We start from the raw sequence: 144,179 nt of genomic DNA, 5'->3' as shown, positions 1-144,179 counted from the left end.
TTCACATGGTCCAGTTATTGTTACCCCTACTTATGTAACCCCCCTCACACAATACTGCGATGTAGGAGCCTGTGAGGGGATTTGAATAAATGAATAAATAAATAAATTGTGGCAAGGTGTCCTGCATAGGATTCCTTTTTCTTGTGGCGCCTGCTATGCCAGTCAGACAAGCACGTGCCTCTATGATAGCCTTCGTGAGGACGACGCCAATACGCGAAAAGAAAAGGAGCATTGGATGCAACATCACTGCAGACAACAAGTTTCCCGAGCACCACTATCTCTCAAGAAGAGTGTTGCCTCTACCACACTCCTCGCTATGCAGGGCCCAAGCTGTTACTCTCAGACTGCTACAAACAATCACTTACCCGAGCCCTGCGGCACTGCACACAATGTACCCTGAACAGTTCCCAAGCCCGGACTGCCCCCTGTGTGGTGGTTATGCGGACTTCGAGCATGTCCTGTGGGGATGCGCCTCTGCCGGTCCCCCTTTCACCCAAGCGGAAATGAGGAGGCTCATTAAGGCCCAGGACCAGACCTCTCAAATCCTGGCCGTCCAGAGGGCCCGCGCGAGGGCCGTCAGGTTTAACCTGATGGTCCCCGAGTGGGCCTAGCCAGGTGACGTTGAGTTTACTCGCGTCTATTGTGGACCGAATAAAGTTGTTTCACTCACTCACTCACTTCTAATGGGGCCACGGCAAGTGATTTATTAGATGCGAAGTATCTTAAGGCCGAGCTCAATCCGGTGGTGTGCGGCGTGACCACCCTTACTGCGCATGCCCTCTCCACACACCTCCTCTCCACTCACCCCCTCCACTTTCCCTCTCCCATTCCCCTCTCCACTTTCCCTCTCCCCCTCCACTCTTCCTCTGAAACGCGGGCTAGATATGCCGAAATTCTCTCCTGCGCAACGCCGCGATGAGCTCGAGCGCATGCGCGTCCCCTCCCCTTCTCTCTCCTCTCCTACGCTGCCCCCCTCTCGCCCGCCTGTCGACCGCGTTCCCCGCTCGCCCTGTGAGAATTAACGGCCAGGCTAGATGGAAGATACGACGCGCGTAGCGTCCCTCTTCGCGTTCCACGACGCGAGGTCGGTAGCATGCCCAACGAACGCCAACGGAACGCGATCGTGCAAGTGCTCCGGCTTCGCATCGCCTCATGGTCCCCTTTAGCGGGAGATGGTGTAATTTTTCATCAGTGCCGCTGACAAACAAACCATTCCCGATCAAACTGATGGCGATATTGGCGCTCAAACTGGCGATGCCGACAAACCGAATCCGAGAGGTGAAGAAGACGCCGACAACGCCTCTTAAACAACCTCGTACCGCTACAGAGCTTGAGTCTGTGTTCAGCATAATTAGCTGCTGTGGCACAATGGAAGACACTGGACGTGCCTGTATGGAGGGCCCCCAAAATACTGAGGATGGCCTAATGAACTTGGTGGCGCGGAAGAAGAAGCAACCCCAGGCTACAGGTGTTTCTCATGCCAAATAAAGTGAGACTGTTTTCGCATTGTTCTTTTGCGTATAGTGGGCAAATTGGCAAGTACCCTCTTGCCACAATGTTGGGAATCTCTGCTAGCATGTTCAACCAACTTGCCCACAGAGTTGCGCTGTCTCTCCTAGCGATCACATTTGGACAAAACAACGGTGGATGACCTTATGGATGACTGGGCCAGAATTGTTTGGGGACACCAGCCATGGGCACTTCCTGGTTGCTTCTCATCATTGAAAGCTTCCGCAGTCACCTTGCTGACTGCGTCTGGGCGGAGCTAGAAGAGCTGTGGACTGGTGTAGCCGTTATTCCAGGTGTTCACGCATCGATAACACACAAGATTGTAGGGTGCACATCCTTCTTTCTTGTTCCTCACGGGGGATACTTTACGAAGTATCCCCCAGTGGAAAGGACTGATACCCGAAGGATTATCGGCCACATGCCGTTCTAAGTACTCCTCACAGATCATCTTCACTGGGCAAGGTAAATTTTAACATGCCTGCGATGTCTTCCAGTCGTAATACAAATGTTCCCAGCAAGAAGCACAATGCTTGGAAACAGCGATCTCTCTCTTTAAGTTGTGATGTTTCCGGTGGGCCGCATCCACCGTTTGCAGAGCGCTCAGCGCGTGAGCGGAGCGGCACCAGTTTACGTGGCTCGTGTGCTAGAATACCTAACCGCAGAAGTCCTCGAAATGGCCCACATGCGGCGAAAGACAATGGCAAGACGAGAATCACCCAGCGTCATCTAATTCTAGCCTTACGCTACAATCAGGAATTTAGAAAGCTACTCAGCGACGTGACCTACGTTGAAAAAGTCTTTTTTCTTGTGGTACCGTGATTGTGACTGCACATGCCTAACAAAGCAATTTGTAGTTACCATAGTTCAACATATTAAGGAGTTTATTATCCCCCAAAAACTGTTGCCTCGAAATCTGCACCAACTTATATCAGAGGTAAACTGCCTTGGTATCCCAAAGTGCCCGGTTGCAGAAACGGTCACTGAACTGCAGCCTGTCACCACTTCATCTGTATTGATAAGACGGCTCACTCGCCTACTTTTAGGCCGCTTGGTGGCGAAATATTTTCGGCCTTTCGGCAGATGGGTCGCACAGTTGTACCAGTTGCTTTTACAAGGCATTATGAAGCATGCAAAATGCTTCAACAGCAACTTCTATGCAGCCTCCATTGACCCGAGGAAAGCCTTTGACTGAGTCACAATGCTCTTATGGCTGACCTTAGGCAGGGAGGCGTGCATGAAAATTACATTTCCTCTATAGAAGGCCAATACTTCTTGCAGACCACAACGTACAGTTACACGGGTCTCCCCGATGAGGTTCGGGTGTTTGGACTGAGGACACGGAGATCCCTTGTGTCCATTTCTGTTTGATCTAATGCTGGGTCGCCTTCTGCATGAGCTCAACTCCTCAGATTTTGGCTATGGGATTAACAGTAAGACTGTCGGTCCTGGCCTAGGCTGACGACTATATATTTTAAGATCATCTACATATGAAGAACTCTGGAGGAACTTAAAGGTGGCCCATGCACACTTTGAAAAAAATGGATTGGCACTTAACTAAAGAAACCTGAATGTTGATAAGGTTTTCTGCTCGAAAAAAAAAACGTTCTACTGCTTTCTCGCTCGAAAAAATGCAAATGATTCAAATATTCAACTTTGTAATGCAAGAACATAACTTCCCTTCAACCAGATGGGCAATCGTCATCAAAAGAAGAGTGATCTGATGGCAGTTGAAACTGCAATGTAAGAGTTGAGGACGTCATGACCTCGGTGATAACTAACAGCGCATGGCCTGAAGTCGGGGAAAAAAGAAGCTGAGATATGAACAGTTTAGTACTTTCTTATCCACAAGCAGAGTTCAAAGTTACACTCTACAGGCAATCCAGGAAGCCCAAGAGGCAGCTCCCCAGTCACCTGAAGGCCTGGGAATGATGCTGCAATTGTACTAACAGCTATCGAGAGCAACACGACCTGGCAAAGAATTCTTGCCACGACTGGGGAAAATGCCACAAAGAGGTGAATCATTTGTAGGAATCGCAATGGAAGAATACTCAAACTAAAGCAGGAGAAATTAAAAAAGGTAGCACAACATTTAGCAGATGAGGATGCCAGCTATTCCGATACGCAAGATACTTTCGAAAAACATGTCCGACTGAAACATTTTGGGACTGAACGATGTTAACCTTAAGCCCATATGGCAGGGCATTGCTAAAAAACTTCAAGAGAAGGGATCAAGGCAAACGAAGACTTCAGGCACCGGACTCTGAGAACTACAGAGTTAGACAACTGAAATCGTGGTAATCCAGCCTCAAACTCGTGTACTGCGAGATCCCGGAGAGACCTGTCAGGCCAGACAATCTCAACGCTGACCAAATGGAAGGACTAAAGCGCAAATGAGCCGAACACAAGTGACGCGGACAGTGCTTACTGACCAATCCTAGCCAAATTTATTGGCACACAGGCACAAGAACGACGAAATGAAAGTGGTCAATATCCGTACATTGGACACTATCCAATATCATCACCTACCAATACGAAAGTGATTTCCTTTTTTGAACTTGATGCGTGCTAAGGGGATCATGAAATATGGTAAACAAATTTTATTGGTCTTTTAACACTCGCTAACAAAAGGTTAAATCAGAATATTAGTTTCTCTCCCTTTTATAGGAACTTACGCTATCCCTATTAGCATAATTAGCATCACCAACTCTAGGTCTTGTGCATTCTTTGGCCATTTGCACATGCTCCGCACGCTGTTTCACCTTTTGTGCTCTTTGCGCGATAGCTTCTGGGCGTTTGTCACTTTATGACAATGGGTAAGCGCCTGAACAGCTACACAGCTGGCTTTAAGTTGAAGGTGGTAAACTCTCGGGCATGTGAAGCAGGCAGCTGGAAAAAAATTGAACGTGGATGATAAGTGCATTAAATGACAGTGCTGTCCGAGAGAAGTGTTGCAGAATGCAAGCAGCAAAGAAGCGCCGTTGCCGAGGCAAGCCACACAAGTTTCTCGAAATGGAAGAAGAGCTGCTCCAATATGCGGTGGAAGTATGGAACGATGGCTTTGCACTATATGCGCATCTCGCAATACGCTTTCAGTTGAAGTAAGCGCTTGTGGCTTGTCATATATGTGTCTTCGTAAAGTTTTGCGCTACCTAGAATGGTGGATCGTTACCAACTAGCCCAATCAAATTGCCTTTAAACCAGACTTCTAGTTTTGCGGGCACTTTCGGGTATGCGTCCCTTCACCCTTCCTTGCTTATGACCCTCATTGCCTTCGCCGTATGTCGTGCCAGATCATTTTCTTACTGCCTGAGAATGCAGCAACTGCACCCGGGAGCTCTGGCCAGTTGTGGTGGCTTCCATCCATCCGTGAGCAACGGTAACAGTATTAGCAAAATCTTGCGTTTGGAGTGCTACCGACTGATACGCCTCTACTGGGACATGCGGCACAATCAGATATACAGTGAACCGGTTTCGTTGTACCTGAAGAAGAACAGATGGCGGCAGTCATGCAGCCTTGTGGACAGCGCCGTCGAACAACTTTAGACCAAGTTTCCGGCGCTGCCAAGGTCCAGGCAACTCCCAACCGCGCCTGTTCCTGACAATCCCATCCATACATCCGGAAACATTCTTCCCAACCGAGTGAAACGCTTAGGCCACATCTGAAGTGCGTGATCGAACCAAGACTTGGGGCTCTGAAGCTCTTGTCACTCGTGAGACAGGTCTCTGTCTTGTACTTGAAGGACTTGATGTGCTACGGAGGCTTAAACCCAACTGTGGTGAGTTGCCCGTACAGAAGTTGGTCTCCTACCTGAAGGAGGTTGGACTATGTCCCATTCCTTCGCATAAAGAAGGTGGGTTTTGTGCGTTTCCAAATCAATCTGTTATGCAGAAAGTGTCATACACTTTTGTTCGGAACCTTACAAAAAGCTCATGTAACCGCCTCCAGCTGCTGGATTTGGCAAAGTAAATTATGAGAAGTGACAAGCTGGGCCTTTAAATGTTTTTTTACCGCAAGAAAGCACAAAAAAGGAATACCATTCAGGGTGCTTATTCAGGGTCAACGCTGCCTTCAAAGCACCTTCAGTTGACATAAAGGACTTATATTACTCGTTACCCCATGACACGCTTTTGGATTCAGTCGAACAGCGCAATATGAAACATGGGCGAGTGGCATTCCAGAATGCATGCGGAAAGTCAGTGCCGGGCTTTTTAGATTTGTTGGCTGTGTACCCGACGTCCACATTTGTGAACTGTAAGGGGAACACTTACATCCAAAAGCTGGGTATCCGCATAGGTTCTAGCATTGCCCCAGTACTAAGTGATATTTTCACGGTACACTTCAATACGCTAATAGCTGACAGGTTGATCGGCTCTAAGGTCATGAAAATCTTGATTCGTTGAAGACTACCTGGTTTTTATTAATTGTGACAGCAACAAATTTCAAAATTCTGCCGACTTCGTTCTAAATGTGTTCGAAAGGACGCGTCAATCTTTAGTAATTAATGTTGCCACCTTTTTTCGAAAAAAAGAAATTGGCCCTTTGACGAGGGGAGGAGAAGGGGATGGGTTAACACGAGATTAAATTAATGTTGGACAATAGACGCTATGTCGAGTCTTCGGCATTTAATGTACCATTACTTTCCTTCAGCCAAATAAATCTAATGCACAAACAAAAACAGCACACAGAGCTAACCAATTATACTCGCGGACAACTTCTTTGCAATGAAGGGAAGGCTACAGAGCCTAATTACGTGTGTGCTACTGCTGAAGAATGCAGTCCCACGATTGTGTCCGTGTTTTCTGCTTAGAAAAAAAAAAAAACGTTACTTTATTTCTACGGGACGCATTTTCAAAAGAGGGTCAGCAGTTTCATTTAGCGTTTTTGCAGCTATGAAAATGTCGCACCTTTTACGTGCACCTCACAGTCAAAATGGCGTATTCGTCTGCAGGTCAGCGCTCGTCACCCTCCAGCTTTTCTGACCAGTCGCCGAAGGAGCTTGCGACAAATTTCACTAGCAAATGGCTGTCTAAGCCTACGACGGCCGCTCGAATAATAAAACGGCCGTCACAGGTGATATGGAAGATTCACAAACCAAAACTAAATTCAAAACGAGCGCCGAAATGAACGACTTCACGGTGCAGTACAAGTGCGCCTGGCGGCATAGGCTCAGCTGGGCCCGAACAATCGGATCAGCTTCACCCATAGTCCATGTGAGGACTATGGGACTATAGGCCTGACCCGGGGGCCTACCCTTCGTCTACGCCACCGTTATGTCATCCCCTTGTGCACGGAAAGCTCCACAAAGGAGCTGTGCATTGCAGACTCGATAAGGGGTGAACCCCGCATCATGATGACGCTGGCTGATGGAGAAGGACATAGAACACATTACCCTTTTACACTGTTGTGGTTGGACCAGTGTCCTAACCCAACTATCCCAGGCCCTACGCCTGGGGGAAAATGTCGGCAGAAGCCAGGCTTTTCTTGGCTTCTCTTGGAAAGGCTACCGGGTAGCTCCGCCCCCGAAGCCTTTCCTTCATTGCGAAGAAAAGTTGTCCGCGAGTATAGTCTACTGGGTGAACACGGCAAAGAGTGGACACGGCGGCACCGCCGTGACTATGCCCCCTGAAGTTCCGCTTCTTGTGCAGGTTTTGTACGGATATATTTGCCTCGGATCGCTCACGGACGTTTCCTTTCGGTTTGATGCGCACCGTGGCTTTGGGTACAGCGCTTCGCTGCTACTGCGCACACGTCTCAAGATCAACGCCTCTTCAGCAGCTGACACACTGGCTGGACTAAACGTGGATGACAGAGGTGACTCCTACCATGCCCACGGGGTTACGTCAGCAGACGTCCATGTGATCACTCGAACAACGCCTTTAAAAGGGATGCCGGCCTTATTCGCCAGCAGTGGACACTGCAGCACCGCCGTGACTATGCTACCTGATGTTTCACTTCTTGTGCAGGTTAGTAAAAGCAAATATCGTTTCTGCAGTTATTACATCTGCTTATTAGTGCTGCCGTGTCCACGCACCCTTGGTCCTTGTGTCACTGAATGCCTATCTATAATAGGCCTGCAGCTTAAACATTCTGGGGATATCGAAGAATACCCAGGACCTAACGACAATGTTGTGCTTGAACAGCTCTTGCAGTCGCGAAAAGAACTACTTGCGAAAGTGACGGAAATTAGAGATAGGCAAGCATCATGAGACGCTTTCCTCTCGCAACTTGACCGCAGACTTTATGTTATTCAAAAAAAGAAAGAAGCTTGTGTCCTCGGACAATGTTCACAATCGCCTTTCATTACTAGACTGCGCTGTGAGTACATTTGATGGTGAAATGTCACTTTTGACTAAAATAGTTGATATAGAAAATTGCTCAAGGCGTAATAACCTTATAATTAGAGGAAGAGCTGAAGATGATAAAGAGAGAGATGAAGTTCTCATGAGCAAATTATGACATTTTTTATGACAAGCTCATGTTAAATTATGAAAAGCTCATGTTTGACAAGATAAAAATTAACACCACTTACGCTTGGCGTCACGAAAATCGTAGACTGTACGTGTGCTCAGGTCCTTCAACGAGCGAGGATACGGAACTTCAACCAAATTACCTTGCCTGCTTCAAGATCATAAATCTTAATGCTCGAAGTATACTCAAGAAATTCGTTGAGTTAGAAAGTATCCTTCTTGAACATGAATCAGATATCATTGGCATCACGGAAACTTGGCTCTGCAAGGGCATATCTGACGCTGACGTTACTCTCTGCGGTTACACACTCGCGAAAAGACCAATGCAGTAGAGGAGGGGGTGTAGCTCTTGTATAAACTTCAATTACATTCACCATAATGCGAGACTCAAGCGATATCGAAGTTCTGTGAATTGAACTTAAACTTTCAAACCGTTCACTTTACGTCGGTGCATTTTAAAGGCCTCCTAGCTCTACCGACAGCCTAATGGAAAAGCTTAGAACTTTTATGGAAGCAAATTATTGTCAGAGAGATAATACACGCCTAATTGGTGACATGAGCTTACCTGGATACAGTGAGCAACAGTAGAAATTCGCTCCTCTGAACAACTGCTTAATTTAACTATTTATTTTTTCTCAGATTGTTTTGGAACCTACTAGGGTTTGCACAGATACTTCCGTCAATCCTAGATCTTGTATTTACTTCTGAGAAACTGCGTCCCTACCTTTCTAGCTGCTCGGTTGAGGACGGAATATGTGACAACAATATGATTATCCCACGCTTTAAACTTCATGCAAAGATCTCAGAGAACCATTTGCAAAAGAGGATCCAGAATTTTAAAGCTGCTAACGATTTACGTATAGTGGATCACCTTGCGTCATCATTTGAAGATTTCATTACATGTACAGTTCTGGTGAGAGTGTAGGCAAACTCTGGGATCATTTTTTCAACGTGGCTCGACACTGCATACATTGCCATGTTCGACATCGTCCTAAGAACACTAGAAAAACAAGCCCATGGACAACCAGAGATATTATTCATTTAAAAAGATTATTAAAGCGTAGACTTTTCGTCTCTTCGCAGTCTGGTATCCTATATACCTATAGCATTATCAAAGATATGAGCCAGGAACTGAAGCAACTAATCAGACTCAAAAAAAAATTTTACAGCACTGCCTTGGTATCATTCCTCAGTAGTGCTCCCAGTAAATTCTGCAAATACATCAATCCCCCTTCAACTGTCGGTACGGACAATACTCTAGATAGAGCTCAGTCTCTTAACACATTTTTTTACTACTGTTTATACTAGAGATGATGGCTCCGCACCTAAATTTGACGTAGTGTTCGAGCAGCCTCCTATGATTAACACTGAAATAAACGAACAGGAAGCGTTGAATCTCTAGTTGAACATCGATAACAAAAAGAGTTCTGGTCTCGATAACATTCCTAATGAGTTATAAAATCAAATAAATCACTAAATTGCTGGCATCAATATACCCGTGATTGGAATGACGCTTCACGTATTGCTCTGAATGTGCTGTACTGAAAAGGAACAGCAATACTTCGTTCATAAAAAGCTCTTCTTTAAATCTGAATCCTACAGGCCAGTGACATTACGGACACAACCGAACGTTGAAATGTATAGAGTAGAGTGCATATGCCACAAAGATGTGCTCTATTCCAATGATCGCTACACTTGAAGGGATCCTGCAAAGCGGTTGACAACTAGCATAAGAGATTTGGTGATTAACGGTAAATATTTACCGTTGTAGTTATTGAACGGACACTTATCAAACACCCTGAAAAATAAATATTAGCCATATGACAAAAAAAACCGGGGCGGCCAATGCGTACCGGCAACCTACCCGTGATCTAAAAAACCAACCGGGCCGGTCGAAAACCGGACAAGTGGATACCCTATTAGTAATAATCCACGAAATTACAATATATGACAAGATTTTGGACTTCACTATACAGTTTCGGGGTAACTCCGCTCACTGGTTCTATGAGCGTAGGCGCCTTTGTTACCTTTCTCTTTTGCCCAGACGAAAACAGTTAAAAGGTCCGTAACTCGTATGTGCCTACTTAGTTCATTAAAGAAATCCTGCTTTCATCTCATGCAAAAGAAGTCTGGAGCAATAAGTTTTACGAATGCAAACAGCTGGCTGATCACAGCTGCTGCTCAATCAGTCCACCACGGTTTAAAGAACGGAAATCGCCCTCGAAATTATGAAGGATCCCAGCAGTAGCAAAAGACTGCTGTGATTCTGTACATTCGTGGTGTCGTGCACAATTTTAAGAAGATTGGCAATAAAGATGGTGTCAGGGTAGCCATGTCTGCTCCTGAAAAACGGTAAAAACTGTAGGATAACGTGACCCGTCCAAAATGAGAAAAAGACTTGTGCCATAAGACATCACATTAAGGATATCCCCTGCGCGCAGGCTGTCGTTTACAGATTACTATTGTCATGTGGTCGCGCCTATGTTGGGCTGACCGAAAGGTGTGTGAACGAGTGACTTAGCACAACAATAAGGTACAATAACATTCTGATATTCACTTAGCTATCCACTGCAGTGATTGTGGGTGTATACCATATTTTGAGAACAAGCCTTGAGAATCAAAACAGAGAAATGTCACCCTGGCAGATTGCTGAGGCAGTGGAAATGAAGCGTAACGACGCTGAATGTGTGAGTGTGCCTTCTATTTCCCTCGCAAAAAAACTTCGCTCTCTCGGTGGGGTCTGATACGAATGGTTGAGCAATGTTTGGCTTGGCACATGGGTCTGCTTGTTGATCATTTTCTGTTTCTTTGCACTTCTATATATGCATATCTAGGTGCAAACCAGACTAGAACCAGATATATGGCCAAGACCAGACACTTGGTCGAAACGACGCAAATGAACACTTCCATTGTTGCTGTTCCTGCAGAGGATTTACTTCATTGTTTACCACGTACGGTCACTTTCACCACCATGCCTGCCTACTCAAGACCAGCCACAGGCGCAACGACCTGCATTCAGGAGCTCTCAAGGAAATTTCCCAAACACCGACCTACAACAGCAATAATTGGAAAATCGCAAACAAGGTACCTTCACCGGCATTTAAATCCGTACAAGAAGGAAACAGCTGCATTTATCACAATACTTGGAGCATAAACATTTGACATAGAAAAAGAGCTGGCAAATATACCACGCTTAATGACCACGCTCGTTTTTCACGTCGCAACAAGCGACCTGGAGTTGTACGGACAGGACGACTCTACGCCGTCAGCGTCCCCTGGTGAACACGCGACGAACACGCCAAGAACTTCATAAACTTCAAGAGTGCTGCCACGACACCCAAATCCAAGCTTGGAAAAACCAAATGACAAATCGCGCACCACTTCAAATGGGACTAGCGCCAATTTAACGAACCAATTAAGGCCTCCTGCCGGAGACCAAGCAAGGTGTCGTACCTCGACTATGTATTCAAGCAACAACCACAAAGATGATTCCTTGCTGCGGACAGGCTTCATCCAAGATTAATGAGATTCACATTATTTGGCGAAACCCTGAAGAGCGCACTATGTCACAGAGAGCTTCGACCTGCCGTGAGGTGGTCGTCTCCACCTACAGCGATCATCACAAGAAAACCTCAATGAAATAAACCCTACAACTCCACGACAGATTCTCACAGTCCTCCACCCACCTGACATCACGGCAGAGTTTACGACAATCACTGAAACTCCGACACCCGCACCCGGACGCTCCATGCAGCCCCTCATCATCAACAGTAGCACTACGCCACTCCTAAAGGCGGAGTCTGCCGAACAACCACAGAGCCCCGTCACTCTATTGCGGACCCAAACCCGAACTCCAAACTAAAACGGGTATTGTGCACTCAACGCTCACCAGGAGTTCAGCACCAGGATCTCCCCTACAATGACGAAGGCTTGTAGGACACAACTACAACTTGCGGACTCCTGTAATGCCATCGACACGCCCAAAGGAAGATTGACCTTCAAACCAAGTCACGTTCTTCGCTTCCTAGTTACAGTGCCACTTTTCTTAAAGTAAGATAACTCGATGACAAACGAATCAGACATGAAATGCATAAATCTACACTGCAAGTGTGCCTAAATACTAGAACAGCCCCCAAGGGCTTGACACTCCCTCGCACCAGCCACTACAAACCTCGATAAACACGAAGTACCATAACAAAACATCATCCTAAAGGCATCTGCCAACTTAACCACAATTGCAATCAATCACTGCGAGAAGCAGGTATACCAAAACTGACTGCCATGACCAACACCGTTCCCTGCTGTAATAACCCCTTTTCAAACGAGAAAATAGTCCTATTATCAGAGTTCGAACATGTCGTGTGGTTAGTGCATAATGTTCGACTGGTGATGCGAACACGTTACGGCCGGCGTGTTGTTCCGCCAAGCCGTTAAGGCTGCGAAACTTTTGGAGTGTTTGGCTTCCTCCGTCCTCCTATTTGACCTTCGAAGCTTCAAGGGGGGAGATGTAGAGGTTGCCACAGTTCAGCTACTTTGTTAGGCTGCCTCCAGAATGTGGCGCCCCCTGTAGCTTGTATGTGAATGCCTATATATGTTCGGGCAAAATAAACAGCAGCAGCTCTTTGGTCCAAGCAAGCAGCATGTACGTGTCCAATTCTGCGTGCCCATGACCCTGCAGCACGAGACCGCAGACGAGTGCAACGCGCGAAGTTATTCTGCTGTTTTACCATATATTAATAGAGTTTTCACCTTTTGCACATGCTGCAGCTTTTGTGTACACACAATGGCGTTATCATGCTCCAACATCACCTGATGGCGCCGTTGTAACCAACGACTACTACTCGTGCATGTACAGTGTGGACTCTGGGCGCTTCAGTACAGAGGATGTTATCGTCAACAGAGGAGTGCACCAGACAGCTTCCCCCGAAAGCGCACGTCCTGTGGACAATGACCGCACCAATGCTATCAGCAACGAAGGTGTCCACGTTGACACCTCCCCGACACTGCACGCATTTCGACTCCGGCCGCGTGAGGGTAGACTGATGTAATCGGTGCCAGTGAAGTGGCCAGGACTGCCGCACGAGCTTTTGTCAGCATCGGCAACAGCACGGAACAGTGAGCATTTTAAAGAAGGACGCGGTGAGCAATGGCACCAGATGAACCTCCACCTTATTTGATAACGCACATGAAATGCATGAACTCGCTCCTTCGACACCTGCAATGAGAGACTTGTAATGAGCCAGCGCAAATAGAAAGAGGAAATCGTGACTGGCCTCGCAGGGAAGCTGACAGTCATGTGCTACAGCTACGGAGATATCGGGGCCAAATGGAGCTCGCGTAGTACTGACGGCATGAAGACGTGCAACACATTCTAAATCGACCTCTTGGCTACGCGACGATGATTTGAACTGGAAACCGACAGATGTCCACGAATGACGCACTTACAGCAATGGAATTTCCCCCCGTGGGCATGCACCACCACACTTTTCAGTGGCATTTGAAGCAGACTTTGGCACCTGCAGCCACGCAAGCGCCCGAGATCATTATGTGACAGTGTGCAGGGAAAGTGGCCTCATTGTACGAGGACCTACGCTTCGGAAAGAGGAAACAGTCTCCTATGACGGCACCTGATTGACTCGCGGCCACTCCTCCCACATAGGCGTCAGTGCAGTCCAGAGAAACTGCACGCCCACCAATAGGCCGACCCAAGTGACCAACTCACGAAAGAAGTCACTGACGGACCGCTACTTCCTGATCGGTGCGCCTGCTTCTAAGTTTTGCGTGGCAGTGAAGTGCTACGTGTTAAAGGACAGGATCGTGCTTGAGTCCACGACACGTAAAAGTAGCCGCCAAAAGCCGCCTACAGCGACTTCGAAAGGCCAACACTGCACAGGTATACGTCAGTTGCAAAAGCCAGCCCCCCCCCCCCCCGACTTCACCCGCATGTAACGGATCGCGAGCTTTTTTTCTACAGATAATTCTTTTCTAGGACAGCCCAACTGACCGCCTCACGAAAGAAGTGTGTCATTGTACTCAGTGTTTAGTGACGGTTCTGCATCGAGCGAGTGACGACTCCTTCCTGACTGGGGCACCTACTTTCAAGTTTTGCGTGGCAGTCATGTGCTACGTGTTAAAGGACAGGATCGTGCTTGAGACCACGACACGCGAAAGTTGCCGCAAGAAGCCACCTACGGCGTCTTCGAAAGGCCAACACGGCAGAGGTATACGCAAGTTGCAAAAGCCGGCCCTCCCGTCTTCACCCGCACGTAACAGATCACGAGCTTTTATTCTAAAACTAATTCTTCTCTGTGTCGTTGCGATCAAGGGTCACGGATAGTTGGTGGTGTAATGCTTGCCATTTCCAAACAACTTCCGTCTCACCACATTAACATTGGAAGCGAGTTGAAAACCGCTTGGGCTGTTCTTGAGTTTCCCAACCATAAAATAATTATTGGCATCTGCTATCGTCCACTTTGTTACAATCTTACTTTTGTTAATGACTTACATGACGTGATCGATTCTTTAACATTCCCAATATTTCATGGGGTTCTGAGCCACCTGTGCTGAATCCTTCGCTTGCAAGAGAATTTCTAGATTTGTGTGCTTTATTTTACCAACTAGATCAAACAACTGACTGGAATAATTGAATCAACAGCTAACACTTTAGAACGTTTCCTAGCAACACACCCGGAATATGTTTCTATAATGCCACACATACCTGGTATTAGCGACAACTGCACTCTGCCATTTCAGAATAACATTCCACGCCCAAAACGCAAAAACTCAAAGTGATTCATGATTAAAAAAAACGAATTGTGAAATCATCAATGAACAACTTTGCCTTTTTCTTGATGGCTATCTGGATGGCTCCGAAGATCGAACCGTACAATCCAACTGGGATTTATTTGTATCTAAGGTTAAAGAATTACCAAAAAAATGCATACCTACTTGTACGATAATCTCGCAAAGTGATGAGCCATGGTATAACCGCCACATGAAACGTTTCTCGAATAAGCAAAAACGCGCGTACCGCTGAGCAAAACAGTTTTCAGGTCACGGTCGTTGGGCAGCCTATGACAAGCTTCCGCCAGGTATATTGCTGCCATAAAAAATGCCAAGGTTTTCTTTTTAAATAACAAACTGACTTCGATACTAACGTCGGATAGAAAAAGATTCTGGCGCGTGTTCAATCCGAGAAGTAATAACACAATCAGTCTTGTCGATTCTGCAGGAAATGTTCTACTCGATGCGCAGTGCGCCAGTGCGTTAAATGAAGTCTTTGTGAACAGCTTTTCTAGAACTACTAACAAAACCGGTAATCATATTAAGCCTTTTGATGTTATTGTGAAGTCACCCATTATTATTGATCACAATGGCGTGGTCAAAGCTATTAAAAACCTGAAAGCATCCTCCTCACCTGGGTGAGACTTGACTACTCCGAGGTTGCGAATATGTACACATCATGCTGTTCATCAGTAATTTCAACAAAAGTTTTGCAGCAATCCCTTGACAAGAGTTCCCTTCGCCGTGACTAGAAGATCACGACGGTGGTTCCTCTTCACAAGTCTGGTAACAAGCACTCGCCTCTTAAATTATTGCGCCATTTCTCAAACTAGTATTCCATGTAAAATCATAGAACACATCTTGTATTCAAATCCTGCATCTTTGCTTGAATCGAATTTTTTTTTTCATCTCCAGAATATCGTTTCCACACGACGTTCTCGTGCGAAACTCAACTTGTATGCTTTACTCACCATCTTCACGCCGTCCAAGATCGCTTATCTCTAGCCGATTGAATATTTTTAGATTTTTCAAAAGCCTTCGACAAAGTGTGCCACAACCTGCTTTTGCATAAGTTACAGCTACCAAACTTGGATTCTAATCTACTTGCATGGCTTGAATGTTTTTTAACAGACCTTGCCCAGTTAGTCTGCTAACAACATTGACTCTCCTCCGAGTCCCGTTTCCTCAGACGTACCTCAAGGATCGGTACTCGGACCTCTCCTCTTTTTAATCTACATTAATGACTTATCTAGTGTTTTCTTCCATGTTAACCTGTTTGCAGATGACTGCGTAATAATTCGGCAAATAACCAGCCCTAACAACTCTACTATTTTACAATCAGACCTGGACGCTGTATCCCTTTTGTGTAAAACTTGGTGCACGGAAATAAACACTACAAAATGTAAGGTCATGCGCATACAATTTCTGTCTGTTAACACGGCAGTTTTGTATATTCTGGACGACTCTCCTGTGGAAGTATTATCATCATACAGATATCTTGGCATAACTACATTATCGAAACTAGCCTGGAATGAACACATTGGATCCATTATCCATAGCGCTAACAAAACACTCTGGCATCTTAGAAGCAATTTTTCATGTGCTCCTCCAGCTATCAAACATTTATTGTACAAAACACTACTTCGTTCAAAGGTGCAATATGCCGCCACAGTTTGGGACTCTTTCCATGATAACCTTACTAACTTGTAACGGTTCAGAACAACTCCATACGCTTCCTTATGTCTAACTATGCAAGAACTGCAAGTGTTACTATATAAGCATGAAGGCGGACCTTGAACTATCATCCTTATCACCCCGCCTTAAAATTTACCGCTTGCCTTTTTCACCACATACTTCACCATCGCCCATTACAGACGACTTCATCACCCATCAGTATGTATCGTCACACATTGATCACCAACATAAAGTTGCAGTTCCTTTTGCAGGACTCCCACTTTTCATATTCCACTTTTTCCTGGGACTTGTGAGGATTGGAATCACCTTCCTGCTCTCATTCCCGACATTACTGATCAGCATTTCCAGACAACTTTACCAGTAACTACGCGATTAGTTTTACCAGATTTTTTTTGTTTTCTTTTTGTTCATTATTTTCATATTGTGGGCGTTCATTAGACACATCTACCCTCTTCATGCATGTTCATCATCATGAGTGTTCGTCATCTTCATCGGTGGTGGGAACGCGGCTTGATTGTGAGATCTGTGCCTCGGGTGTGGTCGCTTCACCGTGCCTTCAGAGCCTAATAAAGGTCGCGTTCCCACCACCGATTCCCACCACCTAATCCTTCGTCACGGTGCTCCTCGTGTCATCCTGAGCGACCGTGGAAAGGTATTCCATTCACAACTCGTTGACGAAGTGCTCAAGGCATCCGGCACCACCCACAAAACAAGCTCCAGTTACCATCCGCAAACGAACGGGCTGACTGAACGCTTTCATCGCACGCTCTCAGGCATGATAGCCATGTATATCCAACCGGATCACAGAAACTGGGACGCAATTTTGCCATTTGTCACTTTCGCGTACAATACCTCCGTACAGCGTACAACCGGTTACTCCCCGTTCTATCTCGTCCATGGTCGTTTCCCCTCTTCTTTCCTCGACGTTTCCTTCTTCTCTGCGCCTGTTAAACCATCTCCATCCACCAGTGAAGAATACGTGTCCCGGCTGCTTCATTGCCGCCAGCTGGCCCGCGTCAACACTGAAGCAAGGCAACAGGACCGCAAGCTTGACTATGATGCATCTCATCGCACCGTGTCCTTCAGCCCTGGCGATGAAGTGCTCCTTCTTACACCCGTTCGCACTCCTGGCTTGTGCGAGAAATTTATGTTACGCTTTATTGGCCCCTGCACGGTCTTGGAGGAAACGTCTCCCGTCAACTATCGCGTGGCACCCGTTCTTCCAGCGGACCGCCGCTGCCGGGCCGCAGAGATAGTCCACGTATCGCGCATGAAGCCTTTCACAAGGCGTTCTTCTTCGCTTTAAACTGCGGTCAGGATGACCGCTCTCGCGTGGGGGGAAGTTAGTGTGGGCGTTCATTAGACACATCTACCCTCTTCATGCATGTTCACCATCACGTGTGTTCGTCATCTTCATCGGTGGTGGGAACGCGGCTTGATTGTGAGATCTGTGCCTCAGGTGTGGTCGCTTCACCGTGCCTTCAGGGCCTAATAAAGGTCGCGTTAACCGTTGCGTCACAATATGTTTACCTGTATTGTATTACTCTCATACCACTAGCTTCTGTAATGCTTCGGCCATCAGGGTACAATAAATGACATGAAATGACACCGGATATATCGCACGGACAGTGTCACCAAAATCCAAAAGCACGTCAGCCGAGTGAATGGCGCTTCCAAGTAATCAGACCAGCCGCAGGCCGAAGTGCAGAACATGCGTAACGGGGTGAGGAAATATTCACTGGGTACACCTTGGACCCACTGAATTTATCACCGACATCAGGTTGCTGTCATCTTTTGCAGGACTTCCAATTTTCACAATTCGTTTTTTCCTAGGACTTGTGAGGATTGGAATCACCTTCCTGCTCTCATCGCCGACATTACTGATCAAGGTTTCTAGACAACTTTGACTAAAATAACTAATTAGTTTCAATTGTTTACCTGTAGTGTATTACTGTTTGATACCACTCCCGTCTGTAATGCTTCGGCCCTGAGGGTACAATAGGTGACATGAAATGAGACCGGAGATAACGCACGGACAACGTCACTGAGAACCGCAAGAAAGTCAGCCGAGTGAATGGCACTTTCAAGCAATCAGACCAGCCGATCATGCGATGCCTGGCTGCGGTGCACAACCTGCGTACCCGGGTGAGGAGTTAATCATTGGGTACATCATGGACCCAATGAATTCATCACGAACATCACGTTGCAGCCCTCTTTTGCAGGACTTCCACTTTTCATAATTCCTTTTTTTCTACGACTTGTGGCGATTGGAATCGCCTTCTTGCTCTCATCGCAGACATTACTGATTATCGTTTCCAGACAACTTCGACTAAAATAACTAATTAGTTTTCATTGCTTACCTGTAGTGCATTACTGTTTGATACCTCTCCCCTCTGTAATGCTTCGGCCCTGAGGGTACGATAAGTGACATGAAATGAGATCGGAGATATCGGACGGACAACGTCACTAAGAACCGCAAGAAGGTCAGCCGAGTGAATGGCACTTCCAAGCAATCAGACCAGCCGATCATGCGATTCCCGGCTGCGGTGCAGAACCTGCGTACTCGGGTGACGAGTTAATCATTGGGTACATCTTGGACCCAATGAATTTATCACCGATATCACGTTGTAGTCCCCTTTTGCAGGACTTCCACTGTTCATATTTCATTTCTCCTAGGGCTTGTGACGATTGGAATCACCTTCCTGCTCTCATCGCAGACATTACTGATCATCGTTTGCAGACAACTTTGACTAAAATAACTAATTAGTTTTAATTGTTTACCTGTAGTGTATTACCGTTTAATACCACTCCCGTCTGTAATGCTTCGGCCCTGAGGGTACAATAGGTGACATGAAATGAGACCGGAGATATAGCACGGAAAACATCACTGAGATTCGCAAAAAAGTCAGCCGACTGAATGGCACTTCCAAGCAATCAGACCAGCCGATCATGCGATGCCTGGCTGCGGTGCACAACCTGCGTACCCGGGTGAGGAGTTAATCATTGGGTACATCATGGACCCAATGAATTTATCACGGACATCACGTTGCAGCCCTCTTTTGCAGGACTTCCACTTTTCATAATTCCTTTTTTTCTACGACTTGTGGCGATTCGAATCGCCTTCTTGCTCTGATCGCAAACATTACTGATTATCGTTTCTAGACAACTTTGACTAAAATAACTAATTAGTTTCAATTGTTTACCTGTCGTGTATTACTGTTTGATACCACTCCCGTCTGTAATGCTTCGGCCCTGAGGGTACAATAGGTGACATGAAATGAGACCGGAGATATCGCACGGACAACGTCACTGAGAACCGCAAGAAAGTCAGCCGAGTGAATGGCACTTCCAAGCAATCAGACCAGCCGATCATGCGATGCCTGGCTGCGGTGCACAACCTGCGTACCCGGGTGGGGAGTTAATCATTGGGTACATCATGGACCCAATGAATTTATCACGGACATCACGTTGCAGCCCTCTTTTGCAGGACTTCCACTTTTCATAATTCCTTTTTTTCTACGAATTGTGGCGATTGGAATCGCCTTCCTGCTCTCATCGCAGACATTACTGATCATCGTTTAAAGACAACTTTGACTAAAATAACTAATTAGTTTTAATTGTTTACCTGTAGTGTATTACTGTTTGATGCCACTCCCGTCTGTAATGCTTCGGCCCTGAGGGTACAATAGGTGACATGAAATGAGACCGGAGATATCGCAGGACAACGTCACTGAGAACCGCAAAGAAGTCAGCCGAGTGAATGGCACTTCCAAGGAATCAGACCAGCCGATCACGAGTTAATCATTGTGTACATCTTGGACCCAATGAATTTATCACCGATATCACGTTGTAGTCCCCTTTTGCAGGACTTCCACTTTTCATAATTCCTTTTTTTCTACGACTTGTGGCGATTGGAATCGCCTTCTTGCTCTCATCGCAGACATTACTGATTATCGTTTCCAGACAACTTCGACTAAAATAACTAATTAGTTTTCATTGTTTACCTGTAGTGCATTACTGTTTGATACCTCTCCCCTCTGTAATGCTTCGGCCCTGAGGGTACAATAGGTGACATGAAATGAGACCGGAGATATCGCACGGACAACGTCACTGAGAACCGCAAAAAAGTCAGCCGAGTGAATGGCACTTCCAAGCAATCATACCAGCCAATCATGCGATCCTCGGCTGCGGTGCAGAACCTGCGTACCCGGGTGAGGAGTTAATCATTGGGTACATCATGGACCCAATGAATTCATCACGGACATCACGTTGCAGCCCTCTTTTTTACAGGACTTCCACTTTTCATAATTCCTATTTTTCTACGACTTGTGGCGATTGGAATCGCCTTCTTGCTCTCATCGCATATATTACTGATTATCGTTTCCAGACAACTTCGACTAAAATAACTAATTAGTTTTCATTGTTTACCTGTAGTGTATTACTGTTTGATACCTCTCCCCTCTAATGCTTCGGCCCTGAGGGTACGATAAGTGACATGAAATGAGATCGGAGATATCGCAGGACAACGTCACTGAGAACCGCAAAAAAGTCAGCCGAGTGAATGGCACTTCCAAGCAATCATACCAGCCAATCATGCGATCCTCGGCTGCGGTGCAGAACCTGCGTACCCGGGTGAGGAGTTAATCATTGGGTACATCATGGACCCAATGAATTCATCACGGACATCACGTTGCAGCCCTCTTTTTTACAGGACTTCCACTTTTCATAATTCCTATTTTTCTACGACTTGTGGCGATTGGAATCGCCTTCTTGCTCTCATCGCATATATTACTGATTATCGTTTCCAGACAACTTCGACTAAAATAACTAATTAGTTTTCATTGTTTACCTGTAGTGTATTACTGTTTGATACCTCTCCCCTCTAATGCTTCGGCCCTGAGGGTACGATAAGTGACATGAAATGAGATCGGAGATATCGCAGGACAACGTCACTGAGAACCGCAAAAAAGTCAGCCGAGTGAATGGCACTTCCAAGGAATCAGACCAGCCGATCACGAGTTAATCATTGGGTATATCTTGGACCCAATGAATTTATCACCGATATCACGTTGTAGTCCCCTTTTGCAGGACTTCCACTTTTCATAATTCCTTTTTTTCTACGACTTGTGGCGATTGGAATCGCCTTCTTGCTCTCATCGCATATATTACTGATCATCGTTTGCAGACAACTTTGACTTAAATAACTAATTAGCTTTAATTGTTTACCTGTAGTGTATTACTGTTTGATACCACTCCCGTCTGTAATGCTTCGGCCCTGAGGGTACGATAAGTGACATGAAATGAGACCGGAGATATCGCAGGACAACGTCACTAAGACTCGCAAAAAAGTCAGCCGACTGAATGGCACTTCCAAGCAATCAGACCAGCCGATCATGCGATGCCTGGGCGCGGTGCACAACCTGCGTACCCGGGTGAGGAGTTAATCATTGGGTACATCATGGACCCAATGAATTTATCACGGACATCACGTTGCAGCCCTCTCTTGCAGGACTTCCACTTTTCATAATTCCTATTTTTCTACGACTTGTGGCGATTGGAATCGCCTTCTTGCTCTCATCGCATATATTACTGATTATCGTTTCCAGACAACTTCGACTAAAATAACTAATTAGTTTTCATTGTTTACCTGTAGTGCATTACTGTTTGATACCTCTCCCCTCTAATGCTTCGGCCCTGAGGGTACGATAAGTGACATGAAATGAGATCGGAGATATCGCACGGACAACGTCACTAAGAACCGCAAGAAGGTCAGCCGAGTGAATGGCACTTCCAAACAATCAGACCAGCCGATCATGCGATTCCCGGCTGCGGTGCAGAACCTGCGTACTCGGGTGACGAGTTAATCATTGGGTACATCTTGGACCCAATGAATTTATCACCGATATCACGTTGTAGTCCCCTTTTGCAGGACTTCCACTGTTCATAATTCATTTCTCCTGGGGCTTGTGACGATTGGAATCACCTTCCTCCTCTCATCGCAGACATTACTCATCATCGTTTCCAGACAACTTTGACTAAAATAACTAATTAGTTTTAGTTGTTTACCTGTAGTGTATTACTGTTTGATGCCACTCCCGTCTGTAATGCTTCGGCCCTGAGGGTACAACAGGTGACATGAAATGAGACCGGAGATATCGCAGGACAACGTCACTAAGATTCGCAAAAAAGTCAGCCGACTGAATGGCACTTCCAAGAAATCAGACCAGCCGATCATGCGATTCCCGGCTGCGGTGCAGAACCTGCGTACTCGGGTGACGAGTTAATCATTGGGTACATCTTGGACCCAATGAATTTATCACCGATATCACGTTGTAGTCCCCTTTTGCAGGACTTCCACTGTTCATAATTCATTTTCTCCTAGGGCTTGTGACGATTGGAATCACCTTCCTGCTCTCATCGCAGACATTACTGATCATCGTTTGCAGACAACTTTGACTAAAATAACTAATTAGTTTTAATTGTTTACCTGTAGTGTATTACCGTTTAATACCACTCCCGTCTGTAATGCTTCGGCCCTGACGGTACAATAGGTGACATGAAATGAGACCGGAGATATCGCACGGACAACGTCACTGAGAACCGCAAAAAAGTCAGTCGAGTGAATGGCACTTCCAAGCAATCATACCAGCCAATCATGCGATTCCCAGCTGCGGTGCAGAACCTGCGTACCCGGGTGAGGAGTTAATCATTGGGTACATCTTGGATCCAATTAATTTATCACCGACATCGGGTTGCAGTCTTCTTTTGCAGACTTCCACTTTGCATAATTCATTTTTTTCTAGGACTTGTGACGATTGGAATCACCTTCCTCCTCTCATCGCAGACATTACTGATCATCGTTTCCAGACAACTTTGACTAAAATAACTAATTAGTTTTAATTGTTTAACTGTAGTGTATTACTGTCTGATGCCACTCCCGTCTGTAATGCTTCGGCCCTGAGGGTACAATAAGTGACATGAAATGAGACCGGAGATATCGCAGGAAAACGTCACTAAGACTCGCAAAAAAGTCAGCCGACTGAATGGCACTTCCAAGCAATCAGACCAGCCGATCATGCGATGCCTGGCTGCGGTGCACAACCTGCGTACCCGGGTGAGGAGTTAATCATTGGGTACATCATGGACCCAATGAATTTATCACGGACATCACGTTGCAGCCCTCTTTTGCAGGACTTCCATTTTTCATAATTCCTTTTTTTCTACGACTTGTGGCGATTGGAATCGCCTTCTTGCTCTCATCGCAGACATTACTGATTATCGTTTCCAGACAACTTCGACTAAAATAACTAATTAGTTTTCATTGTTTACCTGTAGAGCATTACTGTTTGATACCTCTCCCCTCTGTAATGCTTCGGCCCTGAGGGTACAATAGGTGACATGAAATGAGACCGGAGATATCGCACGGACAACGTCACTGAGAACCGCAAAAAAGTCAGCCGAGTGAATGGCACTTCCAAGCAATCATACCAGCCAATCATGCGATCCTCGGCTGCGGTGCAGAACCTGCGTACCCGGGTGAGGAGTTAATCATTGGGTACATCATGGACCCAATGAATTTATCACGGACATCACGTTGCAGCCCTCTTTTGCAGGACTTCCACTGTTCATAATTCATTTTTTCCTAGGACTTGTGACGATTGGAATCGCCTTCCTGCTCTCATCGCAGACATTACTGATCATCGTTTGCAGACAACTTTGACTTAAATAACTAATTAGCTTTAATTGTTTACCTGTAGTGTATTAGTGTTTGATACCACTCCCGTCTGTAATGCTTCGGCCCTGAGGGTACGATAAGTGACATGAAATGAGACCGCAGATATCGCAGGACAACGTCACTAAGACTCGCAAAAAAGTCAGCCGACTGAATGGCACTTCCAAGCAATCAGACCAGGCGATCATGCGATGCCTGGGCGCGGTGCACAACCTGCGTACCCGGGTGAGGAGTTAATCATTGGGTACATCATGGACCCAATGAATTTATCACGGACATCACGTTGCAGCCCTCTTTTGCAGGACTTCCACTTTTCATAATTCCTTTTTTTCTACGACTTGTGGCGATTGGAATCGCCTTCTTGCTCTCATCGCAGACATTACTGATTCTCGTTTCCAGACAACTTCGACTAAAATAACTAATTAGTTTTCATTGTTTACCTGTAGTGCATTACTCTTTGATACCTCTCCCCTCTGTAATGCTTCGGCCCTGAGGGTACAATAGGTGACATGAAATGAGACCGGAGATATCGCACGGACAACGTCACTAAGACTCGCAAAAAAGTCAGACGACTGAATGGCACTTCCAAGCAATCAGACCAGCCGATCATGCGATGCCTGGCTGCGGTGCGCAACCTGCGTACCCGGGTGAGGAGTTAATCATTGGGTACATCATGGACCCAATGAATTCATCACGGACATCACGTTGCAGCCCTCTTTTGCAGGACTTCCACTTTTCATAATTCCTATTTTTCTGCGACTTGTGGCGATTGGAATCGCCTTCTTGCTCTCATCGCATATATTACTGATTATCGTTTCCACACAACTTCGACTAAAATAACTAATTAGTTTTCATTGTTTACCTGTAGTGCATTACTGTTTGATACCTCTCCCCTCTGTAATCCTTCGGCCCTGAGGGTACGATAAGTGACATGAAATGAGATCGGAGATATCGCACGGACAACGTCACTAAGAACCGCAAGAAGGTCAGCCGAGTGAATGGCACTTCCAAGCAATCAGACCAGCCGATCATGCGATTCCCGGCTGCGGTGCAGAACCTGCGTACTCGGGTGACGAGTTAATCATTGGGTACATCTTGGGCCCAATGAATTTATCACCGATATCACGTTGTAGTCCCCTTTTGCAGGACTTCCACTGTTCATAATTCATTTCTCCTAGGGCTTGTGACGATTGGAATCACCTTCCTGCTCTCATCGCAGACATTACTGATCATCGTTTGCAGACAACTTTGACTAAAATAACCAATTAGTTTTAAGTGTTTACCTGTAGTGTATTACCGTTTAATACCACTCCCGTCTGTAATACTTCGGCCCTGAGGGTACAATAGGTGACATGAAATGAGACCGGAGATATCGCACGGACAACGTCACTGAGAACCGCAAAAAAGTCAGCCGAGTGAATGGCACTTCCAAGCAATCATACCAGCCAATCATGCGATCCTCGGCTGCGGTGCAGAACCTGCGTACCCGGGTGAGGAGTTAATCATTGGGTACATCATGGACCCAATGAATTTATCACCGACATCGGGTTGCAGTCTTCTTTTGCAGACTTCCATTTTTCATAATTCATTTTTTTCTAGGACTTGTGACGATTGGAATCGCCTTCCTCCTTCCATCGCAGACATTACTGATGATTGTTTGCAGACAACTTTGACTAAAATAACTAATTCGTTTTATTGTTTTCCTGTAGTGTATTACCGTTTGATACCACTCCCGTCTGTAATGCTTCGGCCCTGAGGGTACAATAGGTGACATGAAATGAGACCGGAGATATCGCAGGACAACGTCACTAACACTCGCAAAAAAATCAGCCGAGTGAATGGCACTTCCAAGCAATCATACCAGCCGATCATGCGATTCCCGGCTGCGGTGCAGAACCTGCGTACTCGGGTGAGGAGTTAATCATTGGGTACATCATGGACCCAATGAATTTATCACCGACATCGGGTTGCAGTCTTCTTTTGCAGACTTCCATTTTTCATAATTCATTTTTTTCTAGGACTTGTGACGATTGGAATCGCCTTCCTCCTTCCATCGCAGACATTACTGATGATTGTTTGCAGACAACTTTGACTAAAATAACTAATTCGTTTTATTGTTTTCCTGTAGTGTATTACCGTTTGATACCACTCCCGTCTGTAATGCTTCGGCCCTGAGGGTACAATAGGTGACATGAAATGAGACCGGAGATATCGCAGGACAACGTCACTAACACTCGCAAAAAAATCAGCCGAGTGAATGGCACTTCCAAGCAATCATACCAGCCGATCATGCGATTCCCGGCTGCGGTGCAGAACCTGCGTACTCGGGTGAGGAGTTAATCATTGGGTACATCTTGGACCCAATGAATTTATCACCGACATCGGGTTGCAGCCCTCTTTTGCAGGACTTGCACTTTTCATAATTCATTTTTTCTACGACTTGTGACGATTGGAATCACCTTCCTGCTCTCATCGCAGACATTAATGATCATCGTTTCCAGACAACTTTGAATAAAATAACTAATTAGTTTTAATTGTTTACCTGTAGTGTATTACTGTTTGATGCCACTCCCGTCTGTAATGTTTCGGCCCTGAAGGTACAATAAGTGACATGAAATGAGACAGGAGATATCGCACGGACAACGTCACTAAGACCCGCAAGAAAGTCAGCCGACTGAATGGCACTTCCAAGCAATCAGACCAGCCGATCATGCGATGCCTGGCTGCGGTGCACAACCTGCGTACCCGGGTGAGGAGTTAATCATTGGGTACATCTTGGACCCAATGAATTTATCACGGACATCACGTTGCAGCCCTCTTTTGCAAGACTTCCACTTTTCATAATTCCTTTTTTTCTACGACTTGTGGCGATTGGAATCGCCTTGCTCTCATCGCAGACATTGCTGATTATCGTTTCCAGACAACTTCGACTAAAATAACTAATTAGCTTTAATTGTTTACCTGTAGTGTATTACCGTTTGATACCACTCCCGTCTGTAATGCTTCGGCCCTGAGGGTAAAATAAGTGAAATGAAATCGGAGATGTCCCATAGACACCGTCACCAAAATCTCCCGAAAGTCACCCTAGTGAATGGTGCTTCCAAGTAATCTGACAACTGATGGTGCGATTCCAGGCCCAATTGCAGAACCTGCGTACCCGGGTGAGGAGTTACTCCGGAGGCACATCTTGCACCCAGTGAATTTATCAGCGACATAAGGTTGCAGTCCCCTTTTGCAGGGCTTCCACTTTTCATAATTCATTTTTCTCCTGGGACTTGCGAGAATTGAAACCACCTTCCCTCTCATCACAGACAGTACTGATCATCAACGTTTCCAGACATTACCGAAAAGTAACTAATTAGTTTTACCTGATGTCCTTTGTTTTCTTCATTAGTTTTTGTTTACCTGTACTGTATCACTGTTTGATACCACTCCCCTCTGTAATCTTTCGGCACTGAGGGTACAATAACGACATGAAATGAGACCGGAGATATCACACAAACAGAGTCACCAAAATCTCCAGGGACGTCGGCCGAGTGAATGGCACTTCCAAGTAATCAGACCTGCCGATGGTGTGATTCCAGGCAAAAGTGCAGAACCTGCGTACCCGGGTTAGGAGTTATTCTCTGGGTACATCTTTGACTATGTTGTCCTTTTGAGCTTTTGTTTAGGGTGCGATGTTGGACTAAAGCCCAATTCTGAGGGCTATGCTGAGTGGAAGGAGACGCACCTGCACTCCTCACTATTCAAAGGTCCTTTGACCAACATGGATTGAGGTCCACAACCGTGTACGGTGACAGCCGTACACTTGTTGCCATCAGGGAAGCGAAAGTACACAGCTTCATCGATGTCGAGAAGGAGGACTTATTCACGTACAAGAGCGCATGGCGACGGCACTGCGATATTAGTGGAAAAGCGAAACTGCAAGGGCAAGTAATGCCTTGGCCGGCTAACGAATGAGCTCAACAGATTCTGCATGTATTCCGGTTCAGCTCTCAAATCCATTGACGGTGATGTCGACGCCATGGACAAGGCTGTAATGGCAACACACAGGCATGTCACATCGATCCACAAACATTCAAACCACAGTCTGTGCCCGACTGGCGCTAATTCTTGGTGCCATCAGAACGCTGCAAAAGCAAAAGGTGATCGCGAACCCCGGCACAGCTGCAACTTGCCAAGGAAGGTCGCAGAAGCAATGCTGTCAGTGTATACAAGACTGTCGGAAAAGACCCTACTCCGAAGATGCTGGCGAGGCGAGACACAGAATTTCAAAAGCCTTCACTCAGCGATTTGGAGTTTGGTTTCAAAAGAGCAGCATGCTTCTCTTTTTGATGTTCAGGCTGTGTTAGCTGCACTACGCTTTAACACTGGTAACCTGAATGCATCTGCTTCAACTCTGGAGCAGCTGGACGTCAATATATCCAGACTGCATTTCTGAGGGAACGGGAGAAAGACAGCTGTTGCAGTGAGAGCTGCAACAAAAGCAAGAAAAGCTGGCCAGGAAGAGGCATAAAGATCGGATGCATCCAGAATATGCCCCTGGTGCATTTTCTTGAAGTATTTATGGGTACTTTTCCAGTAAAAAAAAATGTTTGGAAATGTTATTCCTTGGTTTCTCAAAACAGCAATTTTGACATGTTTGCCATAATGGAGGAAAATATCTTCTGTTCTATTCGAGCTCTCAGCATAATGTATGTTATTGCCAGAAAGATAAATGCACGCAGTAAGCAATATGCCTATATTCAAGGCAATATACACTTCACAAATTTGTTCAAATTGGTCACATGTATGCCATGTGAGGATGGCTTTCTTTTTCCTGTGAACTTTGATGAGTGCTAACTCTTGTTAAAATATGCCTAGTAAGTTGATTTATAGCATACTGCACTCTTTAAATATTATGTCCTTAAGTAAATGCCAACTAGGCCAGCAAAAAGTCATGTTAAACAGGATGTGCAAGCCCAGGATACACACATGATGCTGCAAAAAAGTCCAGGAGTTTTGCCAACTTATTGGAATGCAATGGTTTCAACCCGCTGAATGGGTGGGTTCAGCGTTTTAATGACAGGCATGGATTATTATAAGATGGTGCGCGTTATCTGTGGGGTGCGCAGATGAACTGTTCAGGCCCGGCTCCGTTTAAATGTGGTGATTTGGTTTCACTTTGCTATGTAACATGCTCGCCCCTAGGGGGTACCACGCTCCATTTGTACGATGTACATGCTCGGCTACACGAACAATATAAACTGGTTCTCGCTCAGTGCCTACCTGCGTGTTTGTCACTCTCACAGGCCGCCAGCCCGGCGTGCCTTCCTTTGTTCTTCAGCATCGGTGTCACTGACAGCCGCGCATTCACAAGAGTAAACATTGAGACCATTCTCGCAAAATACACTGAACGGAACATTTATAATGAAGGTCAGGTTGGCATGCTTTATAATTTGCTTCTCAACTACACTCTTCCATTGTGCCACAAGTGCTGTTTCGGTAGAAAAGCTTCGAAGGAGCAGTTTACAGTTCTCTTCTGCACCAATATGGATGGCAGCAACAAAAGGCACTTATTTGCGACTGAAAGGTTGCCGCGGTCATGCTGTTTCAAATAAAGAGAGTGGCTGCAGGTTAAGCCAAGAGAAAGCCATGGATGATCCGGGAGCCATATGCAACTTTGCTTCAGAAGTTTGACAAGAACACTAAGAAAAGTGACAAGTTGTCTTAGTTGCTGACAACTGCAGTGCCCATCATGTTAATTTAAAGCTGAAAGCGGCAAGCCTGGAGTTCCTGCCCGCAAATACAGCAGCCAGGAGCCAGCCAATGGACCAAGGCGGAATCGCCACAGTGAAATTGCTGTATGAAAGACTCATATGCAAGGAGTATCGCTCAACCTTTAGCAAGATGAAGCGATGTAGGTACACCTGCAGAGTGCCATTAATGAGAACGTGGCATCTTGGTAGCAGGTATAAGCATCAACCATCGCCAAGTGCTCTGCAAAGGCCAGGTTTGCGCGGAGTGCCGTGGTCAGTAATCCCAATGTGAGGAGCAACTGTGTTAATGAAGCCGCCAACACAAACGATGTGTAGTTGTACCTGGTCAAAAACAACACTGTTGGACAGAATGATGCATTTGGAGTCTTTTCAACCGAGGATTGAGACGATTGTGTGAAGAAGCAGACAGAGATGAAGCAATTGTGGCAGCAGTGTGTGATTGCGATGATAAAGCATCAGATGATGACACCGATGAAGAGGGCAGCACCCTGGAACTTCCATCCAGAGACGCACTCAACTACATCCATAAACTCGGGTTGTACTGCGCACAGCAGAAATTCAGTGAGAAAGCTCTCAGGCACATCAGCACTGTTAAAGATCAGATAGCGCACAAAGCCATGAAGAGTCCGAGGCAGACTAAAATTTTCCACAATTTAGGCAAGAAAAATGCTAAATAAGATTGTTATGTTCCAGGCACTTTTTGGGTCCCGAGCGGACCTCCAACCGCCTTAATTTCAGTAGTACACTGAACCTGCAGACAACTGGCTTTGGCAACAGCTTCGCGATGTTGAGAGTCCTCTCAGTCCCCCGCTCGACACAAACGAGCATCGATCGTCTTCTCACACTGGTTCGGCTGCTGCCTTCGTCGGAGTAAAAGTAAATCAGTTTCAACTGTTTGAAGGTGTCTGTGCTTTTAGACTAACACAACCAATGCGTACTTCTATGGGCCGACGACATTTCCCGACATAAAAAAATTTAGTTTTGAAGATAAAAGCATTTTATTTTTTCGTAAAAGAAGCTTGCTGTGTGCGGCAATCTGGATAGTGAACTCGAACAAGGAAGACTCGTTTTGTACGTGTGCCAGTAATACAGTTTTTCCATTACGTTATCCTCGCTTTCGTGTCGACCTAAATCATTATGAATCAGTTACTCAGCAAGAAGCTAACACATATGCTGTAGAGCGTAAGAAGTAAACTGGAAGCAGCTGTGTTTAAAGAATTGCCCTGCTGATGGTATCAAGACACCTGTGCGATCTGCTACTGAATTTTAATTGTTCCACTAAACATATTTCCTGGACGCTAGCTGTACCCCGAACTGATCTCGCCTCGTACTACTGTCACACACTCAGTGATGCTACCGAGGACTTCTGATTTGGAGCAATTTTCGGAGCAGCAAAATTTCCGTTTTGGAGCACTTTGGAGCAGCAAAATTTTCATCTTGGAGCACTTTGGAGCAGATAATTTTGCATCTGGGAGCACTCTGGAGCAGCGAATTTTACATCCTGGAGTGCACTAAAGAAGCATATTGCAATAACATTCAAGCACCGGAATATTATTATGGGGCTCTTATGAAGGATAGAAATATTTCGATTCATTGAAAATCTCATGGAAAAAATCATGTCAAGAGAACTCCATACTTCACTCGCTAATGAAAAAATAAGGGCTCATGCAGTTGAGTGTTCTGAATTAACCTCTTCGGCGATTATTTTCGACACTAGCAAATAAACAGAATACCAGATCAATAAAATTGCACTTTATGAAATAACACTAAATACATCTATGTGGTTATCAGCAGACATTGTAGACAAACGCCGTGATGTACAGCAGTGCCTCAATGCCAAAGAGCCACACTGTCTCTAATGCATTCCCCTAAGAAAACTCGAAGGCGAAAGCCAGGTTCTTTTTCTTCTCGATCGACGGGTTGATCCTCCCCCTCCTTCTCTGCAAGCTATATGCACCTCACCTGGTTTTGCGCTAGCTCCATGATCGGCGCACCGATTACGGAAGCAGTGTAAAGCGACGATGTCGTGATGGCGTCATCACGTGACATCACGATATATGACGCCATGATGACGTCACAAGTTGACGATCGAATGGCTCGCTTTTATTCCCGCCCCCTCCATCATTATTTTTGTACTGATGGCAAATAAACATTATTATTATGACGTGATGATGACGCCATCACATAATTATTTTTTGCATCAATCGATTGACGCCGCCGACGGTCAATTTTTGTGTTTGATAAAGCATCTGATGCTTTCGCATTATTATTGCGTATTGAACGTTAACAACCTGGCCTTAAGGCCGAACCATATAGAGCGTCTTTGCCGGCGTTTTCCCGGCGTTTCGTACGCCGGCGTCCCTCGACGTCCACGCTACCGGTGACGGTGGCCGAAACGTCCACCTCTGGACGGTCCAGACATCACGGGCGGCAGCGTCGACGCCGGAAGCAGTTCGATGGACGCAGAACCAATCAGCGTGCGGCTGGCAGTGACTTCCGCTACGTAACGGCGTCGTTGCTGCAGCCAAAATGGCTGCCGCCCGCCTCGAATCTAATAAGTCGTCGCCGTGCGCTGTGTGGCCCTTAAGTTCTCAACTGATGCTTGTATTTGACTTAGCTTGTTCCCTAGAAGCTTCGACAGCAAAGCGCTCGTGATATCTTTGAACTCTTTCCGAGCGCCGTACTCAAGTTCATCGGTAGGCTTAGCAGGAATGAGTGTATTGGCCGAATACGTGGCCTCAAAGATGTGCGGCAGCTTCAAGCTCAGAGGCCATATATTACGAGTTTGTGGTTCTTCTCAATGCCAATAGCTGGCGCTACAAGTCAAATAAAAAAAAGACTTTTCGGTGGCACTGTGAGTCGTTTTTTGCACCACAGAACTGCAAATGAGACATAAAAGCTATAATCAGGAATATATCTTGTTGGTCCATTGACGGAAACTGTACACTGCTTTACGAGGTGTCAGGCAATGTTTATAGAACCAGGTTTGGTGTCAGGTTCATTCCCTCTGGTCACACTGTGCGACGCTGAGTTGACGCTCCTCATATGGTTTGCCGCCCTCTCTGACGGCGTTGGTGCGACGACGCCGAGGAACGCAACGTCAGAAAACGCCGGCCAAAACGCTCTATATGGTTCGGCCTTTACATACCAAACTGTCTCCACCATGTCACCTCCTTGCCACGCGCGAAACAGCTTCGCTTATCATCCACTTCACAGAGTGAAATGGCTCAACTTTTTTTAAATGTTTATTGTGATAACAATTATATTGACGCTCTCCGCGGATTTTTGCCGTCGCCATTGCCGTAATTTTCTGTATAAAGACCAAATTAATAATATCACCACGCGCATTCTAGCAGCGGGTAAAAGCTCGCGAGCGCTGGCGACGAACGCGGCTGAAGCAGAGATTAAGCTAGCCGGCCGTCTGTCTCCGTCGCACGGACAGCGCATGAGATAACAGCTTCCCGCGTGCGGGCCTGCCGTCCATTGCTCATCAAACAGAGAGGAAACGCCCCGCCCGTCTTTCGTAAGGAGCATGAAAGGACGCCAGGGGAGCCCGGGGGGGGGGGCGAGGGGACCGCATCGTTTGAAGGGCGCCGTCGCTTGCGCGCGTGCCATCTCGAGGCATCAGGAGACGGCTCGTAAACTTGCTGTGCTCTCAACGCTTACTTCGTGTTTAGAGAACTCGGAGCAAGAAAACGCTTCGGTTCCTGGAGCGGGCATATTCCCTTAAACCAGTGTTTTGTTGAGTTACGCGAGATCGAATCCAAAAGAGTTAGCTACTAGCCTTACTTCGTTTAACAATGCAATTTGTTGGTATCGCATTCATTGCTTCGCCCTTAAGCGAAACTGAGTTTTTTTACCCGTCAGTTATTGACCACCGAAAGCGAGGGGCGTACGTGTAACATGGGGTAGCCGCTTCATTGTGGGCCGTCAGCGACGGGCCCGCTACTGACAGCTGCGTATTTGCGGTTGCTCCGACCAGGATATATGCTTTTATTAATGAGATGACATTTTTAAAAAGCAAGCAAAAAATTCGAATTGGAACCCTAGCACGTGAGCTCGAAAGGGCAGGGCCTTTTAGGGGGTATTTACAGCAGAGTGATTAAACTCGGATGTGCTGGTATAAGCAATTACGAAAAAGCTCTTCCGAATGAAGATCCATGGATAAAGTATATCTGAGGAAAAGTGTGAACGCGTTTCCACCGTTCGCGTGCTCTTACATAAACGCGAAGCAAGGAAAATTCGATATTGTTCCATATATATACTGCTAGCGATCCCAGATTTCATTCCGCGATGTCCAGAAACAGAAGTGACAGACATTTTGGCAGCACACATGTAGTTATTACTGAACATTGCTTTCCTTACGTGCCGTGCGACGCTTGAAACGAGCTATCAGCAGCGTTTCTAGAACAGACGACGTCCGCCGATGAATCGCCGTCGCACTTTCTCGCTACCGAGAGGCCTAGACGTCACGAGCCTCTGCGGAGAGCGCGTTTTGCTGTCGAGCCGACTTGCAGAACAGACGCTGCGTCGGCACCGTGCATGACATCATGGCTTATTCGGGACGCACGCGCGAGCGCTATTTATTCAGCGGAATAATTCTTGGTCCATGGTTGCGACTTTGGCAGCCCCAAGATCACGGTGCACATGTTCTGACGCGCCGGCCGTGCGATTGCCGGTGATAGACGCCCCCAAACCCGAGACTTTGGCGCAGTTTGGCGCAATTTTCGTTGATATTATCAGGATGGCGCAGCAAATACAATTTGGCGCACTTTGGCGCAGTTGGCGCAGGAGTGGAATCACTGCACACTGTATCATTTGTGGCAATCTGAATAATCTGGATAAGAATGCACGGCCTACGTCGTTTACGAGGTTCCGCTTTCTTGCAAGAAGACATACGTTGGACAAATGGGTCGTCTGAATCAGCGACTATGCGAACATCCCAACAATGATCATCGCAAACAAGGCAGCAGCATGGCACTCCACTGCAGCACATGTGGGTGAACACTAGAGTTAGGGAAATGCAAGGTCATAGGAAGATACACAAGCGTGTACAGTTGCCTGATAGCAGAGGCTTTTGCTATCGAACGAAGGGGCAACGCCTGCTTAAGCGAACCATCCATAAGACTAAGCTACGAAGAGTAATTATCTTGCATGTGCCTAATGAATTCACGTGTTGTAATTGCACAATTGTAGTCTTTGCGATTGGGCAGATTGACAGCGTCTGCCCAATGTGTCGTGACGAAAGCTTGAAATTTCAAGTGCATTTGTTTTCCCCGCTAACTTTCCTTCATATTGCGCCGAAACAATAAAACCTTCAGTTGTCAGTCAGCGCTCATCCTATGTGTGTTCCTTCGCTTGTGTTATGTCTCCTTTGAGCTGTTTTTCCCATTTAAAAGCCTAATGAACCACCAGCCTAATGAACCACAATTCTGGAACACTATCAACGAGAGCCTGCTAATACTTTAACGTGGCACAGTTTTCATGGTGAAATTTCCAAAACAAAATTGCTCCACTGACTACTCAGAGTCACAAGGGGAAGATCAGATTTCAAACGAATCTTTGCAGTGTCAAAGACTTGGGCATCGACAATCTAAAAGAAGTGCTGCAAGGTGACACGGCTCTCCTGGTGAATGAATTGCACTTTGTGCCATAATTGCTGTAGGAATTTCAAAGAAAGCATTGAGAATACGGAGGTGCAATCTGGTCAGTCCAATCAGGATTTTCAGACTATGGTGGAAGTTGTGTAAAGTGGTAATGCGGTCATTGACACCACATCAGAAGCGTCGCCACTGAAGCACCCTTTGGGTTTCAAGAAATGGAAAAGGTTCTCCATCAGAAAGTGCAAGGTGGTTGAAATTAGGTTGAAGAAAAAAACGGCGATCGCAGAGGTACTTCTGCGTGTTGCTAAAGCAGCCCGTTCCAATGTGAACCCTGGCCCGCAACATAGGAGGCGCCCAGAGGTGATGCCTTACATGCATCTCTTACCCACAACCTGAGAAAGATCGCGAGCAGGCATGATGTGCCATTGGTTTTTTTCCGCCCCGCGTAAGCTGGCTGGGCTTTGCCCCAGAATCTCCTCTGGCGAGATAAAACCCGGCGGTTGCGGAAAGAAGCACGCTTCGGCGTATACAAGATGTGCGACTGGCGTCGTGTACAAAATACCGCTGTCTTGTGGGAAATCGTATGTGGGCTAAACCGAGCGCTGCGTGAACGACCGTGCAAGAGAACATGAGCTCTGAATTAGGAATAATGGGAACGCGCATTTACCTGCACATTGCCAGGCTTACATGTGCGCTCCGATTTTCGTGAACATTAAGATATTGTTTTAATAAAAATAGTTGGAGTGAGCGCCCGTCCTGTCATGTACCTTTCTTCTTGTCCTCGTCTAATATAGCGCTAGAATTTTTAAATAAGAATGTATCGCCAACTAGCCCTGCAACGTGTTTTATTAAGATATTAGGCAGGAGCAAACATACTACCGCCCGTGAACTGATGGAGGCGTTCCATATATCTGTAAGAGGGAATGCTTGTGTTAGCGACACGTCCGTATCATTATTTGTTAGTGAACACGCTTCTTTGCCTGCTTTTTTGGTAACCGGTTGATTTGTGACAATGTGACCACATGCTCATGCTCATGTCTGTCTCATGAGTATATATTGAAGGTTGAAGACAAAAGTTAGTTGAAAGAAGCGCCTGTCCATGTTCATTCTTCCTGTATCCCTGTCTCGTTTGTTTGCGCTTACCAGTTATACCTTCAAGTATGAACGAACTCGCCCAGTTACAAGTTTTATCGAAGGCGTGAAAAGCTCCAGAACAGCATACTTCAGCTGCTGCATGTAGCGGAAGGGGTGGGCAAGCACTGAAGCAGAGGCTGGGTCAATCACCAGCAGTGCTGTTGACAGTGTGCATCCAGAACTGGAAGACAAGGTGGCAGATTTTGTTCGCACGCACCATGTCAGGTCCCTGCATGTAACGGCAGGCCCTATATAAGGAGTATGCTGGATCACTGACGCCCTTGCGAGTTCAAAGCAAGTGGAAATCGCTGGAGCGAGCCTACGAGAGGACACTAAGAAAAAATAACAAGTCTGGAAAGGGTGCCACACAATGTGACTTCAAAAGGTGTATTAAAGTTTTTTTTTGCTGAAAACTAGCACTGGGTTGAAATTCATGCAGGCGTACATCAAAAACAAAAATAAGCATTTGGACATCCTGGTGGGTGCTTTGTTGCTTCGGCAACCTTCACTCCTCAAAAACGGCCTGGGCCGGTCTCTTTAGAGAAGAAAAAAAAAAAACTCGCTGAACCACCAATGCGTACACATAATGCATTTATATATCTGCTTTTGCCGAGTTAGGTGATGACAATGCTAAAATGTATTTTAGCATTGCCAGCATTAAAATGTATGCTAAAATGAGTAAAGGTTCTGCACACATGGCAGTATTTTTTTTCATTTGCATAAGGAGCATTTTTTAACAAATCACATTCAAACATAAACGAGTTAACGGCTACTTTGTGTTGTTATGTTTTGTTACAGGATGCCAGAGGTTGTCAATGAAGAGCCACAATGGACATAACCCACAGACTCTCAACAATTGGGGTCTTCACAAAGCAGCAACGAGGCTCGGAAAACCACCAAGAAGGACAGCTCGGCACTGGCCCAACTTCTAAACATGAGTGAACACGTGTAAGAGAAAAGGGCAGCTCGCGACAAAGAAAAAATGCAGCTGCTCGAACAGCCAGTTTTAGCATGGAAAAAAAGGTACGTAATAAAAATTTTAAAGCATTTCTATTTTTTATCACATTTTCCCTGAATACACAATTTCACTGAGAAAGTGTTGGAAAGAAACACTGGACATAATTGCAAAGGGCATGTGTTAGGACTGGTTGGTTCATGATAGAGAGCATCAGTTATTGGAAAACTGCGCACATAAATACAGATGCGACCGGCGCACCTTCGAGGGTCTAATTTGTGTACACCCATATTTCTGTACACTCGAGGACACTGGGTTTTTTTTTATGCAGTCACAGAGCGAAGCAGCGCTACTACCATCACTGCTCGTCAGGGGCTAAGTGGCAGTATTCCTGGCGATAGAGAAAGCACCTGGCACCGAAGATTTCTTCATGACGTGGGTAAACAAATGCATAAAGTACTGAAAGCGCCCCCAAGGAGCAGTAATGGTTGTAGCGCGGCTTCGCTCAAGCCGGCGTAAGGCAAGCATCAGAATATCGGGATGGGTCAGCCAGAGATGCTGACCCACTCTCGCTATCTGCAGTGCATCCGCTGATCAGATGCCGGCCGCTCCGGCATCCGATAATGGCGGTGACAGTAACAGCAACAGGCTGGTTCCGTGGGAGTAAGCCTGCGCTGATTCCAGTCACTTGAGAATTCACGTTGGAGTTACCACAAACAGTGACATTTCTCAAGAAACGGTTCGCAAAATAACGACGCTTGATCGGCTCGATTAAACGCCCGCCACAGCACGAAGACCGCCGTTATCACCGATCCAAACAATGAGACGTCAGCCTCAGCCATGCAACGTGTTGCATCATACTTGATCGTTGACATCGACATAGTGAACGCGCTCCTCTGTTCCACACGGCGGAAGAAACGCGACGAAGACTTCAAACTCGTCACGGGCAACCGTAACTATGGCCTAGCCATGAAACTGGCTTTGTTGTGTGAAAAGTGCAATAAAGTTAGGGAGGAGTGGAGCTCACAGAGGGTTACAGGCGAAAAAATGATGCAACCGCTTCGAGATAAACACATTGGCCACACATGCTACGCTTCCCAGCCGCAACGGTCAAACAGCAATGAACGATATTTTCTCGTCAATGGGACCTTCGTGGCGAGGGATGCACTACAAGACCTTTCAACGTCATCTCGAGAAGACACTCGAGCCAGCTGCCACCCGAGCTGCTGAAGCGGTTATAACGCAGTGCAGGAATGAAGTGACCAAATTATATAAAGATTTAAGCTATGGGCACAAGAGAAACATTACCGTGTGCTATGATGGCACATGGTTAATGAGAGGTCATTCTTTCAGTGCAGGTGTTGGTGCTGTCGTGGAACTTTTCACTGGGTTTCACCCTGTCATGCGGGAAGGTATACGCTGGGCAAACCGGAAGGTGCCTGCATACATGCTTATGGGAGCACTATAGCTCTTTGGTTGGTAGGCCTTTCACACACTTGACCAGGACTGCAAGGAGAGTGGATGCCAACCCGTTTGAAATGGCTACAATAATACTATTCAGGCACCATGGAAAAACTCAGACAGAGATCGCCGAAGCCTTTCATATCAGCCTGGAAGGTTCTAGGTGCACAAGCCACCCCTTGATTAGCTTACAAGAAACCGAGATAGCATTCATTCAATGACACATGCCAGTTGAGTTGCCGCTTAAGCTGAAAGTTTTTTGGTCGTTATGGTGAGGGTTCTCGGTGATAAGCGCTTTATAAATATGTGTTTCTTGAATAAAAATTTCAGTTGTTAGTAGCGCGTTGTCCTGTTTTTTGTGGTCTTCTTTTGTGGTCTGTTCACACCTTTTCACGTATGAATCCGAATCAACTTGCCCAACTTTCTATTGAGAGAAAAAATATTGTTCGAAAGGTCAATGCAGCATCATAACCTTTACTTCACCACCATGCTCTGTGATGGTGACAGCCACACGCACAAGGTAATCAAAGTGAGCAAGGCGTATCAAAGGAGCACCGCGGCGGTCATGCCGAGCAGACCACGTGAATGCGGCTGTTGGCACTTCGCAAGTTATCAATGTTTTTGAAGAGACGTCGTGCACAAGCACAAATCACACTACTGAAGTGCATTTTGAGTCAAAATTGTTTCCGCGGAGACGTAACGGATGTGTGCTGCCGCGATCCAAACAAAATTGAGTTCTGAGTCAGCAACTGAACGAAAGGTAAAGTTGACGGCCGTATGTGGAGAAGCCTTGTCTGAAACGGATTGAAATGAATTTTTCATAGCGCAACATGCGGCATTAAATGAGCTCCTGGGCAAAACCCCTAGCCCTTAGTGCCAGCAGCCAGGAGATATGATCATGCTAGAAACGAGGCTGGGCTTTGCAGTCAATATGGTCCTAAGTTGTTCTAAGTGTGGTACTACTACAGCACAGTGGTCTTCTCCTCAGCAAATACCATTGCTCGAGGCGCACATGCGGCACATTCAGTCATTTGACAGAGAGACGCAAGCATGAGAGCCGTCATGTTCATAACCTTCCTTTCTGGACTGCTCCTCACGGGCGTTGTCATCGATTACAAGTACAAGCCGGTCGCCCACATTGTCCATCTAGGCATTGACGGAGGTAAGCGATCCCTGCCGGAGGATGGACATGCCAGCACGTTCATACTGGCACCTTTGTATGCTGTAGGCATGCGTGACATTGCCTGCCAGAAGGCGTGAACAAGTACTTAAACTTGCGAGACGTCTTATCGTGTCGTGAAGCGGACAACGTAAGCTATCATAATATTGAAAAATGAGCAACGGCACTCACTGATTTTTGGTCTGATGAAGGCATCACATAGGGGATTACATACCAAAACATTTCAAAAGCACCTCAAAGGGGAATTTCAGCCTGCTGGTGCAGTGGCTGCAGCGCATGTGTTTTCTGATGCTGTGACAGCCGTCTGCGAAGTGTACAGCCAAATGAAGGCAACACCCACCAAGAAGGTGACATTGGTTTATGACGGGTCGTGGATGACACGGCCACGCATCCCACATCGGTGGGGGCACAGTCATTGAATTTTAGACATGACTGGTGCTTGACAGTGTTGTTCTCTCAAACTACCGTCATGGATGTACAGTAGGCCCCAAAGAAGGCAACGACGGCTATAGTGACTCGAAGGAGGCACATGCTTGCCAGGAAAACATTGAAGCAAATTTGGGCCAAATGGAAGTTGAGAGAGCCCTCGTACTGTCCCAGCGCTCATTAGAAGAAAAAAAACATGACCCGCGCTACACCAACATAGTTTGCGATGGTGACAGCTGCACCTTTCTGGCTTTGTGTCAGGACAAGACTTAAGTTTTTATAACCCTAAAATAGGATGATTGCATCAATCACATGAAAAAGAGGATTGGCACAGCTCTATGCACCATGTTAAGTGTTAAGCGTAAGAATTTGAAATTTGAAACAACATCCCTGTTTTATTTACACATACACGTTAAATTTCTGGTCTAAAATTTCTGGTACCTATGAAACCATTTGCCTCTTATAATGCATAAGCATTTATGACGAGATGCGCGCATAAAAATGGAAACATGGACGCTTGTGTTCGAGCGCTCGCACTGGCATTGACTATCTCGCACTGGCATTGACTATCTGCCACCAGTTGGTTTCTCAGACGAGCATTTCAGAGGGGGTCTATCGGAACGGTAGATGGTCTATCGAAAGTGGTGGGCAGTGAACCAGAGTGGCGGGTGGCATTTCCACTGCCACCCACCGTGGGGAGAACCGTGCCTGGTGCCTATTAGGCATGTAAACGTGGTGGAAAACTGTCAACCTCGTTTTCTCAATACTGTTTTTTTTTTTTGGCATGTTGCTCAGCTTGTGGAGCAGCAGATACCTTGGCAACTACTTTCGCAGATAGAATGCCATCTGCGTCACTTACTTGCCAGTGAGGACAACATCGGTGTTACAACTCACGGACCAGGGGATAATGAAAAATGTAAAGGCACCGTACCGGAACCGTCTTCTCGAGTGGATGCTTTTATGTATTGATAGCTCAACTTCGTACGAGGTAAGTCTTCTCAGTGCTATCCACATGCTAGCACGAGCGTGGGGTCGCGTTAAGGAGGAAACCATTGCAAACTTCTTCAGGGCGTGCAGTTTCCGTGCAAGTGAGTGAAGTCAATAGTCCTCAACCAGATCTCGGCGACGTCCCTTTTGAAGAATGCGTTGCTGCTGACAGTATGGTAGAAACGTGTGGTGCGCTGACAGACAATGAAATCGTCAAGACCACTTCGGCCCAACGAGGCTACTGTATAAGCCGGACGATAGGTCGATCTTCCAAGTTTAGGTGACAAAAAAGAGAAAGAAAACCCCAAAATCGCCGAAATGCATTTATTTATGAATCTGGACTGCTCACCCATCGTCACGGTCACTGGCAGTGAGCATGCATGAGCTTTTTGCACAAAGTCCGCGAGCGTATCTTCAAGCTGCGGATGAACTGCACTAGGCCAATGAAATGACAATTTCCACAGGTTGCACTTCTACAGCTTGCCTTTCTGTGCTCTCCAATAGCACAGGCTTTTTTCTAAAACACCAAAGTGGCGCTGAGCAGCCATGTTGCCGCTCGCTTTGGCGAACTCAACATTTAGTTTAAATGCTGCTGATAACTGCCTCCTTGTGCTGCTACCTATCTCAAATGAATGAACAAAAAAAAAAACAAATACAGTCAAACCCACTTATATTGATCCCAGATATAACGATCTATCGGTTATAACAATCAAACTCAAACCTCGATACAATGAACTCGGATATAACGAATTATTGGTTATAACGAAGTAAATGAAGAATACTCTTGCCATAGATGCAGTGTTTCAAATAAACTTTTATAACGAATTTTCGGATATAACGAAGTTGTTTTCGTGGCAGATGGGACTTTGTTAAATGAGGTTTGAGTGTATTTTGGTGTACTTAGGGTTTCCTATGCTACTTATTGAAATTGCGTCCACATATAGCGAACATTTTTCAAAGCCGCCTACTTATGCAACGAACACTTCAGACACGGTCGTGGTAAAAATATGGCATATACGAAGCGAACAAAAAAAAGTTAAAACAGGCCTCCTGAAGCATGAGAGGCACGTGCGCGCGCTCGCGTGCCCCGCTCCAGTTTACTCATGATGAAGATACCCTAGATCGGCGAGCACCACACGCTGATTTCGGACGCTGAGAGCGAGGTCGCTCACTTTCCTGGCATTTCTTCAGTTGCAGAATGGCAGCGACGTATTAAAAAAAAGAAAAATAGGAGGCAGCATGAAGCCTTGTGGTCGGCTTCGCACGGCAACCTTTTCTGGCGCCATTCTTTGCAGCTACGACCACCTACGATGAAGCTATGCCTTGGAACAAGCCATAAAATGCAATAAGCGATGACCGCCACAACTTTTCGGCGCTTAAAATTCACTGCATCGATGCCACAATGTGCCGCAAGATGTCTTTCATCTTTTTGATAACTGCAGAGGCCGGCCGATCATTGATTACGACTTCCGCATGATTGCGACGATGCCTTCACGGATAAGCATCAGAAGAGACCGACGGTGATGTGGCAGCCGGCGATGAATGTGCCATTATGACTTATCGCCGACAACCTTATCGCAGTCATCTGCAGCTATCGGCTCAGCTGCACGTGTGGCTTACATTGTTCGGATTGACGGCGGTACAAGCAGTACAAGCGCGCAATGCTGCCGTTCGCAGGTTCGCCGCCGCCGTGCCGTGCGAGATAAAGTGCGTGTCGCTTCGTATAAACGAAAGTAGCTTGCTGGTGTTGAGCGGCACAGGCACCGAGAAACGTCGATGCACACCGCGTATACTGCGTGTTTCATTAGGCAACAACCCAAGCGCGCCGCACCTGTCGTGCTGGACCGTCAGAGCATTGCGGAGATGTAGAGTGCGTGTTGTTTGCAAAGTGCTTGTCTTCGCCACGTTGAACGAACAGGCTACTAGCCACACCCGTGCACGGTCCAAAGTGAAGCGGGCACAAAGAGCGCACAAATGTGCGTGATACAGCAAGCGGCCTGACAATGATAGCCTGAGCCAAGTAGGCAATGCGCTGCATGCAACTGCCCTTATGAAAATGACTTTATTTTCCATTGCCGGAGTATGATGGAATTATTGACTTTATTGATTGTCAATGATTCCGCAATACTCATTGACTTGCTTCAATACTTCGTCAACAACATTTCTGTTGAGCAGTTCGCCACAAAAATGTCGTTGACTCATTTTTATCGAAATACCATTGAGGGAATATTTCCTCAACAATATTTCTGTTGAGCAATTTGCAATAAATATTTCATTGACTCATACCAATCGAAACACCATTGAGGACATAATTCGCAAACGATATTTCTGTTGAGCATCTTGCAATAAAAATTCCATTGACTCATTTCTATCGAAATGGCACTGAGGACGTAATTCGTAAACAATATTTTTCTTGAGCACTTTGCAATAAAAATTTCATTGACGCAATTCTTTTGAAATACAATTGACGAAACATTTCATCAGTATTTCTGTTGGAATAGTTTGCAATAAAAATGTCATTGACACAGTTATGTAGAAGTATCATCGAGGCGTTATTCACTGCCGATGGAGCTGTCGTGCGACTTAAACTAGTTCCCGCGCCACTGACCCCTGCTAAGCCCCACTTATTTAACTTAGTACAGTCAATGCCTTATAAATGTTAATACGGTGGGTCAGTCCCGAACACACACACACAAGCACACACACACGCACGGTCGAAGTTTTGACTTTGCCGAAGGCTATGCCACGGCCAAAACGTTCACAAACCCGTATAATGCAAGCAATTTTCGTAAGTACGCCCTTTCATTTCTCCAACCATATGTGCACCGAAACTACAGAACTTCCTCCCACCCTTACTTTTGAAACTCCACGTTTCTTTTGTGAACATTCTTTGCAGTTCTCTCTTCTCGACCGATCCTTTATTGTAAAACCACGGCCGCTCTGGAGGCGCGCGCTCGCTCGCTCCACCGCCCCCCCCCTCCTGGTTACAGCGGTCGTGTGCGTGTCGGTCGTTCTCATCGTTATTTACCACTAATGTCTTATTGAGCCATCCAAGAACAGTTTTTGTGTATGCATGGGTTTTTTGTAACCCACCTGTGATCAATGATGCTACAAAAATTCATCGAAACTTGTAAAATTTGTCTTGTATTTATAAGATCGCACTTTTAACGAACACAGTAACTCACAAAGGAAACTAAAATAACTGCAAGGACTGCACGGCCTTTCCGCCTTCGTTTCTTCATTGCCAGGGACAACGTACTTCATGGAATACTGCAAAGCGCAATGTCGAAACGGGACAACGGTCACACTGAACACAGGAAAACAGCCTTTTTCAAGACAAATAGCAGAATTCAGTGCAGTATTGTCGTTTCTGTTACTATTCAGCATACACAGTACGTTGGCTTCCTTTTCGAATATAAACGATATAACTATTTTCTCCTGCTTTTATTACTACGACGTGCAATGTACTTTTGAATAGTGTTTAAATGGGCAATTTCAAATTGATAGTAACTTGCTTACATGGCCCACTTAGAATATATTAATTAGGGCTAACAAAGTACATCAATAAGAAAGAAGCTGCAGCTGAATCACACCGAGGGCGAGGCATTGATGGTGCTATTAGTTCGTTGCTCAATACGGAGAGGTATTAACTAGTACAGTGAACACTTGCTGTCAAATGTCCCGGTTTTCCACGTGCTTTTGTTTTTCACACGCACGGACGTGTACATTTAGCCAGCCGTAAGGACAGCAGCTGTTACTTTTAGCAGTAATTAAAATGCACCACTCGCGTACAGATGCTGCATATTTTTAAACAGCAAAAGCGCACTAGTAATATTAAGAACTGATTAGACGCGGTTGACGCATTGCGGCCGCCCGATTGTACAATACAATACAGGCGCGCGTCCGAGAAAGAAGTGGTGAACAAGGCATGGCCTCCGAGATTGCGCGCCGGTGCAATATCGGAGGCCATGAACAGGGAGGCGCAGTAGACGGACGGGATAGAGCGCTGCCGCAGCTCAGTTCAAGGATTCAAATCGCCCGCTGAGCGAGAGCCAATCAGTTCAAACCGCAAAACGCGCACGCGCAGTGACGTCAGAGAACACGTGAGGTTCAGGTTGGTTCAGACACGTTGAAAGGCTCTATGCGCTCGCTGCAAACGAAGTGTTTCGAGCATATATTTTTACCGTGTTTATCAATATTACGTGCGGTTATCGTTGCTGAATGGACACGTACTACTTACATCGCGTGTCTGGACGTTCGGATCATTGTTTGACATGGAATCGACGGCGGCGATGTGTCGTCGTGGCACCAACCTACGGACGCGCAGCTTTGAACAAGATCGCAAGCGCGGGCCTTTTGAGGAGACAGTCGCCGCAGCGGATACAACACCTCGGTGAGTTCAAGAATGTTGCCAAATCGCGTTCCCGAGTTACCTTAGTGCATGAAAACTTTTACGCAGGTAAGAGTGCCTGGGCAGGCGGCCAGTTACCACAGCAGGGATGCTTCGCAAGAGAAAGGGCCTGCTAAAAAAAGTATGCATTGTGCTAGTATCGCTGCTTTGTGCTCTTCGTTATACTTTTCTACGGAGCGGTTGCCGTGTGCTTTGATCAAAGCTGAAAACAAGCTGAAGAATGCGCGTTCCATTACGGAATTCTGTGCTCCTGTCATGCAAGCCTTGTGTTATTGAGCCGTTATAACTTGGCTGCACGAGATCGTTGCTTGCAGCGACTTGCACGGTGCCTTGTCGCCGTAAAAGTGGGTCCGCTTCTGAACATACTGGCCGGTCCACACCCCTTCTGTAGTGTAAATGTAATAGGAGATTTTCCTAATTCAGTCTGGCCACACTGATTTTTTTGCCGTCCGCCATTAGTAGGGCGTCATTTCAGGCAGTTGCATGGGCAGTGTCGGAGAGCCCACACTACAGCGTCTCGCTTACTGTTTTGGTGGTGATGTCGTGGTCCAAAAGTCTCGCAGTTATTCCGGAGACTCTTACGGAAGAAAAAGTGGAAGCCTACAGCGCCTCAAAAAGGTTGGCGAAGCACAACGATGAACGAAGTCACAAGTTTGCTGTGGAAAGCTACGTCCAAACCGCCTCGATCGAAACGTCATGGCCTCATTAACTTCATCCCTTGTCCACCAAAGATTAAGCTGGCCTATCTGCAGGTATAAAAAGCTGATCCAAGTTGTACTCAGCCTGGATACCGTTGGCAGAGAAATTAAAAAACTGTAGGCAAGATCCTTCTCGAAAAGTCCGAGGCGAAGTCTTACAAGTACTAAGAAAAGTCGCTCTCTGGCGGGCAGCAGGTGAGGCCTTCCTGCATTGGTACGGCAGTCAGCATAATTTCTTGACCATGCCTTAATACTTTCGCAGTTTTCTCCTGGGTGAAGGAACTAAAAAGTTCCATGAAAGCTTTGTAGTCTGGAAGGCCTGTATAGAACATCATGTCATCAGGGCTATCCCGAAAGCACTCAACGGAAAACTTTCGGCTCACGCGCTTGTCCAGCTGGCTACGCTCTTGTGCTGCAATGTCGAGCGCTCGCTCTGCTTTGTACAACGAACTTTTAATGAGCTCCACTTCTTCGGCTTTTTTCTTTACTTCCGACTCTAACGCACGGACACGCGCCGTCATATACGTCGAGTTGTTCGGTGAGGTCGGAAATCTTTAGCGAGCACGCACAACCACACACCACGCCATCGATGCTGCTCGTCACCGATGTAGGAGAGCAGATGTCTACGTCGCTCACATCTGCTGTAGTCGATCGCCCGCCTTCGGAAGGCACTGTAGCGCTGACGAGGTTAAGTGGTTCTCGATTTCTTGGCTTTTTTCTTGGTGGAGGCCTCGGAGCACTAAACGCGAAGATGCTGGGCACGGCGTCTTGCTTCAAGAAACGACGGTTTCCGGCGACGTTTGGCAAGTAGTTTGCTTCAGTAAAATGCCTTGAACAAACTTTTGTGAACTTCGTCACGGTGAAGAAAGGGCCTTCGTCACGCTTAATAGCTATAATCCACCTTTTCCTCCAGTCCGTATCCTTCGGAAAAGAAAAAAAAACGAGACGTGCAAGAAAAGGTAGGCATCAGCCGCGCACCGATTGTAAACAAAGCCGCGGGCAAGCGCGCTTCTGCTTACCTTCGACCCTTCCTCGTCTCGAAATCATCTTTGCGTGCACTGCGGTACACAGCAATGGGCTGGCATTGCGCTGATCCCGTTCTATCGGAAACGGCAACTATTTGCGCAAACAGGATCGCACGCGAGCGGTCAATCTGAAGCGCGCGCACGTGTACTATGACTGCTCTGACGGCGCGCGACCTACTAATGGCGGCTGAGAAATGCTTCTCGTTGCTGCCGACAGGTGGCGCTGAATTAGGAAAATCTATTGAAATTATAGTTCCATAACCATAAGTATAATGATTTAACTCGCAAAGGCAGACGGGGACGCAGGTAGGAAGACACAATGCTGTCATGCACACGCTATACTGCACAGAGCATATGTCTCTGGTTGCGTCGCCGTCTAGCGTGCTGCGTCATTTTTGCAAGTAATTAGCACAGTGGCCTTATGAATAGTATAATAATCTGGCTGTGCAAGGTCGCGGCTCGTAGCACCTAGATGTGTGCTGGATGCCCATTGGAAGCAATGCATTTGTGTGAATCACGCCATGGATACTGTTAGGAACAGGAAGTACACACATCAAGCTCCAAATTTGTTTAACGGAAGTCGCACACGATGCATGTAGTGTGTGTTTTGTATTTGGACATTACATATTTTTCGTAAACGTTGTGTGACAGTGCTCCTGTCATTTTCGCTCAGGAACATGAAGTCGAGGCGTAAATACTTTGCCGCAAGCAAAATTACATTTACGCGATTAATTAACAACTCGTTCATCCACTTTTTAATTATTGAGGGAAGTAGTTTATATTAAAAAGATCTAGTGCGTGCCAAGTTGTGGCATGCCGATTCTTTTTTTTTTTTTGAAATCGCGAGAGTTGCACGTTATCCGAGATATTCAAATTTTAAGGTTGATATCGAAACTGGGGGTGCCCGGCGCGGGACATGTGGCAAGGAAGGGATGACATTTCAAGCAAAACTTGGTACACGCTAATTGTCATGCACCACAACTTTCTAATCATATAAACAACTGCACTCAAGTCAGCAATTAAAAATTAGTTAACGAGTGCTTGATAATTAGTGTCAGTTCAATTAAGCTTATTAAGCAACTACATGCTCTGCTTGTTGCTGTGTTTGTGTGATAAAAATTGGGTCAGATATCCGACATGCCATTTCATTTTCTTTGATGAACCATACATGTTCTAATACAAATTCTTGTAACAGTGAATAGCACCATTGCAACAGCCTCTTATCCCAAATGGTTTAGGCTGTGCTGGTGCATTGAAACACTACTCGAGTGTGTTGTACTGTATAGTTCTTGTTTTCCTTGGTGCTTTGCTAAAGAATGAGGAAACTGAAAGGCGGTTCTTATTTGCAGGATGCACAACTGAGATTTAGCCTTCAGTGAAACTGGTGACAATGCTGCTTTAGTTTATGAAGTCATTAAGTAGAGAACGCAATTTATGATATGTGTATATATGTTTGCAGATCACAGTGAGGTTACTGGTTCTCAGGCGTGCTTACAGCACTTAGAAATTGAACAAACGAAAAAAAAAAATGGAATAGGTCAAGGGGCTCAGTTTTTTTTGTTCGACGCAACCTGATGAAGCCAAGGGAGGTACAGGGGAGATTATTCGTAGTTTTTAAGAGTAGTGTAGTAATTATGACATAAATAAAGAGGAATTAATGTAGACAAAAATACAACATTCTGCTGCCAGGGCCTGAACCTACAAGTACTGCATCTGATACTCCACCACTCTTGCTACGACATAGTCGTTCTCTCATCCACCCCGCTGCGCACCTCTGTGTGTAATCCCGGCAGTGCCACACCAGCATTCGTAGTCATGCTGGTGTCGCGTAGCCCGTGAACTCTTTACGAGCTGTTAGCTGATCAATAAACCATGTACTATTTGAGGGCATCAAGTTTGCTGCCACGAGGCCCTCGCTATTAAATGACCAAAGAGTAGGAGTAGATCAAGGGCTCATTAAATCGAACAGACACTTCTAGTGTACAGGACCAGGTCTGCACATGAATGGACTTTAGTACAGCAAGGACAGTTGTTTTAAAGAGAGGAAAATTGGGCATGTTGCTAAAGCATGTCCAAGATTTAATAACTGCAAGGACAGCAGAGGGACAGAAAAACGCCAGGCCTGCGCTGAAACCGCAGCACAGTCACAGCGAAAGCAGGAAGAGCGACGTTTCTAGAGTCCGTTGTAAGCTCTCTTGGGGCTAGTACACTAGCAAGGTACGCACTATGCCATAAATAATTTTTGTGAAGTTGGGAAGCACCTACTAAGCCATTATTCGTCATTCTGCGGAGAAGCGAGGCACCAGCTACACATGTGTAAGGCATTACCTATGTGCACTTTGTTGACGCGACGACTGATGACGATGAATTATGGCTCAGCCCTTTATAATGGGCTGGAAGCTTTAAACGGCCCACCAGTTATGCAATTTGCATTGGGTGACACCCGGTCGCTATTTCCCTCTCCTGCCACGCTGTATAACATACGTTGACGTGGGAGAGAGAGGGGGGGGGGCGAAGAACTTTACTGAGACCCCGAGGAAATTGATCATGCGCTTATGGGCTTACTTGGAAACCAATACAAGTGCACTTGCGAGGAACCCACTACGCTATAAATCATTGTAATTTCACAAACATTGTTATTTATAGCATAGTGGGTACCTTGCTAGTGTACTTGTATTAGTAGCCCCACCCCAAAAGAGCTTACAATGGTCTCTAGAAACGCAGCTCTTCTAGCTTTCGCTGCGACTGTGCTGCGGTTTCAGCGCAGGCCTGGTGTTTTTTTCCGTCATTCTACGGAGAGCTGTGGTACCTGCTAAACGCATGTAAGGCATTATGCACACTTTGCTGATGCTGTGCCTGATGACGAAGAATAATGGCAGAGCCCTTTGTAATGGGTTGGAAGCATTCAATAACCTACTCGTTGCGCAATTCGCATTGTGTGATGCCTGGTTACAGAATTCGCGTTGTGTGATGCTTGGTGCCTATTTTACTCTTCTACCACGTTATATTGCATATGTTAACGTGGTTCCTTCTCGACATGAAGCCTGTATAGGACCTTTTTGCAAAGCAGTTTGAAGTACTGGCATGGCTCAGAGGTCGAATACTGGGCTCCCACGCAGAGGGCCCAGGTTCGAAACTCGTTCCATCCTGGAATTTTTTTCTTATTTCGAGCGATAGTGGTTACAGACACCGGCGGCTGCGGACAAATACAGCGCCAAAAACGGCCGCTGAAATGATCTCATAACAACTTCATTGTAAAACTGACAGAGTGCTCAATCTTTTCTGTCCTGTCTGGCATTCTTGCTCTTTTACTGAATCTTAAGCTTTTTTTAAATCTCCACATTCATGATGTCGTACAATAAATGGGCTCATTGTCATCCATTCTGCACATCGACCACACATATTTATTTAATATTTTGACGTGAGTGCTCCTGGAGTTTTCTTGTGTTCAAATTATCTACATGGCAAGCTGTATATCTCACCATTTTGTAATACACAATTGTAGGAAAATTCGACACCTAATGCACATTACTGCTATTTGCAGTGAGCCACTACTACTCTAATAATTGTTCTTAATGCATCCTGGGCCTATTTTCGAGGACAATTTTGGTATATAATGATATGCCTGTGTTAAGCCACCATGCTTAATATTTACTACTTGTGTACTGTGAGGATTCTTTGTGCGCAAGTTGACGGAACTTTTTGTGGTATCTGTTATGCTTGTATCCAGCGTAGACAGCTGCTCAAGGGACTGAAGTGGTGGACAGCTTGCTGCAAAAGATGGAAGCATTCTTCCTGCAAGTCTGGACAAGGCCATATTAAATGATATGTATTTGTTTCCATCACTACAAATCAACAGTTTAGACATTTTCAATTGAGAGATTTATTGCTCCTATATTGTGAGCAACTCCAAGATAGGAAACAGTATGTAATAGCAAGTGCATGTCATATACATGTTCTATTTGGCCATTCATGCTTCTGGCCACCTGCTTCTGGTAGGATGTGCTGAAAAAATGTGTTGTCAGCTACCTGCACAGTGCCATAGCAGGATATCTGACTGTTCGAGGAAACCTGGGACATCTATGCGATGCAGAATTAACAAATTGGATTTTCAGAGTTTCATGATGAAGTAAAATTTGGTAAAACAAGTTGTAAGGTATGCATGCGTGTGCGTTAGAGTGCCGTCTTGGGCATTGTATTTGCCCTAACCAAGTTGTGCCAATGAACTGGCAGCGGACTATGGAATTCAAGTATTCTCTACCTTTATGTGCCAAACAGCACAAAAACTAATGAAGAGCAAGACTGGTGGAGCACAGCCAGAGTGCTGACTACCAATTCAAGGTTATTAGTAAAATCCAGCCATATATTGCAGTTTCAAAAAGTAATTTTCACAGAGGAAAGGAAAAAAGGGACACATCAAGTGTCTTATTGAGCAATGTTACTTTTGCTGCCATATCTCTTAATGGCGTGCTGACTATCTTGTCACCAGATGAAGCAAATTTTCGCATGCACGCTCCTTGTACTGCAATGCTCAGTGACTTCCATATTCTTTTTTATATTGTTTGGCCCCTGCCACGGTGGTCTAGTGGTTATGGTGTCCGACTGCTGACCTGAAGGTCACAGGATCGAATCCTGGCCGTGGTGGCTGCATTTTCGATGGAGGCTAAAATGTTTGAGGCCCATGTACTTAGATTTAGGAGCACGTTAAAGAACCCCAGGTGGTTGAAATTTCCGGAGTCCTCCACTACGGCATCTCTCATAATCATATCGTGGTTTTGGGACGTTAAACCCCAGATATTACTACATTGTTTGGCGTTCCACAGCTTGGTCATTAACATTGTCCCGTCCGCTGTTTAAAACTTCACAGCAACCTAATAGGATATTGTATTCCAGATGAGTTATTCGGTGTGTTCTTGTGTGATTGGTGGTCCCCTTATATCTGCATGTGATGTTTGGTGCTTGTTTGCCGGTAAGCACCTAGCCCATTTATAACGCACCATCAATCATCTTCGCTGCTATGTTAGGGAAAACATGTGTAACTTTGTTCAACATGCTGAGTAAATCAAACAGCTCTGAATAGGCATTTGGTGCCTGCTATCTTTTGCTTCTTACAAACTGTGATGTGTATCTTATAATCTCACTGTGAAACTGTGAGACTTTTTGTGATTTCTTACTTCAAAAGGAGCATTTGGCTGTCGTAGACTGCTTGTCGATAAGTGTGGGTTTATAGTTATAAAAAAATATTCTTACAAGTATATCCCACAGTGAATATGCCACTTTGGAAACAGAACATTTCTTATAGCCGTTGTGTTCTGCAGGCTTTAGTCTACCCAGCTTGCATAACTGCAAAGTAAAACGGTGTTCTGAAGTTTGAAAACACACTTCACTGTCAGCAGTGTTATTACATTTGTTTGTAGAGAATCCTATGAACAGTAATTATGACATAAAAAATGCACTTAACAGCATATTAGCTTGTACAATGCAAGTTAAATTGAAGCGACAATTCTTGTGGCGTGGTGGAATTTTGTTTAGGAGCAATTAAAATATGCTACACGATACGAACTTCCAAAAGCTGTTTGCATCTCAGTTGGATAAACAGACGAAATTACTTCAAAATGTCTCGTAGTTTTTGAAAGCTTTCTTACTAAACATACTGTTACTCAGTAGGCAAAGTTAAATAAGAGTTGGGCTAGTTTGCGTGATTGCTTTAGCTGTGACATATCTCCTAACGCCTATGCTGAACAGAAAAATGAAGAGTGAAGGTGCAGAGGCAGCTCAATCTTTTTGGCAGCTCAACTGCCAGACAGCACTAGGCTTCAGCTGACGAAATTGAAAGAATCATGCATGGAAGGAAGTCACTTTATGTGCAAGCAAATCCACTGAGCAATGCACTCTATTTGACTTAAAACTAAAAGCGTAACTCATGTTTTTAACTAGATATGTGGGCTCTGACTGCTCTCTAGACAGACAGGCAGTAAGACGGCTGCATTTTCATGGCTGGTGATAAATATGTAAGCGTGCCATTTTTGAACTCGCTGGGCGAGAAGTGCCATATCTTAATAAGAACCTTACCAACAATGACATCTGTCGCCTGTGAAATTATTTTGCTAGCCTGCTTGAATGTTGTTTCTGGCACACTTGTTGGATCATTTGTTTGCCTATTGGGGATACTCTGGGTTTGTGAATGAATGTCAGCAGTTGAAGGCAAGAGCTCTGCCCTGCTCTCCTCTTATTTCTGTCATATGTATAGCTGGAAATTATGTTGCAGCCAAAATGGTAAAGTACGGTTCACACGTTTGACACAGAAGGTATTCACAAAGCTCTGGCACAGCGTGCTTTTCGTTCTTGCCCTGTTTTGCATTTTTACTGGGGAATGCAAAATGCTGGTCATGCACTGCAGTTATACCCATACAGAACTAATCAAATAATTTCATCGTGACGTGTGCATACTTTGTTATTTTTTTCTTGTGGAACTTTTAGTTATAAGTGCCCTGTCCTTTTGTCGCAGGCTTCATCTGTCACAAATCGCAGGGCACGAATGTAAAGAACACCTTGGCCCCACTTCTGTCGAAAGAAATGAAGTCGCCTGAACAGATGATGGGTGGTGCTACCAACAGTGAACGACTGATTTTATAATGCGAAAGTGTATGAACATTCGTGTTACACTAATTTAACACTAATTGCATTCACTAGTCAAGTGTTGCATTATTGTAATGTGTAAGTTTATGCACAGTTGCATTAAGTGAGCGCTGATAAAGCTTCAAGTTTGTAATCACGTAATTTCGTGGCATTCATAGGGCACACATTTCGCATTAAATTGTGATCTGCTCCTTTACTGAGGGTGCATGCAGGTCCTTGAAACGAATGAAAACCCTTGACATTGAAAAGTACATTTTCAAGGCCCTCAAACCCTTGAAAACCCTTGGAATTTCATGGCATATACAGTAAAAGCTCGTTAATTCGAATTCCACGGGAACACTGAGCAATTTCGAATTAAACAAAATTCGAAATAATGAAAGCGAGCAAAAATGGGTGGATTTCGGGGGTGGGGGCACGAAAAATATTTATTGGCCAAAAAAGTCGGTGATGACCATCTGCTTCTTTTCTCTGAATGCCACAGCTGCGGCTCTCTGTTCCAGCGCGCGGACGCGGCGCAGGGAATCCTCTTCACCCTCTTCAAAGCTGAAGAAGAGACGCGCCACATTAAGTGCCTCGATCACCGCCCAAGCTGACGGGCGCACAAGCGCTTCGTCATCTTCGTCTTCCTCACCTTCTGGCTCTTCAGCAACAGGCTGCGCACCGGCTACTTGAGCGATAATGTCCTCATCAGTCAGGGCACCACACACCGATGCACCGGTGTCAACTTCAACATAATCGGCAAAACGTACGCCCCGAAGAGTGTCGCGCAATGCCACTGGCATGAGCTCCTCAGCCCCATCCACGTCGACGTCACAACTATCCTGCGCACTTCCAGCTGCAAATCCACTGTGGCGGAAACAGTTTGCGATTGTGGTCGCGGTCACCTGTTCCCATGCGCGCACCAACATGTGCATGGCAGTGAGCAGCGTAATGCCGAAGTCCTTCCTGTCGCCTGCGCACGAAATCATTCTCTCCAGCATGTGACGCCTATAAAAGCACTTGATGTTCCTTATCACACCCTGGTCTATTGGCTGTAGGGCCGCAGTCGTATTTGCTGGAAGGAACACTAACTTTGTTGCTCTCAGCTCAACGTCGACTTTGTGCGCCGAACAATTGTCGACGACAAGAAGAACGCGTCTGCCGCCCAGTTCCATTCGCCTGTCGAATTTCAGTAGCCACTTCCTGAATAGGGCGCCTGTCATCCAGGCTTTCTTGTTTGCGGCGTACTCCGTCGGCAGTGACCGAATGTTTTTGAAGCACCGTGGCTTGAGTGCTTTGCCAATCACAAAAAAGGGGACCTTTTCCGTACCGGTCATATTTGCGGCGACCAGAACAATGACACGCTCTTTGCTGCGCTTGCCGCCGGCACAGCTGTCTCCCTTGTAGGTGATCGTCTTGTCTGGCTGCAACTTGAAAAATAACGCTGTCTCGTCAGCGTTAAACACATCCTGTGGTGAGTAGCTCTCCAAGTACTGCTGCAGGGTGTCGCTTCTCCAAGTAGAGCATGTTTCGGCGTCCACTTCCTTTGCCTCGCCGGATAACGTGCGGAATACGAGATTGTGCCGCTCCCTGAAACGATGAAACCATCCCTCGGAGGCGACAAAGTCTTCAATGTCCAAGCGCAGGGCGAAATCGGCTGCCTTGGCCATGATGATAGGGCCGCTCAATGCGATACTCTGGGCTCTCATTTCTTTAACCCAGATAATCAAAGCTGACTCTAGTTCCGGGAACTTCGCTGCCCTTAGCCTTTTTCGACTGGCGCCAAAATCCTCGGCTTCATAGGCGTTTTCAATGGCCGTCCTGTTGCGTATGTAGGTTGACAACGTGCTCGGAGGTATGCCGTGCTTCCTCGCAATTTCGTATTTGCTCGAGTTCCCTTGGTCAACCTCTCGCAAAATTTCCACCTTCTCCTTGACAGTCTTCGCGCAGTAGTTTCCCCGCGGCATCTTGCAACTTCGATGCGGAATAAGACGGCTTGACGGCGTGAACGAACAACGTGCTTGAGGAACAAAGTGACGCTGCCGGGTGCGGCCTAGGACTGCTAGGACTACTCCGCCGACTCCTCAGCGTCCCGCGGGTCCCGCGTATACAAATGGCGCCAGGCGCTGAGATAGCGGGAGGGCTACGGAAAAAAAAAAAAAAAAATTCTCCCTAGATTTCGGAGGCCATACTTTGCTCGCCCTTTGCTCGGAGGCCACTTGAAGCTCGAAAAAACCGGTCGTGCCACCTATCGTTCGGCCGTAAAAGCTTCCACTAGTGTTTGACGATGATGACGCTCGGCGGCGCGCGCTTCGAATTATCCGTAGAGGCGGCAATTTCTGTTCGAATTAACGAATCGTTTTACACATGGTCTCCTATGCACTGCGGACCGGACTGCGGCGACCATTTCGAATTATCCAAAATTTCGAATTAATGAGGTGAATTAACGAGCTTTCACTGTACTAGTGTCTAATATTGACAATACTAATTGCTTTCGGTGGTTGGTAAACATTTGTCTAGCAAACTAAGGGAACATGTCGTGCTCAGTGATGATTCCGCTACTGTGTTTACCTTGCTTGCATGACTGCTTGACCGATCATTTCGTTTCTGCGCCTGTCGGTCAGCCTTCTCCCCCTTTCTCTCGATTTGGCTCCTTGGGACTCTACTTCACCTCCAGCGCTTATGCTAGTTTCTCCTCTTATATGGCAAGCTTACTGCATGCGATAGGACTTCCAGCTCAACAAACATCCCCTGTCCTATAATGCAGGCAAAATTGAAAAAACAGTTGATGCTTTGTGCTAGAAAGCAAGTACTTCTGACTAAAGCTGATCGCATTGCTGCTCAGGCTTAAGGCCAAACCCCATATACGCGAAAATGCACGCAACAGCGACGAGCGACGCGGCGTAGATTGTCTTCGCGCAAGCGGTCGCTTGGATGGGCAAACCCCATTCACGCGACGGCTTCAGCGAGCGATCTCCACTGTTGCTGGCATGAGGGTGTTTACTCGTGCCAAAAGTAGCCCGTAGTCAGCGGTATGAAATGTAAAATACGATGTTTTGTTGCTTAATGGTACATAAAATGTTTATCATTGTCTTGCAGCATTTTTTTCGATCCCATCACTGCTGCTACGTGCCGCCAAGCCGCGTCACAGACGGCGCGGGACTTGTAGTTCCTGTCCCTGAGGGCACGTTCGCGTTAAACAACGTCAACGTTGTGCTCGTCGCCGGTGGCCATGTTGATGAACGTTTTTGTTGATGCGCGTCGACAAGAATTCGGCGACAATCAGCAGTACGTCACTGATGCATCTTGTTCCGGTGTTTTGCTATTGGCTGCTTGAGCACAGCACTTCCGGGCGACGAGCGACGGATACCAAATCTGAAAAACCGAGCGATCGCGCGAAATCGACCACGCGACACGTCGCGCGAATGGCTTGTTTCGTCACTCATAGCATCGCTCGTCGCTGTCGCGTGCATTTTCGCGCATATGGGGTTTGGGCTTTAGTGATTGGCTCTCTCGTAGTGCTTGTCATTGCGCTTTTGTGTAAGCAAAAACCCTGACTTTATATGTAGAGGATATTTGTTAAGATGCTTGCTCTACTGGCATAAATCCAATTTGCATTTGACTCAATCGTTATCAAAACCCAAAAACAGGAGAAGCATGATGACTGCGTGCAGTCAAAAATGAATTCAACAATCAAATTGTAAAAATGGGGGATAAAATTTTGAAGCGGCCATTACCATTTTGTTGGGTAGCAGGTCAGTACTCAGAAAAAGTAGAAGCATCGTACATCACCTTCACAAAACTGAACAGTTTCTCAATGACTGAAAAAGTGAGGCGGGGGAACTGAACGAGATTACTTATCTAATAGAAAAGATGTCCCGGCAGCTGCATTAATGCTGTGAATTTTGTGCACAGTAGGAAGCTAATATGATCAGGTAAAGTATCGGACGCATTATCTCAAGGTTGTAGATTTGGTCCCTATCAGCAGCAAGTTTATTTTTCATCCTGTTTAATTCCTTTCCATTTATGTTATAATTAGTACTACAACGAACTCCGCTTCAACGAAATTTCCAGTACAACGAAAAATTCTTGGTTCCCCGTGAACAGTCAATAGGAGTCAATGCATAAATATGCTCGTCACAACACTTTTTATGCTGCCGTTCCACTTCAACGAAATTTCACGATGACATTCTGGGCTCAAACATTTAATTTACCGTGCAATAAACACAATCTCGGCAATTTTGATGCATTTTAGAACATAAAAATATGAATTCAAAGTCTAAATCGTGCGTTGGCACCACCAGAAACCACCGCTGTTGACTGAGCATGGGGGCCACCATTGCTTGATAGCGACGGCGATCAGTCTGCCCTGCTTTCGCAACTGGCTTGAGTTGCTTAGTCGCAGACAATCCGAAGCCAAAGCTCAGTTGTCCACACTGGTACACACTGGTACAAGAAGTTCCGAGTGCAGGAGACTAAAAAGCCACCTAAACATCGCCCAATATTAGCGGTGTAAGCATTTTTCATGTTGGCTACCTTGTGCTGCCGAGCAAAACTAGCGCCGTGGTTAGAGTGTACTAGAATATACTGGGTAGTGGGGTCAGGAGCGGGTGCGTTCCATGCGATCGCTTGAAGCGACGACTGTTGACAGGTCCCGGATGTATGTGGTGGCGCTGCGGTAGCGTGGGCTGTATGCCTGGCACTCGCGGTACAGTAGCAGCAGCTTGCTTTGGCTGCTCTTGCAGTGTTAGCAGTGTTGTTTGCGTCGCTGTGTCGTTTTGTTGTGCTACGTGCCCTCGCTTTCTTCGAGAGATGCAATGCCTGGCCGCAAGCGTCAACGCCATTGCTTCGCTCCTGGGTGTAAAACAGGATATCAGTGGACGAAGGAGCGCAGCCGTCACTCTTCGCGGTGCCGAAGGATGAAAGCCTCCGCAAGCAATGGGAAAGAAACCTTCACCAAAAGGACAAAGCATTAGACGAAACATGCTCCGTCTGTGAGTTGCATTTTGAGCCGTCGTGCATCACAAGAGACTTTGTGCACGTCATTAATGGCGAAGAAGTCGGCGTCCCCCGGGGAAAGCCGGAGCTATTGCCCAATGCTGTGCCGACTTTACTTCCAAATGCACCAAGCTATTTGTCTAAGAAAGCACCGCTTCACAGGCCCCCGAGGAAGAGAAAAAGCGCAGGTATTTGCCCCGTTGAAGAGAAAAGACCTGCAATTGACGCCTCCGTCTCTGACCAGGAAGCGAGCTGCGTGAATAACGATACGGGTAGCGTGTCGACGGAAATAGACAGCGAAATGCCTGAAGAGGACAATTTCATGAAGCTGGATGTTCCATCGCTATACTGGAGCTGCCACCGCATACTTGACCACAGAGGGGCCATTTATTGCAAGATGAGAATGGGAGAAAATTGTAGCGTGGAGTCGGAGAGGGTGGTGGTATTTTCGCAGGATGGCGACCCTGGAGTCGCATATAGTGCGCATATTTGCGGCCACTTGGTTGACGTGTCGCCTCCTGTGAAGAAGGAAACCGAATACTTCAAACGATGGACTCGTACCGCCTCTGCAGAGGTGCACTGGAGGTCAGCAGGATGCCCGAAAGCAGCTTGACGAAAAGACTCGAAGCGCAAGTGACTGTCCACGAGGGCACCTACTTCAGCAAACGGTGTGCCGGCAAAGAGCCATCAGATGGTATGTATCTTTCTTGCACTAAAATGCTATTACGGCAACTTCGCTTCGAACTTAAACACAGTGCTGCGCATGTGCAATTTTTTGACAACACCGACGCTGTGGTCAAGTATTCATGCTCCATTTTAATGTATTTTGCAGGACAAGCATGCGTGTGCTGCCGCTACCTCAGAAAGGTCCTGCTGACGAGGTGCTCGAGATTAAAACGAACAGTTCTGAAGAAAACACTGAATACAGCACAGAAACTTCGTTCTGCACAGCAAAAAAACCGAAGGTTGTCACATAAAGTGAGCGATCTGAAAGATCAATTGTGCAAGATCCAAAAGGAAAATGCCTCTAAGCCAGAGGAGATACTTGAAGCGGAAATCTCCTCCCTCAGCCCTAAGCAGCAAGAATGCGTAAGGCAATGCTTCTCGGCTGCCAAAAAGAAAAACAGCAAGGGAAACGTCTACAGCAAGGCCTGGATACTAGAGTGCATCTTCATGAAAATGAAGAGTCCGAAATTATATTAGCATCTCAGAAAGCATAATATCATATCTTTGCCCAGCAAGAGTACCTTGAAGCGCTATATGCGGGCGTACAAAACCGCATTTGGTTTCAACCATAAAGTGCTCGATCAACTGAAGAAAAAGACAACACATGAGTAGATTTGAGCTGCATGGTGGCCTTTTGGTGGATGAAATCAAATTATCCGAGCATCTACAAGTCACATCCTCTGGCCGTATTGAGGGATTCGTTGATCTTGGCCCTTTTACAGCTGATGCACAGGACGTCCCGTGTGACCACAGGATGGTCATCATGTTTGTGCCGTTTGCTGGCAAATGGACACAGGTTATTGGTGCTTTTGCCACTAGTGGCAACGCCAAGGCTGAAGTACTGGCCAAAATACTTATAGAAGCCACAGTACTTGCGGAAGCCAGCGGCCTTTTGGTCGATTTTATAACTTGTGACGGTGCATCCTGGAATCGTCGCATGTGGAGTATATTGGGGGTCGGTGTAAAGAAGGGGAAGATCACGTGCAGCCGACAACATCCTGTTGATCCATCAAGGCAGTTGTTCTTATCGGATTTCCCCCATTTATTGAAATGCCTGAGAAATTCCCTTCTGAAAGGTCCACTGAACACTCCAGGTAGCATGGTGAGTTTACATCGGTAATGAAGTGCACTTGTGATACCAAGCCTGAAAAGGTTATAGTTTACTCCAACAGTTCTCACATCCCAAGTTTTCTTCGTAATGAACTAATGTTGTGCATTGTTACGTTTCAGGTCTCTATTGAACCTGTAAGGCGAGCCTTCAAGCTCGATTCAAGCCATCTTACCCTGAAAGCAATGCCTGGCCTGACATCTGTGCACTTACAACCAAACGGGTTTGAAAAAATGAGAGTCGCCCTTGCATTTCAACTCTTTGGAAACCATGTCATCAATGGCCTGCATTTTTACAAGGAGAAATTGGAATCGTCATGGGGTGACATTGATCCAACAATTGCGTTCTTCAGGTAAGCAAAAGTGTTTACAATTTTTCACCTAATTTCCACACTGTGAAAGTAGATGTACAGTCACGCTGTTGTCACGCTGTTGGACCAGCACTACCACCACAACTAATGTTAAACAAAGAACAACACGACTTGTCGTAAAGCTGTTTACAATCTTCACTGCGTACAATCTGGTTGCTGTCAGTTGTTTCTCTTTTTCTTCATTTGTCTCCTTGTGTGATGTTTATGTAAAACTGTAGTGTTTCATGATAGTGATGGTTTTTATGTGAGCTGAACTCAAAAGCTAATAACATCAGGGGTTTTACGTCTCAAAACCAGATATGATTTTGAGGGACGCCGTAGTGGAGGGCTCCGGAAATTTCGACCATCTGGTGTTCTTTAACGTGCACTGACAACGCACAGTACACGGGCCTCTACCATTTCGCCTCCACCGAAATGCGACCGCCGCGGCAGGGATCAAACCCGTGACCTTCGGGTCAGCAGCCAAGCACCCTAGCCATTGATCCACCGTGGCGGACCTTAACTCAAAAGCTCTTACCAACTAGAGGCTAACAGCTTGGCGGTAAAACATGACTGCGTCTTAATCCACTTGTCATACATTAAAAATATACCGACATTGGCAGCCACCATGGGGCTGCGTGGCTGCATAATTCCACTTGTGCTTTTGGTTCTTTGATGCTAAATTACAACAGCAATATAACTAAGTCCTGTGTGTGCACTGAAGTTAAATTTTGCTGTTTCAGAACTGTCAACTGCCTCATTAGAACCATGACATCCCGCTTTACTGCACAAGCATTGCGTCCAGGCTCCAGCAGCGTTCAGAGAATCAAGGACTTCCTTCAGTTACTGTCGCAGTGGGAGAAGCACGCACATGGTGTAGGGGGCTTTTTGAGCGTGTCAACGGCAGATGGTTTCAAGGTCACACTTTCTGCAACCATGGAGCTGTTGGATGACCTCTGCACACAAGGATTCAAGTACCTGATGACATCTCGCCTGAGCCAGGATCCTTTAGAAAACTTCTTCGGGATTGTAAGGCAATCCTGTGGCTCCAACGACCACCCGACACCCACACAGTTTTTGATTGTAGTGAATTGCCTCGCATTTTATAATTTGGCAAGCACTGTTAGAACAGGCAATGCTGACACCAAAGAGGCCGTCAGTTCCTTGCTCGATGCTTGTGATGCTTACACTACTGAAACTGACATTGACAAACTCATCGAGTCGGGTAACCTTTCTTCAGCAGAACAGAAACTGCACCGCATTTCTCCAGAACAAAGTGGTTATGTCGTGGAAAAGAGTGATGACAGGCTAATTAATTACATGGCTGGGTATGTAGCGCGCAAATTTATCTCTCGTAATGATTGTGTTCAATGCAAGGACTTGCTTTTGCGAAGACCAAGTGATATGTCTGAAGATGATGAGTTCTTAGCTATTTGTGACAAAGGAGGGTTGATTTATCCCTCAAGTGTGCTTTTCTTAACAGTAAGGAAGTTAGAGAACATGTTCACGACTTTCTTCAGCCAGGAAAAGCTATGCAACAACAGTATAGTTGATGTTATGTTGTTGGGTAATTCTGAGATTTCATATGGTGTAGGATGCAGTGAGCACTCCGAAGTGCTTACAGCCAGCATTGTCAAGTTCTATGTCCTCACAAGGCTTCACTTTTATGTGAAAGGCTTTAATGAGTCACGGGAAGCACGCAGGAAGAAGAACTTTCATGCAAAGTTGAGTAAGTGCTCGTAGTTCTAGTTCCGGTCTATGTCTCGTGACTAAATTTGAAGGAGTGCTGTCTAAACACAATTTAATGCTGTACATTTGAGAACTGCAAACATCTGCATAGTTTGGAATAAACTATTGGTATCTCTGCAAAAGTTGTTCTTTTTTATTTGGTCATGTTAAGAGCACACAGACAGATTTTTCCAGCCCAATGCTTTCATTTCTTCTGTGGGCAGCAAGATCTGTTGAAAAATTGCTCAACAGCACAATGCATCCAACAAATTCGAACCTCAATACAAGGTCGCATCGACCGGTGTTTGTCCTTAGCGAACCTTGAATCATGCTAGTAGTTTATTCGAAAAGACAAACGGTGTACCTTAACTTAAGACTTTTTTATATTTTATAACTTGACTTCACGAATGGACAAAATTGCAGATCTTGGAACAATCATTCACGTAGTTGAAGCTTTAAAATAAATTGTCGCGTTTTTGACAATCACTTACGGAACGATGTAAAAATAAAACAAATAGGAGCGCCGTGATTCTTCAATAAATTGTAATTTCTGATGCTGCAAGACCAAACTGGGCTAGATTTAAAAAATCGACTGTTCCCTGTTGACCGCTCGGAAATCTCGGTAACATTTCCTGCGTAAGGTAATGATTGTTTAATGTAGTGCGCGCTTTACACGACGCAACTCCACCGGGCTAAATTTGGGCATATCAGCATCGCGATCGAAGCAGCTGAAATGTACACAGAAGTAGTCGCATTTCCACGAGCGCTATGTTGCATGCTGAACAATTTTGCTAGCCGCTACCACATCTACGTATGCCATAAAATTCTGGTGGGCAGCGGTAGCTATTTACAGGGCACGCACCGAAATACGGAGCGACGATTCCAAGCTACGATGCAGCGCGTACCACCAGTTTCTTACAGCCCATGCTCTGGTGGCGCCATATCGTGCAGCCAACGTGACAAGCGTCGCTCGCGGGGCCTCCCTGAGCCCACTACCCAAGACATTCTAGTACACTACACCGTGGTGTACCCAGAAATTCCCTAGTCAAGTTGACGAGAGCAACGAGAGGCTGAGTTGAAACTTGAAGTTACTTGATGGCGTGTCTTCTTTAAAGATTTTGTGTATCTGTGTCATGCTTCGTTGTGTTACCTCACGAGTGTTCGCTTAGAAGTGACTGAGATTGCTAAGACTATCAGCAGCCTCAATTACGACGTCATCGACTCTGCTGTCAGTTTGGATGAAGCGCGAAAGAAAAGGCACACATACAACCACACATACTGCGCTACGTGTGGGTGTATGTGGGCCTTTTCTGTCCCGGTCTTTCGCACTGCTCCCTTAAGTTATGTTGAACCAACTAGCCAACAAGTTCACTCTTCAAGGTATCAGTGGTGTTCAGACGTAAGCGCCTGGTATAACTCAGTGCGCTCCAGAATGAGGGATTTGCCTTGCTAAGCTTCACCGCTGCACAGTGGCGTTATGCGAAGAAAACTAAACGTCAGGCTGTGAAGCTCTAGCCCTTCGTGGCCAAGAAGGGTTCGCTGCCGCAAAGTGGTTAATAAAACATTTACGGCTTCGAAGCAACTTAAAGGAATCGGTCATCTCATGGGACTGTCCGAGACGTGTGAATATTAAAGCTTACAGGTGTATTTTCGATTTGCGATAATGGATATATCAAATTATTCGCGATCCCCTTCGAATCCGATGTGTCCGACGGTCTTCAAGTGAGGTGAAACTTGAGGCAGTCGAGAGCGTGCGTTGCGTTAAAATGTCCGTGTATGCCCTGCTTTATGTTACGTCGCGAGTGTTCGCTTGAATTTATACAGATTGTTAAGACTGTCAGCAGCGCTAAGAAATCCATCATCTGCGCATTTATTATTTGACCTGAAATGTAGCAGCTGGTGTTTGAAGTAGACATCCGTAGCGGCGCCTCGTCGCAATTGTGCAGCAATTGTGCGATCACGCTTCAGACCACCTGATTCATTGGTGTCTTGTAATAATCTCTGTTGGCATAATTAAGTTTCTCCATAACACTATTCCAAGCTATTCCAAGAAGTGGCTTGGTCTGTTCTCTAATGCAAAGGTTGCTGCTAATTCGTTTGCCAGGTAGAAGAATTGAAGAAACCTTTGCTATGCACTTGCGCATTTATTAGACGTTTGGGTGCTCGTACGGTGACTGGAGACTGCGTGGGAGCCTTTTTTGTATTAAAGAAGACAAAGCATCAGGTAACGTATGTGGCCGTTACGATTTCCCTGCTGGTGGGCTTCGCTGCACAGCGAATCGTCGCGATGCACAGTACATGCTTTGTGGCATAACACAGCTGCAATGCCATAAAGCTGACTATAGTGAATCTGTCATCTTGTAGCGTGTATATATAATGTAAATTATAATATATGGTGCATTGAATCCAAGGGACAGTGCAAGCATGGCGTAAACAAGCAGGGTACGAGTCAAAACATGGGCGGCGTGCGCAGCACAGATTTCTTTGCGCTCCACAATGAAGGAATTGCTTTGTATGTTTTACCGCTACACAGGGGTGTCATACGGCGAAAACTAAATGCCACGCTGTGAAGCACCTGTGGCTGCAATTACCGTATTTACTCGCATAATTTGCGCACTTTTTTTCGCGAATTTGGAGCTCCGAAAAGGGGGTGCGCAAATTACGCGGAGATTTCGCGAGCACATCTGAAATAACGCACAATATATAGTCCTAACACGCGCGATATAATACATTAAAGAAGAAAATAAATTATTGCGCAAACGAACGGTTTTTAACAGAATTAGCACGTACATTAACCAGCCAGATTCGGTCATGCACGGTCTAGTCAGAATCACTGGTTGAGAAGTCCGACTGAGAATCATCGCCGCGGCCGCTGTCGCCGCTTTCCCAAAGCGCGTCGTCCTTGGTTCCGTCGAGTGCGTTGAGGCGTCTTCTTGAAGCTCTTCGCGACAATGCTGGGAGTGACGAGGTGCCACAGCACGGCGATACCGGTGGGCCTAAGCTCTCGCACATATTTGAAAAGGTATTTTTCAACGGTAGGAAACTTCCCATGCTTCGGTCCTCGGAACGGTCTCCTTCCCGGTCTTGTATTAAAAAGCGAACTCGTCTGCGGCACGGTTCCCGTTTCCTTAGCTTGAATTTTGCCGAATAGTTATTGTAGCCCAGCGCAAGAGAACAGTGAAAACGCAACTGGCTGATCGCGAAACCTAAACTTCCGAGATCAACGAAGGCTGCGTCGCAGCGCGGACGCAGAGGAGGAGGGTCAGCGCGGGAAAATGTTGGCGCGACTGGCCCTCGCACGCCTCCGATGCAGAAAGTAGTCCGTGCCGTGTCGCGTGCATGCATTCTCACGGCGGGAGAGCGCTCGAATAGTTCCGACAACCGGTGAAGAGGTTGGTACGGTCTCGGTGGTTTCCGGAGAATAGAACGAAGTAATCGGAAGAAGGGACTTCGCACTCGCAGCCTGTCTTGTGTATGACTGCGCTCGCCTGCTCGGTGAGGGCCGCGGGGCGCGGCCGTCCAAAGTTTCCCAGTGCGCGCGCGCCGGCGAGCTGGCTCGAGCGGGGCGGGGAGCGCAAAATATGCGAGTAAATATTTTTTTTTAGCAAAGCTGGCTAAATATTAGGGGTGCGCAAATTATGCGAGGGCGCAAATTATGCGGGTAAATACGGTAGTTGCCGGAAAGATGTATCGCCAGGTTGCTTCAGTGGCGCAAAGTGTTGTGTGGTCCGATACGTACTCGTTTCACACAAGCAGGTTGATGAAAAATAAGTAATGGGAAAACTTTAACTGCTTCACAGCAGCTTTAGAACGAACAATTGTCTCGAGGGACAGTCCGAGACGCATGAATATTTATTGATATATACTGAGTATGTGCAGCACAATCTTCGTTTCATTGAGTTGCACATACTCAGTATATATCAAGACATGTACAAACTATATTTAAGCTTCGGACAGGCATTTTATGCATTTTTAATTACGGGTATATCGAACTATTTAGCGATGCCCTTTGATTCCGATGTATGCGAGTTTTACTGTATATACACTTAGCCGACAGTGTGCATTTGTAACACATTGGTCGGTTCAGAGAAGCATTATGTGGTGAGGAGCATTGATTTTCCTGGCGTACATTTTTTTTTTCATTATATGATATTTAGGAGATGTTCTTTTCACTGATGATAGGATATGTGAAAAGCACAGCAATGAAAAAAAAATATTTCATAAACAACAGCTAGGCAAAAAAAGTTATTCACAGTGGCGTTCCATATATCGCGGCTTGATACCGCACGCATGCGATGGGAGCCATGCATGCATGTGCGACATATATCGGTTGAGGATGGCCTAGATCCGTCACCACGATGCGTTCGGTAGGCACCGGGAACTCCACTGATCTGATGAGAAAATAAGCAATCTGCATCGCTGCGCCTAGTATATGTAAATAACGAGGACCCGTGGTCGTAGATCAGGAACAAGTCTTTACTTAATGAAGGCTAGCTCCGAATCCCCTCTTCGTTCTCCTCCTCGTTTCCTCCCTGTCCCTACCCCCAAGACTATGAGCCACTATTCTATTTTCAACATCCTCCGAGGGGGAGAGGACGAAAACGTTACATCAGTCATTTGCGGCTTCCATTACACACAGCTTTTGCACCGGCCGGTTCACCACGTGGCCCGTAGCCAAACGTACGGAGCAGGCTCTAGCTACCCCGTCTCGGCCGGGATGCAGCGACGTCACTCGCCCGAGTTTCCAGAACATCGGAGCAGTGTTGTCCTCGTTCACTATCACAACGTCGCCTATGTGAATCGGTGAGGAACCTTGTTCTGGGCGGCAGTGCGCTGATCGCAGCTGTAGTAAGTAGGCATGTTTCCATCTTCGCCAAAGCTCTGTGCTGATCCTCTTCCGGTACTGCACTCGTCGTTGTAGCTCAGCGTGAGTTGATGTCTCAGCTGTGACACCCGGCTCCGGCATGGCGATGGCTCGCTTTCCGAGCAGAAAGTGCGCCGGAGTTAAAGGCTGCAATTCATTTGGGTCATCCTCCAGGTAGCTCAGGGGTCTGCTGTTGATGACGGCTTCAACTTCGCATAAAGTGGTCATGAGGCCCTCTACATCAAGGCTGCTACGCCCCAAGGTCCGCTTCAAAGAGTTTCGTAGTGCGGATAAGGCACTCCCACCATCCACCCCACCAAGGAGCTCGTTCCACAATAAATTTCCACTGTATGCGCGTGGTGGTGGCGTGCTCTTGCAACGCAGGGATGACCGCCTTGAAACTCCGTGCACAAGAGCGAAACGTTAGGGCGTTGTCCGAGTACACCACGGCTGGAACACCTCGCCGCGCAACAAACCAACGAAAAGCGAGAATCGTGGTCGCCGTTGTCATGTCGGAGGTCAGCTCGAGGTGAATAGCTCGTGTCATGGCACATGAAAATATCAGTATGTAAGACTTGTTTGAGTTCTCAGTTGTGCGAACGTAAAGTGGCCCGCAATAGTCGATGCCAACAACCGAAAATGCTTGAGCCTCGGTTATTCTCTCTGGTGGCAATGGTGCTACTGGAACAGACACTGCCGTCAATCGTCGTTTTCGGCACGGTAAACACTGCGAAAGCACATTTTTTACTGTCTTCCTGCCCTTCAACACCCAGAATCTTGCCCGTACTTCAGTCAGGGTGAGCTCGATGCCGCCATGAAGCGTGCGGACATGAGCAGCCTGAACAATTAGTGTGGTCAACTTGGGTTCGGCGGGCAACAGAATGGGATGCCGGATGTCAGGACTGGCGTTAAGCAGGTCGAGCCTCCCACCAACACGGAGGAGTCCATTTGTATCCAGGAATGGGGCCAGGCGAAGAACCGATGACGTTGATGGCAGCCTTTTTTCTTTCTCAAAAAGTCGTATTTCGGCTCCGAAATACTGATCTTGCACGACTCTAAGCAAATAACGCTCGGCCTCTTCAAGTTCTAAAGTCGTGAGCGTTCCACTGCGGGGAGGGCTCCTTCTCGAAGCGTTGTGGACGAAGCGCTGTACGAAAGCAGTAACGCGCAAAAGCCTATTGAGCGAGCTGAAATCTTCCGCACGCACAATTGAAGTCCTCGATGAAACAAGCGATGGACAGATTGTCGTGGCTGTCTCATAGAGAGGCTCAATGTCTCTGTCGTTCGGAAGTTCATCCAGCTTGAAGCTGGGAATCGGTCCTGGCGTTGAGATCCAAGGGGGACCATGCCACCATTTATCTGACTCCAGAAACGCTTTGGCAGACACGCCACGGGTGAGTAGATCGGCAGGATTCTCGCCGCTGCTGCAATGCGCCCAGGTGTCGGGATTAGTGAGCTTAGATATCTCGGCCACACGATTGCTGATGAAAAGATCGATTTCTTGTTTTTGCTCGGATCCAGTGAAGAGCGACGAGAGAGTCGGTCCAAAAATGAGCGGATGCCTGCTGGAGACGTGGCACGGACCATACGTACTCCGCTAGCCGTGCTCCACTAACGCAGGCCATCAGCTCCAGTCGAGGCAGGGACATCGTCTTGAGCGGAGCGACGCGACTTCGGCTGATGAGCAATCGTGTGACGCATGCCCCGTCGGCAGAAAGCGCCCGAACGTAGATACACGCACCATAAGCCTTAGGACTGGCATCATTAAATATGAGCAGTTCAAATGCCAGCTCTACGCTGCAGTCGTGCAGAAACACGTAGCGAGGAACCTGTGCCTGGACATCTGGCAACTCGGTGCACCACGCGTTCCATGCAGCTTGTACTTCATCTGGCAGCGTGTCATCCCAGGAGTGCTTCCGCTTCCACAGGTCCTGGAAAATTAGCTTTCCTTTCACGGTGAATGGGGAGAGATAACCAAGCGGATCGTAAACGCTGGCTACGGTTTGAAGGATCGTGCGCTTGGTGGCCGGTCTGTTTGCGGCGAAGGAGGCTGCGTTGCGCACTGTCAATGCGATGGTATCGCCTTTACGCTCCCACGGCAGGCCCAAAACCTTCACGAGATGGTCATCTCCTGCTTCAGTCTCAATGGCCACGTTATCTTGGATAAACTGTTGCTTTAGCAGGTCGGAGTTCGATGCCCATTTCCGTAACTCCATGCAGGCGTCAGCGAATATGGCGCGTGTTTCCTGGTATACAGTCATGGCTTGTTCCGCCGTGGACACCCCAAGGATGAGGTCATCCACATAAAACGCCTTCTCCAGGAGGGACACTGTCACAGGAAATTTTTCCCGACACGACGCTAAATGATGGCGAATCGTGGCGGCAAGCAGAAAGGGACTTGATGCTGCTCCGAAAGGGACCCTAGTCATCCGCCATGCGACAATGGGTGGGCTGGGCTCTTCCTTGGTTGGCAGTTGCTGAACCCATAGAAAGCGTAGCAAATCGCGGTCTTCTGGACGAATGAGCATTTGCAGATAGGCTTTCTTGATGTCTGCCACAAGAATCACTGGGTAGCAACGAAAGGACAGCAATAGTTGCACGATGTCAACACCAAGCTTCACCCCTTTCGATAAAACGTCATTCAGGCACGGTTTTCCGACGACATGAGACGACGCGTCAAAAACCACCCGGAGCTTGGTGGTCACTGCATCGCGACGGATGACAGCATGATGCGGCATGTAATAAATGTTAGGGCCTGGAATTTGCTCTTGATCAACTCTTTCGGCATGACCATCCTTGAAATAAGCAGTGATGGCTTCGTCGTACTGTTTCAGCAGGTCGGGCTGTTCCCTGAATCTGTTCAGCTGCATATTTAGTCGACATGCTGCAAGCTGTCTGTTGTCACTACCGGCCGGAATGCCAGGCTCCTGCATCATCAGGGGCACTTGGTAACGACCAGCTTGCTTGCTCAGACAGTGCTCAAATATGTCGAGGTCAGGGTTGTCTTTTACCGTACTTGACCACCGGTTCTCACTACCAATAGTGTCGAGGCGCCACATAGCCGATTCATTGCACTCTTGATGAGAACCACCAGCCGATAAGAAAAGGGCACTAGTTGCTGTAGCTTCGTAGTGCGAGCTACTGCCCTGCACAGTCCACCCGAACGACGTTTCCACGGCAGTGAGTTGCTCGTTGAGGCGATCAATCTTTCCAGTGGCGACCTTCCAATAAGCGTCCGAGCCAATTAATATGCTGACGTCCTCTGGGCGCCAAGTTTCCGGGTCAAACATGTCCGCAGCATCATACCTCCGGGCGCTCAACAGCTCGAGCACTTCAATGTTCAGCGGTGGACTTGTCACGGTGCACACTTCGGGGACTTCCAGTGCTTCCAATGTGACGGTGCTGCCGTTAAATCGTCCACGCAGCGTGACAGAGACGCGTCGACAACGTAAATGATTCCGTGGCTTGGCATTTCCAAACGTTACCAGTGAGAGCTCTTCCGTGCCAATGACTTTACACTGCAATCTCTTGGCCACGTCGGTGCGGATGAATGAACGCTGGCTGCCGCTGTGAAGCATCACACGCACCAGGAGCTGTCGTGGTCCGCTTTCAGCCCAAACACGGCCCGTCTGAAGCAGCACCGACTTGGCTTCTGTAGCGCCAGTTGACGCCGTAGTTACCGTCGGTGAGGGTAGAGCCGGACGAGCCGCTCGGTACTGTTGGTGCAGGAGCAGCGGTCGTGGTGACGGCTCGTGACAGCTCGCAAAGGACCGTTAGGTGTCGGCGTTGGCACTTGTTGCACGTAAGGTTCAGGGAGACTCTGCAAAACCGTGCGACATGATTGCGCATTCCGCACTTGTAACAGCACCGAGCGTTAAGCAATCTGGCACGTTTCTCGTCGGCGGATAAGACGACCGTGCACTCTGCCAGGCTGTGACCTCGGCTGTCGCACAGTACACAAGGCGTGCGCTGCTGTAGGGATTCCGTCGCCGCTAGCGCGGATGCCGACGGAATGCCCTGTGAAGATCTCCTCGGCGAGCTCATGTCACCAGGTACCGTGATCGAGTTGTGCATATACGATGACGCCGCTTCTTGCTTCCCATCAAAATGCACTCTCTCCTTTAGTCTTGTAGTCCTGATAGCCAAGATCCTCATTCGTATGGCTAATAGTGATTTCCATAAGTCATCTTTAACAGCATTTGCGCGTTTTCCCTTTCGTGCACTTCGATTTTTCCTTTGTTTCTTCCCTTTGTCTTCGTGACACCCGTTTGACGATTCTGTCGCAGTGGAGTCGGATCTGTCGTGAGCTCCAGTAACAGAACAGCTGGAAATGCCTTCAGGGCTCCCACAACAGAAAACGACATTTTGCCAAGTCCTAAAACTGTACTTTCGGCAGAATTTCTGGGAAATGTTTCAATTGCTTTCTGCTCAGACGCAGCTGGTTCCATTGCTTCATTATTGGAACCCGTTGTTATTACAGCTTCGTAGCTTAGGCCATTTTGGCCATTGGTGGCAGAATTTCTTGAACTGACAGTCTTTTCTCCAGTGTCGTCGACGGTTATTGTCTCGCCCTGCGAGTAAGTCAAGCTCGGCTTAGACCTTGTCACTGAGCTTTGTGTTAGTTGTGCGAGTGTGCACAACGGTCTATTCTCAAATTCCGCTAATAGCAGTTGAAGGTCTGATGCCAGCCTTAAGATGTCGCAGTCAAAATTTTCACAACTTTCGACGTCGCTTTCTAGGTCTTCAAGAGGTATAGTGTCATGAATCTGGCGGTCTATTTTCTTCAAGTCCTGTCTCATTAATTCGAGGTTTAAGTGCAATTCCTTGAGCTCACAAATTCTCGGTGATCTGGACGAAAGTACTACGTCACTCTTTTTAATTACTTCTTCAATGGCTGTTCGCAATGATTTCTGAATATCTTGGAGTCGCGTCATCATCTTGTCAATCGTGTCTGTGGAAGTCTTTGCGTGCTCTTACTCTTGTTGGTCTCAGGCATTCGTTGGCGCCCACATGTGAAGACCGTTTTTTCTTTCTTTCCTTGAATTCTTTTCCTTTCAATGGCGTTATTGTGTCGTTCCAAGCCGCCGGGTGCTTGCGCTTGGTTTTATTGTCCTGTACGCCTTGAGCATTATGGCTGCATCTCTTGGAGCACATACTGTGCTCCAAGTAGGGAGGCCGGCTTCGGCGTGACGCTCGATCGTTCGCGTGGTGGCTCGATCGCCACAAGCATTCGTTTAAAACAAGCAATAATATTGATTATTCGGTGACTATCACGGAATAATTGGAGCTAAACGTTTTTCTAAGGCACCTTTTGGGAAAAGCTGGCTTTTCTGGAACCACAAAACAAGGCTCAAACAGCAGCTCATATGAATATATAGCACGCTAGCTGTTCCGATCATGTCTCAAACTTCGTCGTCCAAAAAGAACTAGCTTCGTAAACTAATGCGCCTGATACGCCAGCAAGGTTAACACAAAAATGAAACCTAATGCACTGTGTGGCTATGCCTGTGCAGTGATCTCAATGAGCTGAAACAAAACTGACTCCCCCTCCTTGCGAACTGCGTGCCCCTTATATAGTCAAATAGTGGCCCTTCCCAAAGAAAGCAGCAAGTATGCACCTTAATTCATGCGTCCATTAAATCAAGCCATCTGCATTTCCATGGTTAAATCGCATGATCAACGTCTCGCACGCACGTAGCGCCACGGGACTAGGCTAGGTACATCTCGCTTGGAATTTCCTAGGGACAGCACCAAAAAGTGGTCTGGCAACACGGGCATGTTTTGGTGGCTTTTTAGTCGCTCCCGTTCTGAGTGGGACGAGCAGCCGGTTCTGCACCTGCATCGTAGCGAAGCGCGGTTCATTGACAGTTGGCGTGGCGGCGCTGCGGTCGCAGTGGATTGGTGGTCTTCGCACTGGCGGCACTGGTTCGGACATGTTCCAATTGTCTTCGTCGTCGCATTCACCTATTAGCTGCGTTGGCTCGTAATGTGTGCGTGAGCGCTGCTGCTGTTTTGTCTCTGTCTACTACTGTGCTGTGGTGGGAGCCTTCTCGAATGAATAAACCGCGCAAAAGAACGAGGACGAACAGAAGAGGACGAACAGAAGTGGGAGCCTTGAATGCCCAAATGAGTGAGTGCCAACGACTTCGGCATGACGCTAGGCTTCGCCATTGCTACGCACCGGGATGCCGCACAGGCTATGCCGGCGTCAAAGCAGAAAGGAAGCTATCGCTTTTTAGCGCTCCAAAAGATGAAAGTAGAAGAAAAATCTGGTAAAGGAACCTCCATTGCAGCGACAAAGCTCTCGAGGAAAACTGTGCAGTGTGTGAGCTCCACTTCGAGGACCGCTACATACTGCGTGAATATGTCCACATCATTGACGGCAAAGAAGTGAGAATCGCCCACGGTGTTCCCGCGCTGACGCCAGACGCAGTGCCTACAGTCTTGCCCAACGCTCCGAAATATTTGAGCACGAAACTGCCTCCTAAACGCGCTCCTTGTAAACGGGAAGCGCCTACCGTGCCGGGACCCCAGAATAGCAAGAAAGCCTGCACGAGCACGCCTGTCGACGAGGACTTTGAAAGTCAAGGCGACGTGCACGACGTGTCGACAGCGTCGTTGAAACTAAAAAACTTGCGAGAACTGAGGACTCCGTCTAAATATTGGTCGGTGCACCAATTCCCTGGCTATGAAGGCGCTGTTTATACACTGTCGAAGTTGGATACATGCTCTGGCACTGTCACTTCAGAGAGGGCAGTCCTTTTTCACACGAGCGTGATCGAGCAGGCTAGTTACAAAACATTTCTGAATGGAAAGCTAGTCTCTGAAGGACTTGCAAGAACTGTATTGCAGGCAGAGGAAGCTCTTCTTCAAGCATCTAAATTTCTGAAATTACCGAAGGGGATTTAACGACGAAGCTGCTGGGCCAGACAACTGTGTTGTCTGGCCCAGCAGCAAACACGTTGACAGGAATTTGCTTATTTTGTTGACTTAAATGGTCGAAAATTTTGTAGACTTGGTCCAAGGCCAATAAGGGTCCAGATTTGCAACAGAAGGCCCACTTGACCATAGTCAAGTGGGCCTTCTGTTGCAAATCTGAACCCTTATTTTCTCCTAATTGATTCAAGCACAGCAATCTTAGAAACCCTTGTTTTCGGGCTTTAATTCTGTCAAAGCATTATTCTCGGTTATTCACTCTCACTCTGCACTCCCTACTTTGGTAGCCCGCACCATAGCATTTATTATAACATTTAAGCTCCACATTTTTTTGAAACCGTGGTTAAAAGCTATAAATTGTTTACAAGGTTAGCACTGGTAGTTTATTTTTGTGTAGAGCATTCTTGGCACATCTGAGTAATCTTGCGTGCGGTCGCAGTATGCTCAAAATATTGTAAGTAATTGCAATAATTAAAAAGGATACTAAAGTATCCCGACAGTTTCGAGGGGTGCGCGAAAAGCTGCAAAAGTAGTACGTCAACGGCAGCTATCACTCTCGGGCGTTCAGACAAACGAACGACTGCCGCTGAAAATTTCCATCGTAGAAAATTAGCGCACTGACACCGCATTCACTTCTAATTTATGCAGTTGCCACCACGACACTTTTAAGTGGTCAATTTCTTAGAGAAATACGGCCGGATCAGTCAGTTGGTATCATTGACGCATCGATGTCCGTGTTCTAGAGGGAACACGGAAAAGAATACACGGCCCGCTTTTGTTGGAAAGCCTTATAAGTCACTTTGAATTTATTCTCACTTGTTTTATTCTACCCTAATGTCTGTATATAGATCCTGTAAATAGAAAAACAGGGCGAAACGCGAGAAAGCGCGGCCGGTGCGCCCCGGCACGCTCGGTCGCAACCAATCCAGTTCGCCCGCAGCGCCCCCTATTCCGTCAACGAGTGCCGCCTCAGCAAGAGCGCTCTGTTCGTCCCACTCAGATCCTTCTAGTACACTCTAACACTGGGGTGCATTCGCGGAATGATTCCTTTTCCGATGCTTTTCCAATGCTTCGCTAGCGGTCAGAGCGACGGTACATCCGCGTTATCAACGTGAGCAGCCCTGGAGTGCAATCGCGGAACGATGCCTTTTCCAATGCCCATGCTTTTTGTGCTTGGCCAGTGCGACCGGTGTTCGAAGCAACAATTCGTCCGCAAAATCAACGGGATCAGCCAGCCACGACTGGTGGATAAGAATAGCATAGAATAAGGCGTAAGCCATCGCTCCGCAATAGCACGTTGGCGGATAGCTAGTGTTAGCGTATTAGTGCAACTGTGCAGTTTGTGTTGCGCCACCGTGCCTCTGTGGTTCATTCGCGGAAGCCGTTGTTTCTGCACGCTTTTCAATGTGCCGTCACTATGCATAAATGAGAATCGCGTCGTGATGCTGCTGGGGACGCAAAGGAAGCAGCAGACACTTTTCGAAATGGTTGTCGCAGTCCGGTCCGCAGTGCATAGAAGACCATGTGTAAAACGGTTCGTTAATTCGAACAGAAATTGCCGCCTCTACGGATAATTCGAAGCGCACGCCGCCAAGCGTCATCATCGTCAAACACCAGTGGAAGCTTTTACGGCCGAACGATAGGTGGCACGACCGGTTCTTTCGAGCTTTGATGCTCGGTGCTTCAGGTGGCCTCCGAGCAAAAGGCGAGCAAAGTATGGCCTCCGAAATCACGGGAGCAATTTTGTTCCGTCGCCCTCCCGCTATCTCAGCACCTGGCGCCACTTGTTATACGCAGGACGCCGAGGAAGTGGAGTGGCAGATAGTCCTAGGCCTCACCCGGCAGCGTCACTTTGTTCTTCGAGCACATTGTTTGTTCAGGCCGTCAATGCCGTCTTATTCATCAAAGTTGCAAGATGCCGCGGGGCAAGTATTGTGTGAAGACTGTCAAGGAGAAGGTGGAGATTTTGCGAGAGGTAGATCAAGGGAAGTCGAGCAAATATGAAATTGCAAGGAAGCACGGCATACCTTCAAGCACTGTCAACGTACATACGGAACAGGACGGCCATTCAAAATGCCTGTGAAGCCAAGGATTCTGGTGCCAGTCGGAAAAGGCTAAGGACAGCGAAATTCTCGCAACTGGAGTCAGCTTTGATTACCTGGGTTAATGAAATGAGAGCCCAGAGTACCGCATTGAGCGGCCCTATCATCATGGCCAAGGCAGCCGATTTTGCCCTGTGTTTCGACATTGAAGACTCTCACCTCCGAGGGATGGTTTCATTGTTTCAGGGAGCAGCACAATCTCATATTCCGCACGTTATCCGGCGAGGCAAAGGAAGTGGACGCCGAAACATGCACTACTTGGAGAAGAGACACCCTGCAGCAGTACTTGGAGAGCTACTCGCCACAGGATGTGTTTAACGCTGACAAGACAGCGTTATTTTTCAAGTTGCAGCCAGACAAGACGATCACCTACAAGGGAGACAGCTGTGCCGGTGGTAAGCGCAACAAAGAGCGTGTCACTGTTCTGGCCGCCGCAAATATGACCGGTACGGAAAAGGTCCCCTTTTTGTGATTGGCAAAGCGCACAAGCCACGGTGCTTCAAAAACATTCGGTCACTCCCGACAGAGTACGCCGCAAACAAGAAAGCCTGGATGACAGGTGACCTATTCAGGAAGTGGCTATTGAAATTCAACAGGCGAATGGAACTCGGCAGCAGACGCGTTCTTGTTGTCATCGATAACTGTTCGGCGCACAATGTCGACATTGAGCTGAGAGCAACAAAGTTAGTGTTCCTTCCAGCAAATACGACTGCGGCCCTACAGCCAATGGACCAGGGTGTGATAAGGAACATCAAGTGCTTTTATAGGCGTCACATGCTGGAGAGAATGATTCTGTGCACAGGCGACAGGAAGGACTTTGGCATTACGGTGCTCACTTCCATGCACATGTTGGTGCACGCATGGGAACAGGTGACGGCGACCACAATCGCAAACTGTTTCTGCCACAGTGGATTTGCAGCTGGAAGTGCGCAGGATAGTTGTAACGTTGGGGTGGACAAGGCTGAGGAGCTCATGCCAGTGGCATTGCGTGGCACTCTTCAGGGCGTAAGTTTTGCAGATTATGTTGAAGTTGACACCTGTGCATCGGTGTGTGGTGCCCTGACTGATGAGGACATTATCGCTCAAGTAGCCGGTGCGCAGCCTGTTGCTGAAAAGCCAGAAGGTAAGACGAATATGACTAAGTGCCTGTGCGCCTGTCGGCTTCTGAGGTGATGGAGGCACTTAATGTGACGCGTCTCTTCAGCTTTGAAGAGGATTCCCTGCGCCGCATCCGCGCGCTGGAACAGAGAGCCGCAGCTGTGGCATTCAGAGAAAAGAAGCAGATGGTCATTACCGACTTTTTTCACCAATAAATATTGTTCGTGCGCCCACCCCCGAAATCCACCCATTTTTGCTCACTTTCATTATTTCAAATATTGTTTAATTCAAAATTGCTCAGCATCTCCGTGGAATTCGAATTAACGAGCTTTTACTGTATAAATGTTGTTTACTGACAGGTGTTTGCACCCTCCAAACAGCACCTGAATGGACAAAGGGAGGCATGTACACTGCTAAAATATGACCTGTGTGAATATCTATTGGTACAGGAGACTGGTATACATATAGCATTGGCTGTGATAGACTTCAAGATATAATACAGATTTGAGTAAGTTTTAAGAATCGCCTCCTTTGCTGCACCTTACAGCATGTAAAAAACAAGCAGTGTATTCATAAACGGTGATGCTAAATGTTTTATTCCAGCTGGCAGCAATCTGAAGCTATGTCACGTAATTGAGATTGTTGTTTTGAAAGAATGGGTGAATGAAAGTGTAGGCACTTATGTACTGCAGACCCAAGGTGACCTAGCTAGGCCTGCAGTACACATGTGCTTACATTTACATTTGGCCGTTTTCCCAAATCAAGAATGATCTCTGTTAGGCTATGAGCGTCACCCATGGTTCACTGACCTTTAAGTGTTGAATGTGAAAACCCTATCAACAATGCTTCAATTTGATGTTCATTTTTTCAACGATAAATCACTGTTGATTTGCTTAATGGTCATTCAATTGAAAGTCGTGGGCCAATTTTCAATACTGGTCAACAGCTTGCTCAACGGTTTTTCTATTGATCCACAACGTATTTTCAGAGCCATCTGTTGAAATTTCTCAATAACTTCTCTATGTTCTTTCAATAAAAATTTTTGTAAGGGTGGCCAGGGATGATCGGCTTCACGTGGTGGTACCGCGGTTCAGTGAAACAGTGTCTGTTCACAGCAAAGGCAGTTTAATTCACTCGTGCACGCAGCGGGCGTCGCTTCCTTCACAACGCAAAAAGGCCTAACTTCTCACTAGGTTGTTAGCACTTTTCAATAAAAATGCGGAGAAAAAAAAAAGTGGCGTGGTCGCTAAATGCATGTGTTTGAGAGCGAGTCCATTTACAACGAACTACTGATATAACGACCAGCTTTTGCAGCACTTTCGAGTTCGTTATAAACGGGTTCGACCTACTAAAACTCAGAACAGATTGGGAGCACAGCCGAAAACACAAAGCAAACAGCGAGACGCAAAAAAAAGTGTGCCTGGTATCGGATTTGGATACGACCGTATGCGGCTCTTGACGTACATTCACGCCACACGTTGCCAGACAGCGACTCACGATTGGCTAAACACCGCTATATAAAATGAGGGGTGACTTTAGCTTGTCTTAGCGAAAATATATCTCCTTATGTTCCGGTTTCTACGGTAGTAATGGAAGTGACGTGGACAACGCCGTTACAAGGGAGCCACAACCGTGGGCTGCTGATGTACCTGCAGGCCTTGCCCTTGCGGAGCAGTTTTTTGCCGCAGAGATGAACGCCCAGGAAGCACTTGGGCACATCTACAGCCTGCAGAACTTACTTTCCGCACCAAGATTATGCAAGCAGAAACAAACGGCAATAACATTTTTTTTCCTCAACTTTGAAATAAATGTCTTTTTTGTTTGTTGCGCTTAATTAGAAGTTTGTTTAATTCAAAGTTTTTCGCGCTCCCCGTGAACTTCCTATTAATGCGAGTCGACTGTATTCACAAACATGCCACCACGGTATTGTGCCACATCAATCCGCTACAGCAGATTCCTACTCAAGAATCATGCTCGTATATTCACTTGGTGGGCCTCCGGTAGACGGGGCAGCATCAGTTGGCGATGAGACACGCTGCCTGCAGAACCTCTTTGAACAGGTGGTCTAGCCCAGGGGCACGCAGCATCTGCTCCTGCGCCGCCCTGAACTTCTCCAGTAGTTCGGCATCGCGCTCGAGGAGCCTCGACGCCACTTCCGAGATGTAGGCCCCTGCGGATCGAGGAAAAGACAGGCAGTACAGTAAAACCTCATAAACCCATATCTGACACAAAAACATATTCATTACATCCGAAATTCGTTACACATATATTCCTAAAACTGGGTGAATATCGTATATACTCGCATAATGATCGCACTTTTCTTTCAAAAAAATTGATGCCAACTTCGGGGTGCGATCATTACGCGGGGTAAATTTTCCGTGAAACAATATTCTGAGCACCGAAAACGCAAAGAAGTCGCTAATCTGAATTCTTACAATAGCTAAAAAATAAGAGTAAGGCTTACCTTTGTAATAAAAATGCACGCATTACGCAGGAGCTACATGCATGGAACACTGCCCTTTTATTTTTGAACTCTCTGACCCCCTAACGTTCATTCTGAGTCCGAAGCGTCACTGGCGTCAGTGTCGTCGCCGCACGATTCGCTGTCACAATCAGCAGTGTCTTCACTGTCCCACCACAGACTGTCATCTTCTGTCCCGTCGAGCGCGTTGGAAATGCCAGTCTTCTTAAAGCTCTTGACGACCACCTCGTCGGAAATGGTACTCCACGCTTCGAGAATCCATGAGCAGAGGACTTCCACGGAGGGTCTCCCGATTTTGCCACTTGGCGTGAAATCGTGGTCGCCCGCCGCCATCCACTCTGCGTACAGCCTCCGGACGTTGTCCTTGAACGGTTTGTTCAGTGACACGTCCAGAGGCTGTAGCAGCGAATTTAGACCCCCAGGGATCACTGCGATTTCCGTGCGCCGCTCCTTCAGCTCGGTACGGACACCGTCAACGAGATGGCCCCGAAAGCTGTCCAGCACAAGAAGTGAAGGAAGCAGAAGCGCTCCTGCTCTTCGCCCCCAAACCGTCTTGATCCAATCGACCATGAGGTCTGCCGTCATCCACCCTTTTGCTTGAGCGCGGATGTGGATGCCACGGGGAAAGTTTCCCTTCGGAATTGTTTTCCGCTTCAGAATCACGTACGGCGGCAGCTTCCGCCCGTCTGCCGTCACTGCGAGCATCACGGTGCACCGCTGCTTCTCCGCACCACACGTTTTCACGAGCACACTTCGAGCACCTTTCTCGTTCAAAGTAGTGCTTCGAGGCATGTCAAACGTCAACGGCGTTTCGTCGGCGTTGCCTATCTGTGACAGCAGGAAACCGTTCTTCTGGCGTATCCTCGTGACGAACCTGTGAAAATCGATCACTTTGTCTTCGTACGCGGATGGAAGTCGCTGGCACAACGACGTCCGCCACCTCAGCAACAGTCCATTCCGCCGCATGAAGCGTGTCGTCCAGCCGGAACTGGCGCGGAAGTCCTTTGTGGCTACCGTATAAACGCGTGTAAGGGCCGCACCCCGTTTTTTTGAAGTGCATATTCTAAAAAAAAAAAATCCGCGTAAGAGCCGCACCCACACTTTCCTCAACCAATACATATTCAAAATGCGCGCGCGCGTAAGCTTCTAGGCGTAGTCGATAGATGGCGCAAGGAAACGCAACCATCATCATCGTCACCAGAGTATATAGATATATATTTTTGGATTTTATTCGTGTTAAGATGTTCGTGAAGTGGGCTAAAAATTTTAACTTTTTATTAGTATTCATAGACCCGCCAACTAAAGGTTAAAGCAGGATTTTATCTTTAGCTTCTCACATCTCTATACAAACGCGCTATCGGCGCTATCCATATCGGCATTAGCATCACCAACTTTGGCATGGCGTTCGCGTTATTCGGTTTTTGCAGTTCAGCCTCGTTCAGCCAGCCGTTTGCTGTAGTTTTCTGCACTGTTTGATGACCTTCGTGCTAGCTTGTTTTCTACTCGGCGTTCACGTTTTGGCAAGATGGGCAAGTACCTGAATAGCTACACTGCTGGCTATAAGTTGAAGGTGATCGAGTATGCTCTTGAGCATGGGAAACGTGCCGCCAGCAGAAAATTCGACGTTGACGAGAAGTGTGTTCGACGTTGGTGTGCTCAAAAAGAAGCCTTGCGAAACACCAACAGCACTAAGCGCGCTTTCCGAGGAGAGCAGTGCAAGTTTCCCGATTTGGAAGAAGACTTGCTCCGCTATGTGACTGAAGTGCGGAATGATGGTCTTGCACTCGCAACGGACATGCTGCGTGTGAAGGGACTAGCCTTGGCGACTGTACTTGGGTGGATCCCATCTGCGTGGAGCTCGGTGTCGACGGACATTGTGTCCCGAAGTTTTAAAGTCGCCGGGATATCTAACAGCTTGGATGGCACGGAAGGTGACTGCATGTGGGGTGACGGCGCTTCGCAGCACACCATCTCAACTCGGACTCCAGGTCTGAGGACTCTCCGAGTGACGATGATTGAGCACGTATGTCGCAAGAAATGTCGTATACTGCAATAAACGCTCTTCGTTCGCTAACTGGTGCGTTCTTACTTAAAAAAAAAAAAAAAATGTCGCGTGTATGGGCCGCACCCTGAAAATTGGCCCTCATTTCTTGAAAAAAAAGTGCGGCCCTTACACGCGTTTATACGGTATTCCCAGCCTCCGGGACACTGTGCGCGCCTGCGTCCGTACCATGTCTAACGACACGGCAGAACCGTCTTTGCGCATGTCCCTCACGTATTTGAGGACTGCCTTTTCGATGTCAGGGAACTTGCCCGTTTTGGGTCCGCGGAAAGCCCGGCGCGTGCTATTCGTAGCCATGAGCTTCTCGCGCAGTTTTTTCTAATATCGGATCCGGATTTCGTCGACGCCGAAATGTCTGCCGGCAGCGCGGTTTCCGTGCTCTAGCGCGTAATCAAGCGCCTTCAGCTTGAACGCAGCAGTAAAGCTCGCATACCGCCCCATGGTGAAACGGTGCTTCAACAGACGATCACAAAGCACAGCCAAAAAAACTTGGTGTCAGGTGACGCCGTGACGAGTGACTGGGATGACAGCGACACGGCTTTTTCAGGAATTATGGGAATGCATCGGCAGCTTGTTGCTGCGGGATGACAACAGGTCGACCAACAGGCGGCCGCCGCTGTAACAGTGCGGGATAGCAAAACAAACATGGCGGCCCACAGAGCGAAGCGACCGCATTTTTTTTTTTTTCGTCAGTCACGGTGGTTGTGAGTACGTCACGCGCGTCAAAACAGTCTCTTCTGTCTAAATAAGGAATTCTTTCATTTAAATCAGTAAATTTACGGCATTAGCATAGTGATGCCTGCTTTCAGATCACAGAAACAAAGATGGGCGCGTTCAGCTGCCACAGACATAAAACACATGGCGGGCATTCAGTGAAAACTGCGGCATTTGCCTTTACTGCAATCCTAAATGGCACGTTTCCGCCAACGGTGGGCAAAAATTACGAATATGTTTGGTGCGTGCAGTTCACTTGGCGAGTTTGGAAGAGTTATTAACGCAACATTCGACAGATGATAAACGCGATGATCATCGGCTAGACTTGGCACACGACATATCGATGCGGCAAGTTCGGGGTGCGATCATTACGTGGGGAAAAAGAAAAATCGAATTTAGATGACAAAATTTAGGGGTGCGATCATTACGCAAGTGCGATCATTACGCGAGTAAATACGGTAGCAGAACAATTCCTCATTTACTTTGTTATAGACGAAAATTTGTCGTAAACATATATTCCGAACACTGTACCAATGACAATACAATTCCTCATTTATTTTGTTATAACCAAAAATTCGTTATAAATATATTCACAACACTGTACGAATGGCAATACAATTCCTCATTTACTTCATTATAACTGAAAATTCGCTATGAACATATATTCACAACACTGTACGAATGGCAATACAATCCCTCACTTGGTTGTAACTGAAAATTCGTAACACTGTACGAATAGCAATACTATTCCTCATTTAATTCGTTATAACGGGACATTCGTTATATCTGGATTCGCTATACTGAGGTTTGAATGCACAACAATTGCAGGAAATATACAATTCAGAAAAGTCACGGGAATCCTACCAGCAAAAAGACGCAGAGTCACCTGCAGCAGACAAGTAATTTGATACCATCACAGTAACGAGTTTCAACAAAACGTGTTAGAATTATCACCGATGAAGTAGTGTCATTGTACCATTGGGGTATGAGCAGTGGTTAAGGGGAGATGCTCCTCAGAAAATATTTTCTTCAAGTATTTGTCACAGCTCAATGAAACTTTCACCATTTATAGAGCTTGAGCTCCGCTTTTCAAATCTGCTTTTTTTTTTTTTTACAGCTCATTTGGTTATTTTTTTCCAGACAATGCATTTGTGAAAACAGTGCATTTTTGTGCAAGCTTAGGCAACAATAGTGAGCACCAAAAACACAAAAAATAGCTCATATTGCTCCTAATGAATTGAGGAATTCAATAAAGCAAGAAAACATAGGATAACATATGTGTGTTAGCCTAGAAAAAAATTCCAATGCTGAGTTTCAGTTTTACCATTCTCAAGGAAGAAACTTATCAAATCATCTTGCTGAATATGCTTGTGGAAAACTGTGAAAGTTGTTTCTTTGAATTGAGGACATGTTAAACTATAAGCATGCCAAATTTCATTATGATCCGACTACATAAAGGGCACAAATTTTAGTGCACAGACTCTAAAAATGCAGCAGAACGAAGAACTGAGAAAAACAAGCTAGACTACGGTGGACGCTACGCTAGACTACGGTGGGGAAAAGATTTTTTTTTCTGTACTTTCAGCAAGAAAGCCGCGTTGTCGAAGTGGGCTCTGGGAGAAGAGGGTTAGGCCTACATGCTCGCGAAAATTCAAGAGCCGGCAACGCCGCGGATCGATATGCCACGTGCATGAAATTTGGGTAAATTCGCGCTTTCATGAGCCACCCCGAGGGCTTTTATTGCACTTTTTCTCAACTTCTAGTTGATTCTTAGCTTTAATTCTTTAATATATTAAAGAGGAGGCTTGGGGGAATACAAAACACAACAAAACACAAATTCAACTTTTCGAAAAAAATCGCGATTTTTTGAGCAGCATCTCCCCTTAAAGTGTCACAAATGTAAACACTTAAATTTCAGCTCACACTGAACGCAAAGGGATACATTTGCATTTTTGTGATACAGTAAAACATCTCATTCAAACTTTGTTATTTTGAAATCCCGCCTATTCAAAGAATTTCCGCGATCCCATATTTTCTAAGTTAAATTTCAGTGGATAATATCAAGCAGCAAACCTGCACCAACCTGGTCGATTAAAAGATTTTGGGTGCTATGTGGCAATTCCTGGTCCCAGTTTCGCCACAATTAAGCGAAAATGGTGGTGCTTTGGAGCCATAAGGCAATGCCACGTAGCACTGTTTAAAATTTATAAGTTAAGCATTTATGCGTCGTTGCTGCCAACACACACAAAAATGTCCATGCTGCCCTGTGGTAAGCCGAAACGCATGCCTGAGAAAGATAACATGTGCTTCACTGCAATACGGTGGACAGAGTGTCGCTTACTCCTCACAGAGTCTGCACATCATGATGCAGCCATGACTGGCCGGCAGACAATGCCTCAGGTCAGCATGCGAGTGTATTGGTCAGCTGCTGCCTCGTGTAAACATCATGTGCCGCTTCATGCCCCCCGACAAAAAGGAGTGTCCCACACTCGCCGCCTTGGCTACGAGTGGCGCTGGGCTGACACTCCAACTGATTTCATTCGCAGAAATACCCAATGAAGCAGACAAGAAGTGCCTTCGATCGTAGCTCAATCGGTAGAGCATTGGAAGTGTATTTCGAAGGTTCTGGGATTAGATCCCACAAACAGAAAGGGTGATTTTTTTGTCCACTTCTACTCATTTCAGTTTACGTCATAATTATTACACTACAGTTAAAGACAACAATATGTCCCCTACGCATTTTCTGGTCTAACTGTCTATTCATTTGGCTGTGTCTAACAAAGAAACGAGCCCCTCGAAAAATTTCTCCTTTTTTCGTTCATGCTATGAGAGATGCCAAAGAACAGGGCTCCGGATAATTTCGACCACCCTGGGTTCTTTGATGTGCGCTGATGTAAATGTTAAACATAGCACATGGACCTCTAACATTTTGTGTTCGTTGAAATGCGACCACCACGACTGGTTTCAAGTCCACGTCTTTCAGGTCAGCAGCCAAGCACCACAACCACCGAGTCGCTACAATGGACTTTACCTTAAAAAAGTCAACCAGTCTGCTTCAAATGCACTTAATGGTAAGTTGACACTCTTCCTAGTCATCGCAATTGTTTCCCCTTTGGTTACATCAAAAACATTTTTGTTCAACCATTCAAGCCATTAGCAAAAAAAAAACGGCCAGCCTCGTTGCCACAGTGCTGTTCAAACAGAGCACAGCCTGCCCCCAGAAAGAATAGGATGGAAAGACTGGCTTGTGTGCTCACTAGGGATGTCCAAATAGTAAATTTCAGGTTCGAAGTGAATCTGAAGCGGACTGATTTGGTCGAATAATTTAGAATATAATAGTTCGAATACAGTCGCCGACCGTTTATTCGGACTCGGCGGGAACCGCCGAAAAGTCCGAATAATCGCGAGTCCGAAAAAAAGGATTCACCAGAAAAAAGCACTTTTATTGGCCCAGTGGCCGGAGAAAACTTGTTAGCGCGTCTGTACACATGTACGCTTATGCGCGACGAAGTCGGCTTGTATTTGAGCCAATGTTTGGCCACCCCTGATGGTCGGCAATAGCACTGCAACGGCCTATGCTAAATCCGCATTTGATGGCTGTGGTGTGGGAGATGCGTCGTCACGGCAGTCACTGTCCACATGCGCTGGTTTGAGTAGCTGACGGATGATCTCATCGCCCAACTCCGCGAAAACTCCGAAGCAACTTCCACCTGGTGAATAATCGCCGCTTTTTTCGCCATCGTCGGGGCCTTGTAGTTGCCGCGTTTCTTTAGTTCCGACGGTGCACATGGAACGGGCAGCATCTGAGCAATTTCATCAGATCAGGCCTAGCCACAGAAACATCTGACAACACAAACCCTCACACACCAAAGGAAACGATGTTGGGCTAGTTGATGTTGCAGCACTTCTGTAATCTGTTGTACTCTCTTTGTCCGAATTAGAATCCGCGTCGTACTCGTACGTGCCGTCATTCACCTCAAGCGCCGCACCGAGCAGATTCTAATCTTGGCTTGGCTTGGCCTGCTGTTTGGCCGTGGTAGCCGTTCAATCGATACTTGACTGGCTAAAGCCAAAAGGCAACCGTTATGTGTAGCCGACAAACATAGCCTTCGAGATCGGTCATTTCTGCGTGGATTTTTGACACTGGCACGATCTCCAGTTATAGCCAGTGCAACATTTCAGTGCTGGCAACCTCTCAAAAATATTGCAAACATTGCTGACAGCTTGTCATGGCGTTCAACGTCGCACTCTATCAGCCAGCCAGAGTCCGAAAAATCAAACGGCGGACTGTGGGGCGTCCGTATTTTCGGTCGTGAATTTACATTACTTCAATGGGACGAGTGGCAGTGCCGTGAAGGTGTCCGAATAAATGAGCATGTCCGAATTTTTGGCGTCCGAATAAACGGTCGGGGACTGTAGTATACATCACAAATTCTATAAAGAAAAAATGAGCACATTTGTCATGACCAAATTAACCTGCACAATATTTTTTTAATTGAAACAAGGCATGCACAAATGTCATTCTTTTTGGTTCGAAGTGAAGTAGAAGTAATATTGAATACCAGCAGGATTTGAATTTCAGTGGGATGCAAGCAATAAACAATAGCATACCCCAAGTTTTAAAGTTTACTATACTTAGAGCACATTAGCCCCGATAACAAGCTTTTAAACTTAAAAAATGATTAATCGATGTGAGTAATATGTTCATTTAACCTTGAAGTTGGGCTTTGCAGCAGAGCGGATTTTTCCTGGATAGGTGTTTTCAAGGCATGGCATTCCGACGCTGCAGTGAAACCATCTTTACAGGGGGTTACATGCGCACTAATATACGCCTATAGGCGATGCGCAAAGCGCCGACCACGCCATCTGCCGCCATGGCTCGGAAGCGCTCGCGGGACCCGGCGAACAGTGCTTCATCGAGCGTCTACGCGAGTGCACGGATGTTTGTGTTTTTCAACGTGATGCAACGACTCTCTCGGGCTTCAGTGATGTCAAGAAACAACTGCTGCGTTGTCGGCTGCTCAAACACGTACAAAAACTCGCCAGGAATGCACTTCTACATGTTTCCGGTGCTATTTCATGAGTGAGAGCGACGGCGACGGTGGATTGCGGCTGCCGACGCAAAAGGTAAGCAATCGCGCTTTGTTTAGGCAGTGTTAGAACGATTACCATGTTTTTATTTCTCCATTTATGTCGCTACGTCTTCAGCGAACGCTACTACGTTTACATTTGGTCGCCTCGCCTGCATTGTAGACGCTACAATGCACATGAGGTTGTTATCACTGATAAGACGCGATGCCTAGGCTCTCTTGAAAAACGAATGGCGCGAAGCGCTACGCCAGAGAATGTGGGGCAGGTGGCGGCTACTTTACAAAAGCGCCGTGGAATCACACGTGTGCTGCACGAAATGGGCTGCATTCTACCTAATGATGGCACTGGAATGCGATCACCGGTGCAGAATGTTCGCTGTGCGCTCGCCTCAACTGTATGCATATTGGCTGTAAAACATGGCACCTGTTCGCACTGAAGGCTTTTGACAGGACATTCAACCGATTCAACCTCCCTTTGAATGCCTCGTAACATGACTTCATGCTAATAAAAAACACCCTTGATGTATCCCACTAACACTCATTCGCTTTACACAAGCTGTGTTATGAGTGGGGCCATAGGCGTGCTCACGGGGCGTGAGGGCTTTCCTATTTGCCTAAGAGGGGGGGGGGGGGGGGCGCAAAATCTGCCCCTTTTGCCCCATCTGTCTGTCTGGCGCGGCTAAGACGCCACTCCTCCTGAAGGCGCACGCCAGAAGAAGCCTCATCCATCAGAGAAACAGACATTTTGTGCCAGAACTGTTTCAACCGCTTCAAACAGATCGCCGTAGAGTCTCTGGATGCATCTCATTCTGACGAAAATTTTGTTCCCGAACAAATTGCTGTCGAAGAGCTAAACGTATTCGTGAAGACAACAAAATATATTTTTTTCAGCGAAATTACAGGGGGTCGACGGACATGCACCGACGTTCTCTGAAGACACCCAGCAAATACGTAGCCAAGCTGCTATGACAAGCTAGGTGACCACCAGCTCCGCAGTGACTCAGTCCCGCGCCACTAGCGCAAGCTGCCGAGATATTTTTTCGCAAGTTTATCGTGCTGGTTTCAAAGTTTTACCAACGCTGACCCTTCGTGTGGCCGCACCCGTGAAATCCATGCGCCGGCGCGACAGCGCTCCCTCAAAATCTACTATACAGTAAAAGCTCGTTAATTCGGATTTCTAGGGACCGGAAGAAATGTCCGAATTAACCGAATGTCCGAATTATCGAATGGTCGAAATAAACACAATAAATGCACGAGTTTTTTCAACATACCTTTACTTAACAAAGTAATCGCGGATGCTTGTCTGTTTTCGAGCAGAAATTCGCGCGGACACGATTTTTCTGAGCCCTTCAAGGTGCTCAGCAGCTCGCATGATGTCTGCAGTACCGCAAAAGTTTCACCCGTCATCCACGCTTTTCAGTTGGCACGGTAATCCACGGGAAGATTGTTGATGTTCTTAAAGCATGGCTTTTGAACCTTTCCGATAACGAGAAGCGGCAAGCGCTCTGTTCCCGTCACGTTGGCGGATAAAAGTACGGTTACTCGTTCCTTGCTTCTTGCCGCCGATTGAAGGATCCCCTTTCATCACTCTTCATCACTTCTTGTCGGGAGAGCCCGTTATTCAGAGCACGCAAAATTTCTACTTTGGTGGTGAAGTCCTTGGCCTCGTACTTGGGCCGCTTCGCCGGCGTTGCCATCGGCGGAGAGTGCGGTCGCACGAGAAGTCAGCACAAAAGCACCAGCAACGATCAAGCTAAAGGAGCCGTACTGAAACGTTCCTCGATAAATCGGCGATCAACGATGCAGCACACCAACGGGAACAAAGCAACAAAACCCACACGCGAAAAAAAGGCGTTCAACCAGTCTCAATCCAAGCCAAGTCGATAATTGATGTCCATGGCGATGCTGCGTTTGAGCTTCACTTTTGTTCCGAATTGTTCTTTTTTCGTTTTCGAGCCTTGCCAGCGGCCCGAAAGTCGCCGAATTATCCGATTTGCGGTCAAATCTGTCCGAAATAACGAGCGCCCAGTCTCATAGAGTGATGCGTATATTTACAGGGACCAGATGACGTGTCCGAATTAACCGATTTTCCGAATTAACGAGAGTCGAATTAACGAGCTTTTACTGTATAAACACATGGCACGTAAACGGAGCTACTGTGTTGAGAAAAAACGTTGGTTCATGCGTCAACGCATGCAGGCATTAGTGATCGGGACGTTGTAAAGAAAGCGGTGTACTTACGATGAGCTCCACTTCGTAAGGAAGCTTGTTGACGCTTGTCTGTGGCAAACACTTGGCGCGTATAGTGACAGTGTCGTCCCACACAGCTGTTACATCGGACACATGTCCACTATTATAAAGCGCGGCTCCTTTGCACACACTATCGCCGCAAAAGTAATTGTCAGGGACGCGCACAAGCAGCAAATCGCACACGCGCACTTCCGTCATGCTTGCAGTGAAAGGAGGCGTTCGCTACGCGTCCCGCGTGCGGTTCCAACGGCCGCCGCTACGCGGCTTTCAGTGGCGCCCCTATAGGCGCTGCGCATCGCGAATAGGGAACCAGTGCTGGAGTTTCCACAGTGTGGTCAGCGCCCACTCCCACGGACAAGAGTAGCAACTGGTAGAGCCAAAACAGAAGGACGCTGGCGGTACTGTGGCGCATTCAAGCGCCACAATACATAGAAATGAGGAAGGATGTATCCTCCTACGTATTTCCTTGGAGGCGGCGTCGCATCCCGGCAGTCAGGCGAGCACAGTATGTTCTACTCCTGCTCTCCTGTCTAGTGGCGTCGGGCTGGTTTGTAAACTGAATTGCACATGTCCATTAGACTTATTCGATAGTGAAGACGGCCACATGTGGAAACCGGGGCCAAAGAGAAGCATTTTGTCGGAAATAAACCGAACATATTATGCAGCATACGGCATATGTAAAAATTTTTTCATGTGACCACCACGACCAAGCTCCTTCTGATGCCACCGCGTGGAGTGAATGATACGATAGGCATAGGCAAGTGGTCTACATTATTTGCAAACAGTTACGTAGAAGGAAAGCTGCCTTGTCAACGAGATGTGTGTGGGGGCACGTTCGTCTAAACCGCTGAACTGTTATAAAAAATACGCACGCAATGGATACTCGGTGCTACGATGCCTCCGTTTAACTTAATTTGTAGTACAGACAGGATTCTTGCTACGAACAAAGCAGCGGACTAATCGAAGCTTAGCTTTCTGGAGACAGCCGATGTGGTATAGCTTCTTTCTGCATAGGCTGCCGTGCCAAAGCGACATTGGAATTTATGCCTCACTAGAGAAGAGTCAAATGTCGGATTATTACTCGTCCTTTAATTCGCCTAACGTACTGTTTTAGTTTTTTCGCTTGCCTGTGTCTGTTCAGAATTAAGATGTTTGATCAACACCGACAATTGCTAGGGTTTGATCAACGTCGACAACTGCTAGCGTTTTATGGGCCAAACAAGGTACGATTATGTGTGGGAATCTGGATTTTAACCGCTTGGGGTTCTTTAACGTGCACATAACTATAGTTCGATACAACTTTAGAAGGCAGGAGAGACGCCCGAAGCGTGGCAGCTGATCGCCTCTGCGACTAAAGAAATAGTCCCGCTCATGCACGCGCCGATGTTCTCCAAAGGCAGAGCCACCAGCCGTCCCGCTCATGACGTCAGTCCCAAGTGCGCACCCATTGGTGCAGGCTTGTGTTCATCCGCCTTTGAGGAGGAAATGCCGCTGACTTCACAGTTGTATCCGACTACAGTGGAACCTCGTTAATGCGTACCTGCTGGGAACGCCGCATAACTACGCACTAAACGGTAGTACGCATTAACCACCAAGTAAAAATTTGCATGTCCTCATGTACGCCATCGCCGCCAGCGAAGAAATAAATACAGTACCACAGCAAATATTGCCTAAAGTACCCATTGCAAAGCCTTTTCTTTCTCTTTGCCAAAGTGGAGAAAAGATTCTGGTACTCTCGGGCGACCGTCCGATAGCACGCGGTGGCGACGCCAAGGAGCATTTAGTGACTATATTACATTGTCCGGTATACGCAGTGACCAACATAGCGGCAGAACGGACAGTGTCGACCTTCCGCGATATATATGCGTGCGTCAGTACCGCGATCTGCTCCTAAACAAAAACTGACGCAGTTCCAGTGAAACACGGTACGGCTGCGTGTAGCCGATCGTCTCCTGGCTAGTTGCGTGCAGCGCGTCGCCATCTCGGCTCACACTGTCACTGCCGGGCCGCTTGCTGTACCACACACGAGCATTTGTCGTGGGAGTGTTCTTCGTACCCACTTCGCTCCAGACAGTGCACAGATGCGGCGAGTAGCTCGTTCGGTTAAGGCGGCGATGACGAACTTCCTGCGAGCGATGCGCACTTCGCGACGCTCTAGCGGTCCTGGCAGTGGACAGAAGCACGTTTGGGTGGTCGCCCAATAAAAGCATGCAATATGGTTACAACAGCGCTACGGTTGCTGTGCCGTACACTTGCGTTTAGCGTGATAGCGTCAATGCAAAGAGGTTTCGCGTCGCCCGCGACCAGCAACGCTAAACTCCGCAACAGCAAGCTGCTTTCGTTTTTACAAAGCGGCGCGCGCTTGAACACGGCCCCGCACAACGACGCGGCAGGGATCGGCGGCCCAGCGCGTGCAGGTTGTCGCCTATTAAAGGCGTGCGGTAGGCTTAAGGTAGTGCTGCGCCACACGCGTGCCCGAGCAGATAGATACCTATTGTGATAAGGTTGCCGGCGATAAGTCATGCCGGCGCGTTCGTCGGTGGCCGCCGCCTCACCTTCGTTCTTTCCCGATGCTTACCCGCAAAGGCATCGCCGCAATCGCGCGGAAGTCGGAATCGGTGATCGACCAATCTACGCACTTCTCGAAAAGACTGAAAACCTTTGGCAGCACATTATGGCGTCCGGAAGTTCAGCAGCGCAGCAAAATTTTATGCCACAAAAAGTTATCGCGGTACGCAGGGTACACACTAACCGGTAGGCGTAGGACAAAGCACTACGGCTCTATGCATTAGGCTCTATGAGACTCAGTCGGGGATTCGTCGCAACTACGTTTTAACCGTTAGTACGATTAAAGCGGGTACTTATTAACGAGGTTTGACTGTATAAGTACACCGGTGTTCTTTGTATTTCGCCCCCATCGAAATGCGGCCGCCGTGGCCAGGAATCTACCCCGCACCCTCAAGCATCGCAGCGCAACACCATATGTGCTGTGCTACCCCGGTGATCGCTTCGATGCTGTATACGTAGACGTAGTCCACTTTGCAGAGCTTCTCACAGTTTTCTAGTGTGTGAAAGTAGCCTTGAAACAATGTCATTTTTTTCTAAACCATAGGGCATTATGGCCGCTCGAGCTGTTCGCGCCAAAATCAAGCACAGGAACAGTGCACGCGCGTGCGTGCGCACACCGTGGTACACTGCGGCCAGTCGTCTGGGAGCGAGCGGCTGAGTTAGGTCGCACTCCCCGCCAGGTGCCCTCTTTTGGTGCCACCTATCCAGTGCTGGTCTCCCATTGGTTCATTTAGAATGCTTCAAAATTTTGAATCTTCTTAAATTCGTGTCAAAGCTAATTCAAATACTGTAATATTCGTTCAAATATTCAACGTGATCAAATATTCGTACATGAGTAGTGCTCACACACTTCTTGCGCTGCCGACTGTGACTGATAGTGACTGAAAAGTCCTTGTGCTTACCCGCCTTGCCCACCGTCTGTCCTAGTGCCTGCAAGAAGACTGCCTTCAGAAGCCAGGCCTCTGGGCTGCCGTCCAGGTGAGGGCAAAAGTGGTAGGGCAACCAGTAGTCACCTCGCTCTTGCCACAGGCGGCTACCACAGTCTCTTACAGCTGCATCATCACTGCGTAGAAGTGACCAACCAATCGGTTCAGTGTTTACAGGGGCAGTTAAATTTAAACTCCGAGAATACTGTTTGTAAACTCGACATCTGTAAGGGAGAGCATCAGTGATACAAATCTTGTGGTGTCACGAAGAATATTCGTATCACCAAAAAACCATGGAAAAACAAGTATGCCAATTTAGGTATGCTACTAGTATGCCTAGTATGCAAGAAAAGAAAACTGCCGCATGTTTTTAGTAGAGCTGTGTGAATTGCAAAATTTTGGGTGCGAAGCGAATTCGAATATTGAAGTGTGAGTGTGAATCGAATCGAATATTTTTCAAATATTGCTTGAATATTGTTCTAATACTTTGAAGCGAAATTGCAGAAAAAAGTCCGAGAGGATTCCTAACATATTCTTATGAGATAGCAACATGAAAGTTTCTTTTCGCTAAGTTGATGAAGCGCTGGCAGGGTGGTGTTTCATAGTTGTGTTATCAAGAATGAGGCAATGGAGCGGCCGAATTTTACTTATGTACATGATTTTGTGCAACCAAGGTGTTGCCGACAACACTTTACACGTGATAGGCAAAGATGCCATTTCCTCAGCCTCTCATCGTCTTTCAACTTCTGTGGAAGCCCAACTGATCTGGCTGACAAGGGTGTGCTCCCTTCAAGTCCGGAGTTCCAAATCTTCCTTGTAGACGTCGATATATAAGAACATCTGAAATTTTGGATGCTAAAAAGCTTCGCCGTCTGATTTTTTGGACTTCCTGCCCAAATTTTAGGTCCAAAACAGCATTAATTGAGCCCCACCTCTTTCATCTCCACGTTGGAACCAGTGTTTTCTTGAGTTAATACATTTGCAACCACAATGCAGCTTGAAAGCCAGCTTTGCCTGCAATGCAGGGGTGTGATGAGGTGAAGCATATTGAAAATCTGAAGTGGTCCCTTTCAATCTGACGTTGACTTCATTTGTCTTTAGCAAGTTCGAATTGTTCGAACAGTAAAATTCCAGTGCGAATCGAATAGCAAACACTATTAGAAAAATATTCGAAATTTCGAATATTCGCACACCCCTAGTTTTTAGACGTTAGCAATCATACTGGTACTCGTAGTTACGTGTATGTAATAAAACAACAAAACCTATGTGTAATTAAAGTGCTCTGTCCCGCGACAGCTAGTAGCCCCTTCCTAATATTAGTCAAACACGGATATACCGAACTCGAAGGGGATCGCGAATTAGTTCGACATATGAAAAATTCGATATAAAAAAATACAGGTCCCGGGACCTTACCAGTGGCGGATGATCACCTACAATTGGCGCATTCAAGAATGACAACTAATTCCGCACACACGATGCAACAGAATGTTTTATTTGCGTGAAAAAAAAATGTTTATCTTGGCCTGCTTCTTTGTCTTCGAAATCAAGTTGAAGACACTGGCCTCGATCTTATCGAGGCTGTCCAGGTGTGACATCCCGGTTTTCTCCATGTCGCCGCAACAACGGCGAATCAAGCCGAACGCTGCCGCCACTTCAGCGGCGGAGTACGCGCTTGTAGCCGCCGCCTCGTCCGGACGATCTTTGTCGCCACTTGAGCTGTCGGCCTGGGCATCCTGGGTCCCTGCGACCGCAGGCTCGCAACAGCCTGAACATTGCAGTCCGCTTCCACGAAATCGTCTGCAGACACTTCGGTTGGTACAGCAGCTGGGAAGAGGGACGACAACACGCGAAACGCGTCGTCTATGCGCTCGTCGTCACAGTCTTCACTGCTTTCCGCAAGTTCCGCCGTCACGAAGCCTGCCTTCCGGAAGCAGTTGGCCACAGTGTCCGTCTTCACGTCTCACCAGGCGCCCGTCATCATTTGAATGAAGTCGACCAAGCAGGTCGACTTTCAGCTTGGTGCACATGCGCAGGTTGACCAGCAGCCTATCAAGGAGTCGCCTCCTGTAGCCCACCTTGAAGGACTTGAAGATGCACTGGTCGAGCGGTTGCAGCTTCGCTGTCGTGTTGGCCGGCAGAAACTTCAGCTTGATGTTTTTGAGCTCGCAGGTGGTGTGGTAGGCCGAGCAGTCGTCCACAAGAAGGCAAGCGCGACGGCCCGACTTGCCCAGCTCGACGTCCCACGCTTGCAACCATTCTGTGAACAGCTGACGCGTCATCCACGCCTTCTTGTACGATGCGTAGCGAACGGGGAGCTGCTTAGTGTTCTTGAAACAGCACGGTGCCCTTGCTTTCCCGATCACAAAGGGCTGGAGCTTCTGAGACCCATCCATGTTGGCTGCCAGCAGAACGCTCACGCGGACTTTACTCATTTTGCCGCCGTGACACGTGCTACCCCGGACGTCGAGAGTCTTGCTTGGCAGCATTTGCCAAAACAGGTCGGTCTCGTCGGCGTTGAAGATTTCCGCAGGTGAAAACTTCGCGGAGATTTCCAGCCACTCTTTTGTTGTCCACTGCTAGATGTCCTGGCTGCTTACGGCTTCGCTTTCACCAGAAATAGTTTTGCCAACGATGTTGTAGCGTTGCTTAAATCGGTGAAGCCAGCCGGTGTTGTCAGCGAAATTGTCTTCACCGCGAGCGGCAAACCATTTGGCCTTAGCCATCAGCATTGGGTCATTCACAGGAATGCTCTTCGCGCGCACTTCTAAGAACCAGGCACAGAGTACCTGTTCTACTTTCCCATGGGCAGGAGCGTGCACAGGACAGGCTCCCGACGTTCGCTGCTCTGCCGCCTTTGCCTCGATATCTGCCTCGTTTTTCAACAAGGTGCTCAGCATGCTCCGTGGCTTCCCGATGTTGTCCGCCACCGCCGAACTTTTTTTGCCTGCCTCAACACGCTGTGTGGCTTTCAACTTCGTGGCAAAGTCAAGGTTCTTGCGCTTCTTGACGCTGGCCATTGCTACATGAGAAGTCGAAAATTCAAGGAGTCCGCAGCACCTTTGCACAGCACGCACGCAAAAGAGGAATGCAGTGGTATGCGACAACTCACGGAAGTGGACTCCGCCAACAAAGCACTCGTGATCAGTCGCGATGGCTACCAGGGCTACCAGCGAGGGCAGCAGCGATGTACGAAAGGCGCGAGCTGTGGTTGGCTGAGCAAATACGAAAGGTGCGGACTGTGGTTGGCTGATCAAAACTCACAAAACAGCAACAAAGAAAAAAAAAGAAAAGGCGAAAGGAGGAGGCCGCCGGCTACTTCGTTCCTGCTCTCCGAGCCGACGGTAACGCGGAGAAAGCATAAGAAAGAGAGGGAAAAAAAGCAGTTCTGCAAGTTGGAGAATGCGCCCAACAGGAGTACAGTCAGCCCTCTTGCCCTCACGTTTTTTTTAGCGTACCGGGTGTCGGCGGAGGTGCGGTGCTGTGAAAATCGCAGGGTGCAGCGAGTGCCGAAGCGCGCCTTCCAGCTCGCGCGGTGCTCGATATATCCGATGGCAGGTAAAAATACAGTTCGACATAAATGTGCGAATTTCTATACTTTTACAGAGGATTTTCAAGGGGATAATTTAAGAGTTCGATATAGCCGAAAATTCTATATATGTGTGTTCCATATACAGTCGATCCCGGACATATCGAACTCGGATATATCGAATTATTGGCTATATCGAACAGTTGAGAAATCCCCTTGAATTTCCCATGCAAAAGTATGGGGTTGGTGTGCACGTACAGCATAGACCGCTTATAACGCAAGTTGCCGGAGTCGCGAATATCCGCACTATAAGCGGTACCGCACTATAACCAAAACAACGTTTTTGAAAGGTTGCACGTGTGCAAAACATGACCAACGGGTGGGCGCGCGATTCCGACTATCGAGGCATGCGACTGGGACATAAGTTTGTGTATGCTTACATTTGGAAATGTTGAACGGTTAGCGTCCGCGGACCTGCGGTGCCGACATAACGAACGCGGAAAAAATGCGCCGTCACGGGAAGTCGCCGCGGTAGCACACTGCGTGTGCGCCATGTCGAAAACGGTGGCGACGACAAACCACCACTCGAGTGTTTCACACGCACGCCCGCGTTTACGTTAAAGATGTCACTCCTTCTAAATGCACCAACTGCAATATGTTTCATTGACTCGGCACCAAACCGCAACTTCTGTAGTCCGCGGCCGCCGACATGGCAGCTAGCGCTCGTTAGGCCTAGCGTGCGCGTTGCAACTTGGCATGCCGCCGCGAGAAGCTTGCCCTAGACAACACGGAGATCGGGCGTAGAAGAGATCGCACTTGCGAGCTAAACCGAGGGCATCACGCGTGAAATGCAGTTTCGGTTCGCGGTCGGGAGAACAGTCGCGGCAACTATCCTGAAAAAGTCTCTCAAGCTTGCAAGTCCGCCTGTTGGTGGCAAAGGCGAAAGCTCAATTGTGTCTCAAAGCATTGTTACTTGCGGGGGAATCGAGGTTGCACGCGCGATATCTGCGCTCTACGACGAAGCAACTATTTTCCCGACGGAGACAAATAAACGCGCTCTTGATGCGGAAGCGGGCGCCCGTGCGTAGCGGAGCGCGCATGTCATGCGGCCGGGGCAAAGCGTGCATGTCAAGGGGGCAAAGGCTTCTCCGTCAGCCATGCAACCGCTCCCCCTCTTCACACCACGCACCCGCGCCGGGCTGCTGTCCCCCACCGCCATCCCCTTTTTTGTTTCTCCCCCCCGCTCCTTGTTCGTTCGTTCCGCGTCCCCTCCTCCTTCGTAACGCCGTCGCCGCTCTCTCCCCCGCCGGCGCATCTCCGCCGAGAAGCACGCTCACTCCCTCGCATCTCTGAGAACGTTCCGGCAGCCGCATTATAACCGGTCTTTCATCTTGGGGGACTGCACAATAAGCGGTATGCGTATACATGGAGTTCTATGGGAGGGTAAACGGGAGTCAGAAAAAACCGCATTATAGCCGGTACTGCACTGTAAGCGGTTACGTTATAAGTGGTCTGAGCTGTATATCGAACTCCCGCACAGCGAAACAACCGCTATATCGAACGCTGCCCCGCGCCGTAGCCCAGAAAGTGCATTTTTCCTAACAACTATTGATCATTTTTTGGCCGCGTTCTTGTAAGTTCCAATCCCTCGTCGCGCGCAGGTGACGAAAGTGCGTTGCTCTAGTTCGTTGCGCAACGCTTGTCAGTTCACCGGTATATTTGACGCGCGGTCCGCAGGTTTCAACGCATGGGCTAGTGTTATTCAAAGAGGCCGATTGCCAAGGGCACCAAAATGAGAATTCGAAGTGACTTCGCAGTCTTGTTGTAATGTTTGCATTCCTTTCCTTGTCTCTTCGCACACGATGGCATGCGGGCCCGCAAAGCATGGCCTTTGAGATCCGCAACCTCGTGACGTATTTTTAGTTTTCAGTTTTTAAAACGCTGATCTCGGAGGCTATGCTTTTTTTCGCATTTCTCACCAAAGTAGCGGCTGCCTTCTGCAAAGGCACAAGTGCCATCGGTATCGCCAACATGTCAACGGTGGAGAAATGTGAAATGTTTCTTCGTACAGCGGTGCAGCGTTGTCTCTTGCAGAATGTGTACTGTGTGTACTTCGCGCTTTGTTCTTGATAAATAGTCACTCGGAAGTCGAACTAAACATTGTCCTGCTCGTAGCAATAAAAATGATGACCGGTGCTTGAAAAGACGTCAAGTAAAGCACCGTCGTGCACTGTTTCCTTACTGACCCTGGTGCCAGGTGACGACTTCGGGCGCGTCATGACCGCCGACTACGGCGTACGGTGCGTCAGTGAATTTTGCGACTTAGCGTTTCCGGGCGCCGTATCGGACGGAAGCACACCGAGTGACTTCATCGATGCAGATAACGACGTAGCTGTTTCTGACTCAGGGGTGAGACAGCTGAAATCGATTTGGGAGCAGTTTTGGGAGCAGCAAAATTTCAATTTAGGAGCAGGAGAACCTTGTTTGGGAGCAGTTAGCGGCATTTATTACGTTGTTTTTGGAGCTTGAAAAAACAAATTTGTAGTAACTTGGAGGAACAAGCACATATTTTAATCGGCTTAGAATACACATAACATTCAAAGAGCCTTTGGAGAAAGCTTTTTTTAACAGATTATTGCCAGGTATGAACTACACTACCTTTTTACAAACCACGCAATTTATATAACCCTGGTAACAAGATATGAAATAGATAAAAAAAAGTTTTCCAAGTAGGTTCACTTTACATTTGAAAATAAGAAAAGAAAAAACATCACACTTCTCAAATAATAAAAAAAAGTCACAGTTTCACCGCAAGGGCGAAGCAATGAATGCGATAGCAACAAATTGTAGTGTTACATGAAGTAAGGCTGGCAGCTAACTGTTTTGTATCCGATCTCGCGTAACTATAAAACGATGGTGTAAGAAAATACGGCCACTCCAGGGAGCCATGTTCTCCGCATAGTCACTTCGCTTTGAGAGCGCAGCACGTAGAAGCGTACACAAGCCGCCCGCCCCGCTGCGATGGCCAGTGATCGCGACCGCGCAAAGTTCAAAGTTGCTCCTCGCGCGACGCTCCCCCCCCCCCTCGCGTCTTCGTGTCTCTTAAGGCTTGTTAAAAACGGGCAGGGCGTTTCCTGTCTGCTTCGACGGCAGGCCTTCCGAGCGGGGTGATGTTATCGCATGCAGCCTCCGAGCGACGGCAATGGGCCGGCTCGTTTGCTTCGGCCGCGTATATCGCCTCTGCTCGCGTGTTTTTACCCGCTGTAGATCATACAATTCGCGAGGGGATCTTATCAATTTGGACTTCATACCGGAAGGACATGACGGCGACGGCAAGAACCCCTTGAGACTGTCCATATAATTGCTATCGCAATAAAAACTGATTGCACAAGAATTGTATAGTCACATGGCAGTACGTCTTTGAACGGTCAATGATTCCGACTAGCACGTGATTGCAGCGACGCCTTCGCACGTAACATCAGGAAAGAACAAAAGCGGTATGGCCACCGACAAACGCGCCAGTATGACCACCCCCATAGGCGTGCGCACGAAGGGGGGGGGGGGGGGGGGCAAAGTCGATACCGCCATACTTTGACTTAATCGGAAGGAGGGGCGCTGTGATTAATATTTGCCCTCCCTGAAGGCCGAACCCTCAGGAAGCTTTCGAATAGCGTACGCAAAGCTTTGCGTTGGCTTTTCGCACAACTGCGCATGCGTCGTACGCTAACCGCTTGCGGGCTCCCGTTAAGTGATTGAAATAGCGGGCCGCAAACGCTAACGCTAACTTAGCGTACGCTATTCGAAAACTGCCTAAAATAAAGCGCCTTCAGCTATCTGCTCGGCTGCGCGGGTGGCGTAGCGTCAAGTGTACCGCATGCTTTTAATAGCTGATAACAAAAGCGCGCTGCGCCACCGTTCGCTGCCACCTCGTGAGGGACCACCTTCAAAAATGCGTCGCGAGCACCGAGAAACCTTACCCCTCGGACACTACGTCGTTACCGCTCGGACACTACACATATTTACAACCGCTCAGAGGCGATTATCACAGCACTATGGAAGCCTCTATTACAAAGGCGCGTAGAATGACACGCTTGGGCGCGTTAACGTGTTCTGCGAACGTATCCCTGGCGCTGCTTCTAAAGTTACGTTTTCCCACGCTGAAAGTGACGCGGGCTAGAAAATTCTTGATTGTGGGGCCGTTTCGGCGCAGTTCGGCGCAATTTTTGCAATTTTTATGCTTTTGGAGCAGCTTGGCGCAGGAAAACGGAATCGTATCAAAAATGCGCAATATGCGCAGCTGTCTCACCCCTGCTGACTGCATCGATGCCGAGATCATAGCTGACGTTGCCGGTGCTGCAGAAATGGACCCGTGCGGTGTGAAGATGCCAGCCGCCGCTGCCACCGCTAAACCCTTTACCGCGCTACAGAGCTCGCATCAGCGTTCAGCATCGATCACCGCTGTTGTGGCAGAAGGTGCTGAATTTACGTATTTGGAAAGCTTCAATGATATTGACGATGACTTGATGAATTCACGGCGTGCAAGAAGCAAGACAAGTTGACGGACTTTTTTCATGCGAAAAAAAGTGCGCTAACTTGCAAAAGAAGTTCTAGCCTTGTTCTTTAGCATATGTGAGCGAATCGTCATGTTCGCGCTTTTTACGATTTCAGAAAACTGTGTCGAGGCCTGCAGTGCTTTAATTAAAGCCTTAAATACGCATATTTCGTATATCGAATTATTGATATATCGAACTATTTCGCGATCCCCTTTGAGTTCGATATATCCGGGATCGACTGTAAACGTGTTCAACTGTAGTACGCTCCCACATGACACCAGTGTACAGCAGTGAAGACTGACAAGAAAAAGAATCCCCTTCAAGTCGTCTTAGGTGAGTGCATAAGGAGCCGTGAGACTTTTGAGATTAACCCTATGCCGCAGCATCTCTCCCACAAATGCACATAGTACAAAAATAGACTTGCAAAGTTCCAGGCAAAAAGCAAAAGCATACCTGTATCCCGTGTGCACTGTTATGTAGCAAAGTCTCCTCCAAGCATCCACGCTGTCCTTGTTGTCGGGGCAGTCCACAAAGTCGGCCAACAAACGCAGGCACTCGACCACACTGTCCTCACCTTCTTCTGCACACGAGAAAATGAAGTGCCCTGCTATTGTACTCAAGCCCTATTTTTTCCAGCCACAAGCACGATGTTACAGAACAGGACGAGGCCCACCTGTGTCGCACAGCTGGTGGTAATAGGCAAGTAACATTCGCATTTTCTGGTACGAGAAATGAGGAATGTTCCTTGATTTACACTCAAACCTCGTTATAACGAAAGCGGATATAACGAATTATCGGTTATAACGAAGTAAATGAAGAACAGTCTTGTCATAGCTACAGTGTTACAAATAAACGTTTATAACGAATTTTCGGATATAACGAAGTTATTTTCGTGGCAGGTGCAACTTTGTTATAATGAGGTTTGAGTGTACTACATCATTTAATACAAAAAAAAACAAATTGGGGCATCTATGCACTAATGGTGCGAAGACTAGAAACAGCTAAGCTGGTGGCATTTCCCTCCTCCTATCCCTGCTCTTCACTCTCACATCACTACTCCTCAACATCACTCTCTTTTCCCACCTTCTTGGTATACTATACAAGGGTATGCTATGCTTTACCCTCTCCCCTCCTCACCCTCCCTTCTTCCACCCCTTGCTATACAATACTACACAAGGCTATGCTATGCTTTACCTTGATCTTTTCCATCCTCATCACCCTCGCATCACTCCTAACCCTCTTTTCCATTTCCCACCCCTTGCTATAATATACTACACAAGGCTATGCTATGGTTCCACTTCGCTTTACAAAGCTATGCCGAGTTTGGGTCGGTCGCCAGCCACGGCTGGAACTCCAGCTTAAACAACTCCACTATAAAATGTGGCAGTCCGTGAGTGCACAGAAAGTACAATCAAGAAGCAGTGCTAGTGCACGATATCTCAAGGGGTCTCCGCACTTGCACTAGTTTCTCTTCAGGTGTCGTCAGCGTAGATAGCTAGGGACAATACCCGCCAAAGCATGAATTGCTGCGCATACAATCCTTTACGTGTTCTTAATATCCTTTAAGCTAACGTTACCAAACGCGAAGTTCGAAGCAAAGATCTCCTAAATGTGGTGATGGAGAAATCAAAAGCTACAACAGAGGCCATTTCGAGAGATCCCTGCTTGCGATAAAGACCAGGGCCGTACGTTCCCACTTCGCTGGTTACAATCTGTACGGAATGCTTGAGCAGTGGTTTTTTTAATACTACAGCCGTTAATACGAAAAGAGAGGCGACACAGCCAAACCTCTTGCCAATATTACTGACTTCAAATTAAAATGCAACTACTTTTTTTTCGCAATATATATCGCAAGACTAGCACCCAACGCGTCAATAGACAGCCGCACTTCCAGCAGTGTGACAAGGCAGTGTGCTTGACACTGTGCCAAGAATGCCTTTGCTTATAGAAGTGGATGTGTTTTCCACTAGGTGCACACAATTTTCCTTGCACTTAAAGGGGACACTAAACAGAATTATTTTTCTCATATTGGTAAATTATTTGTTCACAATACGAAAACCACCACGCTTGCCGCGAGAAGACGCTTGGCAAGCAAGAAAACGTGCAAAAACAAAATGTGGGTGGCAACAGCACCTTCAAATTCGTGCACCAATCGCTGTGACGTTATCAGTTTTGTCGGCATCTACTAGGGCCTATGTGGTTCCCAAATGGTAAAAATTAAGTACATTGGGCTCTCAAGGGGCTATAGACTTAACCCCTTCAGGGTTTTCGCCGTACATGTACGGCAGAAGCTTCCTGGTACCAAAGGGTTTTCGTCGTACATGTACGGCATAGCGTTTATTTTTAAAACGCGCGCCTTTTTCGATCATTTCTCTTGTTTGGCCTGTGCTTCCACACTTCGGGAATACATGGAATTTTTTTCATGCGCCGATGTCTCTCCGTTGTATTTTTTTTTCGCTTCCCAAAACGGCGCGCCACCTATCGCTTGCCCACCCGAGCGCGTTCGCGGTGCAGCTGGTTTAAAGTGCGCGCCTTTTTCGATGATTTCTCTTGCTTGGCATGTGCTGCCACGCTTCGGGAATACGTGGAATTTTTTTAATGCGCCAATGTCTCTCCGTCTTTTTTTTTTGCTTTCCAAAGAGGCGCGGCGGCTTGTAGTCTCGCATCAGAACGCGCACACGCAATCCGGCTCGTTTCGGTTTCGTCCTTCGGGTGGTTTTCACTTCTTGCGCCCGCAAAGCTGATGGCTGTTTGGTTTCTAATCTCTCAAAGGGTGACCGCTTGTTACTCTCTCATTTATTGCACCCCGTCGCGCAATTACATCTGTTTCCGTGCGGCGCTAAATTACACAAACGACGCCGCCGTGATTGCGTTTCCTGTTTCGGGGGTCTCGGAAAAACTAACTACGTCTTGTTGGCGATAAGACGAAGTATTACTGTAGCTTTTTCCCTCGTTTTGCTTCCCGGATGGGCGCAGAACCATAGTTTTCTTCCGTGCGCTCACTGACGCAGTTCGCTTACGCTATGGAAGCGCGCGCCGGTTGCGCTGCTGCCGGCGAGTCGAGCAGCGATTCTTCCGATGCGGACTATTCCCCAATAGCCGAATCAGAATCTGATTCATTGGATTTCACTTCGTCAGACGAGGATTTTTTTACGAGTTCAGACTCCGATGACGATCAAGGAGCGACATCTGAAACGCGTGCACGGGGCGTCATGCTTCAAAGACTATCACACGCTGAAAAGTTTTTAGTGTTAGAGCACGAGCGTTTTTAACCGGAAACATACTCTGGTGCGCTTATTTTTGTTTGTTTGTGAGCTATGTTTATTACAATGCATAATTTTTATTCATAAAGAACTGTCAAGCTTTTTTTTTAAGGATTCTGCTTGATTTTACTACGAATAAACCGTATGTGTGTAACAACAAAACTGATTTTTTTGTCACTTTACGGTAACGAAAAAAAATTTTGGACAATTATTTTCTTAAATAGAATGGTCTGAAGAATTTATTTCAGCAATAAAAAAATTACACATTTTTGGACTGGATTTCGCGAAAAAATTCGACCCTCAAAGGGTTAATATACCAAGTATCAATAAATCTAGTTGAGCCAATGTCGCCAAAATACGAAAAATTCACTTTCTGTGACGTCACGAGCGGCGATATCAGCACGAAATTTAAAAAGGAAACTGACCTTGATTTTCTCCACTATTAATATGCATATGATAGTGAAATTATTGGCCTTCATGTTTTCAGAGTATGATTTATGAAACTAATTCGGTTCATTGTCCCGCTTTAGTGTCCCTTTAAAAGCAATAAACCAGACATACAGCACACCTCTGCTTCTCTTTATGGCCGTTTGTAAGCAAAGTTCCTTCATTGTTTTTACATTTCGCATATTTCAGGCATCCAATTTTTTAGATATTTTGGCGGTTCGCTTTGAGTCTGAATTACCGGTTGGTGACTGCTGCGATAGTTTCACCCAGTCATGCAATCCTTCACCAGAATGGCCGTGAACAAAGACCCGGGAATCCGGACTGATGCTGGCTCTTGTAGCTCCATGCCACTTCACATCTTTCATCATCAGGATTCCCCCAGCGCCAGTAGGTGTTAGTTTCCACACTATTTGTTGCAATTGTTGAACACAACACGGGACGTACTCCCCCGAAAATGACTGTTCTCTGGTGTTCTTAGCGCTGTTTACTCAACAATCACTCGAGAAACAAAATGGAGGGCCTGCAGACAACTAACGCACATTATCTTTTGCCTGTCACACACATGTGATTTAAGTCTGTGTTCATCGATGGATTACACAGCAGCATTTAGTGAAGAGAAGAAATAAGAAAAAAATTAATGCATACACACCATTTTGTTCAATAAGCTGCACATATTCCAGAACTTGAGGGTTTGTGGGGTCAGCTTCGCACACCTTCTGTAAAATAAAATTCAAGTGCCATAACAATTTCGTTATTACAATTGATAATTTGTATAACAATGTTACATAGAAAAAAGCAAGAAATAGGAGTCGGGGCACGGGGATGCTCTTAGTGTAGAGACAGCGTGGCCTGTGCCCCTTCATTGTTAAAACTGCAGATTGCATAAGCTCACTGAAGTAAAAAGGTGGACTTTGTTTAACTTCTAAAGTGCACCTCAGTTGCTGGTTGATGACCAAGGACACAGAGCTTCGCCAACTACAGCAGAACATCAGTACTTCAAATTCCACTGGGACTAGAATTTCGTTCAATTGAATAAGAGTTCAAACTAAGGAGAGCCCTTGTTAATGCTACACTAGATGACCTCAGCTGTGTTTCTGGACAATGACGTGAGCTGTGTTGCCTGCACTGACACCGCGGGAGGGAGGGGGCAAGAAGTAAGCCTTTCATCAGCGTTTCTATAGACTACTTTACAGGTGGGTTTTAGTGCTGCCATGTTCAGCTGTTCACCTTGCAGTCTTGCATCTTTAACAACTAAACGAAATGTGCTACGGTGGACGTATACACATGAAAACGGTTGGGTTGGTACATTCAACGTTTTCTGACCTTATCGATTCATGTTACAATATAAAAAAATAAGAAAACGTGGGTTTAAGAGCCCGAGCTGGTGGAGCCCACGTCTTACGTAAAATCGTCTTTAAATGGCAATTGCATCATATGGAAGGGCACTCGAGTGCTTGAGTGCGCAGTAGCAGAGCGGGAAGGGGGGCAAGACTGAGGAGGTGAGCTTGACCTTTCCTCCTCTGTGCCCGCCTTTGGGGCAAGGGTTATTGGTAGGAGATAGCGGTCTGATGTTAGGAGAAACACCAAGTTCTACAACCCATATAAGGGCGGCACTGCACAGCATCTTGGGCGTGGGAGGAAAGGTATGAAAGAGATGAAAATGAGAGGGCACCTTTCGAGATGAATAACAGAGAAATACCGAATACTGGGTTGAGGTGCCTTTTTCTCTCGTGAGAGAAGACCAGTGGGTGAAAAAAAAAAAAATGTGGCAGCCCACAATGGAGGAAACTATAAAAGCGTGGAACAAGATACTCAAACCAACTTGCAAAACAGGCATTTGTGTATCTATGACCTCTGTCGACTAAGTGGCGAAGGCCGCATTTGCTCGTGAGAGCAGTTACGGAGCTGTGCCAGATTTAGGCGAGTGTACCGTAGCGGGCGGGGCCATAGACTTCAAAAAAGTTCCATACACTCCACACCTGGAGGCATTTTATTGCAGTTAGTATTTGTAGCCAACTTCAGGCCCTTTGTGCTTATCTACATGCGCTGCTTTGCACAACTCTTCAATGGCTAAGTGAATGGTGGTGGCTTCTAAACAGACATCTGCTTTTAGTCATCCCCTTATCAGACAGTTAAAACAAAGGAGCGTTTCTAAACTGCCTCTTAGAGTAGCTAACTAAAACGAGCGCAAAATAATCAGGCAAGACTAAGAAGGCCACGGGACTATGTACTTATCACGTGGCCTTCATCTTTAACATTTCACACTCATTTTAATTGTTATGAATTACAACTCGCCCTACATTCTATTCTTAGAACAGAGTCTCAAAGCAAACTTCGCACAAAGAAACAAACGACAGCCACTGAGCCATGGCACAGCATAAAGAACTCACTTGAAGCAGCTCCATGCGACGAGACACGGCCGACTCATCGGTCTCTGTTGTGCTGCGCCGCTGCGACAATGCCTGTGCATACGAGATGGCATGCAGGCAGTCGTCCGAGTGGCTGTCCAAGTAACTCTCCACGATGTCGTCGGCTTCGTCTGCACGGTCATGCCTTAGCAAGAGCTGCATGTTAAGTCAAGCAGAACAAAAGGAAGAAAGAAAGAATTTGCCTTATTGGACACCTCAATACCTTACGACTAGGCATGTGCAAATATTCAAGCACTTCGTCCACAAAACTGATGGCTTTCCAGTTTAGAATCTTTCAAAAGGTGACCGATTTGTTACACTCTCGTTCACTGCTCCCTGGTATGTGATTACGCCTGCTTCTGTGCAGGGCCCGTATTCTCAAAAGGCGACAATCACAAAAGCATCGCCTTTGGTGCGCGCTGATTGGCTATTGAGCAAACCGGAAAAGTTAGGGCGCCATCTGGTAATTCCGCCAACGTCAATTTTGCGTCATGGTGCTCGACGGTGCTCTCAACATATCTGCAATAAACGAAGGCACCGTTAACCGTCGGTTCGTGCTAGACTTCACCACGAACCGTCGGTTCGTGGTGAAGTCTAGCATCTCAGTGACGTAGGCGGTAGCTTCTAGTATTCAATCCTCGGTGGATATACGCAGATTTTTTATGCTGAAGCTTTCATCGAGCATTACCTTGGGGTGTTATCAGCACTCGTTCTTTGCCAGCGCGTGTTTTTTCGTGGTTTGAACGTCCCAGGAACATGAACCGTGCGTCGCTCGCGTGGCTTATCGCAAGCCGGCAACATGTTGAGATATTGAGACGATGTCGCTGCGGCGGCACGCTACAGCTGAACTCTCCGAGTACGCCGTTTTAAACTCTCAACGAAAATACGTTTCACGCAAAGTTGCATTCTTTAAATATTATACTGTGCATTAAATAATCGAACAAAAAAACGTTGAAAGCACTTTCAACACGTCTTATACTTCAAGTAGCCACAGCCAAGCCGGCCAAGCATGGCCACTGCGTAGAAGCAGCAGCACACGCTCGAAAACGCCGCACTCGGGTTGCTCTGCGCTCGTACGGTGAGCTCGCTCCTGTGTTGTGAGACATTCGTACTACCAATGGCCAGTTGCAACAATGACGTCACAGGCAAGTGTTTTACTTACTGAACGCATCAAGTTCTACGTCACCAAACGCGATACTATCGCCTTTTGCGATCGTTTGAGAATACGGGCCCAGGCGCTGACCGACACAAACGATGCCGCTGTGGTTGCGTTTCCTGTTGTGGGGACTCTCAAGAACCACTTCCGTCTCGTTGGCGATAAGACGAAGGATTATTATAGGTTTCGGACTTGTTTTCGCTTTCCGGACACGCTCACAACTACACAGTTTTCTTCAGTGCACTTGGCCGCGCAGTTTTTCAAAAACATTTTACACAATTCTTTTTTCAAATAGGTTAGGCTGAAGAATTTAATTCAGCAATGAAAAAAATACACACATTTTTGGGACGAGCTTCGTGAAAAAAAAAATCGACCCTCAAAGGGTTAAGACCCGCGTCTCCCCTTAACTACAGTTTCGAGATTTCAGTGTGCGATGTTCTTGCTAGATGGAGACATCCACAACAAAGGGATTGGCTGTGTTTCTGCATTGTTCACAACGAGCGCATCACGCTATCTAATCTGGCTATTGCACTTTCTTTTCAACCATCGAGGTTTCCAAATACGACTGCTTAGTAGGCGCACAGTTAAGAGTGTTGAGCCACGATGACAGAACGCACGGAAACACTGAGCAACGCAAAACCCTTTTAAACCTCTATCAGCTAGAAAAGATCCTACCAAAGAAAGCTTTCCCCGAAAAGAGCACCACACCAATAGCAAAGATCGCTGGCGTCATGTGGAGGACATGGCCAATCGGAGAGCTCGGATGTTCATTTATGTGCTTTTTGTGTGCTAATTTGTGGGAGTGGGGCTAGGCGACATGGCAAACTTGAAGCCCGAGAGATGTGCCTTCCAAGACAGAAATGGAGCCACTTGTTCGTATGCACACATTGCCGGTGTCGTGGTAAAACAAATTGAAAAGGAAGCTTACTTTTATGAGAAACCCCTAACGAAATGCAGTATCCCGATGGGTGCCAATGCCGTAACAATAACCGAACAGGCAAGATGCCGGCTGTGTCAATCAGGTCCCGATCGGCACAAACTGCACACGAGACCACATGACAGTTACGTAGCAAAGTATAATAACCACAACAGTTTCAACCTTGCAAATCAAGCGAGACCAGCAGAGTGGTACCTCAAGCGTTTTCGTGAGAAAGACGTCCATCGTCTCTTGACACGCAACTGCAGCCGGCTCGCTGTCGGGTGTGAACAGGGGGCGCCACTTGTCCAAGGCACTGGCAACACTGCTCAACTCCTCAAAGGACTCCCCAGCCTGCGTGTCTGCATCTGTGCGTTGCAGAGACATTTTTGAGAGCAACTCGCCATGTGTGCAACCCAGACTTCAAATTTTGCCTCCCATGGGTTCCATAAAAGTGACGTTGTAAATTTTCAATATTTTATGCTTCAAGCAGTCTTTGAAAAATCTTTGAAAAATATGGCACAGTAAGAAGCGAGATAAATCAAACTCTCTTATAATTTGATTTGATTAATACTTTGATGCATAGGTGGTCCCAGCATTGTTATACAGTAGACTCCCAAACTGGAATCCCTCGAAGACAACAGCTGCTTAAATGGAACAACTGCCTCTGATATTAGTTTTGTATTTGGATTCTGCATTTCTGTTCATCTCTCAGCAAACAGAACTCCTGTCCAATGGAACACATTTTCCTGGTCCCTTCAGGTTCAGGCTACTGTATGTAGCTCAATAGGAAAAAAGTTCCATCAATTCAAACTTGAAGGACCACCTAAATACTATTTAAAACAAGATTTCTCATTTCTGCACAATGCCTTAGCCTTTACAAATGTGCGAAACAAAACCCACCACGGTGGTCTAGTGGTTATGGCGCTCGAATTCTGACCTGCAGGTTGCAGGATCAAATCACAGGTGCGGCAGCCGCATTTTCGATGGAGGAGAAAATGCTCAAGGCCCGTGTACATGTATTTAGGTGTACGTTTTAGGTGCCGGTGCATAGACTTAGGTGCCGCCTCTTTCCATGGTCCCAAGGAAGCGTGCGGCACAGTGAAGTGGACTTATGGTCCAGCGTCCAGGGACACTGGACGCTCAACATAGAACTAGCTTATCTTGCCTAAAACACAAATCCCTTCGATTAAACTATAACAAATGAATCTTGCTTGCTTACCCTTTCAAATGAGTGCAAGCATGCATTTTTACTTGGATGGCATCACCAATCTGCATGTGCCTGAACATGAGTCATTCCACACAATTTTGAGGCCCGTGTGCTTAGATTTAGGTGCACGTTGAAGAACCCCCAGGTGGTCGAAATTTTCGGAGCCCTCCACTGCGGTGTCTCTCAATGATATGGTTTTGGGATGTTAAACCACCAACAATTATTAACTATTCGTGTTTGAAATAAGGTAACAAGATCGCCTACATTGTAAGTGGGCAAGAGGGTAGCACGTATGAAGATATGTGAATAGGATTTGAGTAAAGAGTAATATGGGTTCTTGCCTACTGTTTGCATATCAAATTCTCTTCCCTTTTAAAGCGGGACCTCAGCTTTTTATTTTTTAGATTTTATTTTTGACATGTTGAATAAAGAATGAAAAAGTGAATACGCAACATAAGGAAGCAATGCAGGTGCTTACCAGCCAATTCATTTTGGCATGAACGCGCAGTGTGGCTTAGCCACTGAAGGTAGTCGAGTAGACCCAAGTAGCCCCTGATGAACGCATCCAGTTTCTCGTTGGGCCGAAGCATCTTGCGGTCCACTTTCAGATGTTCCTGGGCATTCACAAGGAAAGCAACAACATGCTCAACAAACAGTCACAGTTACTGCAAGAGCCCTACTTCTCCGAGAATGCCAAATTTACGTAAAGGCTGTATTCTGGAACAATCACTTTCGAACTCACTTTCACTTTTGTTAGGTATTTGGCCATCCACCGGCCAGTGCAAACCGCCCCAGTGTCGAGAATACCATGTTATTGCTCGAAGAAGTAGAAAGAAATGCACATAATGGCAGGATCTGAATAGTAACAGGGCACAAATTATAAGTGCCAAATACATTACATTCTAAAAACTTGCTACATTTAGTGCACATAGGCCCGTATAAAATGCTTTTAAACTTAAAAAAGAATCATTATTCGAGGTGAGACCTCGATTAACTTAACATCTGAGCTTGAAGTGTGGCTCTGCACCAGTGCAGATTTTTCCTGTATAGGTGGTTTCACGGCACAGCATTCCCAAGCAGTGAAACCACCTCTTCAAGGGGGGGGGCTACATGTGGTCAAATATATGTGCGTTAGTTTATTCGAAACTTCAAAGAATTTAAATTCACGTTGAAGTGAATTCGACTACTACAATATTCATTCGAAAATTCGAAGCACTCAAATATTCACCCATGCCTAATATTTACGTAAAGGGGTCATGAAGCACCCCTTGGGTTTGTTGAGGAAACACATCCTGCGGAAAGCTGACATGGCTATGAACTGCTCAGCCAAATATTGCAGTCGTGAGCGCCGCGCGAAGGCTACAAGCGGAGCGCGAAGTTGTTTTCTCAGGCGCCCTCTTTTCAAACAGAGGCTGGTTCTCACTCTCGTCGGTGGGCGCCGGGGCGTCTGCCGGTTGACGTCGCGTATCTGCTTCTCCGCGTCGCAAAACACATAGCATCCTCATTGGCCGATAGCCGACATAAATCGAGAGCAGCGTTCAGATCAGATGTGCTTCTTGCCACGGGGTGCCGCCACCTGCCGGTGCCACAACCCTCAGTCTACTAACTTTACATGGTAGCCGCACTTGCGCATGCGAATCGCAGCGAGAGAGCGATCATGTTTCATGACGTGCGCTGATGCAACTTCTTTCCCCCATGCCATCCCTCCCCGTGTAGCTTCCAGTGAGCTCGTTGGGACGAGAAAAGAGAGAAAGTGCTGAGCGTGCGCCACACCCCCGTAACTCTGCTCATTCTTGACAGATTCGAGAAATTTTTGCAGCAATCGATTCGGGAGGCAGTAACTCCGATACTGAGGTCATTAGATCATTACTTGGAAAAGTGGTTCATGACCCCTTTAAAGGGGTACTGACACCATTTTTCGAAGGAGAGTTTACTCTGCCATACAAATCTCCTTGATATAGAGACTGCTCTGAGGAAATGTGAAGCTCAACAAATGCTGATGTTTTATTTTGATATTAAAGTCAATTATCCCACGGCACACCTACATACATCGACACTAGCTTGACGTCAGTCTACCGTACTAATTCTGGTGACTTCACGCTGCAGTCTGGCTAGCTGTGATAACGTGAGGTACCAAAACTTCCAAAATGGCCACTTGTGCACCACCAAAACATTCAAAATGGGCGCTTGTGAGTCACCAACAGAGCCATGGAGTGGAGTGGCCGTGGAAACTTCCCGATATCTTGCGCGAGCATGTGACGAGATGCTCATATCGTGTTGCGACGTCAGGGTACAGTAGGAACCGAAACAAGCTTTTAAAAAAACGTACTGAAATTACTTTTTCAGGGTGCACTCACGCTTAGCAGACATCTTCTAGGCTCTTGAGAAATTGGCCTTTCACTTTGACACAACAAAACGACAATGGAAAGTTTTAGTGTCAGTACCCCTTTAAGGTGAAATTTTGTTGCACCTTATTACGAGGTCCATAATCACACCTGTAAAGACCAGAGTTTGTCAGTGGGGGAAGCTTCTGCCTCACCTGGAAGAACGTGCGCAGGTGTGTATGCTGCATCCGCTTGAGGCAGTACACGATGTACTCCAGAGCCATCTCTTTCTTGTCGGCCACTAGGAGGCATCGCGTGTGCCTGCAAACAGAGGAAGCTGTTACAAGAACACCTATATAGTTTAGGGTAGTGCGAATATTCGAAAATTTCAGTTAACGAATTGAATAGAGTTCTTTTTGAGTCAGCACTCGAATCGAATACATAGTGCATATTAGAAATACCGAACATTCCAATAAGATACACCAATGAAAAAAGCTCAAAGGAATGAAACATCGGAACAGAGAGGTAAGGTTTCTTGTCTTTATCATCGAATTACCAAGATGCATGCAGCTGAAGGTTTTACGGGACTATCTATGTTATATTCACTACTCGAAGGAGTTTTTGCTTAAAACTTCAGTGTCACCGGTGCGACAGAGTCTATTTACAATCTTCATTACATTCGTGATGACTCATGAGTATTGTTGAGTACAGTCGAACCCACTTATAATGATCCCATATATAACGATCTATCGGTTATAACAACCACTATTTGGGTGCACTTACGATTTTCCTATGCTAACCATTGAAGCTGTGTCCAAATATAGCGAACATTTTTCAAAACCTCCAACTTTTACAACGAACACTTCAGACACGGTCACGGTAAAAGTATGGAGCATACAAAGCTAAAAAACATTTGGCAGATCCCACGTACCGTGGGAGTCTATGTTATGCGAAGCATGTAGCGGGTAGGTGACTGTGGCGTAACTTTTTTTACTGAGCGACACGTTACAAAATGACGCTAAAGATTTGTGTATATTTTACACGCACACATATATATGTTGAAGAGCCGCATATGTGTTATATAACCAGTTGTTTACGGTTGGGTAATGCAGCCAATGGCAACGTGGGTATTACCCACACCAGAAGCGGTAAGCTGATATGTAGTGCTTGCACGTGTCCCGAAAACGCACTCACGTTTCACGAACCCGTGTGCATGTGTGCAAGAAGTTCTTGACAGTTCTTGAACAAGGACATCATCACCATGATCAGTGAGCACCAGCAGCTGGTCATGACTTGTTATAGGATCCGGTCATGATCGTGGTGACGAGGGGTCCATGTGTAGTGAAGTATGTGGTATAGTAGAGCTGTTGGAATTCGTGGATGCCTCGGTCATTTCGTCGACAAATTATCTGTCGACAGAGCCAGCGACACATCCGAACCTGAAGCCACCCTTCGTGTTGGTGAGGTATAGGCCGTCGAGGCTGGTAGGCCTGGATAGTGCTACGTAGCCAACATCAGTGGATGCTGTTTGTCGTATTCGTAGACTACCTGGGCGTATGTGGCCTACGTAGCCTAGTCTACAAAGCGGCTGTCAATTAATCTGGCATCATCCTCGGTCAGCATGAGGCCATCGCCCAGCCTCGTAAGAAATGAAGAGGACACTGCGTCGTTCTGGTGGACGAAGTGCACTTTACGGTACTGTGATGTGGATATCATATGTAACATTCGTTAATGTATTCCTCCGGGGTCGAGCAATGCTCCAATATAGCTTCCTGAATCATAGGAATAAAAGCATAATGTTTATTAGACTGCTATAAAAGCGGACCCAACACTAGAACCACAGACGTTAATCTGATATGACGCCTGTATCGTAGGCGTACATATCGTAGGAGTATCATGCAGTGTTTATTGCTGTCTTGTAAAATTACATAGCCAGCACCACAACCACAATTGACGTTGCACCGATAGTACGCCTGCGCAGGCTGTTTTTCCAAACCAGTTTATAGACCTGGCGTGGCTCAGTGGTAGAATACCAGATTGCCACGCAAAATGCTTGGGTTCGATTCCTGCTGGGATCCTAATTTTTATTATTTCCATTCGCTGAGTCAACGCTGTCGATGTTGGTTTTCCTTAACGCTCTAGCATTTAAGTTACCAACGTCTGTTCTCGCCGTTCCTGGGTAGATATGAACTGTCAATCACCTGTGGCGCATACCCGTACACCGCGGCCCGTGGTAAACGGGTATGTGCCACACGTGTCTAGTGGAAAGGGTTTGAAGACGTACGCAACGGGATTTTAACGTTATTCATGTCATGACCCGGCAATCATATTCGTCAAATCCTCTTACCCTCTCATGCAAATTTTGGTCTACACCAACTTAAGGAGGCGATCATGAGAGCACCCAGACGTAGGCGGCTAGATAGATAGATAGATAAATAGATACGTAGATAGAAACGCTGAAAGTGCCAGAGGTTCGCTAAGAAATGCTTTGCATTTAAAAGTTAAAACATGCCTTCTAAAGCGTGACAGGGACGCGTGCTCGCCCGTGCCCCGCTCCAGTTTACTTGCGACTAAGATATCCCAGATCGGCGAGCACCACATACAGATTTCGGACGCTGCGAGCGAGGTCGCTCACTTTCCATGCGTTTCTTCAGTAGCAGAATGGCAGTAAGGAAAAAAAAATAGGCAGCATGAAGCTTTGCGGTCAGCTTTCGCACAGTAACCTTTCCTGATGCCGTTCTCTGCAGCTACGACCGCCTCCAATGAACCAAACAATGCCTTGGAACGCAAGAAGGCATAAATGCCAAAAGTGATAACCGCGATAACTTTCCATCGCAATAAGGTTCACTGCGACCCTAAGCTCGTTGACGCCACAATGTGCCGTGAAAGGTCGTCCGTCTTTTCGGTAACGGTAGAGACCAGTCGATCGGCGATTACGACTTCCGCGCGATTGCGGCGATGCCTTCGCGGATAAGCATCAGTAAAGAGCGAAGGCGGGGTGGCAGCCGTCGCTGAACTTGCCATTACGACTTATAGACCAGAACACAGAATTCCATGCGCATTGCCATATTTGCATCGCGCGTCGCGCCATCTATCGCACACACGACGAAACAACACGCGCGGGCTGCCGCGCCAGCAGTCGCTACACAGAGCAAACGTGAAACTCCCGAAACTCAGCCCGCCGGAGAGCGTGTTTCGCGTCTTTTCTAGCCTGGACATTTTCGCTGATTTTATTGGAACACCAAGAACATCTTCCTCATGCAAGTCCACAATGTATACAGTACGTGGTGAGTGGGCTGCGGAAGCAACTTCGTCAGATACGTACGCTGTTACATTTGTAAATATGTTCTCGCTGTAGTACGCGTTAATCGTAATTGCAGTGCAGCTCGCGAAAGAGTGAACCGATGTTTTGTTGCGCCATATTAGAAGTTGTGCACGAAGTTTTGTGAAAGCTGATCATTTCAGCATGCATCGCGTAATAATTAGAGTAGGCTTTACGGGTAGTTTCACGGAACGTAATTTTTGTTTCACGAGCGCTCTTACAATAATGCCTCTTGCTCACAAAAGCGTGCTATCAGAGAGTATAACCTGCAGTATCGTTCAGCGATCCCTTTTCGAAGCTACCTGCACGATTTTATTCTTGTAACGATGGTGCTTTACAAGCAAAACTGTGCTACTCTTAGTTAAGCCGGTTAGCTACGCCTGCGACGTAAAGGACACTGGCGTGAGTACTGTTTACTTACGTGCCAATATATGTATTATGTGCAGCTGGATGCCTCGTGTCCAAATAAATTTGGGGACATCAAACACTGCAATGAAAGCACAAAATTCTGACCAGCTGTTGAGGAGCACCGTGCCATTTATTACCTTTTGAAGACGAAATCTCGAAGGCGTGGATGCCATCAAATCACTAAAGCTTAATACTACGTTGAAAGTGGCAAAGCATGCTGATTGCTTGTGCTTGAAAGCACTACCTTTCACTAGACTTTTGTCAAAGGAAACGCTCAAAGGTATGAAGTGCACGCTCACGCAAAGCTCGCACCTGCCTTCAACCCAGCTGCGTGTCACACAAATTAGGTTCGCAAAATGAAATAGGTGGGCATCACACTGCAGAATACACGCAGTTAATGTACTTACTCGCGCATTTTCACTCCGCTCGTAGTTTTTTTGCTTGAATTACAGTTATCCACTCGCGGCGAAGCTGAAAACATTGCACCGGCACTATTTCCGTGGCGCGTCGCAATCGTCGCAGACAACGCTAATATCCTCTTGCTGCGCTGCTTGTTTTGGCATCCAAAGACGACGCAGTAGGGCCCAGACGAGCTCTTACACGCTGAAGCGGCGTGAACGGGTACTTTTTCGCACCTTAAAGCCTCAGAACTGCAGCTTGCCCTGTTTACTTGGTGCAGCCCGCGCGCGGGTGAGACAGTATCCGCTCGTCTCGCCATCAGCCTGGGTGCGAGACAGGCGTGCTCTGGTATATAACCGACAATCTTATCACAGTCATCTGTAGATATCTGCTCGGCTGCGCGTGCGACGTACGCCGTACACTGCAGATTGACGGCGGTACAAGCTCACCATGCTGCTGTTCGCAAGTTCGCCGCCGCTTTAAAGTTCGTGCGAGACCGCTTTAAAGCAGTTCGTGCGAGACCGCTTTAAAGTGCGCGTCGCTTTGTAGAAACGAAAGTAGCTCGCTGTTGTTGAGCGGCGCGGGCACCGAGAAACGTCGATGCACTGACAGTGAGCGTACACAGCGTGTTTGACTAGGTGACAACTCAAGTGCGCCGTGCATTGTCGTGCAGGGCCGCGAGAGCATCGCGGAAACGTAGAGTGCGCGTTTGCAAAATGCTTGTTTTCGCCGTGTTGAACGAAGAGGCTAGCCGCCGCACCCGTGCATGGTCCGGAGTGAAGCAAGCCCAAAGAACGTACATACGCGTGCATACGGCATAGAGCAAGCGGCCCGGCAGTGACTCCGCGAGCCGAGTAGGCGACGCACTGCACGCAACTAGCCAGGGATGACCGGCTCCACAATGTGGTACCGTGCTTTGGTGAAACGGTGTCAGCTCATTGCAAAGGCAGTTAGTTCATTCATGAGCACACAGTGGGCATCGCTTCACGACATGAAAAGGCTTAGCTTTATTGATGATTTTTGTGCCGTTTGTGTGCTCTTACTCTGTTCCTAGTCACCTTTTGTAAAGTTTGCACAAAAATCATCGATAATGTTTAACCAACTAGCCCACTGCCAAGTTTTTCTTAAGGCTTAGCTTGTCACCGAAGGAGTTGTTAGCACTTTAGCGCACGCTTTTAAGGGCGAGTCCATATACAAGAACTAATGATATAACGACCACTTTTCGCGACACTTTTGAGTTCGTTATAAACGGTTTCAACTGTATTTATATATCACTTTTATTTAAAAGCAGTTGTTGCAGTTTTCATGCCTGTCCCACAGAAACAGGCAGTACACCACAGAAAATGCCGACTACACACATGGCCGCCACATAAAAAAAGGTAGTGGCTGTGCAACGCCACTCGCGTGCTCGGCCATGTCATGCGCATGCGACCATGCATGCGCATGACGTGTTCATACGCATGCATGAACAAGTCACGAGTGGCAAGGGTTTGCAGCTCGCCTCCTCTCATCATGGTTTCAGGCCGCTACAAATGACTGCTTTTCTCGGCTCGTAATGAACAGATTTGAAAAATTCTTGCTCTTCATTTGGCACACAAGAACTTCTAGCATCTAAGATTCGCCATATGGACTGGTGAGGGCCCCTTTGACCCTTTGTGTGAGAGCGGGACACACAAGTCCCACATTTCAGTCTGCAGGAAAGATTTTCTCCCACATCATTGCAATTAGCGTAATGATAAGTCACTCATATCTTACCCAAGTCTTTCTATTATCGAGGAAAAATCTTTTGCCACACTTTAGAAGGGCGGAAGTAATGTTAGTCATTTTCGATCAACCTCTCATGATAGCTTCTGAATTTTCTTCTTCCCCCAGATAGAAAGAACCTACCAATCAAAATACCGGATTTCAATGATTTGAGATCCTGACATTACGTTTTCCACCAGCCTGGGCCAGGAATTATCAGTTCAGTGAAACAAAACACAGATCATACAGCAAAACCTCAAAGATACAAATGTCGTGGAATCACGAAAACATGAACAATTATTATGCGACAAAAGAAAGCTGGCATAAGTTTTCATATATTGTTTCTCAGGGCCGCAGCAACATCACAGACACGAATGATTGCAAGTGAAGTTTTTGGCTGTAACAATCATACTTGTACTCTTACATATACAGCCCATGCACTTATGTTCAATTAAGGGACCAGATGGGCCGAGACCCATGACAGCTAGTAGCCCCTTCCTAATCTTAGTACGCTTTTTTTGCGTGACACAAGAGCACTGTGGTAAAAGCAACTTAAGGGGAGACACAGGTCTTTTTATTTCTTTTATTAGCTGGGTGAACAGAACGAAATTTAACAAACTTATCCCATTTTTTCTGCAGATTCCAAATCTCTAATTGGATTTTTGGTAGCTGCATTAGTACAAAAGATGTGCAATCTCTAAAAGCAGATTTCTTATGGGAATTTTTGGCAACTTTGCTTTGTCAAACACAGAAACAAAGTATGTGGCAAGGCTGCCAGAGAGCTGGTTTAGCCGGTGATACTAATCTGACTGTCTTCAACAAACTTTGAATGCAAAATAAATAGACGTAAATGTGAGTGAAATTTTTTTGCTGTATACTATTTCTGATAATCGAGACTTATAATTTGGTGAGCAACATTATAAGAAAATAAATAGCACCCCCGCCTAGACCAGCTTCCTGGCAATCTTGCCACATACTTTGTGTGTTTGACAAAGCAAAGTTGCCAAAAATCCCCGTAAGAAATATTGTCACGTGGTCGTGACGTCAACGAAGGCAGCAGGGAACACGTCCGAGATGAAACGCTTTATTTGGCCGAACTTGTGGCCGAGAAACTGAAAGCAATACACTGATAGCGGCGGACAGAGCGTCGACCGTCGATCAACTGACAAGCGGTGAAGCGCTTGTCAGTTGCATGTGCCGTCGAATATTCCACACATGTGCCGTCGAATATTCCAGCGTTATCACTGGCTGTCGTGCAAATTCTAGAATAAGCTCGAGTGTGCGCGTCTTGCGCGCAATCTTAACAAAACGATCTACAATGATCGCGAAGGTTCTCGAACAACGAGGCGCGGTTCACGCTGAGCGTTGCTGACAGTCTTTGTGGCTGAAAACCGAATACAGCAAAAGTGATAAAGAAACGCACGTGGCAATGTGCTTAAATATGTGTTAGAAATTGCATATCTTTTGTTCTAATGCAGCTATTAAAAATCTACTTAGAGATTTCGAATCTGCAGAAAAAGCTGAATAAGTGTATTAAATTTTATGCCATTCACCCAACTTTTAAAAAACCATTTTTTAAGACCCACGTCTCCCCTTAAGGAGCATTCCACACGTAATAGATGAAGACCAGAAAATTTTAGAACCACTGCCCTTGGTTGTTATTGCTTTTTTTTCCAGTTTTTCGAGAGATTTATGGCCGTGTCCGCACAATCGAGAGGTTTGCTCAAAATATGGGAGTCTCCCGTGCAAATCGGATTGCTAGCAGGTGTGCTCGTCCCCAACAATCATGCATGCTGACATTGCAACGCCTAGCTCAAGGGCGAGAGAAAATACGAATCAAGGGGGAGAGAAAATGTTCGTATTGCCCGAAGTTTCATATAAAAAACTTGCAAAATCTGTCTCCAAATCACGATATACACACAAAATATTTATTTACCTCGAAAGAACTCACGTATGCCTTTCTGGGACACACGTGAACAGACCACTAAGGGACTGCGCAGCTGGCTGCTGAGAAAGTGCACATCAAATTTAAGCTTAGTTTGAGGCCAACTGAAAACTAAGCGCCACCATAGTCATCAGCAAAGATCGACAGGAATGCCAAAACGCTTCATGCCTTTTTATGACTTTAATGCCTTTAATTTACCGCTGTATTAGCCGTGTACCTTCGGAGCTCGTAGTCACAATCGATGATCGCGTCGATAGAGACCGCTGTTTCGTACACGGCGATTGCGGCAAACGGTAGTTCCGTTTTCAATTCACATGCGCTGGCACGCACGTGCCTTCAAAACTACATTTGTTTGTCTATGATCACATCTGCTGCATTTGCGGAATGCTGCGTCGCTTTGACTGAGCGAGCGTTGGACACGCGTGCACTTTCGGAGTTCCGTCAGTTTCATCGTCGCCACACTTGGTTGTGTCAAGAGCAACCGTGGTTTCGTCCACAGTGGTTGTGTCAAACAACCACAGTTCTGACAGTGTGTGTGTACTTCCAAAGCTTCCAGCACGCTGCTCTCTGCCTTCACTTGACGGTTTCCTATCACTGAGATACTAATGTACATTTACATCAACCCCTTCTAAATTGGTGTACATAATGCTATATGAAATGGATTCACAAAAACCTGGATCGGATTGGGTTGGATTTTTGTCAATGTGGCCGGATCACGCAAAGAAACTGATTTCCAGGAGATTTTCATGCCAACCATACAAACCTAAGAAACTGTCGAAATCCGGGAGACTTGCCAGGTATGACATGCCCATGCTTACCTATGTTCCCGCGTGCACATGCGATTGCCGTGCCTTTCGCGGCAAAACGGCGAGCGCCTGTTTCTATACCTGCATGGTAGCCTACATTCATACAAAACGTTGCGTGGTGAAAATCTATTTACAACAACCGCACTCCATTACATTGCCAGCTAATGGGACTCGGCCCGAGCACATAAAAATTCTTATCACCCGAAATTCGTACAAGCCGTGATTGCATAATCGAGGTCCAACTGTAGCAATGAGCCAAACCTACCACAAGCCCAACATACACTTGCAAGATGCACACACACGTTCATGCAATACACACACATAGAGATGATCAACAGAGAGCCCGCAGCTGTGTCCTGCACCCGAGAGAACCCACCTGATGAAAAAGTTCATCTGCTCTGGCGAAGCCAAGTTTTCGTGCAGCAGCATGCCCACCTGAGATAAAGGGAGAGAAAAAAAGAAAAAAATAAAAGATTCAGGAAATGCTCCTTAAATCAAGGAAGTTGCAATGCACGATAGCACATGAAATAAACTTGCGTGAACATCACTTTTTTTTTCAAAGCGAAGTTTAATATAGAACAATTTTGAAGAGAGTTCGAATAGTAGCAGGATTTGAATAGTCAAAAAGAGGATACTAGCGAAAATAAAATGAAGACAGAGATGAAGAACAACCGGACAGGACAAGTACTGGACTTACAACTAAATTTTGTTGAAAGAAGACCCCACCCCCCACCCCCTACACATGATCCAGCAAGTGAATGTGTAAATAAGTTATCGCAGTCGTGCCAAAGTTGTAGTACACCTAACAGTGTGTTGCCATAAAAACTTGTCAAAGTGGTAGAAATTAACAGTACATTGCCATGATGCACTCTAGAACATCAACACAATGTGTGGCAGCTATTCAAAAACACGAATTCTTTATCTCGGGAAAGCTGAGTGATCTAGATCGCTCACACGTGACAGTTTGCCCCTTTTTTTGAAAGCTTCACTAATTTCATGCCCAAATTTATTTCTTCCTTTGCCAGTGAAGGTCATTGATCAAAAATCGCGAGCCCAGCTGCAGCCTTGATGCAATGTCACTCTTTTACACCATACAGCAATCGCTTTGTGCAGCAGATTAAGAGTCGGTATGAACGAACTTGCCAGAAAGTACTTCTTGACACTTATGAACCTTGTTTATGTTTAAACATATGTTCTCTTCACAAGCTGTGCCGATATACATACAGCATAAATGCACGTTTATGTCCTCAATGGGTACTCAGTTGAAGGGTACGAGAAACGAACCAGAAGAAGTGGACAATGCGGGCGCAATCCAACAATGGGGTTGATTAACCGAAAAGCGAAAACGTATCAAGTGTAACATCACAACATAACCAAAAGATTCGATGGGTACCTTGTATGAGAACTGGTCGGCAGGGTAGCGGCCATCCAGGAGTACCTCCAGGGCCTCGGCTGCCGTCTGCCACCGGTACTGGCAGCACAGACGCTGCACCAGACGTGCCAGGAAGCGGGCACGCTGGTTCACCGGTCGCCAATCCTCCACTGCGCGGAATGACAGAGCAAAGTCCAGCCAGCAGTTTAAAGGGAAGCTGAAGTGGTTCTAAAATTCAGTAAAGCTTTGTGGTTCATCAAAACGTGTGAGGAGGTGCAGCGCTCCGTACTGCCTTAGTTGGCATGTCTTCTAAAGAAATAAGGGGCGAGAAGGAGGTATTCTCTGTAGGATACCTCCTTCTGTATCGGCTTCAAAGTCTGATTCTGTATCAGCTTCACAGTAAAGAATGTTTTAGGGGTCCCTTGAAGTGTTGGGGCCTAGTCAAGTTGGCAACAGTTCCCAGACGCTGCTATGCCCACAAGCAAATAACCATCCCAAAAGAAGACCCCAAAAGCGGCGCTACTTACGTGTAGAAGCGCAAAACAAGCGGAATTTTACTAAATTTTCCAATGATTTAAAATATCTTAATTTAATGAAAAAGTCACTCAAGCATGAAAGGAAAACAAAAGAACATTCTTAATATTTGTACAGAAAATATGTACCCCTGTGAGCGAAAGCCCATATTGACTTTTCAACAGTCTCCAGGATAGTCACCACGCTGTTCACTGCCCGTTTGCCAGGGCAATGTTGACACTCTCATATTATGTTTGATTTAAACGCTCACCTACACAAAGTCATTGACAAATGCCCAATTAGCGAACATGGCGAGCACTAAAACAACTATATATTTGCAGGGAAAGCTTGAATAAGCCCAAAAAATTTGACGAGTGGAAAACGCTACAAGCAACTCTGAAAAAAACGAAGAAAATTAAGCCTATATCTGCTTATTACAAGCTGAACAGGCAACACTGGTTCGCGACATTCTTGAAGTGCAAAGCCTACAATTGGTGCAATCTTCCAGCAGTAACTAACGGACAAAAACTTGGGAGTTCAAAAGATTTAGATGTTAGGGATCATGCAATGACTGCTGTAAGAAATAAGAGGGGTGACACAAAGACTAATGCAAACAGTAATGCAAATCTGAGAGGAAATTGGATGAACGGATGCCGTAATTCACATTAACATTTACACGTGAACAGCATTCCTTTGGCTAGCACCAGCCAATGGAATTCGAATGGCTTATCCACCTCTCAGTGCGACAGAGAGCTATGTGGCCAGCCAGCAACAGAATGGACACTTTTCGTAATCCGCAAGTGCGCTTCCCTGTGCTGCATATTCGCCCAACTAATGGCGGCACCTGCCATGCTTTAAGTGGAGATGAGGTCTTAGTTGCATGTGGCGGGGCTCGTCTATTACGCACGTTAATGTCCAGAGAGCTGAGTATACATTTTCCATGCTGTAGCGCAAGCAAACCGAGCTTGAACACGCTGTTTGCAGTAAGTGACTAGCCGCCATTAATTGGGCAAACTGCATAGCAGGAAAGCTAGCCTTACAATTATGAAAGGGCCTATTGTCACTTTAGGAATGGTCTAGCATTGCTGACAGCACCTTATTAGAATGGGTTCAGCCATAATTCATCACCGTCATCAGCCAGATCATCAAACTGTGCAGCCATGTAGGTGCACACATTAACTTACAGACAGATGGTTGGTACTTTGCTATTTCGGAAAATGATGCATTACGGCATAGTGGGCACTTTGCAACTGTGTCTGCAGTAGGCACCCTACGAGAGTTTGCAATGGGCTTCAAGAACGTCGCTCCTCCTGCTTACATTGAGACTGTGCTGCGTGTTCCACGCAGGCCCGAAGTTTTTTCCAGCAAGCATTATTTTGCCATGAATATAATCGACGTACGTGTTGGCAAGTGTTGCAACGAGCTCACATTGATGGCTTACAACCTACTGGTTGCAGTCACCCATTGCAGAACAATGCAGAACAAGTTTAGCGACTGAAAATTAGGTAAGCAAGAACAGGCAATGTAAAAAAAAAAAATGTCACAGCAAGCTGCTGTCGTGTGAAATTTTAGGGCAGCAATCGGCATCCATCTTTCATACTATGTGCATCATATTCTCAATTACCAAGCGTCCTTTTACAGTACGAGTTGCTTTTTTATAGTGAAAGAGGAGAGTTTCACAATAGTACTTATTGTCTGGCAAAGGAAGAATGCAGCTGATATTGAATACAGATCCAACAAAACACTTCACGGTTCCAAGTTTGCTTTTAAAATGAGATGAACGATCATAAAGAGAATGTTAGCTTGCATACACCTCAATCGCAAGAAGCCAATGAAAGGAGAGGGGACAACATTTGCAGATCTACTTAGGCATCAAAGTTATAAAAGGCCGATGACAGCCCGTTACAAGTACCTAAAGCCAACATGTAATGAGGAAAAGACGAAGGAAGGACGAAGGAAGTTTTAGGAAGGAAGGAAGACAACGGAATTGCGAAAGGCAAAATGAAAGTGCGTCGTTTTTTTTTCCTAGCACAGTACTAAGCGAACACACATTCACATGCAGCATTTCACAAACCTGCTGTTGTATCAGCCGACAAGACTGCTTGTGCAGACGTACATGGAGCTCTCAGATGTTCCAGCAGTGCCCTCTGTGGAGGAAGATAAGAATACATTTATTTAAAATGAATCTAAAAAAAAAGAACAAAGTTGCTAAACTGACAATTATTCAAGTGCAAGATCACCCAATTTTACTGCCTTGTCAACTATGTAGCCCACTGTAGGAACACCGAGATTCACAGTCACCAGACTTCTACTTTAGCGCTGTTTCTTGCGTAATGAACTTTCACTACTTGAATTCTCGATATCCTCAAACATATTCCATCAATCTCAAGAAACTAGTCCTAAACAACCCCGCAGTTCAGAATTTGTGCCCAATGTGAACACGCTGCCGCAAGAATTTTTGCAAAGAAGTGCATCAATAGGGAAGTTAGAGGGGATAGAACAACAGTTTCGGCTGGTTTCGGTTTCTAGCTCTGCCTCACCACCCTTCATCACGCAGAGGAGTAGGTGCAGCCTGTCGTCGTGACTACGCCAACATCGGTAAAGTAGCACGATGTCAGCGACTGCACCCCAGGCACGCTGCCGATGACCGAGCGAGGCATCCTTTGCGAGTTGATCGTTGCACGCGGCCGGCGCGATGAGGAAGCGTGGCGCGAGGCACTGACAAGGTAAGAATACACGACAGGCGCAACAACCACACAGCCAAAACCGCATCATCGGAAGGGCCAAGGGAGTTTCGTAGTGCAGACGACCAATCAATGAGGTCAGTGCTACGTACGGTTTCCCATGGGCAACATTACATTGCTTTGCAAGAGAAGAGTACTGGTCAGGCACAGGAGATGGGTCCGGGAATCGGTTTCATGATAGCGTGTATGCATGGTGCGCAGCGCTGTCATATTCGAAAAAATGTGATCACCACAGACTTTTAAACGAATGAGCAGACTTGTTAAGCAGGTGAAAAGAAATAAATAATTGGGGCAGGCACGTAGCCAGAATTTTTTTTTCGGGGGGGGGGGGGGGGGGAGGGGCCATGGCCTAATTGTTCGAAAGAAAGTATTTCCATGGCAAAAATAAAACAAAAGTTGCCGGGAATATAGAAGGCCGGACAAATTTCGGGGGGGCCCGGGCCCCCTGGGCCCCCCCCCTTGCCTACGTGCCTGAATTGGGGCCTGTTTACTGGCCCTTTAAAGAACCCATCACCAGAAGTCACTGCAAATTTGTTTGCTCATTGGAAGTTGCAAGGTGCCACAAAACAGGCTTTTGCTGCCATAACAAGTGGTAGCGCAACACACATGTAATGCAGAGGTTGTAGATTGCCCCCCCCCCCCCTGTCAGCAGGTATTAATTTTTTTTTAATTTAAAGAAGTTACGAGGCTTCAAATGCAAGAACAAAGATTACTATGAGGCATGCGATTGTCGGGGACTCAGCATTAATTCTGACCACTTGGGACTCTTATGTGCACCCAAATCTACGGTAAAATCCCGAGCAAGCACCCCTTCAGCAAGTCGAAATTACTGGCAAAGTGGAGGGGGGCGCTTTCCCGGAACGGAACGAAAATTTAAGATGTCTCAGCAATGTTTTCACGCCAGGAAAATGGAGTGCATGTGGACTTCCTCAGAAGTATTCTCGCTCTCGTTCATGGCATGGTGCATTACAATGACGACTCACAAATGCAAGAAAAGCAATCTAAACACGATCAGACCGCGGGAAGCATGGCATGGAAGTGCCTCTGATGATGAGCCAACGCAACAGTTCTAAGCAACAGACATAGCTCACAGGCCTTCTCTTTACTGCGTATGGTGACATAGGCACCATCTTGAAAAACAAATCTCGGCCTTTCACTTGCGGGACTCTGAAAATAGTGATGGGTGTCTTGCACCAAGTCTATGGTGTAATCATTATGTGGGAAAAAAAGATCAAACTGCGATGCTAAATTTCAGGAATAGACGCTTCGAGATCGAGCGGCTAAGCAGGAGTGGATGGGATTCATGCAGGCCAGTGTAGGATGGGCATGGGCGGAACGGGAGGGGGGGGGGGGGTGCATTTCGGGAACGGCGTAGAAAATTTTAATTGGCATTGAAATTGGAGGGGGGGCCTGCTCTTGGTGGGGGCATTTGATTGGAATTTTACGGTAAGTGCACAGTGGGCAGAAATCGAACCTGCACCCTTGTGCTCAGAAGCTTGACACCTTAGCCACTAAGTCACCACACTCGCAAATAGCTTTTTTTTTTTTGCCGACTTTCTTTAGATCATAAAAATCCGCACTTGAGTTAAAAATTACAAATAACATTGCGGTATTGTTTACTTGGCTTGATATGAATCATGGAAAATAGAGCTGGTAGAGCCTTTGGAGTTAATAGGCATATGGCAGCCCACATAAGAAGCTATAATATGGGGAGACTCGAATATGCTCTAAACAACGGACTAAGATTAGAAGCAGTGAACAGAAAACTGGGCACAGCCAAAAACCAGATGTATGGACTAAGGGACAAGGAAGGCAACGTCACTACCAGTATGGATAACATAGTTAAAGTAGTTGAGTTGTGCAAAGATCTGTACAGCAGCCGCGACAACCACGACAATAACGTAAGAAGTAACAGTAGCCCAGAGGAATGTGACATCCCACTAGTAACGGCACGGGGAGTAAAGAAAGCCTTGGAGGGAATGCGAAGAGACAAAGCCAGTGGTGAGGATCGGGTAACATCACAGTTATGGCAAAAGTACCATTTGCAGCATCCCACAGATCGAAAGTTACCGGTTAAACATTCTCTGGAGCACCTTAGCAAAAGGAGGCCTCCAGCACAATCTACACGTGACCACAGCAATAGAATGCAGCAGCAAGGGAACGTGAGACATGTTAAAGCTACATTTAGCATCGAGCAATGTTACAAATGGGGAAACGTATTCGCAAATGTCTCCTATATATTTCTAATTAGCATTTGAGTAATGTCAAAGTAGCACAGGTGGTATTGGTTCCCTGAAAAATGACAGGCTGCTCACAAAACTGTCCTTAACCATGAAACCTCGAAAAGATTAAAGATTCCTCGATAGTTCAGCAGGCTGTTGGTTCATAGTTGAAGGAATGGAACGCCCAACGAATAGGACGGTGCTCACATGCGCATGCCCAACTCTTGACACCGCACGTTGCAACAGAAATAAATACAAGTTTCTCCTATTAGCTGCAAAGATATATCCCTGCTTCAATGAAATAGGTAGGAAAAAAGAAAGAAAAATACAAGAGTAAGCATACTGTCATAAAACACTAACCGAACATGACGTCCAACCTAGGTGGACACGCCCACCTTAGGTGCAGACAAGCTCACTGTTTTAACGCAATAGGAAATATGCTGGATGGACTTCCAGTGTCATAAAAAACCACTACACTAACTTCGCACAGAGCAGTGAAAGAGAACGCATTATCGTCATTCTGCGCGCAACTACACACGGCGTTTCCTTGAACATGTCACGCCAAAGCACTGGCATAGAAACGAACAGAATGAAAAGATTGCAAAACTACGCCAAGAGGAGTTATAAAAAGGTATACCCGCACTGGTGGATTAGCAACGAAAGTGCAAAAACGCTACTATGCCCGAAGACACGGGTTCGAATCACGGCTACGACGGCCGTATTTCGATGTAGGAGAAATATAAAAACTAGGGGTGTGCGAATATTCGAAAGTTTCGAATATTCGTCGAATATTACATTCGAAATATTCGTATTCGATTCGAAAATCGTGAATTCGAAAAGTTTCGAATATTCGATAACTTCGAATATTCGAGAAATTCGAATATGCGATTCGATTATCATGCATAAAATAACTCGTCTTCCACATTTCTGCTGCGTTCGTATCGCTAAAAACGTTGCCGAGAGGAGCGATAAACATCGTAAGTACACGGAGGCACAATATCAGCCTGCGACGAGCGCCGCAATACGTATGATTTATTGCTGGTGTATCTCCGACGTGCAGCGCTGTTGGCGATCATGTAACCGTACATTTTCAATATTATGCTGCCGTAACGTGCCACACTACCACTCGTTCACTATGCGGCACCACTTCTGAAGAAAGACAGTGACCCACGTGACTGGTGGCGGACTGTAGGCACTTTCAGATACCCCAGTCTGGCAAAGCTTTGCCCCATGTAACTCCCTATACCAGCCACTTCTGTTCCAAGCGAGCGTGCCTTTTCAGTGGGGGCGGGGGGGGGGGGGGGGGGGGGAGGTGTTGTCTCTGTTACAAGGGAGCGCCTGCTGCCTGATCATGTGGAGCAACTCATATTTCTTCATGATAACATGTAGTCATTACTTCCGTTGTGCCGTGATATTTGCTTGTGTTGTGATGTGCATTGTGCTAGCCAGGACATTGTGTTCTGGAGATAGCAGTGTATGTTGTGTTGCCAGTCAGGCTGTTAATGTTTTTTTTTTCTTCATATAGCTACATGTTAAATAAAATATTGTTACTGTGGAGTCATTTTTCCTTTGATATTCGATATTCGATTCGATATTCGAAGGTGGATATTCGTATTCGATTCGTATTCGAAAAATTTGATATTCGCACACCCCTAATAAAAACACATTAGTACACGTTACAGCTTTAGGCCTCGGGTGGCCAGAACTAACTTGGAACACCTCCCCCCCCCCTAAAAATACTATGGGGTTGTCACGCCTCAGCGTTGCTTTCAGCCTGCGCATTGTTAATCAGGAACCTGTCGTTCGGGGATGCGGTGTCACTGGAACTGGGAGCCGCTAAAGCACAGCGAGGGAGAAAGGAGAAGCCCTGCGGTAATACCGTACCGTATTTCCGTAACTTCCTAAAAGTCTCTACTTTCTTATCCAAAACAAACAGTGCGACACGCCCACTGGTTTAGTTTACGGACATGCTTTCCGCACAGGCATTCGTCCGCCAACAAAGTCTGCGCCAACTTGTGTGAAGACTTACCCACTGACGGATGGGATACTCGTTGCCGACAATGGTGCCGGTGTCTGACATATCGGACCTTCTCACTACATTTAATTTACGCGATAACTTTGACCTGAAGGCGAAAAAACAAGGCCACTGTAAGAACTGTCCCTGCAGACCACGCGCACTCCACACCGCTTTTGTTGTGGGCTTGAGGCTTCTGGCTCTGTCTTGGCTGTCTGTGGTTTACAGATGCGAATTCGGTGATGATGATAAATTACGCGACGTTCATCACACTGACCTCTAGTGGAAATCAGTGGTTCATCACGATTACAATAATGATTTTTCAGGGTCTGTACGAGCTATTTCACGACAGCGTCTTTTACATAAAAAAATACACATCTTAGAAGCCATTGCTCTGCTGCGTGCTAGCGAAAGAAGCAATCGCTAGAGCCGGAAACACATATTTTGAGATAAAATTTCTCGGTATAGCATTTATTTGGTACCCTTTACAAACGTCCGCAATCGCTTGAAGTTCGTTCAGCATTTTATTTCCTGCAATATTCGTACAATAATTATTATAGGAAACTCTGTGACAGGACCCAAGCAAAAACATGGCCTCCGAGCTGTGCTTCTGCAATCTATTGCAAGGCCATCTTGGGGGCAATATTTCGTAGCGTGTGAAGGCGGTTTGTAAGACGGTGTAACGAAAGCCTGCATCTGCACCACTTGGGGTTGATAAGTGGCTCCATCACAAGCAACCTGTACACGCTTGTTTACGGATCCTGTATGTTCAATACAACAAACTACGCAACAAAGCGCACCTGGCACTAGCGTACGCAAAGCTTTGCATTAGCGTTTGTATCCACTGCGCCTGCATCGTACGCTCCTCTTGCGCGCCCAGTGACGGAAATAGCGGGTGACCGTAAATTTGGACCGCTATCTTTGCGTACGCTCACTTTTAGGCTCGGCGTCGGCGCTCCCGTCGGCGGCGTCCACACGAGTGATGCAAAAAATCATAATCACGCGATTATGCCGTCACCATGACGTCACAGATCGCCAAAATGTGTGACGTCGGCGACTCGGATGCATATTCGAACAAGCCCTTCTCTAATACATGCCTTGCACGTGACGTCACAGACAGGTGCTCCGCGCTGGAGCCCCAACATGGCGGCCACCGTGACATTTTTATCTCATTATAGTGTGTCATTGCAGAGGAGGACACCCAGGTGTTCGGTCCCCGCGTTCTTTTGTGCTCTCCCCGCTTTCTTTTGTTCGCCAGCCGCGCCAAGGGGGAACACAAAGTAAGGGGGGGGGGGGGGGTTGGTGTGAAGGATGCTTGGGTGCACCGGCACTAATCTGATGGCGAGCCGTCACCGTTTCTTGCTCGGCGCGTTCGAACAAAAGCTCACGGAGCGTCTCAACCCGCTGGTTTCCCAAGATGGCGGCCACGGTGACGTCAGTGCAAGCTATGTATACCCCTGTCACACGGCTCTAACACGGCCGCCACCGAACTCCGTTTAACTCCCTCGTCTTTTCCTCGAGGGAGATGGGGTTCATGTCACACGTACGGTGACCATTTCGCTGAGGAAGTTAAATGGAGCTTTTGGTGGAGGGAGTTTGGTTATGACATTTCGGCTCGATGGAGTACTCTCGTTCCCAGCCAGCTACTGCTACGCTGAAAACCGCACTAGCAAAATCGTCCTAAGGAGCTCAATTATAATTTTAAAAGCTATGCTCTTTTTTTTTTTGCGTAGCATTTCACTCACCGTAGTGTAAGTTTTAGTTGTATTTTTTCGGACAGCGTTTGTACTCTCCACACCAACGCCTCGCTGTGAAGCGTCGCTAAAGTGAGCTAGAAGAGGGTAGTGGGCTTGCTGGGGTCCCCTGCTTGACGCCGGGTATGTCACATGTGTGGTGGCGCCACCAGCGACTTAAATGTAGGGCACTGCCTGACGGAGGTGTTTGTGCGCAACTGATGTCATGCTTTTTTGTGCGCTGTTATCATATGCACTGGACGGAAATGCACGCGAATTTCGGAAGTGTAAAGGGTAATGCTGATGTCGCAGACAATAAAAAATAAAGAATACTAGCGCGAGCTAGGTGCGTTGGCCTACATGCGCGCGTAAGGCATGGTAACCATCTAGAACACTGTAGCATGGTGTATGCACCTCTGCTGTTAGCAATTTATCTGATGTTAAATGAAACACACCGAAGACCGTCAGTACTCGTGTGAGTAAAGCTGCAGAAAACATTCTTTTCTGAAACTCTGTCGCCGTAACTCGCGCGAACGCGCATGCAGAACTCGATGCATGCAAGGGATGCTGCGCAAATTTGAGATGCATATAAATTGTTCTTACGAGTGATAAGCAGCGATGGCGAACTTTTCAAAGCCTACGCGTTTTGCGGCTATCAATTGTAAACTGGATTGTTTGCATTTCTCGGGCACTATTTTCGTCAAGCACGCCTTTTACGAGCGTGTGAAATTACTGTCGATGACGCACACTCGGGAGTTTACCACGAGCTCTTAATGTTATACATTTCACAGCATTTAAATACTTGGAGCTGCTCATTCTTTCTGCAGAAATCCAGTATCTTGGCTCTGTAATTTGGCTATTTCTGCACTGAATATTCCTATGCAAAGATTGTAAAAATCCACAGATAAGAAAAACAGGAAGCCACTCTCCTCAAGTACTGGGCACAAGTACATGAACATTTATTCATCATATATTGGGCACAGTTGCTTGAACAGTATCACCAATGGTACGAGAACGTACCTTCTTCTCACCTTGAACGCTTCCCGATCGCTTTCTCTTTCGGGTCGGTCTTTCTCGTGGTGTCTTCTTTGTCAAATACGACGCCAAGTTAAGCAGGATTGTACGCACAGCGTCCTCTCGTAGGCAAGGTTTCCCACGTGGTGTGCGTACTTCGTTCCCTTCGATTATATATGTACGTAGTACCAGCACATACTTCGGCTCAAAATGAAGTTGACACACGGCAGATGTGTCGTCCAGTGCTTTGTCCGCTCGATGCAAATTCCATTCCCAGGGCTTCCTCAGGGCTGTATCCTTCGGAACGCCTAACAAAGACGACTTCGTGCTGCCCTTCACGTGGACGTAACCTGTCCGACAGCCTGCCGCAAAACAGTGGTTTTGCCGCCGCGGAAGCATTTTAACCTCGTGAGACAGTCACTGCTTGTCAGGCCACATCGCTGTTTGCAGAAGAACCTATAGCAGATTGAGGATGCAAAGCGCGAAGAGTTCTTAAAAAAACAAAACTCGCGCACACCGACCGCCACTCCAAACAGCCAGCAACTGCCCCAGCGCCAACGCTCACTACATTTGATGCGACGGTGGCGTCGCGCCGCGGAGACGCGCCGAAGCACGTTTTTGTGACATTGGTGGCGTCACCGCAATGCATAGCGCCGGCCGGCGAGTGAGCCCACTACCCCATTCTAGCTCACTTTAGCGTCGCGCCATATTTGTTTCTGCACGTGTGAGGCGCACGCACAAGCACTGTAACAGCAATGGTGATTCCGAGCACTTCATCAACACACAAAAACGAGTTTTTGTTGCTTTAAAGGCGACTGCACAAGCCAAAAATTGGACGTTTCGACGAGCGCAACAGCGCTGTTTCTGCCCCATGCGGCAACCGTCGAAAGCTTGCACCGAGCCGTGTAGCAGTAGCACGGCCACAACTCCATTCTCGTAATGCTCCATCAGGGAATTAAATGCCGAACGGAGTGAAATCGAGTTCGGTGGTGGCCGTGTGACAGAGGTATAAGTTGTGATGCGTACTGACGCTGGCGCGATGCTTGTGTTCACTGTAAGCTTTCGTATACCAGCTTGTGCGCCGTCTCACCTCATACTAACTCCCCCCCTCCCCCCCACCCCACCCTTCTGCAATACTGTCCCCCTGTCTTCTTCTTCTCGTGCAGTGCAGGCCGGGACGGACGCTCCTTCTTTACCTCTCCCACGAGGTTTTTTTTTTTTTTCCAGACCACTATCCAGTATGGCATATCCTCTGCCTTTAATTTATTTTCATCCATAACACCCCTTATACTTTCCTTGGCGTTATTGTCTGTCAGTTCTCATTAATAATGAATAACAGGTGGTAACATGAAAACCGTGACATGATGTCATGTATGTCATGATTTACATGCCGCGCTCATGGTGCATTCGCGGCCGTTTCGCTAGCTTGATATACACCAAAATTGGTATTGCGCGGCGCGACTGTGTAACGAACGTAAATGAAAGGTGGTAACATGAAAATCATGACATGTACGACATGATTTACATGCCACGCTCATGGCCGTTTCGCTAGATTGATATGCACCGAAATCGGTATTGCGCGATGTGACTGTATGAAGAACTTTAGTGACATGAAAAACCATGATATGCATGTCATGCATATGGCATGATTTATATGCTATACTCATGGTGCACTCGCGGCCATTTCGATCGTTTGATATACACCAAAATTGGTATTGCGCGATATGACTGTATGACGAACATAAATGAGAGGTCTTAACATGCGAATCATGTTATGCATGTTATGTACGGTATGATTTACATGCCACTGTCATGGTGCGTTTCCGGCCGTTTTGTTAACTGGATATATACTAAAATTGGTATAGCATGACACGAGTGCGTGATGAACATAAACGAGAGGTCATGCATTGTATATACCAGAATATGCGTTTCATTGGCATGGTGTATACGAGATTGTGCATTCATGCGTCCATGGCAAACATGCGACATATGGTGAACTAGATGCCATGGCATGAATGATTTCTAGGGGTGTGCGGATATCAAATTTTTCGAATACGAATATCCACCTTCGAATATCGAATCGAATATCAAAGAAAAAACGCCTCCACAGTAACAATATTTTATTTAAGATGTAGCTGTTTGAAACAAACATTAACAGCAGTGGCAACACAACATACACTGCTATATCCAGAACACAATGTCCAGGCTAGCACAATGCACACCACACAACAAGCAAATATCACGGCACAATGAAAGTAATGACTAGATGTTGTCATGAAGAAATATGAGTTGCTCCACATGATCAGGCAGCAGGCGCTCTCTTCTAACAGAGACACCCCCCCCCCCTCTGCCACTGAAAAGGCACGCTTAAAGTCCCTAATTTTTCCCTTCTTGACAGGGAAAAATCTAGGGACTTTAGGCACGCTCGCTTGGAACATAAGTGGCTGGTGTAGGGAGGTACATCGGGCAAAGCTTTGCCAGACTGGGGTACCTGAAGGTGCCTACACTACGCCACCAGTCACATGGGTCACTGTCTTTCTTCAGAAGTGGTCCCGCATAGTGAACGAGTGGCAGTGCGGCACGTTACGGCCGCATAATATTGAAAATGTACGGTTACATGATCGCCAACAGCTCTGCACGTCGGAGATGCACCAGCAATAAATCATACGTATTGGGGCGCTCGTCGCAGGCAGATATCGTGCCTCCGTGTACTTACGATGTTTATCGCTCCTCTCGGCAACGTTTTAAATGCGAATGCATTTCTTAGTCGGGCTATGTCAGGCGTCGGTGTCCACGCGCCGGCAGGTGTTATCTCTCCGCTCTCACTCCCTCTCCCATAGCAACAGCTGCGGGCGCGCGCGCTTATCCTCGCCCCTAGCAACCGGAGCAGGTGGTGCGGGCGGAGTATCAGAGAGTGAGTGGAGAGGAGGAGCGCGCTCTGGCGTGTGAGGGCGCTCGCATCGCGGGAGCTCGGCGGAGCTCCCGCGTGTGTGGAGAGAGTGTAGGAGAGGGTATGTGCCGTGCTTCGCCGCTCCTTCTCTCGCCGATCGCTCTCTCTCCTGCCTGCGCCCCACTCTCCCGTCCGCTGGAGCGAAGCGCGCGCCTCACTCTCGACCGTTCACTGGCTGGGCGCCTCTAAAGGCGATGGCAGAAGTCGGTGAAGGCGAATGTCTGACGGCGTTATTAATTTACGCCATTAAAATTACTACGCCGTGTACTGTCGGCGCAAGAAATGCATTCGCATTTCCTCACGATTCCCTTCGGGGAGGTGGGGGCATTTTTTTAGCTATACGAACGCAGCAGAAATGTGGAAGACGAGTTATTTTATGTATGATAATCGAATCGCATATTCGAATTTTCGAAGTTATCGAATATTCGAAACTTTTCGAATATACGATTTTCGAATCGAATACGAATATTTTGAAAGTGATATTCGACGAATATTCGATACTTTCGAATATTCGCACACCCCTAATGATTTCATTTGGCTCAAAGACAAACAAGGCGATGTATGCAGCTCTTTGCTGGCTGCTTCGCATTACATTGATTCCCACAGTGCGTGGGATCTGCCGCACTTTTTTTTGTGTTTGAGCAGCGCGCTCCAAGTGTCGAGCTGCGACAGTAGTTCGCACTCGTCCTGCATGTGCTCTTTTCGTGCGTCTTTTGTGCTTGAGCAGGACGCTGCAAGTTTCGATCTGCCTGCCGTTCTTCGTGTGACATTCCAATTTGTTGCTAAGTGGCCTACGTTCATGTGGTATTGGATAAGTTTTAACGCATCTACTCATAGTGCTTAAACATGTATGTATATCTAATGCATATCAGTGTTTGTGCGCGCTCACGCGTGTTTTATACCTTCCACACTGCTTCGCATGCGAAAACAATCGGGAAGCTTCAAGCGAATTCATCTGGGTGCGCTTTTTACGTTTGAAACTAGTCTAGCACAACAAAAGACAGCGACTTGAGAAACAGAATTCCCGAACTTTATTTCTAATTCAAATTTTTGTCGGACCAGCCGCTCCTTTCGATGAAACAAAAATATCTTCACAAAAAGACGCAAACTTATCCAATGAAATAAAGGCACAATAAACTGCGTCATTGCCTATCTCAAGCACCAATTAAATGAACCTAAACAGTATGTGCATCTATGCTTAGCAACAAAATTACTCGTGGGCTGTGTTGAATCTGAAAACAATTATAGTGGTGTGAGCTTAACCTATTGTACCACAAGTGGAAGTTTCTTTTCTTATGAAAAACGATGCTGAATAATGCACTGATAAATACAAAAGAGAGAAAATTCTTCCCTTGATTCGTCACTGCCACTGCCCAAAAATATTTGGGTCTACGCAAGTTTTCTAAAAAATTGTACAATATAGTGTGCAATTTTGTCACAAGTCATACATAAACTGGTCTAGTAGTTGGAAATTCCACTTTAGTATAGTTAGTATTCGGATACTTTACTTTTGAGTGTTACTGGCTGTAGTTCAGGTGAAGAGAAAGGGCAGTTAAACTAAACAAGTAATATAAATACGAAATGTACAACACTATTTCTATGGACGTCAAAATCCCAAGGTGGTCAAAATTATTACGTAGTACTCTACTACGGCTTAACTCAGAGTAATATTGTGGCTTTCCACGTAGAAACCAATAAATCATCAATATGAATCATCATCATCATCATCAGCCTGTCTACGCCCACTTCAGGGCAAAGGCCTCCCATGTTCCGCCAATCAACCCGGTCCTGTGCTTTCTGCTACCACGTTATAGCTACAAACTTCCTAATCTCATCTACCCACCTAATTTTCTGTCTCCCCTTCACGTGTTTGTTTGCCATCTCCTGAAATCCAGTCAGTTACCCTTAATGACCACCAGTTATCCTGCCGACGTGGTACGTGCCCGGCCCATATCCATTTCTTCTTCTTGATTTCAAGTATGATTTCCTTAACCCCCGTTTGTTCCCTTACCCACTCTGCTCTCTTCCTGTCTCTTAAGGTTACACCTATCATTTTCCTTTCCATCGCTCTCTGCGTCGTCCTCAATTTAAGTTGAACCCTCTTTGTAAGTGTCCAGGTTTCTGCTCCGTAGGTAAGTACTGGTAAGATGCAGCTGTTGTATACCTTCCTCTTGAATGAGTATTCAATCATTCAATATGAATGATTAATGCCAAATGTAAAAAAGGATGCTGAATTACATCGCCTCAGCTTCAGGTGTTTCGCATGTTCTCACTATGAGCTACGCTGCGTGTTCAATGATTTAGCATAAAATTGGAAACTAAGAAGTACATAAAATTTCACTATACTCGGTGTCAGCTCTTTACAAGGCCCCGAAATTTTCGATTTTGCATGTTGTCTACAGACCCACATAAAAACGCACGCACGAACATACACCACGTATGGCTGACACCCCCCCTTCCCGAAAAAAAATTTCTGGCTATGGTACTGGCTCTTCATGACGTGTGTCACACCCTGGCTTTGGGAGGTCAACACTTTGGAGGAACATGACAAAGTCGTGCATGCTTTCTGTATTCATGTTTTGAACTGAAGAAAATGGTAAATTGCTCTCCTAAAGCCCTGACAAGCATGGAAAGGCCAGAAAGTGGGTACAGCAGACCGCCATAATGACAGTCTAATGAAGTCATTCTTGGCATTTGAATCGGCCTGCTGTTTGCTCATTGTCAAAAGCCCATTACAGCTACCAAAAGCAGTTTTTCCGGCGCGTTGTCCAGCCACATAGCCCGCAACATTATGTATTAAGCGGCTTGAGCTGTGGTGAGAGACACAGCTGCTATGGTCTTCGGGCAAAACAAAATCCAAAACGGCTTCAAGGTCATCAAGCTTCCCATCATCTACAAGGTAGTCAAGTTAATTTATGGAGATTGGTTCATCTCGGCTTGACGTGGCATTGCTATGGCCGACTAGTGAAATAATCAGTTCAGGGATGCAGTTTCCTGTCTTTGGTGGCTTTGCTACATAATAGGAGGCTAGTGCATTCATAGTGACTCAGAATTCGGTCGGTGTCATGTGATCGTGGCAGACGGTACATTGTCGCACGATCTGAAATACGGTTTCAAATACGTCATGTCTTAGCCTACCTGTTAGAAGATAACGGAAACTGCATTTTGAGCTAAGGCATGCCGCAATGTGCAGAGCTGAGGGAATGGTAACCTTTAGGTTCTCAGCAGTGCTGTAGCTCAAAAATTCATATTTTGAACTGTGAGAGTTTGACTACCATTCGTTCAGAAACGCTAATAACTGCCTTAAAAAGCCGGCTAAAGGAGATTATTGTATGAATGCACTTCCTGGCACACGTCACTTCATTATTTTGATTCATTTCGAAAACCCCAAAACTTTCATCACTAAATAGAAAGACGGCTGACCCTGCTCTCTGTTTCTCAAAACCGCTAGACAAAAGATGCAGCCTGCTAACATTTGGCATAACCTTGAGGTTTACACTTTTATTATCTAATTTCCATGCTTCCTTGATGTAATCAGCATGGACTCGTCCCACCGGGGTGTTAACCAAGTGTCTAGAAAATTATTTCTGACATTTCTAAGCAGAAGCGGGAAGTCCAACAAAAATGCAGGTCACGGGTGCCATCCACAGGATATGTGCACTTGGAATTGGAGCTTGGGGCAGATCCTGTATTTAAAAATAAAGATGGAAAAAGCATGATTCATTTAGTTAATGCTCAACAGGAGGAACTGTCTCAATTGTACAGTGGTGCATAAAAATCAGAAGTAGATAAGAAATATGTAGTACTCTTGATCACAAGCAAGTACCCTATTCGCAAGTCAGCGAACCTTACCTTGTACTCCAAAAATCCTCCACATACTACGGTTCGAACTTGCGGCATCACAAGTCACTCTATGAACATACAGCCCCGCATTTTCACAGAATAATATAGACTCGAGGACGACGTTTTCAAGAGTGTTGTCTTTTACGTTGCTCCTGGACGCAAATACGCGAAGGTTTTGCATCCATTTGCCCGAAAAAAGAGAAGCAGGATTGTTACATTACTATACATTTCGCAACATAATCACCGAGAAGCAATAACGCTGTGGCTTGATACGGCAAGTTTGGAGAGAGAAATCATGTTAGAACTTTTACCCAGTTTCATACCTGTGAAAGGCTGAAATATTACGAATAGTTCATGATCTGCGAGTTCTCTTCCGGAGCCTTCAGTCCCGAATTGGGCCAAATCGAGGAATCCTTCTATGTAATCTACAAGAGGGAAATATGCGAAACGAGAATAATGAACACGCAAAAAGTCACAGCATATATGGTAAAAATCGTCAAACACATTAACCATCCAATTAAAGATAATGGAACAGTTTACCTGGTCACACTTACCCGTAGGCTTGACATCAATGCGTTCAGAGAGCTTCATCTCGTAAAATACGATTGTGCCATGCCGACTGTGCTCGTCCATAGCCTTCGTCCTTTCTTGAAGAGCTTTGGAAACGTCTGGGTCAGGGTTGCCAATGGTGGCTACTTTTCGCCAAATTGGCGAATTTGAGAGGCTCGTGGCGACCTAAAATTATAAATGGCGACACGGCGAATTTTTGGCGATTTTCGACTTAGCTCTCCACTATGTTATGCATCCTAAGCTCAGTGTCTTCCCAACGAATGAGCGGCAACATTCTCTGTATTTTTCTTTGTTTTAGCCCCACGAGTAGAATGTGCACATTACGCGTCATTCAGTATGTCCGTCCTGTAACTCGTGTGTATCTCCTCAATTCATCTAGATACAAGAGGTACTGCAGCGGCCCCTAGCGACATTCTAGCAACATGTAAGTCAGCGGACTGCCTTGCATACCGCGAGGCGGCAGTGTTTTACTATAAGTTCAAGGCTTTAGGTGCTTTAAGCTTCTCTAAAGTTTCGCTTCTTAAGGGGCTAGACTACAGTGTACTAGAAGAGGGCAGTGGGCTTACTCCGCCGCTCCTCTGACGCAGTTGGTGTCGCATAGGAGAGGTGGCGCCACAGGCACCTTCGATGGAAGCTTCGCCTGCAGAAGCTGCTCGCCGGTGGCCGCTCGTACGAGTTGCGGCGCGCGTTTCTTCGATATTTATAATAAACTTGCTTGTATTCACTTCCCTCTGATTGTATTGAGAATGTATGTTGCTCTCAGTTCACCATTATTCCCTTTTCTTTTGCGATAGAGTTTGCCGGAAGTCAATCCGATGGCAGCTTATGCAGCCTATGCTCTCTCCTTTCTAGTGCGAGGCAGTTAACGCTTTCTTTTCTTTTCTTTCTTTCTTTTTCTTGAGGTGGAGGGGGGGGGGGAGCTTGAGGTCTTTGCACATTTTGACAAGCTCTACATTTGTTCAGGCCACATCGTATTTTCCCCAATAAAACACCTCGCCGAGCCCAAAAGGACGCGTGTACCCCTCAAAATATACGGTTTCATACAGTGACCACATATACGGTTACATGCCGCGTAGACCTAACCTAAAACGATTTTGTAGCAAGATTATGCCCTGCCTTACACCAGATAATTATAAAACAGTGCACGCTCCTTCCTAGCCGAGCTTAACATGCAGGCGTGCTGGCTGGGTTTGTGCCTTTGCTATGCTGAAATGAAATTGTAGCTCAAATATTTTTTGTTCTACTTCGGTTGTTGCACTTGGCACAGTAGTTTTCTCGGGGTTATTATTAACTATAATGACGCAGTTATCCGTCTGTTAGGCATATGTACAAGGTTCTGTTCACGGCATGAAGCTCATTATTTTCAAGAACTGAAGTACAACATCCAACCATTGATTTACACACTTTATTCACGTCATGTGCAACGGCTCAGCTTAATCTGCTTGGCCCTCTGCCGCTTTCCTCCTTTGTCACTGTTCAGTCCTTTCACATAGAAATGAAGACGTACGTGTGACAACGTAAAAACTAATTACTTTAACTGTGAGAGTAGCTGCGTGCACACTCACACTCACTCGGACTCAGACTCACTGAAATTTTTCTCAACCGGAGTCACTCGGACTCAGAATCCCGAAAATATTACTCAGCCTGACTCAGTCAGACTCAGACTCGCAGCTCGATCTGAGTCTGAGTGAGCAGTACGGTAAAAGCCCATAGATAAAACTGATTCACAAGATGGTGGAGATGTAGATGCTTCTGGACATTCTTCACAGCCTGTATCAACAGCGTCGTCAGTGTGTTCAAACGGGCCAGACACCGTATTGTCGCTAGGACAGAATGCGGGCTTTGTCAGTGAAGATTCCGATCGTTTCCTCTTACGAGCGGTCCTTTCTTGTGTCGGCTTTTTGCTAATGTAAGCTGGCAGATTTGCTAGAAGCGTCGGCATAGCTGTTGTTGTTGTTGTTGTTCCGCAGACACTTCTTTTCCCTCGATAATATGCACGTAGTCTCTGAGCACATAACACTTCTTTTCCCTCGATAATATGTACATAGTCTCGGAGCACATAACGCGGCTCGAAGTGGAGCTCGCACACTGCGCTGGTGTCTTCCAGGGGCTTGCCCGCTCTGCGCAGGTTCTTCTCCCGTTCTTTACACCTGTTCTCATCCTTCGGGACGCCAAACAACGACAGCTTCGACCCACCCTTCACGAACACGTAGCCTGTTTGGCACCCAGGGGCGTAGCAGTGGTTTTGCCGATATCGCGGCATGGCTAAGGCACTAAAGAACATACCGATTTCTTGCGCGGTGTGCACGGCTCACAGCTGACGGCAAAAACTC

The 144,179-nt window shown here is 46.7% G+C and overlaps 2 protein-coding genes across 2 annotated transcripts; both read right to left on the bottom strand.

Moving 5' to 3' along the window:
• Positions 1-69,674: 69,674 nt before the first annotated feature.
• LOC119403379 (uncharacterized) lies at positions 69,675-71,795 on the bottom strand. Its single transcript, XM_037670320.1, has one exon. The coding sequence runs from the start codon at positions 71,793-71,795 to the stop codon at positions 69,675-69,677; it is 2,121 nt and encodes a 706-aa protein (XP_037526248.1).
• Positions 71,796-80,165: 8,370 nt separating this feature from the next.
• On the bottom strand, positions 80,166-131,914 carry LOC119402208 (uncharacterized). Its single transcript, XM_037669339.2, has 12 exons — positions 131,752-131,914; positions 126,831-126,903; positions 124,265-124,413; positions 123,248-123,306; positions 114,464-114,569; positions 112,403-112,538; positions 110,931-111,082; positions 108,625-108,798; positions 106,884-106,950; positions 102,978-103,104; positions 94,422-94,582; positions 80,166-80,523 (listed from the first exon to the last, which is right to left on the bottom strand). Exons 1-12 carry the CDS (start codon positions 131,800-131,802, stop codon positions 80,369-80,371), a joined length of 1,410 nt encoding a protein of 469 aa, XP_037525267.1. The 5' UTR covers positions 131,803-131,914; the 3' UTR covers positions 80,166-80,368.
• Positions 131,915-144,179: the final 12,265 nt, after the last annotated feature.

This window comes from Rhipicephalus sanguineus, chromosome 8 (genome assembly GCF_013339695.2).
Source record: "Rhipicephalus sanguineus isolate Rsan-2018 chromosome 8, BIME_Rsan_1.4, whole genome shotgun sequence".
NCBI lineage: Eukaryota > Metazoa > Arthropoda > Arachnida > Ixodida > Ixodidae > Rhipicephalus > Rhipicephalus sanguineus.
Note: the sequence above shows the minus strand (reverse complement) of the source record. Positions and strands in the feature narration are given on the sequence as shown.

What these genes read in the sequence shown, in the direction of transcription:
- LOC119403379 (XM_037670320.1), bottom strand. Translation starts at nt 71,795, where the DNA reads ATGCTTCACAGCGGCAGCCAGCGTTCATTCATCCGCACCGACGTGGCC.
- LOC119402208 (XM_037669339.2), bottom strand. Translation starts at nt 131,802, where the DNA reads ATGTCAGACACCGGCACCATTGTCGGCAACGAGTATCCCATCCGTCAG. An exon ending in ATGCCAAAATGAATTGGCTG is followed by an intron (nt 111,083 to 112,402) that starts GTAAGCACCTGC and finishes TGCAACGCACAG; the next exon opens with ATGCAGACACGCAGGCTGGG. An exon ending in ACAGTGCACACGGGATACAG is followed by an intron (nt 94,583 to 102,977) that starts GTATGCTTTTGC and finishes ACTTCTACGCAG; the next exon opens with TGATGATGCAGCTGTAAGAG.